Source organism: Lithobates pipiens, unplaced genomic scaffold (genome assembly GCF_037356315.1).
Source record: "Lithobates pipiens isolate NorthernLeopardFrog02 unplaced genomic scaffold, aLitPip1_a1.2 Scaffold_11, whole genome shotgun sequence".
Taxonomy (NCBI): Eukaryota; Metazoa; Chordata; class Amphibia; order Anura; family Ranidae; genus Lithobates; species Lithobates pipiens.
In genome coordinates, this window is record NW_027507696.1 from 1,352,477 (window position 1) to 1,474,514 (window position 122,038).

Genomic DNA, 122,038 nt, shown 5'->3' on the forward strand with positions numbered 1-122,038 from the left:
TTTACGCAGCAGCACCGCCCCTTTCCGGAATCTCCAGAGGCAGGAAATTTGAAAGATGAAGAAAACAGAAGAAGACATCAGAAAGGTAAGGGGAATATCTAGCGATTAGGGAAGGGGGGGGTCACATAGACGTAGGACTAGTAATTCGGGTGGAGCTCCGCTTTAATGAAGGCGAGAGATGGCTGAGCAATGGTAATCAGCCAAGGGTTTCTTACCTGGCTCTATGAATGCACAACAGACTTGAGATGGTAGCGCAATCAGGCAAAGAACAGCTGGAATAGGAGATAGTGATTTCTATCAGTACCCGAAAAAAAGCACCACTGGCAAAAATGTCTCCTTTTATTGTTAGGAGTTCATTTGAACACTTTATTTTTTGGGCAGTTGAAAAAACTGACTAGCATGCTGTCCTTTCCAAAACATTAACACCCATACTTGGACAATGTCGTTCTTTAGCATCTGCTGGTTCACAGTCTTCCCTAACCCAACAAAAATGGTCAAACATATGTAAGTTTTTATTTTAATACCCATTACCATTTGTCTGGAAACGATTGTCAACGAGATTTATTCATTTTGCAGTATATTTTACATAATCACATTTTTACCTTACCAGTACACCAGACAATGCAGCCAGCACCCTCGCTGAAGAACCTGTGAAAAAGTCAATTACTGGACCAATTGTCTGAAGAGAACATAGTAGTCCAAACTGTGTGCCCTTGTACACACGGTCGGATATTCCGATGGACAATGTCCAATAGGACCGTGTTGTCAGATAATCTGACAGTGTGTGGGCTCCATCGGACTGTTTCCATCGGAGTATCCGACGGACCAAGTTTTCCAACTTGTCTATAACATTTTCTGACAACATGCTCCGATCGGACTTTGTCCGATCATGTGTAGAGAATTCCGTTCGGACAAAGTGCCACGCATTGCTCAGATCAAATTCCTAGACCAGGGATATGCAATTAGCGGACCTCCAGCTGTTGCAGAACTACAAGTCCCATGAGGCATAGCAAGACTCAGACAGCCACAAGCATGACACCCAGAGGCAGAGGCATGATGGGACATGTAGTTTTGCAACAGCTGGAGGTCCGCTAATTGCATATCCCTGTCCTAGACCAAAGCTATTGGCTACTAGCCTGAACGTAGTCCCGTCGTAACGAAATAATGTCATCACCTCCTCCCATATCCGCCTACATGACTTCTCCCGAGCCTCACCCATCCTCTGGAACTCACTACCCCAATCTGTCAGACTGTCTCCAAATGTATCCACTTTTAGGCGATCCCTGAAAACTTTCCTCTTCAGAGAAGCCTATCCTGCCTCCATCTAACTGCACTATTGTCTCCATTAGCTCATCCCCCACAGCTATTACCCTTTTGTATAACTTGACCCTCCCTCCTAGATTGTAAGCTCTAACGAGCAGGGCCCTCTGATTCCCCTTGTCTTGAATTGTATTGTATTGTATTGTAATGTCTACCCCAATGTTGTAAAGCGCTGTGTAAACTGCCGGCGCTATATAAATCCTGTATAATAATAATAATAATAATCACGTTAAAGCGGTAGTAAACCTGCAATTTTTTTTTTTAAACCTGCAAAGCAAAAGGCATAATGAGCTAGTATGCACCGCATACTAGCTCATTATGAAATACTTACCTTAGAACGAGGCCCCGACATCTGGCCCGATCCACGCCGAGGGAGCTGACATGCTCCCTCGGCGTTTCTTCCGGGTATCGCGGCTCCGGCGCTGTGAGTGGCCGGAGCCGCGATATCGTCACTCCCGCGCATGCGCGCGGGAGATTTCATTCCGGCCTGCCGGCCACTGCCGGATTTTCAGACCGAGAATCCCCTTGTGCGCATGCGCCGCTGCAGTCAGCGGCGCATACCGAGGGGAATATCTCCTAAACCATACAGGTTTAGGAGATATTTTTTTTACCTACAGGTAAGCCTTATTATAGGCTTTCCTGTAGGTAAAAGTAAAAAATTTGAGTATACAACCACTTTAAGTGCTCATGCACACGGGCGTTTTAAAAAACTGGCTGCAAAGTTAGCTCCAACGCCTGGAAAAATCTGCATTAAAAAACACGTTGGATTGCATTGGCGTTTTTGCGCGTTTTTTAGCGTTAGCGTTAAGTAGCATTTTTAAAGAAACACATCTCTTGGCTATAGCACTCAGAAAACAAAGAAAATATGTTGCGCGTTTATGCGCGTTTTTGTGCGTTTGTGTGCGTTTTCCCGCGATTCGCGTTTTTACAGCTCTAGCTCCGCGCCACGGAACGCACTGGTCCTGGGTTTTTTTTTACAGCTTAAAAACGCCTATGCCATTTGCAGCTCAAAAACGCCTAGGTGGGCATGAAGCCATAGACTAACATGGACAGGCGTTTTTTAAGCTGCAAACAACGCTCAAAAAAGCGGCTGTAGAAACGTCCGTGTGCATGAGGCCTAAGTACGATGGGATTTTCTGACAACTTTGTCCGTGTGTATGCAACAGTTTCGGACAAAATCCGACGGATTTGGTTGTGGAAATGTCCGACCCGTGTGTACAAGGGCTTTGACAGAATTTGAAGAAATAAAGAAAAATTGGAATTGCTGCCACGTCAATTAATAAGATCCACATGTTTATGTTCTTGGTTCAGTATTAGGAAATAGAAGCGAAATTGCGTGCATTTTATGAACAATGTAAACAGGTCTCTCTTCACATCCATCAAAAGGCATGGCCAACGTGCACAATTTCACATAGATGTGTCAGTTACATTTTAACAGGGCTCTGTTAAAACCATTGCAGACCCCACAACATGACCAAAAAGCACATATCTTGTTATATATGGCACATGTACTACAAATGTCTTTCAAAAAAAGTTGTCTTATTAAAGCATAATTACTGAACATCACAATAAATAAAGAAGCCAAGAAATAAATCTTTAGCCAATAGGGCCCAGCAATGTCACTGAGACATTAACCTTGTCAATTCTTATTGAGTTGGTATTGTCGGCTCCGGAGGAATCACAAGTCTCGTTTTCATATATATTTTGTCTTGGCTCACAGTATAGCTGTCCCAATACTTCACAAAACCGGTCCACTTTCCGCACTGCCCCATACCAACGTCTCCACATCCATAATGGCTTCTGGGCACGGAACCCGGCTCTGGTGTCACATCTGCAGGCCAAACAGAAAATGGGGACAAGGCTCAACAAATCGATCAAATATTTGTATTGACGTGGTTTAGGCTTTCCTAAAAATTCTCCCTGGTTTTCGGTAATCTCTCGTGCGGTCTCTTCGTACTGTGTTCACATTAAGCGGGGAAAGAGTCATGCGTGAAGAGGACCTGGTGTAACTGCGGAAAAGGAGACAAAAGTCAAAATTGAATACATTACAAGTCTTTTTTTTTCAAGATTATTGCACATACTAAAATTTGTGGTTTCCAAAATCACTGAGGACTACACGAATACTACTTCATAAACTCATTATCACTTTAGAAAATCTACAAACTTTCTCTGGGGTAAAATAAGTTTTATGTGGGACATTTTATTAAAGCAGTTGTGCATCAATTAAAAGTTGTGTCAGTGCTATGGAAGTGCCCCAAATGTTTTTGATATTGGCAATCTATAGTAGATGTTATGCATAGCATTTATCAGACTTCATTTACCATGGACCCCGTTCAGTGTCTTTTGGGGGCGATAGATGATGAAGCCTACCAGCAAGAAGTTAGGCAGCCCATAGACGGTGCAAATTTCTTTCCCGCAACCACGGGTTGAAGGAAAGAAATTTGCACAATTCCCTCATCAACACAGACAGTGCTGACAGGGGAATCCCTCCTGCCCAGCAATTGTCTTCTCCTGGCAGCAGGTCAGGACTTACCATTGGGCTTGACTGGGCTCAAGCCCATGGGCCCCACCCAATAGGGGGCCCTGCCGAGATACATAGCCGAGTGTACTCCGCTCGGCTCCACTCACAGTCACGCCCAGTCCTGCCCTATGATGGACATAACACAGGGACTGGGTGTGACTGTGAGCCGAGCTGAGTACACTGGCTCCGCTTGGCACCGCTCGGGACTGCGAGAGGACCCGAGAGCTGCCAAGAGCCACCAAGAGGACCTGAGAGCCGCCGAGATACATAGGACTCTATCTCGGCTGCGTCATTTTTAAAATTCAAGACTGCAATGACAAGGCTGCAAATGACAATGGGGCAAGGCTGCAGATGGATGGGCAAGGCTGCAGATGGACACTGATAAGGCTGCATTGATGGGTGTCTAAATGTAAGTTTTTTTCCTTAAACTTCCTTCCTAAAAGTTTTTTTTCTTAATTCCCTCCTAAACTTGGGATGCATGTTATACGCCGGCGCGTGTTATATGCTGATAAATACAGTAGTGTATAGAAGGTAGGGTCTGAAAGTGACTCAAGCCCAGGGGCCCCCAGCACCCTAAGTCCTGCACTGCCTGGCAGGGTCAGGCGGAGGAAGCCATCCCTGCCGGTAGATGACATTGATTATCACTAGCGGCTATAGCAGCATCTTGCGATAATCAGAAGCTAATCCGGCAGGCTGGTTGTACCCAAGTAATGCGATCACCTTAGTACATTCAGCCTGCCCATTAATGGTTTGAACCTCGGCCAGTTCCTGCTCATTAAAATCGAATATGGTCTGCCTTATAGTCCCAGTAACGAGGTTGCTCTTTTTGGCTAGGAATCTGATTGTTCTAAAATGATTATCCCCATTAAGGGAGCAAAGGCGCCACCCCTCTCTCCAGCCACCCCCTATATAAATAATGGATAGATTCATGCATTGCCTCCATCGCCTCCACCCCCTATTCAGGCATCTGGCCCCTTTTCGAACGCCGGGCGCCTGAATTTCAGCGACGGGGGTGTCATTTTGAAGCACCTGATTAGGGTCGTAGGCTCCAATAGGCTTAAAAAAAGGTGAACTGCAAGTGCAGGGCATTAATATTCGCTGTTCTAAAATGAGAACCGCCTCTCTCCCAATCAGGAAGCGCGGGTGTGTTACCTGTCCCCTGATTGGTTGAAACGTGAGGCGCTGTGATTGGACGCCTATTAGGAGGACTGGAGGAGATGTTTGGAGGACACAGCTCGCCGCCATCACCCGCTGTCCCACCGAGATAGGGTAAGCGCCGGGCAAACGGCGAGCGGGGTCACAGTGTTAACTTTTGATGGGCACAGTGGCAGCATTTGATGGGCACAGTGATGGCTCCCCTCTGTTTTGCATTGGTGATCTGGCCAGTAACCCACCTCCTGTATTAAGGTGCCCCTACTCTGGACGAAGGAGCACAGGGAGCAGACTTCATTGGTCATTAGTGGCAGGGTCACTGGTTTCTAGAACACTTGTGGCCAGGCTGCACAGGGTCATTAGTTGTTATGGTTCTTATAGCCACCTACACCATACAAACCAAGTTATGGTCACCAGTCTAGTTGCCCTACCGTGGTGCCTGGAGATGAAGATAATTAACCACTTGCTTACTGGGCACTTAAACCCCCCTCCTGCCCAGACCAATTTTCAGCTTTCAGCGCTGATGCACTTTGAATGACAATTGCGCCGTCATACAACACTGTACCCAAATGAAATTTTTATCATTTTTTTCCAACAAATAGAGCTTTCTTTTGGTGGTATTTAATTACAGCTGGGAGTTTTATTTTTTGCTAAACAAACAAAAAAAGATGTAAAATAAAAAATAAAAAAAAATCATGTTTAATAGTTTGTTATAAAATTTTGCAAACAGGTCATTTTTCTCCTCCATTGAAATGCGCTGATGAGGCGGCGCTGGTGGGCACTGATAGGCTGCACTGTTGGGCACTGATAGGCACAGTTAAGTTGGCACTAATAGGCACAGATAAGGTGGCACCGATGGGCACAGATAAGGCAGTACTGATGGGCACAGATAAGGCGGCACTGATGGGCAAAGATGGGCACAGATAAGATGGCACGGATGGGCGGCACGGATGGGTGGCATGGATGGGCACTGATGGGTACCACTGATAGATGGGACTGATGGGCACTGATAGGTGGCACTGATGGGCGGCACTGCTGGGCAATGATGGGCGGCACTGCTGGGCACTGATGGGCACTGGTAGATGACACTGATGGGCACGGATATGTGGCACTGAGGTGCAGCACTGTTTTTGCGGCAGATTGTGGGCACTGATAGGTGGCACTGTGGGTACTGATGGGTGGCACTGTGGGTACTGATGGGTGGCACTGTGGGCACTAATGGGTGGCACTTTTTTATTCTATAAGTGGCACTGTCAGGGGGCAGGTGGGCACCGATACGCTGGCCGTGATCGGCTTTTCTTTTCGCTGACAGCGCGAGGAGGAAAAATAGCTGATTACAGGCTCTGTTTTGTCACATGATCAGCTGTCATTGGCTGACAGCTGATCACGTGGTAAGGGGTTGGAATCGACCCCCTTGCTCGGATCCGTGATCAGGCGAGTCTCAGGGGGCACGCAGGCCACTTGTGCACGGGACGACGTCAATAGACGTAGTCCCGGCAAAGGAGGTCCGCGTTGTAGCCGTCATTCGGCTATAGCGCGGATCTCTAGTGGTTAAACATTTTTGGATAGGCAAAATAGTTCACACATATGTATTTCAGCGGCGTATTTAGCCGTTTCCAAGAGTCGAGCTTTAATTAAATAGCAGACATAGAAAATGGCAAGATTTAATATTAAACCAGTTATCTCTAGATTACAAACAAATAAACTAGAAGACAATGACAGAAATAATCATCAAAGTAGCAGAACAGAAAAACAAGATGGGAGCCAGACAGCTGCCGCCCTCCTTGCCATCCGCTTGTGCTGAGAGATGACTCCAATATGGCAGCGTACACAAAAACAGCCTGCAAGACATGTGCACATGGCGGGTGCCACCTGGCTCCCAGCTACTCAGGAAAACGAATTAGGTCAAATATTTGAAACAATTGTGCCAAGCTGTTAACACGCCGTACAGGATCAGCCGTCAATTCACAAAACGCAATGCATTCCTTAGACACTAAATATTAGTTATGTAGCCGACTTATTCAAAACAGTTGTAATATAATGTGCAAAGCTTATCTCTGGCTGTTTGTTTTAGTTTGTGGTGGCGAAGAATTACAATTTCCCATTAAAGAGTTATTTCTTCAGTTTCTGTACTTGTGACACCCGTCAAGTATTAAGCATTTTGTCACCAGGACAGAAAAGCATACAGTGAGGGGAAAAAAAAGTATTTGAACCCCTGTTGATTTTGTACGTTTGCCCCGCTGACAAAGAAATGATCCGTCTATAATTTTAATGGTCGGTTTATTTTAACAGTGAGAGACATAATAACAACAAAAATATCCAGAAAAACGCATTTCAAAAGAAATTGATTTGCATTTTAATGAGTGAAAAATTTTTATTTGACCCCTTTGCTAAACATGACTCAGTACTTGGTGGCAAAACCCTTGTTGGCAATCGGAGGTCAGACGTTTCTTGTAGTTGGCCACCAGGTTCACACACATCTCAGGAGGGATTTTGTCCCACTTCTCTGCAGATCCTCTCCAAGTCATTAAGGTTTTGAGGTTGATGTTTGGTAAAGCGACCCTTCAGCTCCATCCACATATTTTCTATGGGATTAAGGTCTGGGAGTTGTAAAGGCAGAAGGTTTTCTATGTTAATGCATTCTATGCCACTAGGGGGCCCCATCAGGGTTGCCAGTCTCAGTAAAACCAGGGGCAGTATGTAAACATTTGTGTTTTTTTTTTTAAATGACATCTGTCTCTGAAATGTCCCTTAACGACATCCTTTTGGTCTAAAAATCCTGAGATTATAGCTGCCCCGCCTCTCCAGTACCTTCTCAGCCAATAGAAACATGTCTTTGTGTACTGTGTGATTGTATACTGTGTGTGTGTGTGTGTGTGTGTGTTTGTCTACTGTGTGGCCCCCATAATCTCTGATTGCCTGGGGGGGCCCCATAATCTCCTATTGCCCAGGGGCCCCATGAGTTGTCAGTCCACCCCTAATTCTATGCATTAAGATAAACACCCTTCTGTGTGTAGCAGCCTCCCTACCACCACCCCCCCGCCCCCCCCAATTACCTACCTGCGCTCCTTCTCTCTCCAGCGATGTCCACAATCCCCTCAGCCATCCAGTACACTGCTCCTGATTAGCTGAGACAGAGCAGCAGTGCCATTGGCTCCCCTGCTGTCAATCAAAGTCAGTCAGCCAATCAGGGGAGAGAGGGGACTGGGCCAGGTCGGGGCTCCATGTCTGAATGGATAAACGGAGCTCTGACTTGGCTTGGGTGCCTCCTGTAGCAAGCTGCTGCCTGAGGGGGCACTCAAAGGAGGAAGGGACTAGGAGCAGCAAAGGGGGACCCGAGAAGAGGAGGATCCCAGCTGCTCTGTGCAAAACCAACTGCACAGAGGTGGTAAGTATAACATGTTTGTTTTTTGATAAAAAAAAAAAAACAAGCCTTTACAATCATTTTAATGTGTTTCTTCTTGAGCAACTTCTTTGTTGCCTTGGCCGTGTGTTTTGGGTCATTGTCATGCTGGAATACCCATCCACTAACCATTTTCAATGCCCTGGCTGATGGAAGGAGGTTCTGACCAAAGATTTGATGGTACATGGCCCCGTCCATTGTCCCTTTGATGCAGTGAAGTTGTCCTGTCCCCTCAGCAGAAAAACACCCCCAAAGCATAACGTTTCCAACCTCCATGTTTGATGGTGGGGGATGGTGTTCTTGGGCTCATAGGCAGCATTTCTCCTCCAAACACAGCAAGTTGAGTTGATGTCTCATCTGACCACAACACTTTCACCCAGTTCTCCTCTGAATCATTCAGATGTTCATTAGCAAACTTTAGACGGGTCATTACATGTGCTTTCTCAAGCAGGGGGACCTTGCGGGTGCTGCGTGATTTCAGTCCTTTACGACATAGTGTGTTACCAATTATTTTCTCGGTGACTATGGTCCCAGCTGCCTTGAGATCATTGACAAGATTCTCCTGTGTAGTTCTGGGCCGATTTCTTACCGTTCTCATGATCATTGAAACGAATGCCCCATACACACGGTCACAGACATTCTGAACAAAAAATCCGTCAGATTTTTTCAGACGGATTTTGGCCACAACTTGTCTTGCATACACACGCTCGCACAAAGTTGTCGGAAAATCCGATCGTTCGGGAACGAGGTGGCGTACGACGGGACTACGTAGAGGCCAGTAGCCAATAGCTTTCGTCCCCAAATTTTTTCTGAGCATGCGTGCCACTCTGTGCGTCGGAATTCTCTACACACGATCGGAAAAAGTCCAATCGGATTTTGTTGTCGGAATATTTTAGATCCAGCTCTCAAACTTTTTCCGTTGGAAAGTCCGACAGAAAAAGTCAGATAGAGCCCACACACGATCGGATTTTCCGACAACATAATCTGATTAGTGTGAGGTCACCTTGAGGAGAGGTGACAGATGCACACCGTAGGGATCAGGAGTGCACCGCAAGGTTGTGGACCCTACGGCTGACTGCTGCAGACGGGGGACAGATCCCACTGGGGTTAGAGCGTAAGGTTCCCTGGGGCGCGGAGTCTAAGAGCCAGCAGGTGTTCACCAGCGCCTCTAGTGGTGAGGATGGACTTGGCTGCAACTGGCTCCAGGTCGCGACCCCCAGAGTCCCCCAGCTCTCACCCACAGTAGGCAACAGGAGGATAGGAAAAGTGAGGAACAAAGCCAAGGTCGGGGCCACAAGCAGACAGGAATAGTCAGGGACACGCCAAAAGGTCAGGATCACAGGCAAACAGGGATAGTCAAGGACACGCCAAAGTCGGTAACGGAACAACAGAAGAGCACACGGCAGGTAACAGGAAGCTAACACACAAAGGTTGATCAGCAGGGTTGGCCTGCAGTGCACAGGTTAATATAGAGCTCCCTGATAGGAGCTAGGGTGGAGCCATGCCAGAGGATGGATTACAAAAGTAGACAGGTGAGGGTCGGCTGGTCTCTAGATGAACACATGGAAACAGGTAAGCAGAACAACTATTGCATAACCATGACAATTAGACTTTTTCCGTCTGAATTTCCGACCGTGTGTATGGGGCATAAAAGAGGTGAGATCTTGCATGGGGCCCCAGACCGAGGGAGATTGAGAGTTATTTTGTGTTTCTTCCATTTGCGAATAATCGCACCAACTGTTCTAAGCCTCTCACCATGGTTTTTGATGATGGTCTTGTAGCCCATTCCAGCCTTTGTGGAGGTCTATAATCTTGTCTCTGACATCCTTGGACAGCTGTAATATGACGGAGAAGGGTTCTCACCGCTCCAGGAGCACACTTGCAGGCTGTAAACTGTCTCTTTGGATGGGAAGCCACAGGTGCTGGCTATTACCACTAGCAACAGGCGAAAAACAAGCTCTGGACCGCCGCACTCTTCAGAAGACTACTTTCTTTTATTGGAAAATCACATCACCGCTCAAAAAACACAGCGAACAAGGAAAAACTGCTGACGTTTTGCACTAGCTGGAATAAGCACTACAGCTAGTGCGAAACGTCAGCAATTTTACCTTGTTCGCTGTGTTTTTTGAGCGGTGATGTGATTTTCCAACAAAAGAAAGTGGTCTTCTGAAGAGTGCGGCGGTCCAGAGCTTGTTTTTCATCTGATCCTTGGACAGCTCTTTGGTTTTAGCCCTGGTGGAGAGATTGATTGCTTCTGTGGACAGGTGTTTTTTTATACAGGTAAGAAGCTGAGATTAGGAGCAATTCCTTTAAGAGAGTGCTTCTAATCTCAGCTCGTTACCTGTATAGAAGACACCTGGGAGCCAGAAATCTTCCCGATTGATAGGGAAATCAAATACTTATTTCACTCATTAAAATGCAAATCAATTTATAACTTTTTTTAAATGCATTTTTTAAGAAATATTTGTTGTTGCTCTGTCTCTCACTATTAAAATAAGCCTACTATTAAAATGATAGTGTGATAATTCCTTAGTCAGAGGCCAAACGTACAAAATCAGCAGGGGATCAAATACTTTTTTCCCTCACTGTATACAGCAAAAAAAATAAAAACATTGGTAGGTGTTGTAAACCATCCTTGCTCTACTAAATGTGTATTTCTGTCTGTGTGTCTACTTTGGAAGGTTTCCCATCACCATCTTTATTAAGGGCACATGGGCGCCGCCCCCACTATCTATGCCATCCCCCCTCATACATGCGTCCGGCCCCTTGCAGGACGCGGGGCGCATGTATTACAATGGCGGGGGTGTTTTATTGAAGCACTGATTACAGTTAAAGGCTCTAACAGACTTCAAAATAGGATGGGCTCGGGGAGCAGTCAATGCGCTCACAGCCCACCCAGGTGTGTTGGAATAGTGAATTAATATTTGCTATTCTAACACTGGTCCTCCTCCCGGGCCAATCAGGAAGCGGGTCTGAAACCCGTCACCCGAGTGGATGAAAGGATAGGCAGTCCTATTGAACACGAGGACATGCACAGCCACCGTGATGGAGGAAAGAGACACAGGAGCCACTGCCCGATGCCCATTCTTCCAATGCCCGATGCTTGCTGCCCGATGCCTGCTGCCCGCTGGGGTAAGTGCCGGACCGACCGGCAGACTGGGGGGTGATTGTTTGCCACCCCCACCAAAAAAAAAACACCAGCTGCCACTGGCCTCAACAGGAAGTGAGGGAAAATTTGCCTGCTAAGGGCACAATTGACAGCAATAATTGGCAAAGGCTCTAACCACTGATTGGTCCCGCCAAAACAAAAAAAAAGCATTTTGGTTGGAGTTTTGGTTTTAGGAATAAATAGGTATGTAAATGTTTCTAAAAAGTGATTTTAATGGAGTTTATTTATAAAATGAACTTATGGGGAGATTTTCCTGACTTCCTGTTATAGGAGACTACTGACAACGACTATATTATAAATCAGTATTAAACTCAAACCACAAATGTAATATACTGCAGCTTACCAATCATTAGATGTGGTGGCTGCATTCGTTTTCCTTCTCTTGGGCTTTTTTCCCCCTCTGTTTTTACCTGATGATCTGGCCAGTAACACACCTCCTGTATTAGCGTTCCCTCACTCTGGATGAAGGAGCACAAGGGGCACAGCAGACAGTAGTAATCCTAATTTTGGGGAAGGGGAGTGTTAGATGGACTTGCAGATTTAGATACACTAGCAAACTGAAGCCAAACTCCAGCTCACACATTTGTTACACAAGCAGTTACAGCAAACGTTTTATTTTATTTTGCAATAAAGGTTTTACATAAATAAAACACATTTGTAGTAGAAAATGAACAAAAACAAAGCTGCAGACAAGAAGCAGTTAGACACAACGTGCAACCAAATTCATAACAATAGTTTGCCGCGCTAAAAATAGAGATGCGCAAAACAAACCAATTTGGTGCAATAGTGAAATAAACGTGAAAGTTCACTTTGAGTGCAAATAATGAAAATGATAGAAGAAGGTGTCTGAGAAGAATTCCGTGATCACCACGTGGACCATCCCCACTAGAGGAAATGGACTCTTACCAGATTCAAACAGGCGTGGCGACACAGCGTGAGCGTGCTTAAATCTGGTAAGAGTCCATTCCAGGGCCGGCCCCACCATGGGACACAAAGGGACCATTGGTCCCGGGTGGCGGGTTCTGAGAGGCGGCAGGTTCTGAGAGGTGGTGGGTTCTGAGAGGTGGTGGGTTCTGAGAGGCGGCGGGTTCTGAGAGGTGGCGGGTTCTGAGAGGCGGCGGGTTCTGAGAGGCGGCGGGTTCTGAGAGGCGGCGGGTTCTGAGAGGTGGTGGGTTCTGAGAGGCGGCGGGTTCTGAGAGGCGGTGGGTTCTGAGAGGCGGCGGGTTCTGAGAGGTGGCGGGTTCTGAGAGGCGGCGGGTTCTGAGAGGCGGCGGGTTCTGAGAGGTGGTGGGTTCTGAGAGGTGGTGGGTTCTGAGAGGCGGTGGGTTCTGAGAGGCGGCGGGTTCTGAGAGGCGGCGGGTTCTGAGAGGTGGTGGGTTCTGAGAGGCGGCGGGTTCTGGGAGGTGGTGGGTTCTGAGAGGCGGCGGGTTCTGAGAGGCGGCGGGTTCTGAGAGGCGGCGGGTTCTGAGAGGCGGCGGGTTCTGAGAGGCGGTGGGTTCTGAGAGGCGGTGGGTTCTGAGAGGTGGCGGGTTCTGAGAGGCGGCGGGTTCTGAGAGGCGGCGGGTTCTGAGAGGGGGTGGGTTCTGAGAGGTGGTGGGTTCTGAGAGGCGGCGGGTTCTGAGAGGCGGCGGGTTCTGAGAGGCGGCGGGTTCTGAGAGGCGGCGGGTTCTGAGAGGCGGCGGGTTCTGAGAGGCGGCGGGTTCTGAGAGGCGGCGAGTTCTGAGAGGCGGTGGGTTCTGAGAGGCGGTGGGTTCTGAGAGGCGGTGGGTTCTGAGAGGCGGCGGGTTCTGGGAGGCGGCGGGTTCTGAGAGGTGGCGGGTTCTGAGAGGCGGCGGGTTCTGAGAGGCGGCGGGTTCTGAGAGGCGGCGGGTTCTGAGAGGTGGCGGGTTCTGAGAGGTGGCGGGTTCTGAGAGGCGGCGGGTTCTGAGAGGCGGCGGGTTCTGAGAGGCGGCGGGTTCTGAGAGGCGGCGAGTTCTGAGAGGCGGTGGGTTCTGAGAGGCGGTGGGTTCTGAGAGGCGGTGGGTTCTGAGAGGCGGCGGGTTCTGGGAGGCGGCGGGTTCTGAGAGGTGGCGGGTTCTGAGAGGCGGCGGGTTCTGAGAGGCGGCGGGTTCTGAGAGGCGGCGGGTTCTGAGAGGTGGCGGGTTCTGAGAGGTGGCGGGTTCTGAGAGGCGGTGGGTTCTGGGAGGCGGCGGGTTCTGGGAGGCGGCGGGTTCTGAGAGGTGGCGGGTTCTGAGAGGCGGCGGGTTCTGAGAGGCGGCGGGTTCTGAGAGGCGGCGGGTTCTGAGAGGCGGCGGGTTCTGAGAGGTGGCGGGTTCTGAGAGGCGGCGGGTTCTGAGAGGCGGCGGGTTCTGAGAGGTGGCGGGGGCGGCGGGTTCTGAGAGGCGGCGGGTTCTGAGAGGTGGCGGATTCTGAGAGGTGGCGGGTTCTGAGAGGTGGCGGGTTCTGAGAGGTGGCGAGTTCTGAGAGGTGGCGGGTTCTGAGAGGCGGCGGGTTCTGAGAGGTGGTACATTGACGCCCAAGAAGACACTGATTCCGCCCGATTGCTCCTCTCCTTATCCCACTGTGTGGATGGCCCGGCGCCACTGCAATTAGAGGTAATGGCAGAGCACTCGCTGCCATACTGGCACAGCTGGCCACCCCAAAACAAACAAAATGACCTTATTTTATATTCACTACCAAGATAATCTTTAGTGCGAATATAAAGATATTCCCTTTTTTTCTTTTCTCCAAAATAAACAACTTTATGCCTCTCCTCCTAATTTTGGGGGGTAGCACTATAGCCTATTCACAAGCATATAAAAAAAAGAGTTTTTTTTCCACCCGCACATCCTCTCCGCTGCTCCTCTCCATTGCTGCTGACAAGGGAAAGGCAGCTGACAGGCTGACGGACAACAGCGTGAAGGGGGAGGAGCTTTCTGCTGAGCAGAGAACCCATGATGACAGAGGGATTGCTATAGGCGTGGCTGACACTGAGAGAAAGTGTCAGTGCCACTAATCCAATCTCCACCACCCCTGTCTGTGTCTAACCCCCCTACCACCCCTGTCTATGTCTAACCCCCCTACCACCCCTGTCTGTGTCTAACCCCCCCGACCACCCCTGTCTGTGTCTACCCCCCCGACCACCCCCGTCTGTGTCTAACCCCCCGACCACCCCTGCCTGTGTCTAACTCCCCGACCACCCCTGTCTGTGTCTAACCCCCCGACCACCCCTGCCTGTGTCTAACCCCCCGACCACCCCTGCCTGTGTCTAACCCCCCGACCACCCCTGTCTGTGTCTAACCCCCCTACCTGTGTCTAACTTGCTTCCTACCACCCATGCCTGTGTTGAACCCCCTCCCTACCACCCCTTCCTGTGTCTAACGCCCTCCCTACTACCCCTGCCTGTGTCTAACCCCCCTACCACCCTTGCCTGTGTCTAACACCCTCCCTACCAATCCTGGCTGTGTCTAATCCCCCTACCACCCCTGCCTGTGTTGAACCCCCTCCATACCACCCCTGCCTGTGTCTAACCCCCTCCCTACCACCCCTTCCTGTGTCTAACCCCCTCCCTACCACACCTGCCTGTGTCTAACCCCCTCCCTACCACACCTGCCTGTGTCTAACCCCCCTACCACACCTGCCTTTGTCTAACCCCCTACCACCCCTGCCTGTGTCTAACCCCCCCACCACCCCTGCCGGTGTCTAACCCCCCCTTACCTGTGTCTAACCCCCTCCCTACCACCCCTGCCTGTGTCTAAACCTCCCTACCACCCCTGCCTGTGTCTAAACCCCCCTATCACCCCTGCCTGTGTCTAAACCCCCCTACCACCCTTGCCTGTGTCTAACCCCCTCCCTACCACCCCTGCCTGTGTCTAGCACCCTCCCTACCACCCCTGCCTGTGTCTAACCCCCCCTGTCTGTCTAAACCCCCCTACCACCCCTGCCTGTGTCTGACCTCCTCCCTACCACCCCTGCCTGTGTCTAACCCCCTCTCTATCACCCCTGCTTATGTCTAAACCCCCCTCCCCTCACCACCACCTCGGTCTGAACCCCACCACAACTGTTGCATGTAAATCTGACTTCCTGATAAATATAATTTTGGTTTTAATTGTCATGATATAAAATGATGAATGTGGGGGCCTTTTAGTGGGTGTGATTTTTATTTGGGGGGGGCAGCATTTTATTCCTGGGCCCAAGCAGCACAATGTCTTGGGCCGGCCCTGGTACATTCTCTATATTGGTGATCAAGGAATTCTTCTCAATTAGACACCTTCTGTCACATAGTGGTTTTCATTATTGTATTGGGACTGTCATTTTCATTATACGCACGCAATCTTTTTTTCTATATTTTCACGTTTTTTTTTTTTATATAGCACAAAATTGGTGTGTTTTTGCACAATATTATTCTTAGCGCCGCACAATATTTTTATGAATAAATAAAAGCTGAACATTTGTAAACACTCATTCAGTAGTAAATGGTTTGCCTCAACAGTGTTAACAGATACATTTGCAGGAGAGCTTGTTCTTTAAAAAACAGGACTTACTGGCTCACAGGATCACCAGATGGAAATAAAGGAAAAAAGCCTGAAAAAGAAGCCTAATGCAGACATCATATCTAAGAATTGCTGTTCTGCAATATAATAAATGTTTGCTTTGGGTTTAATACCACTTTAAGCGCCTTATTTTGAGGAGTGTGAAAGAGGCGTATCAATTAGAAGACTAAACAGAACTATAGTGGTAGCTTTGGGTGGGCTTGGGAAGAGTAAACCCTTTTTTGTCAATTTTGTATTGCTGGCCATGACCCGGTTTGGGAGATTTGAGAGTGGCCATCACTGGGCCAGGACGTCAGCTAGTAATCATAACCTACCAGAGGTTGTAATCCCCTGTTAGGTTATTGTTGCAGTCTCTGCAACTACTGGAAAGATTTCACACAATTTCCTCTCTCAACAAGAAGTGAGGTTAAATCTCCCCAGTGGGACAAATGTGCACAAATTAAAACCTAACAGGGTGCTAAATAGGGCCAAAACCAGTGGTGGCGCCCCCTCTCTCCTCGCCACCCCCCTATATGCAATGGATAGATTCATGAATAGCATGAATATATCCATGGCCACTACGGCCGCCACCTATTCATGCGTCCAGCCCCCTTTCAGGTCACCGGGTCATGAATTAAAAGCGGCCAGTTTTTTTTTTTTTGAAGCACCTATAAGCTCTAATAGGCCTCAAAATAGGGTGAACTCGGGATGCTGAGGATGCGTCCGGAGCCCACCCAGGTGTGTTCCAACAGCAAATTAATATTCGCTGTTGCAACACTGATCCTCCTCCCAGCCAATAGGGAAGCCGGACTGATACCCATCACCCGATTGGCTGAAAGGACAGGCGATTCTATTGGACATCTAGGAGGAGTGGAGGAGACGCACAGTGGAAACGAGGAGGAGAAGAGCAGCCCGGTCCCCGCCGCCGCAAAACCATTACACAGAGCAGGTAAGTATAACATGTTTGTTCTTTAAAGCTGAGATCCACCCTAAAGTGGACCTTCTGCTCATTGGAATCCTTCCCCCCTCCAGCGCCACAATTGGCACCTTTCAGGGGGGAGGGGGGTGCAGGTACCTGTACAGTACAGGTATCTGCACCCACTTCCTGGACAGCTCTCTGCGGAAAGGGGCGTAGATTACGCCCCTTTCCGAAAGTCCCCCGCTGCCTGCTGGGAAACACACAGATCCCAGAGGCAGCGGGGACCGTCCTTATTGCGCAGCGCGACTCGCGCATGCGCAGTAGGGAACCGGGAAATGAAGCCGAAAGGCTCCACTTCCTGATTCCCATACCCAAGATTGCGGCGGCAGCACCCGAGAGACGATTGAGAGATCGGCTTCGGGTGCCGACATCGCGGGCACGCTGGACAGGTAAGTGTCACTATTTTAAAAGTCAGCAGCTGCAGTATTTGTAGCTGCTGGCTTTTTAAAAAAAAAAGCGCACTCCCGGCGGACTCCCGCTTTAAAAGAATAAAAAATTGAACGAACGTTCTTAAAATTATTTTTTTTTTGAAGGAAGACATTTTTTTTTGTATGGCCAGCATAAGTGACAGCAGGCGGACGGAGCTTTTATCAAGCCACCTAACTATGACACGGGAGTCTGTCATACATAATATATTAGAGTTCTGTCTGAAAATCGGAAAACAATCTCTAATAGTATATACAGTATATCTCTTCTGTCTGTCTCAGAGTGAGTTAGAGATTTTGCTCCTTAACCATACAGTTGGTTATTTATTAGTTATCACTGCATATAGATATTTAAAGCGGAGTTCCATCCAAAAATGGAACTTCTGCTTTAAGCACTCCTCGCCCCCTTACATGCCACATTTGGCAAGTAATTTTTTTGGGAGGGGCTTCATTAGGAGGGGGACTTCCTGTCTCACTTCCTCCTTCCGCCCAGGGACCGCCAAGGCGACTCCTCCTTTTGCATTAGGAGGCCCCTCCCTCTAGGGGATCTCCTAGGACATGCGGCAGGTCCCAGGAAATCGCCTATCCAATCAGGGAGCGCAGCGCAACTCGCGCATGCCCGGCCGTGAAGCCAACAGCTGTCATGGCCGGGTGCCCAGAGTGGCAATGGAGGCGCTGGCGGAGAGGAGCGACACCCCGTTCGGTCGCATCGCTGGACCATGGAACAGGTACATTTCTGTTTATTAAAATTCATCGAAACAATAATAGCCCGACTAATCGATTAAGAAAGTAATCGTTAGTTGCAGCCCTAGTGCTAACTAGGGTTTCCATCTTTTCTTCAAGCCAAACCCGAACACTTTAGTGGTGCACGGCATTTATTATTTTTGGAGTTTTACACCATAACATTGTAAAGGACCTGGGACACTTTTGGGTGCCCCAAGGCGAGTAGTAATGTAGCTTAGTGCGCTACAGTGAGTGTGGCCAAATTGTGGCTTCATCCACAGCTAGGAGTTTCAGAATGTGGGCGGAATCGCTGCGATTCTGCCCACGATTCCCGAATTGCCGCAAATTGCGGGATGCTTCGCGATCCCATTACTTTCAAAGGCCCCCCCCCAATCGCGGCAGGATTTTGCCATGATTGTCGCCACACAAATCGCGGGAAAAATTGTGCAAAGAGAATTGGGGGACACACCTATTACCCAAAATAATTTTCTATTCCGCTCGTGATCCGGAACGCGTAGGTGTGAATGGAGCCTGTGAGTCTTATACACAGAATGCAGGGGACAGGAGTGTGTAATGCATATTAGGAGCCATGAGTACGAAACAAAAAGAGTGCAGGAGTCAGGAGTGTGTAATGCACGGTGTAGGGCTAAGAAGAGTGCAAAATTCCCTCCGCGAGCAATATTCTTCCCCACTTTACCTTTTCATCAAAAATCCTCACTTCCTCTACTGCAACAAAAAAAAAAATCCAGCATTCATCTTTGTGCTCACCCTCCAGCCCCCCAGCAAAAATCTATTCTCCCCCTCCCAGAACAACCCCCCTCCCCAAACAAATCTTCTTCCCCCCTTCCACAGCACAAGTCCCACTCCACTATCCCCTAAATCCCCAGTGCCAACACAATCCTCCCTTTTTGCTCATTCCAGCACTTATCCTAACCACCCCCCCCCCCCCCTAATACAAATCATCTTCTTCCCTACCAGCACAAATCCTCCCCCCACCAATACCCCCAAGGCCACCAACAGGGGGTACCGTACCATCAGGCCTCCTGTAGGGGTCCCCAGCACACAGTTGGACCCAGACAGCAGGGGTATAGGTGCAGCGGGCCAGAGAACAATTACAGAGGAGACAAACTGGAAGAGAGAGAGAGGTGCTGGAGTGCAGTCGTTTTTAATAAATTAAATGTTTAAAAACAATCTGTATTGCACTCACATATGTCAGAGTGGTAGGCATATCGCAGTCTGTGAAGTCCGCTGTCAGCATTCTCCTGATCCCCTACAGGAGGCCCGGTGGTACCCCCTGTCAGTGGCACTGGTGTCCGGATCTCAGGCAGAGGGAAACCCGGACACAGCATTCAAAACCCAAACTGTCCGGGTCAAAACTGGACAGGTGGCAATCCTAGTGCTAACCCTTCCTTGCTCTGTCCAACACCAGAATTTAATTTTTTGCTAGAGTTGTGCAATAAGGTTATGAAATGACAATGCCTCTCTTAAACCATCCGTATTTATTATAACTGCGCCCCCACAACAAAAGAAAATTTAATTTCCTTTACTTACGGATGCAGTTTGTAAACTTCTACAAATGTAGCTTTTGTTTATAATCACTTTAAGAAATGTCCAGAATTTTAAACAGCTTATTGAATTATCCTACTAGGAACAGTTCTGTTCCTGTGCTGAGAATAGTACAGATCCCCCTGTCTGACATGGTATTATCCAACACGGAAAGGAACATTTTCATACAGCCAAGTTGGCTCTAATTTTGGCCGTGTATACACAACTCTTTTTTTTTTTTATACCCTAAAATTGCACTCCAGATATGAAAGCAGCAGCCGACGCATGCAGTAAAGCTTGTGGGATAGGTAAAAAGAACTGACCTGGTGTAATATAAAAGGGAATTAATAAACAAAATGAATTGAAATGCACTCACAAGTATAGGCCCTTGTACACACGGTCGGACATTCTGCCAACCAAATCCGTTGGATTTTGTCCGACGGATTTTGTCCGACGGATTGTGTCCGAAACTGTTGCATACAGACGGTCGGACCAAGTTGTTGGAAAATCCAATCGTTCAGAACGTGATGACGTTATTTCGTTACGATGGGACTACGTTCAGGCTAGTAGCCAATGGCTTTGGTGTAGGAATTTGATCTGAGCATGCGTGGCACTTTGTCCGATCGGAATTCTCTACACATGATCTGAGTATGTCCGATCGGACCAGTTTGTCGGAAAATATTTCCAACAAGTTGGAAAGTTGGGTCCGACGCATATTCTGACTGAAACAGTCCGATGCATACCACACACAGTCGGATTATCCGACAAAACGGTCCGATAGGACACATTCCGTCGGAATCTCCGACCGTGTGTACAAGGGCTAGGAGAAGTGCAGTGCCCATCGGTTGTCCAGTAGACATCTTCTGAAAGTGGAAAACTCATAGGAGCTTTGGTGCCCTACAAAACCATCTGTAGCCATATCCTGAACTTGCAGTCTTTTTTTAGTCCCACCCCGCAGCTTAGGAAAACAAAGAGGTGAGCTGTGGGATGGGAATGACCCAGCCCAGAGTTCAGTCAAGTAATGAAAGAGCATGAATATTAAATTCAGCTAGTGAGGAGTTCAGCAGATGATGGAGATCATCTTTGCTGAACAGCAGATCACAGCTGGATCCACTGGGCAGGTGAATCAAAGACAAGCCATCGTAAGAAAACATGCAAGGGGAGCGAAGTTCTTCCTCAAAGTCCATTCCTATAGTGCAGTCAGCAGAACTTCCCTTAAAGTGCAAGCCCTTGTACACACGGTCGGAGATTCCGACGGAATGTTTCCTATCGGAGCGTTTTGTCGGATATTCCGACTGTGTGTGGTCTGCATCGGACTGTTTCCGTCTGAATATCCGTCGGACCAAATTTTCCAACTTGCCGGAAATATTTTCTGACAAAATGCTCCGATCGGACATACTCCGATCATGTGTAGAGAATTCCGATCGGACAAAGTGCCACGCATGCTCAGATCAAATTCCTACATCAAAGCTATTGGCTACTAGCCTGAACGTAGTCCCATCGTAACGGAATTACGTCATCACGTTCTGAAAGATCCGTTTTTTTTGTATATCAAAAGATAGAAAACCCAGTGGTGATTAAATACCACCAAAAGAAAGCCCAATTTATGTGAAAAAAAAATGATAAAAATTTCATTTGGATACAGTGTTGCACGACCGCACAATTGTCATTCAAAGTGCGACAGTGCAGAAAGTTGAAAATTTACCCTGGGCAGGAAGGGGGTGAAAGTGCCCAGTAGGCAAGTGGTTAAAGTATAAATATATGCAAAACGTTTGTTTCACTTTGGATAGAACAAGGGAGGGTTAGAAAACAATTAGTGTATAAAGTACCTCTGCGCCAACCACCTTGACAAGGGGAATAGAGGGATGCTGCAAACACTGAAGGGAGCTTCACCTACTCCCTGAGCAATATCGATTAAGTGGTTTTAGTGTTGCGCAAATGGGGAAATACAAGAAAGGAGGGGAGAGGGAGGGGGGGGGGGAAGGGGGGAGAAAGAGAGGGAAGGAGAAAAGAAAAAGGGGAAAGGAAAGAAAGGGCAGGGAGGGGGAAGGGGAACAGATGAGTATGCAGGTAAAGGATAAAAGGGTAAAGGTCAAAAAGTGCTAGTGTAAAATTATATGTGTCTGGGTGTGCACAAATCCTTGTTCGGTACGTGCTAAACTAAAATAAATGTTAGAGAGTGACAATCAAATATAGATTCTGATAGAGTGCCATACAAATAAAAACTCACAGTAATGGATGAATGCCTGAAACAATAGACATACAAATCGTGGGTGTTGTGCAAAACTGCAATAAAATATGCTGACAATAAATGAATATATAACTTAAGGTGATAGTCCAAAATATATGACTAAAAGTGTACAGTGAGAATAATCACATAAGCACAATCCCATGTGACATGCCAAGTGGAAAAAACACAGATATCAATCAATCCAATATAACAAAATGCATGTTCCATGCAGTGTTTATAAAGTGCCAAGTGAAAAAACACAGATAACAATCAATCCAATATAACAAAATGCATGTTCCATGCGGTGTTTATAAAGTGCAAATAGTGCTAGCAGCAAAAAAACGATACAACACAGGTGAAATGATAAACACATAAAAATAAGGTGCTGGTGATCAGTCTGGGATATTCAGTCCTGTGGACGTGCTGTGTTCTAAGGGGAAGCACTAGCTTTGAACTTCAGTGATCCATGCAGGCATACATGTGCAGTGACTTAATCCTCCTATTTATCCAATACGTGGATGGATGTGCCCTTACCTCACGGCTGAGAGGTTACAGCCTTAATAGTATAGGTGGGCAACTGGCTCCTGTTCCTGGGATAGGTATGCCTCACAAGATAAAGAGATAATGTCCCATAGTGTAGTAGTTTAAACCAATTGAATTTTATTTAAGTATAGTGACAGGGTACTCACATTCTGAGTGGATAAAAACTGCAGTAATAGAGCAACAAGCAGAGTAACGAACGGTGCGTTCCAATGTCCTTCCTAGTGTCTCTCTCACTTCCTTCCTTGCGCATTCGTCACCGTCACGTGACTTCTTCAGGGAAATGTTTTTCAGGGAAATAATTTTCAGATTTTTATTTTTTTTTACCATCTGTGTCCCATTTCTGAGTTTTTCCTTCACTTCCAAACAAGAATAAAAAAAAATCCCTGCAAATTAGAGGAATCTCTTGGGGGCCCCCAGATCACCGGAAATTAGTGTCCTCATTGGAAGATTTCTCCTCTATTGCTTTTCTGGGGATTTTCTTTTGCTTTCACTTTCAGTGATAATAGTAAAAAAGACAAATAGAGAGGGTGAATCTCCTTAACGGGAGCCACAGACAGCAATAAAAACTGAGAGGGGTTCTAATCTCTCTCGTACACTCGGGCCTAATCTTGGGAGACATTGGCTGGTTCAATAAAAAGCGCCTGACGTTCGGGCCGTCTGTATGTCGGTCTATCAGTTTGCCCGGCTTCTGTCGGACGAGCATGCTGGAAAATTAGCAGCCAACTGACTCCCGATTAGCACTCTCAGCTAATGGCGGAGAGCGCTGATCATAATGTTCTGGCGGCGGGGGGAGGGGGCGGGGAGTAGCTTCCAATGGGGGCACTAAAACCGAGTCACATCTCTGCGTTTTCATTCAGTCGCGGACCCCGCCCCCTCTCTCCGCTAATTGGCTGACTGACTTTGATTGACATCCGTGGGAGCCAATGGCGGTGCTGCTGCGCACAAAAGGTTTTTTTATCTTAATGCACAGAATGCATTAAGAGAAAAAAAAAAACTTCTGCCTTTACAACTCCTTTAAACCCTTGTACACACGGTCGGACATTCAGACGGAAAATGTCCGATCGGACCGTGTTGTCGGATAATCCGACCATGTGTGGGCTCCATCGGACTGTTTCCATCGGAATGTCCGACGGACAAAGTTTAAGAGCCGGGCTATAAAACTTTCCGACAACATGATCCGGTGGGACTTTGTCCTATCGTTTGTGGAGAATTCCGATCGGACAAAGTGCCACGCATGCTCAGATCAAATTACGAGACCAAAGCTATTGGCTACTAGCCTGAACGTAGTCCCGCCGTAACGAAATAACGTCATCACGTTCTGAACGATCGGATTGTCCAACAACTTTGTCCGACTGTGTGTATGCAATACCAGTTTCGGACAAAATCCGTCGGACAAAATCCGACGGATTTTGTTGTCGGAATGTCCGACCCGCGTGTACAAGGGCTAAGGGTAAATGCTGATTGGAATTAATTTATATCACGTCTGACGTCTCCGCGTTCTACGCCCAACCAGGAAGTGCGGGCGGCACACGAGTCCGGCCGGCTCGTTTTTATATGATCGTTTTTTCTTTACGCATGTGAGTGTAAATCTTTTAAACGTTACTTTATTAAACCAAGTGGTTTTACGCTATGCGAGTGTCTTTGATTTTTTATATGATCCACGATACCTTCGTTCCCGGACTGGAGGCTTCGTATTGGAGATAGAGACAGCGTGGTGTCAGCAATCTACGACACCTTCGTTTCTCGATTGGAGGCTTCATATTGGAGATGGAGATGGTGGGATGCCTGTGACGGTTCACCCAGAAACCTCTGTGCTGTTGCCTTACTGATCTCACTAACACTGGGATCTAAAGCTCTGGTAAGCGGCCCCTCTTCTCACTGGTGGAGGATTGTTTTGAAAAATTTTTTGTTTTTATATACACGCATTTGTGGATATTTTTGCACCTTAATGTCAAGTCTGAAGAACCAATATTAATCTTGGGACTATAAAAAAAATATTCTTTTTCATCACATATGAACTTTTTATGGTTTTTTGAATATTATTTTAGTTAATACTATTCGTTTAAATCTAGCACACATTATAACCCTTTTTTTGTGTCAATCTACATTAATTATTGTGGGGGTTTTCTTTGTAATATTCACATCAATGTCATTTTAGGTCTAGTATACACTTTATTCACTTTATGACGATACGTTAGTATTCATGTATACTATTCACTAATCACATTTTTCTGTCAATTTAATATTGTTTTTACGTCTATTGGCATAGGTTGATTAGGTTTTTTGGTGTTTGATTATTTTCTAGTTTCATTGTTTTTAGCGCAGCTCATTTTGTTCACCTATTTAGTTTGATATCGGAGTATTACGATTAGGGTTGCTGCTTATAGGTTGCTTTCTTTTGTTGTTTGAGTAGCGCGGTTTACCTTTTGTACCGAATTTATATCACACTTTGATTGTGTTTAGGTTTGGCTGTTGGGGTGATTTGAATTGTATGTTACCTTACATATATTTTTTCCTATGTGTGTTCACATACAGGTGCATCTCAAAAAATATGAATATCATCAAAAAGTTAATTTATTTAAGTAATTCAATTCAAAAAGTGAAACTCATATATAATATACATTCATTACACACAGAGGGATATATTGCAAGCATTTCTTTCTTTTAATTTTGATGATTATGGCTTACAGCTAGTAAAAACCCAAAATTCAGTATCTCCAAAAATTTGAATATTGTGAAAAAGTTCAATATTGTAGACTCATGATGTCACACTGTAATCGGTTAATTAACTCTAATTTCCTGATCTTTTAAATCAGGGGTCTCAAATTGGCGGGCCCCCAGCTGTTGCGAAAATACAAGTCACATGAGGCATTGCAAGGCTGACAGTTCCAAGCATGAATCCCACAGGCAGAGGCATGATGGGACTTTTTTTGCAACAGCTGGAGGGCCACCAGTTTGAGACCTCTACATTAAATGATCTCTCAGTCTGGTTCGGTAAGGTTACACAATCACAGAGAAGACTGCTGACTTGACAGTTTTCCAGAAGACAGTCATTGACACCCTCCACAAGGAGGGTGAGTCACAAAAGATCTTTGCTAAAGAAGCTGGCTGCTCACAGAGTGCTGTATCCAAGGAGTGGACTGCAGCTGGTGTCAGTGCTTCAAGAGCCACCACACACAGATGTATCGGAGGCATGGGTTACAACCAGAGCCGGGACAAGGGGTGGGCGAGAGGGGCAGCTGCCCTGGGCACTGTGGTATCATGTGAGGTAGGGGGGCAGGATTTGTGTTGAAAGGGTGAATTTGAGGGGTGGCAGTATTGTTCTAGGAGGGAAAATTTGGTGGGGAGTGCCAAGAGTGGTGATTTTTGGGATTTGTGTAGGGAGTGGAATGGCAAGAAGATTTGTGCTAGGAGGGGGTTAGAAGATGTGTACTAGGATGGGCAATTTTACGGGTAGGGGATTTGTGCTAGAAGGGCTGAACCTTTTTTGGTGGGGGAGGGGGCATTCGAGATGGGTGGATATGGGGAATGGGTAGGTGCAAAAAAATACCAATACTTGGTTTAATGATCATGGTATCACTGTGCTTGATTGGTCAGCAAAGTCACCTGACCTAAACCGCATAGAGAATCTGTGGGGTATTGTCAAGAGGAAGATGAGAGACACCAGACCCAACCATGCAGATGAGCTGAAGGCCGCTATCAAAACAACCTGGGCTTCCATTATACCTCAGCAGTGCCACAGGCTGATCGCCACAATGCCACCACCCATTGATAAAGTAATTAATACAAACGGAGCCCCATCAAGTATTGAGTGCATACTATACTCTACATGGCCAACATTTCTGTATAAAAATTCCTGTTTTTATTGGTCTTATGTAATATTCTAATTTTCTGAGATACTGAAGTTTAGGTTTTCACTAGCTGTAAGCCGTAATCATCAAAATGAAAAGAAAGACATGCTTGCAATATTTCACTGTGTGTAATATTAATATTATTATTATACAGGATTTATATAGCGCCAACAGTTTATGCAGCACAATATAAAAGGGAGACAATACAGTTATAATACAATAAAATACAAGAGGATTAAGAGGGCCCTGCTCAGAAGAGCTTACAATCTAATAGGGTGTTTTAAAAGGTTGTAACTGTGGGGAATGAGCTGATGGAAGTGGTAGGAGATTAGTCGGAGACGTGATCGGTTTTCCTGAAGAGATGAGTTTTCAGGGATCACCTGAAGGTAGCAAGGGTAGAGCATATCCGGACAGGTTGAGGTAGTGAGTTCCGGTAATAAATCTATATAATATTTGAGTTTTACTTTTTGAATTGAATTACTGAAATGAATTAACTTTTTTATGATATTCCAAAACATTTTGAGATGCACCTGTATGTGTATTGTATCAATTACAGTCTCTATCATTTTTATGTACTTTTTCCATTTGAAGCTCCTGGTTAATCCTTCCAGGCACCTTTCTTCCTTGTTCTAAACTGACCAAATAAAACAGAGAAGCTGACCTGTTCTTGCTGGTCAGTTTACATCATTATGCTGACCATTCAGAGGTACAGGACACTGTGCAGACACACAGCATGATTGTATTGTGTAGTTTGCTCAGTCACCAAACTCCCCAACCAATCACAGCCTGCCTGCTCAAACACAGCATGAATCTTGCCTAATGCTGAACAGACTATGAAATACTCTAAAATGAACACAGGTGCAGTATACACTACTGATCATAACCCCCCCAATTTACACCGGTGCAGTTTCTCATGCTTTTTGACAGTTTCAAATTGCATGACAAGTCGCAACCCATTGTCAGCAATAGAACCGTTCAACTTGCCATGACTAATGTCACAGCGACTTTGAAAAAAGGTTCCTGCACTACTATTTGCCGATTTCATTGTAACTTGCATAGCCTTCTGATAAACAAAACTTCTGTTAAATGACCACACTGTGGCCATTTGCACATTTGGCGTGTTTTCGATATGCCGCTCTTCTTGGTCTCTCACTACTTTTTTTTCACGCTTACCCTTCATCTTGTGGCTTTGTTAGTTTACTACTTAATCCGCTCACTATTATATAATAATTATCTATTACAGTTCTATCTAATATCATCTATTACAGTTCTATCTAATATTATCTACTACAGTTACCCTTTTGGGCAGTGGCGTAACTAGAACCTTCAGGGCCCCGATGCAAGAAACCATGAAGGGCCCCCCTGAACCCCAGCCAGGGCCCTTCCCTCCGAGTCCGGCGGTGGAACTCCAGGGCGTGGTCACAGGTATGACCTTTGTGGCCCTGTAGTTCCACCACTGGCATCAGTAGTTTTTTTTTATTATTTTTATTTTTAGGTGCCTCATTGGGGGACTGTCCCTAGGCAGGATGGGGTCCCCGTCCCCAGAAGAGATGAGGTACTTTTCTCCAGGGCAGATGAACTTACTGCCCCCAGGGGAGATGGGGGTCCCTGTCTCCACCTGAGAAGGGGCCCCTGTCCCCAGGGGGAGATGGAGGGGGTATGTAATGGTGTGTGGGGGATGGGGTCCTCTCACTCATCATGACAAAGCTGTACCCCCTATAGTTACGCCCCTGCTTTTGGGTTCATACGCTACACTACAATATTGGAAGGGGAACTTTTCTGCCGTTCACTTTCATACGTGTTTCCTGGCTTGCCGTGCCTTGCTGCCATTTGGCTACCTCCTCAGCTCCCGGGGGGGGGGTGCTTTACTCATCCCCTGATGCCCTACATCATCATGAATACTATCACATATGCTTTACTATTTTTATACAATATACCCATAGGTAAGAGTGTTAGGACCAGTTATGTTGCTCCCCTCTCTTCCTATTGTTGTTTGATATGACTAACAATCATCTATATTATAGGGATCCCCATTTAGCTGCTCCTGATGAGTGGATAAACTTCCACGAAACGCGTCGAGCATTCACAATTGATGTTATGTCACAGCAATCATGTATCTAGCAAGGGGTCTCAATGTCTAAGCCATCAATTTTATACCAATATAATTTTGTTTGTGTATATACATGTTGGGTGGAGTGCAGAATGTTACTATCATGTATCATGTGTTACAGTGTTTAACATATTATTATTTTACAATAATGTGACTAAATTATCATGTTTTATATACTCTGTACCATACTTATTGATTCTATGCCTGTATCATTTATTGCATTGTGCTCTCATGTGGTACCAGCAAATTAATAAATATACTACTTTAATTATATTTGATGACTTATTCTGCCCAGTGATGTGTTCCATATAAAGTCCCAATTGCCCCCAATTTTTCCCCTTTATTTTTCTGTTAAACAAAGTTGCAAGCTGCAATAAAAATAGAGGTGTAAATGGCACTGATCTGCGGCTAATTCAAAGCCGCACCAGTGTAAACCAGGGCTAATTTGAACTAATTGGAGATGAAAGTAGTGTGTCCAAACTGTGGTTTGTGCATATTAAACACAGTTTACCGCACTACCTTTTACATTTGCAATATAAACGATCTATAAAGTGACCCTTGGCAAGTGCACCCAAATGCAAACTCCATGCAAATGCAGCCTAGCTATCAATATACTACATCATATACACTCTCTCTGTGATATGTTTTTAAGGTAATAAGACAAAGATGTATAAATATATTCCATGTAGTACAGCCATAGGATGGATGTATAACCATTTTTTTTTTTCTTGCGGATTAGGCAGAATGTTATCCCATTACAACAGGGGGGGATTTAGTACATGTCATGCTGGGCCTTGTAATCCCCTGGCGTAGAGAGCCAGAGATTGCTCATAAACAGAGGAGGATCTGTAGGACTACAAGTAGGTGATGCTGAAGCTTGTAGTCCCCCAGCAGATAGAAAGTCATAGGTTACCCACAGACAAAGGAATGTCTGAAGCTTGGCATTGACTCACCTGGATGACCAGACTGGTCCAGCCTTCTTCTTGGGTTTACATGCTAGTTTCTTGTACTCCATCCAGCCACTGACCAGTTCCTGCAGGATGACCATATAGAGGAGGAAGATGAGGATACGGGGATCTATTTGGGGGTGCTCGGAGTCCATCTCCCCTGCCATGCCAGGCGACAGAGGTGGATGATGAGCTGTGTAGATGTGGTCGCTGCACAGGAGACGGGGGATGAGGAAGAATCATGAATGATGTAGAAGCCCCCCCCAGGGGGATGGGGGGGGGAGGAGGATGCTGCAAGAAGCAGACATGTATTTAACAGGCTGCATCTGTCCTGTGCGTTTCCAGAGCATTGTCTGCCTTATAATTAATCTGCTCTTTTCTCACATCCACCAATCATGTGGCTCTCTCATGCCCGCTGCAACGCTAATTCTCTGCATACCACCCCTGCTATAAGTGCCCACTGATATAGAGTCCTTGTATACTGTATGTCATTCATTTATATAGAGCCAGCATGTTTCACAGCTTTACATTTCTCCAGCTCTGATATATTCCGCAGTACTGTACAGAGAACACTGAACCATTTACATCCTCCAGAGACTAGAGGAGCTTACACTCTAATGTTCCACCACTGTTTTTTATTATACATTTATATAGCTCTGATATATTCTGCAATATTGTACAGAGAATACTGAGCCAGTTACATCAGTCTCTGCACCAGAGGAGCTTACGCTCTAATGTTCCATCGCAGTCACATGGCAATATTATTATACATTGGTATACAGTAGATCTGATATATTCCGCAATGCTGTACAAAGAGCAATGAGACAGTTACATCAACCTCTGCACCAGAGGAGCTTACGCTCTAATGTTCCATCGCAGTCACATGGCAATATTATTATACATTGGTATACAGTAGATCCGATATATTCCGCAATGCTGTACAAAGAGCACTGAGCAATTTACATCAATCTCTGCACCAGAGGAGCTTACGCTCTAATGTTCCATTGCAGTCACATGGCAATATTATTATACATTGGTATACAGTAGATCCGATATATTCCGCAATGCTGTACAAAGAGCACTGAGACAGTTACATCAACCTCTGCACCAGAGGAGCTTACGCTCTAATGTTCCATCGCAGTCACATGGCAATATTATTATACATTGGTATACAGTAGATCTGATATATTCCGCAATGCTGTACAAAGAGCACTGAGACAGTTACATCAATCTCTGCACCAGAGGAGCTTACGCTCTAATGTTCCATCGCAGTCACACACTGTTATTTATATAGCTCTCATCAATTCTGCAGCACTGAGCATTGAGCCAGTTACGTCAACCTCTGCACCAGAGCGGCCTACACTTTAATGCTCCACCACCGTCACATGGCAATATTATTACACCTTAAAGCAGAACTAAACCCTCCTCTCATTTCCAGCCAAGGAAGTTGCCATCTTTGTCTCTGTTTGATATTCAGCTGCCATGATGCTGCACAGGTAATCCGTTACGACATAAGCCATGTTTCGATCGTCGGGCACTTTCATTGGCTGGGCAGGGATGACATCCTTCCTGTACATGTATGGGAGTTCAGTCAACTTTTAGCATGGCTGAATTTGTACAGTGCGCGGCTCGCTGTATAGGGGCAGACAGGCAGGCAAGTAACTTTAATGCAGAAGAGACAAAGCATGTCTCTTCTGCATTAAAATTCCACTTTAAATCCATGGGTTTAGTTCTGTTTTAATATAGATCTATTACATTACACAATGCGGTACAGAGAGCACTGATCCAGTCAAGTAAATCTATTCACCAGAGGAGCTTACACTTCTGTGTTCCTCCAGTCACACTGTTGCAATACTATACATTTTTATAGCTCTAACATATTGCACAATGCTCTTGTGTCCAGTCTTCCAGGATCTACCCAGACTCAGCTAAAATGGCTGCCTTCTGCTGCATTAATGAATATTCAGTTCAACCCTGTCCACACTGCAGAAGGATAGTTCAGAAGCAACAAAGGAAGAAGTTTTACAGCATTTATCAGCTACAGTCCAGGTTACATACATTTACAGTATACAGCCCTGATATATTACATTGTGTTGTACTATCAGGATTGTACCAATCACTTTAGTCTCTGCATCAGAGGAGCTTACACTCTAATGCCCCATGACAGTCACACACAACTATTATACATTTACATAACTCTGATATATTCCACAGTGCTGTACTGAGAACATCAAAACGGCGCGGTGGTTAGCACTCTCACCTAGCAGTAAGAAGGGTTGCTAGTTCAAACCCCAACCACGACGCCACCTGCCTGGAGTTTGAATGTTCTCCCTGTGCCTGCGTGTGTTTCCTCCGGGTACTCCGGTTTCCTCCCACACTCCAAAGACATGCAGGTAGATTAATTGGCTTCTGTCCAAAAATGACCCTAGTATATGAATGGGGAAATTGGATTGTGGGCTCCTTGAGGGTAGGGACCGAAGTGAGTGTGAAATGTGCAGGGATAGGGACAATTGTAGACACTCACTCAGGTTGGACTGGTGTCTTTATTCAACCTTACTAACTATGTAACTATGTAAAACATTCACATCAGTCTCTGCACCAAAGGAGCTTACACTCCTCGCCACAGTTAAATACACTACTGTTATTTTTGTGTCTAGTTCAGACATATTTTATAGGGCTTCATAGTAAATTGAGGAGAGGAGTTTCCACTCTAATCTTCTTGTATCCCCTTCTCTCTCTTTCTCTAGGGTTAATGTATGAGAAAGCTAGATAACATACCAATATGATTTTGACTTAGGCCGCGTACACATGGGCGGATTGTCTGTCCAACTTAGTCCGCTGAACCGTGTTTCAGCGGACAGTCCGCTCGTGTGTGGGCTTCAGCGGACTTTTTCAGCGGACAATCTGACGAACAAAGTCTTACGGAATTTCCGTAAGACAGTCCGTTCAAACTTGGTTTTGTCCGTCCAAACTTGGTTTCAGCGGACAGTCCGCTCGTGTGTAGGCAAGTTGGATGGACTAAGTATGGCGCATGCTCAGAAAGGGTTTACACGGCCGAAGGTTGCATTGCAGTGTATAGGACGTCGTTTTTCTAGTCCCGTCGTACGTGCTGTACACGTCATCGCGCACGCTTTCAGCGGACTGTCTGCTCATCGTGTGTGGTCAAGTCCGTTCATTCAAATTTTGAACGGACTGTCTGTCGGATTGTCTGCCGAACTTAGTTGGGCAGACAGTCCGCCTGTGTGTACGCGGCCTAAGGGTGTAAAATGAAGACACTAGTAGACATAATAGGAGCAAACAAACCCCATGCAACTAGTATACCCAGTGTAATTCCAGCAACTGGGCCATCACACTGCTCCATGTTTACTGTACACAATTCTCACCTATGGACCTACGCTGCCAAAATTCTCCATGTGTTGCTTTGCAGAACTTGGGTCTTGAGCTCAGCTTCCATCGGGGCCATATCTGCTAGGAGTTGGTATATCCTCTATATCTTTGTATGGGTTGCCTGTATTTACTTACCAGAACTCGGGATCATGACTGAAGGTTCTTCAAATTGTCAGCTAATTGAGGAAATGGGAGTCACACTGTGCGTATTAACTCATTAGCTGAGAAGACAGAGGAGGATCTGGGGAATGTGAATGATGGAGGACAGCTTGTCTCACTGCTCATCTACTATCTATGGGTAAAGGATCCAAGGCTGCCTACAGTCACCTTCCTACCGGGCAGGAAGACAGTTGTGTGTAGAAATGTTTCCGTTTGGTCCAGAACTAGCAAACACAATTCTGCTCAGTCAGTCTTGTGATCCAGACAACCCTAACAGCAGGGCTGGAGTGGGACAAAAATTTGGCCCTGGACTTCATCCAGACCGGCCCACTTTAATTTTGCAAACAAGCACAAAAACAGTATATAAACTATCCGTAATTGTGCAAAAAAACATAAGTAGCATAACATAAGGAGTCCTCACTAACCTCTTTTATTATTTCACTTATTCTCTGCATTTTTCTCATCCTTCTCACATCACTGCATGAAGTTGAGGGTGAGCCGCGCAGCCATTACTTTGTCACTGAAACCGGCCCACTGAGCCATCGGCCCACCGGGAAACTCCCTGTAGTCCCGATGGCCAGTACATGCCTGCCTAGCAGACCGCAAAGCCTGGTACTGGATGTGACTGGTACTCGACTAGTGCATTAGAAGCACAGCTTGGTCAACAGCACACCACCAGCCTGCTGAGTGGACAATGAAAGAACAGCAGCGCACTACAGAGCTCAACATTTTGCACGCTCCCCTCCTTTTTTCTGTGAGCACATTGCATAAACTGGCTTCAACTGCTGCCCCTCCTCAGTCTGAATGCTGCTGTGCAGAGGAACACAGGTGGATGATATTGACATAGCATTAGGCGCTTACTTTCTACATTTAATATTATTGCATTAATAGCGTTGCCTGGACTTCGGATATAATTACTTTTTAAAGTGAAACTAAACTTACCTCTGTTCCCTATGCTGGTGTCAACGTCTCCTTCTGGGTTTGGCATATAGCCGTGCACATGGGGTGTGCCAGATGTGCCTGGGCACACCATAACCTCACCCCCCTGCTGTATCGGTGAAAATCACTCTCTGTGTTCATTCATAACTGAAGCATAATAAACTGTATTTAATATGCTTCTGTTTGCGAATGAACAGGATTCCCATCAGCACAGAACATTTCCCACTCAATCACTTTCCAGTGCAGCTGAGATTGCAGAGAAAAGGACTTGGGAATCTCTGTCTTCAGACTCTTTCGCTTCCTTAATCGTAAGACATCAGGGGTCTGATTAGACTCATGATATTTCAGCAAAGTCCACCAACTGGGCTCCTAAAAAAAATAAAAAAAATAAATAAACAATAATGTAAAAAGTACAAAATATATATATATTTAAAAAAAACAGCCTACCGCCACCATCCACAGCTGTACTGACACAGTCCACTGCTCTGCCAACACCATCCTCTGCCCTTATGACAAAGTCAGCTGTTGTACTGACTGACACCATCCAATGCCCCACTGACACCAACTTCTACAGTATATATAATATACACACACGCAAGCATGTGTATTTGAGCTCTGGGGTGCAATAGGCTGTGCACACCTATGGTTTGGCATCTACAGCCATCTTGATTGGCTAACTTTGGAAGAAGTCACTCCTGTGCATCCAATACTGGGATTGTACACTGGGCTGTGCATGCACACCTCCCGTGTACACACTAAAGAAAACGGAAAGGTATATATATATATTATCATATGTAATAAAAAAAAAACCTTCCCGATTGCAATTGTTTGTTTATTAGCTACATTTCTGCTTTAAAGTGGGGTGCCCCTAAAAAAATAAAAGCCAGCGGCTACCAATACTGCAGCTGCTGACTTTTAATAATCGGACACTTACCTGTCCCAGGGTCCAGCAATGCGGGGGAACGAAGCCCCCCCCCCCCTCGTTCCCCACTCCGCTCGCGGTGCCGTCATTCGTACTGTGGGCACCCGGCTGTGGCTTCACAGCAGGACACCCACTGCGCATGTGCGAGCGGCGCAGGGCGCCTTGATACGCCACGCAGTCACCTGGGACATGTGACAGGTCCCAGATGACTGTGCGGCGCGGGGGGAAGTGATGTCATCAGCCCGGGCAAGGAAGAAGGCAGACTACGAGGGACCCCCTAGCAACAGGTATTTAGAGCTGAGTAAAAAAAGAATTTTAAACAATTTTTTATTTTTTGGTGGCAACACCACTTTAAGTCCATTAAATTAGATGTAATGCTGCACTTGATTTTTCCTATTAGCAAAGTTGTGATTACGTGGCAGTCTTGACCCCCCCTGTAGCCATACGTTGCCAGGAGAGGCTGAGCGGGGTCAGTATAGAGGGGTGTACTGATTGAATGCTAGGAGATCCAGTTCCCATGGTAACAGCAGTTGCCAAGCATAGGCATGCCTCACCTTGGTTTGCTGCCACACAGCAGTTACAGTCACCCCCTCCCCCCCGGCATGTGCCCTAGATGTCTATGTGTCACAGTCACTACACAGCCGCCTCGTCTGATAACCTACAGCCAGATCGATATTCAGTATAACATACATTGTACTCCACGGTGCCTCCAGCTCTGAAGATCTACACAGCTCACCACCATAGGCAATGCACATCGCACAGCAAGGGTTATCAGGGTACTGTATGCAGAGAACCATGCCCAGGACTTCATGTCAGCTCATTTCTATATTGCACAGGGGCGGACTGACAACTCATGGGGCCCCCGGGCAATAGGAGATTATGGGGCCCCCAGGCAATCAGAGATTATGGGGCCACACAGTATACACAAACACACAGTATACAATCACACAGTATACACAGACATGTTTCTATTGGCTAAGAAGGTACTGGAGAGGTGGGGCAGCTATAATCTCTGGATTTTTAGACCAAAGGGATGTCGGTAAGGGACATTTCAGAGACAGATGTAAAAAAAAACACTTATGCCGCGTACACACGAGCGGACTTTTCAACGTCCAAAGTCCGACGGACTGAGTCCATCAGACTATTCGATCGTGTGTGTGGGCTGCAACGGACTTTTGACTCGCCAAAGTCCGAAGGACTTTAGAATATGGAACATGCTTCAAATTTTCCCGACGGAACTCCGCCGGACCCGGGTCCCTTCGAAAACTACGCTCGTGTGTGTGCTATTCCGACGGACTAAAACCAACGCTAGGGCAGCTATTGGCTACTGGCTATGAACTTCCGTATTCGAATCCAGTCGTACGTCATCACGTTCGAATCCGTCGGAGTTTAGTGTGATTGTGTGTGGCCAAGTCCGCTCCGCCGAAAAGTCCGTCAGAACTCCGTCGGAACTCCAGCAGAACTCCGACGGAACTCCTTCGGAAGTCTGTCAGACATAAGTCCTCTCATGTGTACGGGGCTTTACAGTGCCTTGAAAAAGTATTCATACCCCTTAAAATTTTCCACATGTTGTCATGTTACAACCAAAAAAGTTAATGTATTTTATTGGGATTTTAAGTGATAGATCAACACAATGTAGCACATAATTGGGAAGTGGAAGGAAAATGATTTTCAACATTTTTTACAAATAAATATCTGAAAAGTATGGCGTGCATTTGTATTCAGCCCCCCGGAGTCAATACTTTGTAGAAGCACCTTTCACTGCAATTACAGCTGCAAGTCTTTTTGGGGGTGTCTCTACCAGCTTTGCACAGCTAGAGAGTGACATTTCTGCCCATTCTTCTTTGCAAAATAGCTCAAGTTCTGTCAGACTGGATGGAGAGCATCTGAGAACAGCAATGTTCAAGTCTTGCTACAGATTTTCAATGGGATTTAGGTCTGGACTTTGACTGGGCCATTCTAACACATGAATATGCTTTGATCTAAACCATTCCATTGTAGCTCTGGCTTTATGTTTAAGGTGAACCTCCGCCCAGTCCCGAGTCATTTGCAGCCTCTAACAGGTTTTCTTCTAAGATTGTCCTGTATATGACTCCATCCATCTTCCCATCAACTCTGACCAGCTTCCCTGTCTCTGCTGAAAAAAAGCATCCCCACACCATGATGCTGCCACCACCATGTTTCACAGTGGGGATGGTGTGTTCAGGGGGATGGGCGGTGTTAGTTTTCTGCCACACGTTGCGTTTTGCTTTTCGGCCAAAAAGTAAAATTTTGGTCTCATCTGACCAGAGCACCTTCTTCCACATGTTTCCTGTGTCCCCCACATGGCTTCTCGCAAACTGCAAATGGGAATTCTTATGGCTTTCTTTCAACAATGGCTTTCTTCTTGAAATTCTTTCATAAAGGGCAGATTTGTGGAGAGACGACTAATAGTTATCCTGTGGACAGATTCTCTCACCTGAGATGTGGATCTCTGCAGCTCCTCCAGAGTTACCATATCTGCTTTGCTGATTAATGCTCTCCTTGCCCGGCTTGCACCAAAAGAACACCATGGTGGTGGCAGCATTGTGCTTTGCCTTGGGGCTGTTTTTCTTCAGCTGAAACAGGGGCCTTAGTCAAACTCCATCAGGTTGGATGGGGAGTGTCGGTGCAAAGCCATTTTCCAATCTCTCCAGAGATGTTTAATCGGGTTTAAGTCTGGGCTCTGGCAGGGCCACTCGAGGACATTAACTGAGTTGTCCCGTAGTCACTCCTTTTGTTATCTTGGCTGCAGTGGCGGCTGGTGACGTTTTTGGATGGGGGGGGCAGACTTCGCCCATCATTTTTGGCCCCTCCCGCTTCTCATAAACCACACCCCCTTATATAATCCACCCAATCCGTCCCCTGTATTCCACTTCCTTCCACCCATAGTGTCAGGAGACGGCACAGTATTCGCGTATGTGTTCGCTTCTGCACTCTAGCTCGTCAGGACTGGGCGCTTTAAAAAAAAAAAATCTTATTTATTTTTTCACCGTTTTTTTTTTTTAAATGGTGTCACTTTTATTCCTATTACAAGGAATGTAAACATCCCTTGTAATAGAAAAAAAGCATGACAGGGCCTCTTAAATATGAGATCTGGGGGGGGGTCAAAAAGTCTTCAGATCTCATATTTACACTAATGCCGCGTACACACGGGCGGACTCTATGGCGTACTTAGTCCGTCGAAACACATTTCAGCGGACAGTCCGCTCGTGTGTGGGCTTCAGCGGACTTTTTCAGCGTGCAGTCCGGAGTACTAAGTATTTCGGATTTTTCGAAATTCTGTCCGTCGTACTTTGGTTTCAGCGGACAATCCGCTCGTCAGTATGCTAGTTCGACGGACTAAGAATGGCGCATGCCCAGAAAGGATTTACACGGCGGAAGGGTGCTTTGCTGTGTATTGGACTTCCTATTTCTAGTCCCGTCGTACGTGCTGTACACGTCATCGCGCAAGCTTTCGACAGACTGTTTGTGCATCCGTGTGTGGTCAAGTCCGTTCAGTCGAAAGTATGACGGACTGTCCGTCGGATTGTATGACGGACTAAGTACGCCATACAGTCCGCTCGTGTGTACGCGGCATAAAATGCAAAAAAGGTTTGTAAAAATGTCTTTGCCAGCAGATTACTGTGAGTAACAACAACTACAGAGCAGACCATTTACTTTGTTTGCACTTTGCTGAATAAGAATAATACCGCATGGCATGTGCATTATCTCCTCCTGCAAGCATTACGTTATTTTTCTGCTCTGCTCAATTTTATATTATTTTAAAAATGGCTCTAATAATTCCTGCACAGTTGACTAGTATTACTACAGACAAGAATGTAAAGGCCGGGGGGTGCATTTAAATAGATTTGGCAATTGGCATAAAAATCTTTTTTTTTTCCTTAGAGAACATTGCACAGGACCACCTCACTTGCAGCTCCGCTTGGGCTGAGGAGCGGAGCCGCCGACGTCACTTCCGGGTTTCGTAAGAAGCAGCCGGAAGTGACCTGCCTGAGTTTGAACGACAATGCCCCCGCCCGTAGAATCACAGTGATTTTACGGGCGGAAGCTAGTCTGCGTTCTACATTGCACCGCAAGGTGGGTTATATACACGCAAATGAAGCGCCATAGATGCAATCTTGTGATTGCATCGACGTGGCGCTTCTCATAGTGCACTGCAACCGGCGCCACAGTACACTATGTTAAATGACTTTTTTTTTTTAAATGTCTTAAAGGACCCTTTTTTTTTTACTTTTTATTTATTTATTTTTTTCTCGAGACCACAGGAGGGGGGCGGCGCTCGGGCGCCCCCTATGGACGAGCCGCCACTATTTGGCTGTGTGCTTTGGGTCGTTGTCCCGACGGAAGATGAACCTTCTCCCCAGTCTGAGGTCCGGAACACTCTGGAGCAGATTTTCGTCAAGAATGTCTCTGTACATTGCTGTTCGATGCTTATATAGATCTAGATTGGAGTTCTTGGTTTTTAGGCTGACCATACACTGAGCAAATTTTGGACAGTTACTGAAGTGGCTGAAATTCGCTCAGTGTATGGACCTGCTGGCGGCCTCGACATCCCTTGATTGAAATTTCAAGGATCTGATGGAAAATGATTGGCTGAAAAGCACCTGGATCCATTCGGATGCAAGCGCTGTTCAGGGATTTTGACAGTTGTCACAGCCAGCGACCAAACCGCAACAGCTGGAGTGGGAGATTCATCCATACATGCTGTGTATGGTTGGCATACATAGGAATCGGCTACATTTTGTAATCTCTATATGACCAGCTTTAAAAATACATGAACTGTCCCAAACCCTCTGATAACCGCAGGCAGTGCTGGGACAAAATCATCTAGAGCCCAGGGCAAACATGCAAAATTGTACCCCCCCCCCCCCCCCCCCGATGTATGAACATTATGTGTCAGGAAAAATCCCCCCACTCCCAAAAAAGTGAGCACTAATCTTCATGCTTACCCCCTAAGCATACATTTCCCCTCCTCCCAGTACAAATCCACCCCTACTAAGATTCACCCCTTTCCAGCACAAATCTCACCCGCCCCCCATTCCCCCCAGCTAAAATCTTCTCCCCCTATATGCCCCCAGCACAAATACTCTACCCCTCAAATGTCCTCTTCAAACACAAATCATCTCCCCTCCCACTCCAAAACCCCCTTCCCAGCACCAAGTTCCCCAACCTCAATTCCTTATCCTAGCACAAATCCTCTCCCCCCCCAAAAAAAAAACATTTCTCCCTCCTAGCACACATCCTCTACCCCTCAAGTGTCCTCTCCAAGCACAACAAATCCCCCCCCCCTCAGGTTCCCCTCCTAATATACCCTCAATCGTTCCTAAAAGCACAACCCCCACCCTCCAAAAAAAATCCTTCCTAGCACAAATTCCTTCCTCCCTCTACCATATGACCTTTTCTAGCACAAATCCTGTTCCCCCCTCCCAACATAAATACCTCCAAATTACCACTCCTAGCACACCTCCCCAAATTTCCCCTCCTTGAACAGTTCTTAAATTCCTCCTCCTAACACAAATCATCACCCCCCAAATCTCTTTCTGGTGCCGCGCCCCCCCCCCCTTCACACCACAGTGCCACACCACAGTGCCAAGGGCAGCCGCCCCTCCTGCCATCGGATAGTGTCCGCTGTGTACCGCACATGCGCAGTACACACAGATTCCGAAAATAGCCGAAGATGAACGGCGCCTGCGCCGCGAGTCCAGGTTCTAGCCCCACCATCCAAGTGGACATGGAGTTACAACATAAAAGAGCCGAGCGCAGCGAGGCTGAGCCCGAAGCATAGCTCGCCCGCGAGGGGCCTTCTAATTTTGCCAGCCCTATGTCCGCTTGGATGGTGGGGCTACCACCTCCAGTCACGGTGCAGGCGCCGTTCATCATCAGAGATTTTCTGAAGCTTCTTCTGCTCCATACTGCGCAAGCGCTGCGCATGCACAGTACGGGGCGGACAGTATCCGATACCAGGACACTATATGCCAGAACACCGGCCCTGACCGCAGGGGTATGTTATATGAGGCTGTTATGCATACTAAGGAGCTGGAAGGGAACACTCAAAGATCTCTCTTTACCCTCCAGCTAAAGCGTCAGGGTGAAAGTACATGGAGCGGTATAAGAAGAAGAATGCGATCCTCCATACACCTCTTGTGCCTGTGTGGATGATCTGATTGGGCTCTGTCCGGTGTGATCTGCTCTGTAGATCTCTGCAGCCGACCTACAATCTTCTTCAATCTCAGCCACGTGCAGCTCTGATCGCTCAGCTGTGCGCGCAACAGCCCCGCCCTCTCGCACAGGACCAAACGCTCTGATTGGCTGCACGCTTCGCTCGGACCGCTGTCCAGGGTGCTGATCCCGGATCGATGCGCTCGGCGCTCTCTATCCTCCATGCAGCGATCCTCGCTGTGCCTGGTTGCCTAGGAGACGCAGGACGCTGAATGGCGGCCTGCGAGGAGAAGCGGGACAATATGGGGGTCCGGGGGGAACACGCGGAGCGGCCTGAGCAGGTAAGACATACGGGGGGGGGGGGAGGGGGCTGGGGTTCTTTATGCTGCCAGCTTGGGGGGCATAATACTCGTGGGGGGTCCGTACATGGGGCACATTTTCTAGCAAGTTTAACTGCATTCAGTGCAACCTGTAATCAGTGCTATAGAGTTCTAAGGCGGTGAGAGGGGCGATACACCCTTCCCCCATACAAAAATATAATCATTATCGTTCTATTACCTTTTTTATCACCACCCACTTCCCTTTAGAATGTAAGCTCTACGGGCCGGGCCCTCCTGTATTGAACTGTACTGTAATTGTGCTGTCCCCCCCTCTACATTGGAAAGCGCTGCGTAAACTGCGCTATATAAATCAATAATAATAATAATAATATTGAAATTTATTGTGGGAAGCAATATTTTTCCTGCAATCATCTGTAAAAGTGTTAGCCCTTGTACACACGGTCGGACATTCCGACCACAAAATCCGTCAGATTTTTTTTTTCTCCAACGGATCTTGTCCGAAACTAGTCGGACAAAGTTGTCGGAAAAATCCAATGGTTCGGAACGTGATGACTTTCCTTTGCTTTCAACGCTGACCACGTTCAGCCTAGTAGCCAATAGCTGTGCTCTCGTACTTTGATCTGAGCATGTGCGGCACTTTGTCCGATCGGAATTCTCTACAGACGATCGGACAAAGTCGGATGGTGTCGTGGGAAAATTTTATATCCAGCTCTCAAACTTTGTTGGTCGGACATTCCGGAAACGGAGTCCACACACGGTCGGATTATCCGACAACGCGGTCCGATCGGACATTTTCCGTCGGAATGTCCGACCGTGTGTACAAGGGCTTAGAGATGGTTTGTTGTATCATTTTAAAGGCCAAGTTCAGGAATGAGAAGACATCTACCCCCGTAGTGCCCCCCGCCACACTGCAAGGGTTAAATGCTGGGTATTTCTAGGGGGTCGAGAAACAGGTATTATTAACTACCCCATCCCCCACTCTGAGGGATCGGGGGAGGGACACTGCAAGGATATAGATATATATATATATATATATATATATATATATATATATATAATTTATTTATGTTTGTGGCCAGTTAGGCTAAAAAGGATATGTTCACTTTTTGTAAAAAATAATAATTGCACATATTTTTTGCAGGTAAAAAAAAAATGTGGATTTTTTATTTTTTTTTGGAGCCTGCAAAGCATTGCACCAGGGATCACCACACCGCTGATCTCATGCAGGTCTCCTTCAGATCTGTCAATATATCTGTGTGCCTGTACACCATTCCCTACTGTCTCCGGCACCCTCGTACCTCTGGCCACATGCGATACTGCATACACCGGCGCCCTGCCCCTCTGGCCACATACAGTTCTGTATAGACCAGCAGTGGCTGTGGAACGAATTATCTGAGTTTCCATTATTTCCTATGGCGAAACTCGCTTTGATATAGGAGTGCTTTGGATTACAAGCATGCTTCTGGAACGAATTATGATCGTATTTCAAGGTATTACTGTATCTCATATTTACTAGTTTTATTATTTATTTAATTATTTTCATGTTTCTTCAGTTACTTCCTGGTTTCTGGCTTAGGCCAAAATGATGTCATACATCCCAGGAGTCTTCGTCTGCATTTTTGTTTTCTTTTATCTGGAAGAGGGGAGAAGGGGTTCTCTCAGCACTCCCTTGTATCTGAATACCTGAGCTAAGAGCAGATTCTAGGAAGTAAATGCTACATGAATCATCTGCTCTTTCTCAAGATTGCTACAGCTAAAAATGCTAGGGGGATTAATTTCTTAAAAAAAAAAAAAATAGGGTTTTTAAAACAGTTTACCTGTAAAATCCCTTTCTTTGATGTACATCAAGGGACACAGAGCCATAGTAATTACTATGTGGGTTATTTTGGACCGACAGGTGCTGGACACTGGCACGCCCCTAAGGCGTGTACTCCTCTATATAACCCCTCCCATTACTGGGAGTCCTCAGTTTTGTAGCCAAGTAATACAAGTGTATACCAAGAAGGGGGGTAGCTCTGTGTCCCCTGAAGTACATCAAAGAAAAGGATTTTTACAGGTAAGCTGTTTTAAAAATCCTATTTTCTTTTCTTACATCAGGGGACACAGAGCCATAGTAATTACTATGTGGGATGTCCCATAGCAATGGCAACTGAAGGGGGGGGGGGGGACACAACAAAAAACAGGGGGCCAGAGGACTCATACTGCAGCTTGCAGTATACTGCGCCCAAAGGCAATATCCTCATGACCTTTAATATTGATTTGATAAAATCTGATAAACGTATGAACCGAAGAGCAAGTCGCAGCCTTACAGATCTGAGCCATAGAGGTCTGATGATGCACCACCCAATAGGCACTAATTGCCCTGGATGAGTGTGCTGTTAACATGAGAACAAAGAATTTTCTTCTTTAAGCTGAAGCTTGAACAATCACTTGACGAATCCCTTTGGAAAATGGTGGATCTTGACGCTGCCTGTCCACATCTTGGACCCTCACATGTGTTTTGCAAACCTGAGCAGTCACCTTTAAATAGACTCTGATCACTCTTACTACATCAAGAGAATGTAGTACCTTCTCTTCCCTAGATTAAGGCTCTGGGGAGAAAGAAGAAAGAATAATATCTTGGTTTAAATGAAAACCTGTTACCACTTTTGGTAGGAATTCAGGATGAGGACATAAATCCACCTCATCCTTATGCATGATCAAATATGGCTCTTTACAAGACAGAGCCGCTAGTTCCGATACTCTTCTAGCAGAAGAAATGGCATCCAGAAAGATTACATTTCTTGTCAAAAGAACCAAGGACATTTTTTGTAAAGGTTCAAGCGGCTGATTCAGCAAAGCCGATAAGGCCAAATTTAAATCCCAAGGAATTAGAGGTGCCTTGATAGGGAGAATAATCTGTGTTACCCCCTGAATAAGCTATGCCCTAAGATTGGGAAGCAAGAGGCCCTTGAAAAACACTACAAGGCCGGGATCTGGCTTTTGATAGAAGTCAAGGCCAGCTTCATTTCAGATCCCATATGCAGGAAATCAGGGATCCTGCCTATGACATACTTCCTGGGGTGCCAACCCCTGGATCTACACCAAGAAACATATGCCTTCCAGACTCTCTAGTAAGTGATTCTGGAAGCCGGATTCCTGGCATTAATCAGAGTAGACACTACCGATCACCCACAATCTTTTAAAGAGTAGGGTTCAAGGACTCCTACTGCTATCTTTATGATCTCAGTAAATCAAGATCTTCTAGGATCCACTGGGGCCACCAGAATCACCTCCTTTCGTTCCTGCTTAATCCTGCGGAGAAGGCGCGGAAGTAGCAGAACTGGAGGAAATGCATAGATCAATGAAAACTGATCCCATGGGAAGACTAATGTGTCTGTTTCGCCTGCTAGTGGACCCCTTGTTCTCGACACAATGTTGTTGACTTTGTTGATGAATCTGAATGCGAATAGGTCCATGTCCGGAATACCCCATCTCTGACATATCGCTAGGAAGATGGGGTGAAGAGATCATTCTCCTGGAAATAATTGTTGGCGACTCAAGTAGTGCGCCTGCCAACTCCCTATTCCAGAAAATGAAAATTGCCGATAGGCAAGGAATGTTGTGTTCTGCCCAAGCTAGAACATTATTCACCTCTTTTTGGGCTGCACAACCTCTTGTGCCCCCCTGGTGATTGATGTAAGCCACTGCGTAGCCTTGTCAGACTGAATCCTGACAGGACAGTCCCGTAGTCTGACCTTCCAAGATTCTAAGGCCAGAGGTACTGCCCAAAACTTCCAAAAATGTTGATAGGCAAGGTCCTCTAACCTGGACCATCTCCCCTGGACAGAATCTTCTTCCAGGGCTGCTCCCCAGCCTAGAAGGCTGGCATCTGTTGTTAACACCTTCCAGGATAAAGATTTTCCCTTTTTCTGGATAACAACCACTAATTTAGGCTCTGACTTATGTTGGGAGCCAAGCGTATTGGAAACAAACAAGGCCTGCATCTTTTTTATTCCAGACAGACAGGATGGTGTTTTGAAGCAGTTTTTGAGTAAAACTGTGCGTAAGGGACGGCCTTGAAAAAGGCCACCATTTCCTCTAAAAATCTCCTGCACAGCTGAAGGAAGGAATTTTCCTTTGTTTTAATAAGTTGAATTAAAACAAAACAATGGAACTGATTCTTGTCTGGGGTAAGAATACCCTCTTCTGTATGGTATCTATAACCCAAGTACTGTAATCTTCTTGATGGTTTTTAGGAGAATCTTCCTAGGCTGAGTATCCAACCCAGAGATTTCAGATAGTTAGGACTGAGATCAGACTCTGGTTTTGGACCTGAGACTGAATGATCTATTAAAAGTAGACTCTATTTTTGTGATTTAGAACAACCTCTATATTCTGTTTTATATAGTAATGTGGATAGTGGTTGTTTTAACTTGTATTTCAAACCTATACCGTATTTATCGGGGTATAACACGCACCAGCGTATAACACGCACCCCAAGTTTAGGAGGGCATTTTAAGGAAAAAAGTTTTAGGAGGGAAGTTTAAGGGAAAAAAAAAACTTACATTTAAATGGCCGTCAATGCAGCCTTATCAGTGTGCATCTGCAGCCTTGTCCATCATTGCAGAATGATCAGTGTCATTTGCAGCTTGCCCAGCGCTGTTTGCAGCTTTGCAGAGTGTCATTTGCAGCTTGCCAGTGTCATTTCCAGTTTGCTCAGTGCAGTTTGCAGCCTTGCCCATGACTACGAGCGGAGCCGAGCAGACGGCTCGGTCTTTTTCGGCGGCGATCGGTCTTTTTCGGCGGCGCTCTGTCTTTTTCGGCGGTGCTCGGTCTTTTAGACTCACAGACAGTGGGGATCGGCATATAACACGCACCCACGACTTTCCCCCCCATTTTAAGGGGGAAAAAGTGCGTGTTATACACCGATAAATACAGTAATTTATTTACCCTTTTTATTTATGCATATCTTTTCCATTCCAATAATATGCAATAACCAGACCTCCACAACCACCGGGCAAGGGTTGTGGGAACGAGGCCCTTGTCCCCATCAACACAAGGACAAGGTGTCTGGGAGGGACCCCATAGCACCCTCCCCATGTTGAGGGCAAGCGGCCTGGTATGGTTCGGGAGGGGGAGGGGGAGGATAAGGGCCTGGTATGGATTTAGGGTGGGGACTGAACGCCACTGGTGAGGAGGCTTTTCTGTCCAGACGTCAACTTTTCTTTGTATTTTACAGAGTGTAAATTGTGCAGCCAAAATGAAAAATTCTTCAGCAGCAAGAGTATTATCTCCATATGCAAAGAGAATCGCTACACAGAGGCAAGAGCGTAAAGTTTCATCTAACAAAAATCCGGGAGCCATATCCAGTGCAAGGTAAATTATTTGTAATTCCAGATATGGAGGGCTTAGTCTGTTTCCTTCTATATGACAGCGATGGTGTGTGTTTGGTCGCTCGTGCACTCATGCCATGACATGCAGATAGAGAGTTCTTAGTTGTCTGTAAGCTCCTACCAGAGCAACTTGGAGTTACCCAAGGCTTCTCACTCAGATGGAGTCAGAGGAGCAAAGAGAAGGTTAGAATGTGCAGCTTCAGGGGCCAGCTTTAAGGCTAGGTTCACACCATAGCGATGCGGGAACGCCGCGAATCCGCTGCGTTTTCCCGCATCCCATGCCTCCCGCCGGCAGTTCACACTGCCCTATGCGGACTGCTGGGAGTGTCAATGAAATGTTAATGACACCCCCAGATCCGTCCGCATATCGCAGTGCGATCTGCACACTCGCACAGGAATCGGATCGCATGGTGTGAACACCCATGCGATCCGATTCTGCTGCGGACCAAAAAAAGGGTCCCGTGCGAGTTTGCGGCGGGAGCGATGCGAATTCAGCCATACTATCTGTATACTATCTGTATGGCTGAACTCGCATCGCTACGGAGATCGGGTGTGATTTGCACTGCAGTGCGGTGCGAATCACATCCGGATCTCTCACCCGCAGCGGTGTGAACCGGACCTAAAGTGGTTCCAAACACCAAGGTTTTTTTTTTTTACCTTTTCTGTGCACTAAGGTAAATAACTTTTCAGCAACTGCCCCGCCTCCTCCAACCCCCCCAAACACATACCTGAGTCCACTCTGCCAATCCAGTGCTGTCCCTGGCTGAAACAGAGCACTCCATCTCTTCCCACAGGACACTCTGAGAGCTGCAGGAGCCATTGGTTCCTACTGCTATCAGTCAAATCCAGTGAGAAGGGAGCTTGGACTGTGGACACACATAGCCTGGCTCAGGAGCACACCCACATGGGTGCCCCCTCAGCCCATGGCTTGCTGAGGGGGCAGTCAGAGAAGAGGAGGTGTGAGAGCTTCAACAGAAAACTGAAAAAGAGGAGGTAAGGGTCTGCTCTGTGCAATATCGGTGCACAGAGCAGGTATGTGAGTATAACATCTTTTCTATTTTAATAATAAAAAAAAAAAGCCTTTAATATCACTTTAAAGTAGAGTTGCACCAAAAATCGTACAAATGTGCTGATACTGAAAGTGACACCTCTTTTGTGATTCCATTTGGACTTGCATTGACTGTTAATTAAAGTCGCAAGCCGCAATGAAATCTGAGGTCCAAATCGTATTGAACTGCGACTTTGAAATCGTGCCGAAGTAGCGTGATTTAAAAGCCACAGAGGAACTGTTCTTCATAATTATAAAGAAACGGTAATCATTTTTCATTAGTCTAAAAAAAAAAAAAGTGTCTCTAAAAAACTGGTATTGGTGCATCCCTAATATAAAGTAAATGTGTTGCTTTGGCATTGATGGGCAAACCCAAGTTTAATAATGTGAGATATAGATAATATCGATATATAATATCTATATTATAATCACATATAGCCAGAGTCAGAAGCTTTCTTACAGTGCTGCAGGGCATGACATTGGCTTTGTTGGCTCCCTTTCATGCCCCAGTACATAAGAAGACTTTATGCAGGTACAAAATCTGGGCATTTAAGAGGATAAAAATAATGGCAATTACAAATTTAGGTAGCAGGTTTTTTTTTTCTTTTTTTAAATCTTTTCTTTATATTTCAGAGGATAACAATCCATAAGATCACATTAGTCACAGAAAAATAATCACAAACCAATCATGTCCTAACCAGAGGGGTTATTATCAAACTCTCTCCTTAGTCATTCTAATGCCCCGTACACACGATTGGACTTTCCGACAACAAGACCTTTGATTTTTGTTCGAAGGATGTTGGGTACAACTTGTCTTGCATACACACTGTCACACAAATTTTGGCCAACAATTGCGAACGTAGTGATGTACCTGATATCTCCATTACAAACGCTAGTTATATCTCCAGCTCGTACTTGATTCCGAGCATGCGTGGACTTTTGTCCGACGGACTTGTGTACACACGTTCGTTAAGTCCGACAACAAACATTTGTTGGTGGAAAATTTGAGAACCTGCTAGCCAACATTTGTTGGTGGAAAGTCCGCCAACAAATGTTCGATGGAGCATACACACAGTCGGACTTTCCGCCAACAAGCTCACATCCAACATTTGTTGTCAGATCATCCGATCGTGTGTATGGGGCATAACTCTTCCCCTCTGATCTTCAATTCCCATGTTCTAATCCCATATTTGGCCTTGCTCGTGCAACTGCATTTGGAAGCTCCCCACATCCCCACACACGTTATTCACCAATCAACCTCCCCCCCCCCCCCCAAAAAGAAAAATATACGAAAAATACAGTATCTCTTCCACCAATAATATTACTAATATCTCTCTTCCCTCCACTCCCCGGGGTCCACCCACAGTTACATACATAATTTCCCATCTCGAGGTCTCGGCAACCTCACAGTGTATTTTCCTCAACCCTCTAGGTCAGTGATTCTCAACCAGGGTTCCTCCAGAGGTTGCTAGGGGTTCCTTCAGCATTGGAAATCTCTGCCATTGATCTTTTTAGCTATCTGTAAGGAGGTAATTCTTCCCAATGACCACAAGTGGAAGGACCATTCATTCCCACTGACCATCACACTAATGTATCATGAGTTGTAGATTTCTAATTTTTAGCAGGGGGTTCCCCAAGACCAGAGAACTATTTCAAGGGTCCCTCTTTGTTGAATAGGTTGGGAAAGGCTGCTCTAGGTCCTCAACAATGAGAGTCTCTCCCTCATCTGAGTTGATAAAAAGGTACCAGAGAGACCATATCTCCCTATAATTTTCTTGTTCCTGTCTTCCTGCCCACCCCATGTCCTCTTATCTGTTCAGCTCTTCCACCTTCCTAAGCCACATACCCACTGAAGGTGGTTATGTCTTTTTCCATCTAAGCGGGATACATGCTCTTGCTGCTTTCAAAAGATGACACAGAATAGAGTTCCTGTATGTCTTAGCTGATATTTTAAGGTCATATAACAGAAACATGTTTAAAGCGGGAGTCCGCCGGGAGTTCTGCCGTTTTTTTTTTTTTTAAAAGCCAGCAGCTACAAATACAGCAGCTGCTGACTTTTAAAATAAGGACACTTACCTGCCCAGCGCGCCCGCGATGTCGGCACCCGAAGCCAATATCTCGATCGTCTCTCGGGTGCTGCCGCCGCCATCTTGGGTATGGGAATCAGGAAGTGGAGCCTTTCGGCTTCATTTCCCGGTTCCCTACTGCGCATGCGCGAGTCGCTCTGCGCAATAAGGATGGACCCCGCTGCCTCTGGGATCTGTGTGTTTCCCAGCAGGCAGCGGGGGACTTTCGGAAAGGGGCGTAGATCTACGCCCCTTTCCGCAGAGAGCTATCCCGGCAGTGGGTGCAGATACCTGTACTGTACAGGTACCTGCACCCCCCTCCCCCCTGAAAGGTGCCAATTGTGGCGTCGGAGGGGGGGAGGGTTCCAATGAGCGGAAGGTCCACTTTAGGGTGGACCTCCGCTTTAATGCCAGGATAAAAACACCCTTGATTTGAATGGACAGTTGCTTTAAATTTTTTGTCACTTAGCAATTGCTGTGAACAGAGCAGCCAAATCCTATTGAAAGGCTTAGGCTGGATTCACACCTATGGCATTTTTAGTGTTTTTTGCAGATTTGCACTACAGTCCATTTAACATGGTTTCCTATGGAACACGTTCTGTAGTGCAAGTCTGCAAAAAGCACTAAAAATGCCATAGGAGTGAATCAAGCCTTAATGAAGGACTCAGTATAGCAGGTCCAGAACTCGTGTAACTACAGAATCTAGCACAACCGACCCAGCATACTTGAAGTTGTTGTTCCACGGCCACGGAAGATGTGGTTAAAAGACTGTTCTTAGGCAAGGTTTTTATATGAAAAAATAAATAAATAGCTGACAGTTTCCTATCTTACTGTGCTGTCACTGTTGTTTCATGAAAAAGTTTAACAAACATGATATTTGACATTTACAATTATTTTCCTAGCAAAGCAAAGGTGATTTCCAGATTGCCATCTCATAAACCCACATGTACCAGTGCACCAGCCACGGTAGTTCGACTGCCAGCAGGGAGAAAAACAGCTACAAATCCACCACTTACAGTTAAGGTTAGTATGCAAGCAAGACAATGATTAATATCTGTTTGGCTCTTCAGATAATACTTTCATAGCTATAGATAATCAAGTCTAATGACTTAACGAGGGCAAATAATACAAGATTACAGTCTTTTATTGTTGCCCACTGAGCGTTCTAGATTAGATGCCCTAGGTCAGAGGTCATTTTCAGTCAGAGGGTTTCAGGTCCAGCTTTGTGTTTATGAGCAGAGCTCCAATTTGACCCGGTGATGTCATTTCAGAGAATTTGTATTTCTGAATACAGCCAGATTCTGCAGCTACTTTTCTAATACAGGTAGAACTTTTTCCTTCAACGATCCCTTATGTTTTGCTGGTTTGTGAGTTAAAATTGCCTACATACTCTTTCTTATCCCTCTCTTTTTTTCCTCTCCACTTTTCCTTATCTACAATACTGGTATGTACAGACCTCAGGTCCTGGATCCCGATTTTCTTTTTTTTTGGCTTCCACGTGCCCATTTTCATATGACTCAAGTGCAGGGCAGTCTTTAAGGCAGGGCAAAAGGGGCAGCTGCCCTGGGCCCTGTCATTGTTGTGGGGCCCAAAGCAGCTGCCTCATACTTGCCAAATATCCTAGTTTAAATTCCCTTATCCCTTGGAGTTTTAGTCCTGTGTTGTGTCCTGATATCTCAGTGTGAAGTGCTGTTACTAATGCTGCCCAGCTCTGCCCTATTGTTGTGTACAGATGACTCACTTGCAGACCCTGTGTTTACATGAAAATAACCGGCATTCGTATGTAAATAACGGCGGCATTACTAGGTAAATAGTTGCGGCTGGCAGCATTGATATGTAAATAAAGGCAGCATTCATATGTATATCATGCTCCCCTGCAGTGAGGAGATGATGTGCTATAATCTCTAGCAACTAATCTGGTCTTTAACCTCTAGCAACCAGTCAGTAAGCAGTAATGATATGCTGTAATTTCTGGCAACCAATCATAATTGCTGCCTGATCTGATACAGTAAACTGGTTTTAAGTCTAGCTGCTATTTATTGTATGTCTCAGAGCAGGTGGAGAGTGAAATTGCATGGGGGGGGGGGCCCCAAGAAAATTTTTGCCCAGGGTCCAATCAATATTAAAGACGGCCCTGCTCAAGTGTACACCTTTATCATTACCTTATCCCAATATGTATTGTATTCTACTGACTTTTGACACGTTATATATTGTACAAATGTGACATTGGATGTTAGAATTGACCTCAAATGTTCTTTTATTTTTGTTATATACAATAAACATATATTTACCTCTAAAATTGTACCACAAACCCACAATGTTACTTTGTCGTTGAATAGATTTTCTGTGCTTTAAAAAGACTGAAATGAAAAAAACGAGAGAAAACTATCATACTGTAATTGAAAATGAATGGAAATGATCAAGCATGTCCATTCCCTTCCAGAACCTCTCTAAGGCTGGATTCACACCTATTGGCATTTTTAGTGCTTTTTGCATTTTGCAGATTTGCACTACAGAACGTGTTCCATAGGAAACCATGATAAATGGACTGTAGTGCAAATCTGCAAAATGCAAAAAGCACTAAAACTGCCCTAGGTGTGAATCCAGCCTAAGAAAAGATAAAAAAACTATAAAGAAAAACTACTACATACAAATTTTCTTCTTTATACCTTACCTGATGATAATTCTTTGTGTAGATTGACATGCCCAAGTCTCAAGGCTGGCAGATTTGCCCTATAGGGCAATTAGATCTGCCTAAAGCCTTGTACACACGGTCGGAGAATCCGTCGGAATGCGTCTTATCAGACCGTGTCCTCAGATAATCCGACTGTGTGTGGTATGCATCAGACTGATTCCGTCCGAATCTCCGTCGGACCCAATTTTCCAACATGTTGGAAATATTTCCCGAGCAACTGGGCCGATCGGACATACTCCGATCATGTGTAGAGAATTTTGATTGGACCAAGTGCCACGCATGCTCAGATCAAATTCCTACATCAAAGCTATTGGCTACTAGCCTGAACGTAGTCCCATCGTAACGAAATTACGTCATCACATTCTGAAAGATCGGATTTTTCGCCAACTTTGTCCGACCGTGTGTATGCAACAGTTTCGGACAAGATCCGACGGACAAAATCCAACGGGCAAAATCCGACGGATTTTGGTTGTGGAAATCTCCGACCGTGTGTACAGGGGCTAAGAGGACAGGTTTCAGTCCTGAAAAGAAAAGTGTTTTCAGTTTGAGAAATCACTTGTATCGCTACTCAACGTTGTTTCCTGGGCTAGACCAACAAGGCCCAGGACTAGGGCAGAACTTTGCAGGGGGCAGCATGGAAAGAGTCCACGCCAGCTTGCACTACACTGTTATGGAGTGCACTGGGCTGAGAGGCAAATTAGTCTAGCACCCCTATAAAGTGGCCACACTGCTTCCAGTATGCAGGCAGCCGGCATTCTGCAACTGTGGGGAGACCGCTTCTAATTTTGACTGTCCTATCATCCTGGACCACAAATCCTCCTCCCTGTGTTATGTTTTCTGCTGCACCATTGGCATGGTTATATCTTCATAGTCCTCTCCATAAAATTATCAGAAATTTGTGCTTAAAGTAGAACAATAGGCAACACTTTTTTTTTTTTTTCATTTTGGATACAGTAAGGGAGGGTTATAGCCCCTGTCCCAGGCCCTTAGAACTAGTGTCCCCACTTGAAAATTTCAGTGAGTGTCTTTTTTTGACAAATATTCAGGCTTGAATCGTCCCTAAAATGGAGAACAGGGACGCCCCCGACTCCTGCTGCGAGCCGCATGCAAATTCAGTGTGAACCCAGCCTTAGCCTCTCCCCGCAGCCTCCAGTGAGGAGAGGTGATTGCAGGTAGTGGATGGATGCTTCAGCCTCTTTTTTGCAGTGGCACGGGTGTTGCTGTTGCAGCCGATGTGGTGCTGCCTCCAGCATTCTCAACCCCCAGTCACAGGATCCAGTTCCCTCCAGCTGGGCTCCCCAGGGTCCAGGACCTGACATACTGAGGTCCTCTGTCATCCTTGTCCAGGCAGTAAAAGCCCTGTCCAGGTAATGTACTGTAAATCCTCCTTCAGCTCCTCTTGAGTCTAAAAATCTATATGGATTTGTAGTTATGAAAGTCAATTCCTGCATTATTGAGATATTTTCTTGACCTTTATCTCCCATGATCCCAAGCGCTGTGCATTACAGTCTGTGAGATGGCTTGGCTAGCTTGCCCGCTCCCTGACTGGTCCTTTGCTCTGCTGCCAGGAAGGGAGAGGTGAGTGGGGGAGAGTCTCACACAGAGCTGCAGCACAGCCAGCATGAGAAGAGGATTTTACACAGGCTGCTCTGGCTTCCAGCATGACAGTGTAGATGGGGAAGAGGGAGGCAGAAGAATCTGGAGCTGAATGAAACACCTGGCAGCTGGCTACACGCCTTAAAGTGTCACTAAAGCCAGTAATATGAAAATAGTTCATCCGCCCCCCCCCCCCCCCAGCTTATAAATCTTATTTTTACATTAAAATATTGCCACTATATACCTTTTTGGATGATCTGTATACCACGGTCAGTGATAAACTGCACAGTTTCTCCAGTGCTGAGAGTTAAGGTAGGAGGAGGTTTTCACTACAGCCTGTATACACGCCCACATGTGTGATGCCAATATCATGTGACCTGGCTATCTCTGAGAACAAGTAACTGTGCCAGCATAAAAGACACAACTGAGCATGTGCAGGTCGGCCTGTGTTAGCTGGCCTTCCCCAGGTAGACAGTGCAGGGAGGGGAGGATCTGCGAATACAAGATCAAGCAGCCTTTTTACACAATGCGGAGGATTAACCCCTTAAGTTCCACAGTGAGTACAACAAGCATGCTTTGCTGCATATATAGACTGGTTTTACTGTTGTGGGTTTAGTAACACTTTAACATACCACTGCATATCACCGGATTGAAATGTATCCCTGTTACATTTCTTTTATTGAATTTTATGTTGAATTGTATCTGTTTTCCATAGCAAGGTGCATGCAGTATGAGTCTTGGGGTGCCTAGAGAGAGGCAGAGTGCTCCTTTAACACAGCCTCGCACTCAGAGGCAGGCCACCTACATGATGGTGCCAGTCAGGATGAAGAAGGCTGGGTAAGTGAGTGCAAGGTATCTTTGAATCAGGGATTTCAATGGCAAGATATGAGTGCAACGCAGGGAGATTTCAGGGCTCATCCCAGTGTAAGACAGCAACAGCATGGACATGCAGGGGTTTGGTTAAGGTCCAGTTAAGGTCTCACACCATTGTTTATCTCTTTCCCCTTTTTTTTTAAGTACGATTTTATGATTGTGTGTACAGGGCTTAAGGGAGGGTTATAACCACCATCAGGTTTTTTTTTTCCCCCATCCATGTCCCATTGCAGAGATTTCCCTTAATTTCCTGTCACATAGCCAAACAGGAAGTTAGATGAAATCCCTGCAAATTAAGGGAATCCCTGGGGACCCTTTGGAAGATTTCCGCTCAATTACTATTATCACTGAAAGTAAAAGAAAATCCCAAATTTTTGTCCCCAGAAAAGTAAACAGGACAATTATAGAGGGTGAATCTCCCTAACGAAGGCACAGATAGCAATAAAAACTGACAGCTGTTCTAATCCATATCCATTCTGTCCAAAACGAAAAAAAAAAGTTTGGACTTTAGTTGTACTTTAAGGGCCCTTTCCCACATTCTGTCCCATCAGGTCCACCTGTCCGTTTTTCAGGTTGACTTAATTGGATGCTTCATGCACTTCTATGGAGCTATTGATGTCAGCTGTGACATGTCTGCTGATATCCAGCGATATCCGATCCGCCAAATACAGATGGATGGAAAACCTATTTTCAATCCGCCTGGCGGATCGGATGAAAATGTACACGCAGATCCATTTTCACCCGATCTCTATAGAGGACAGCGGGGCTCTGACGGGTCCATCTCCGAACAGTGAGTGGGGACAGACCTGTCTTCCGACTGCTTAGCGGAGATCAATGGATCGATTCCCCCGCTGAACAAGTCCATCAAAATAGACAGTTCCGTGTGAAAGGGGCCAAAGGATAGGCTTCACCAAATACCATCCCCTTTCCAATCAGTTGCCAGTTAGGACAGTCTCATTGAACAAGGTAATCATAGGTGATGTGTCTCAGCCTTGAAGTCAGGTTTAAACCAACAACCTGAAATTAGTTACAGAGAAACGGAGAGGAAAGTTTCTAACAAAGTTAATGGCAGGTATCTTGTGAGATTGATTCTTAGGCCTGATTCACACCTAGGGCATTTTTAGTGCTTTTTGCATTTTGCAGATTTGCACTGCAGTCCATTCAACATGGGTTCCTATTGAACATGTTCTGTAGAGCAAATCTGCAAAATGCAAAAAACACTAAAAATGCCATAGATGTGAATCAAGCCTTAGGGAGGACATTCACTTTCTTAAAGTGGTTGTAAACCCTTACAAACCACTTTGACCCACAGGTAAGCCTAGATTAAGGTTTACCTGTAGGTCCAAGAAATATCTCCTAAACCTACACGGTTTAGGAGATATTTACCAAAAGACAGTCACAGCTGTCTACGGCGCATGCGCCGTAGACAGCGGCACGCAGCGGCACGCAGGCGCACTATTGCCGTTAGCAGCATGCCGCGGGAGTGATGTCATCACTGCTCCGGCACTGTGAGTGCAGTGGAGTTTATGGGCTTTTTTCTGAACGCCAGAAATTCGTGCTCAAAGTGCCATTTTTCACATCCAAAAAATGACAAACGCCGATAAATGCTCATAAACGCGCGTTAATTAGTGTTCGCCATTCTATTTTTTCAATGCATTGTGGGAGTTTGGAATGCACTGTGGGATTTTTGGAGTGTCCTCTGTGTATTTTTATTGAAAACGCTCATAAACGCTAGTATAAAACGCTGTTAAAAGGACGTTTTTCAACCAGCCTTTTCTGCCAGCAATCTGGCGTCCAGAAAAAGCTTTTTTGAGCTTCAGTGTGCATGGAGCCTTAACGTGCAGAAAACTGCATACACGTTTCAGATTCCTGCGCAGAAAAAAATCAGTAGGTTGTGGTATGAGAGAACAATTGTGGGGTTTTTTGTGCCCTTGCAGAACATGTGCAGAAAAACTGCCGTCTACACCACGGTGTGAATGAGGCCTTAATGTCACACTTTCAAAGCACTTTTTATAATTCATTAATTGGGGAGGGGGAGAGGGCAGTGCCTATTTGCAGCTCGTTGTTTGCACTTTAATCTGTTGCTGCTGGATAGACAAAATCCTGCATTATACATAGCCCACTGTTAGCTTGCCTCTTGCTGTGTAATGTTTTCTCTGATTGTTTACCAGGTTGAAACTTTTGGACCCTGAGAAAGTGAAGAATTTGACCGCCCTAGCAGCAGCTATGCCTATTGAGTCAGGTACTGCAATGGGGGGAGTTCAAGAAAAAAAAATTTTTTTTTCTTCTATATCCAATAATGACTTTGGTGTGAGACTTAGGTCATTTGTAAAGATCTGTGAAGAAAACATGCTGTTTCAGCTTTGTAATAAAGCATTATGATAATTTCCATAGCTCACGGTTATCTGGCATAGCTTAATCACTTACAGACAATTTCCCCCCTGATTGACCAGGCCATTTTTTGCGATATGGCACTGCTTTGCTTTAACGGACCATTGCGCTGTTGTGCGATGCTGTACCCAAACATATTTGACGTGCTTTTTTTCCCCCCACAAATAGAGATTTCTTTTGGTGGTATTTGATCACCTTTGCGGTTTTTATTTTTTGTGCTATAAACCAAAAAAAACTGAAAATTTAGAAAAAAACAAAAAACAACAATAATTTTAACTTTTTGCTAAAATAAATATTATTAAAAAACCCAACAAATGTCATCAGTTTCGGTCAATATGTATTCTTCTACATATTTTTGGTTAAAAAAAAAAATTGATTAGTTTGCGCAAAAGTTACAAAATCGGGAATATATTTCTGCCATTTTTATTTACTTTTTTTTTTTTTTTTACTAGTAATGGTGGTGATCAGTGATTTTTAGACCCCTTTCACGCTGCCGTGCCCATAGTGTCGGCGGTAAAATGCCGCTACTTTTAGCAGCGTTTTACCGTCGGATTTGCAGTGCATTTTGGCCGCTAGCGGGGCACTTTTACCTCCGCTAGCAGCTGAGAAAGGGTTAAAACCGCCCGCAATACGCTGCAATAGTGGCGTTTTGCCAGCGGTATTGCATCGCTGCCCCATTGATTTCAATGGGGAGCAGCGGTGGAAGAGCGGTAAACACACCGCACCTTCACCGCTCCAAAGAAGCTGCTGGCAGGACTTTTCCTGACGTCCTGTCAGCGCATCGCTCCGGTGTGAAAGCCATCGGGCTTTTACACTGGAGACAACGGTGCAGCAGTTCGAGGGCGGATTGCAGGCGCTATTTCTAACGCTATAGCACCTGCAAAACGCCCTTGGTGTGAAAGGGGTCTTAGTGGAACTGCGACATTTTAGCACTTTTTTGGGATTAGTGCTATAAAAATGCACGGTTTACTGTATAAATGACACTGGCAGGGGAGGGGTTAACACTGTGGAGCGGTCAAGGGGTTAAACGTGTTCCCTTGGAGGTGTTTTTAACTGTGGGGGGAATGGACTGACTCATTAGGAACAGACGATCATTCGTACTCCCCTGACAGAACAGGATCTGTTTGTTTACATTGACAAATCCCGTTCTGCCTCTCTGTGGAGCGATCGCGGGTTGCAAGCGGACATCGGCGGCTACATGCATCAGCTCCCCCGCCGTGCAGCAGGCACATACGCCCACTATAGCTGTTAAAGGGACCGATGCATAGCTGCGGCGGTTTGCGGGAACGAGCCGACCTGCCGTAGTGTAATGAAGGCGGCTGGTCGGCAAGTGGTTGTAAAGGCAGAAGGTTTTTTATCTTAATACATTCTATGCATTAAGATAAAAAAAAAACCTGTGTGCAGCAGCCCCCTAACACTTACCTGAGGTCCCTTTCTGTCCACGAGTGTCTCAGCTGTCCAGATTCTCTCTCCCGATTGGCGGAAACACAACAGCGGCACCATTGGCTCCCACTGCTGTCAAACTCAGCTAGCCAATCAGGCAGTGGCGGCTGGTGAAGTTTTAGGATGGGGGGGGTGCCAGACCCCGCCCTTCCTTTTTGACCCCTCCCACTTGGTGACAACAGGCGTGGTTTCAGCTAAATAGTGGACGTGGCTCTAAGGTGGTGTGGTTAGTGTCTGAGATGAACGAGGGACAGAGGGAGAGGGAGAGAGGAATGGAGGGACAGCAGGCCCAGATCCTACACAACAATAGAAATATGTGTATTCTAGAAAGTTTAACAATCAGCTGATAAAGATATTCCAAACCCCTGGTGTTAGCACTTCAATCATACCAGGACCATGGTTGTTATGCTGTCAAGATGATTGAAGCGCATTATTTCTATTATAACATTGTAATATAAAATGAAATAATTCAACTCACCATAATGCAGAATCAGTGGGAGCCCTGAGCCTGTCACTAGCCACGTCGCCTGCCACCAGGTGTCCCCAGCGGAGTCCCTCCTTGCATGCAGCCTGTGTTCCACCAAATGCAGCCTGTGTCACCACCAAATTGCAGCAGCCTGTGTCACCACCAAATTGCAGCAGCCTGTGTCACCACCAAATTGCAGCAGCATGTGTCCCACCAAGTTGCAGCATTATGTGTCACCAAGTTGCAGCGGCCTCACATCAAACCCCCCCTTACTTACCTTGCAGTGTGTTGTCCTCTCCAGCGATGTCTCCTCATACTTCCTGGTTCCTCTCTCCTGGGCGCAATTGGAGAGAGAAAACAGGAAGTGACATCATCTCAGATGTCAATCAAACCACCCAGCCATAGTAATATATACTACGAACGGGCGGAAGCTACTCGACGCTTCACAAAGCGCCGCAAGGCGGGCTAAACGTCCACAAACTAAGCGCCATGTCTGCAATCTCATGATTACATAGACGTGGCGCTTCCCATAGGTGCAATGTGTCCGGCGTCGGACTGTGTCCAGCGTCCGAACACAGTGCACTTAAGGACTTTTTTTTTTTTATAAAGGGCCAGTTTAAAAAAAAAAAAAAAAATTATATATATATATATAAATAAATTATTTTTTGACTGCCTGGAGGGGGGGCCGCCCCAGCAATCAGGGGAGAGAGGGGTTGGGACTCCATGTCTGAATGGACACATGGAGCTGTGACTCGGCTTGGATGCCCCCATAGCAAGCTGCTTCCTGCAGGAGGGAGGGGCCAGGAGCACAGAAGGGGGCCAAGAAGAGGAGGATCTGGGCTGCTCTGTGCAAATCCACTGCAACAGGGCAGGTAAGTATAACATGTTTGTTATTTTCATAGGAATAAAAGCAAGCCCTTACAATCACTTTAAAGTTTGATTCTGAGCTGGGGCTGTTGCTACCCAAATCCCAGAAGCGCTGCTAGGTAGTAATAATAGTGTGTGAATGTAGTGGGACATTAGAGGGCAAGGTGCAGAGATTGTCACGAATAGGACAGCACTGTGGAACATCAATAGCTTTACAAATTTATAATAATAGTGTGTGTGCTTGTGGTGGGAAATTCGAGCGTAAGCTCCGGTGTTTTGTATAAATGGCTCAGTATTCCCTGTACAACACTGTGGAATATGTCAGAGCTTTATTAATGTAAAATAATAGTGTGAGACATTTAGAGTGTAAAATACTTCAAAGCAGATACCAATGTAAATGGAACAGTGTGCTTTGTACAGCACTGTGTATTAGATCAGAGCTAAAAAAAAACATACATGACTGTTGTGGAAACAGAGTGTAAGCTCCTCTGGTGCATGGGGTATATATACACAGCACTACAGAATGTGCTAGAGCTGTATAAATATATACTAGCATATGACAGTGGTGAGACTTAAAGCGGTTGTATACCCGCTAATGTTTGTTTTGTTTTTTTGCCACCTGCAAAGGAAAAGGCATAATGAGCTAGTATGCACCGCATACTAGCTCATTATGAAATGCTTACCTTAGAACGAGGCCCCGACATCTGGCCCGATCCACGCCGAGGGAGCTAACATGTTCCCTCTGTGTTTCTTCCGGGTATCGCGGCTCCGGCGCTGTGAGTGGCCGGAGCTGCGATATTGTCACTCCCGCGCACGCGCGCGGGAGATTTCATCCCGGCAGGGTCCGGCGCCTGCCGGGCTTTCAGCTGAGAATCCCCTTGTGCGCATGCGCCGCTGCAGTCAGCGGTGCATACCGAGGGGAATATCTCCTAAACCGTACAGGTTTAGGAGATTTTTTTTTTTACCTACAGGTAAGCCTTATTATAGGCCAGTGATGCTTGGCACCCCAGATGTTTTGGAACTACATTTCCCATGATGCTCTGGCACTCTGCAGTGTACTGGAGCATCATGGGAAATGTAGTTCCAAAACATCTGGGGTGCCAAGGTTCGCCATCACTGTTATAGGCTTTCCTGTAGGTAAAAGTAAAAAAAATGACTATACAACCACTTTAAGAGTGTAAGCTCTCTGATGCAGAAAGTCATGTGAATGGTTCAGTGTTCTCTGGAATATGTGGGCAATTATTATGGTGGGGACATTAGAGTGTAAGACCCTCTGGAGTAGGAGTAATTGTTGGTGCTACACAAACAGCTGATTGCTACTGTGAAATAAAGTTATAAGTTAAATGTAGGAATTTTTTAATATTACTTTGGAATTATAATATCAATGAGAAGGAAGAATTTACAGCCCATATATTTTCTCCCTTTGACTCTTCTGCATGTTTGAGCAGGCGAGGCGAGGCTGCACTCCTATCTTCACCAGGAACATGCCAGCAAGCAGCGTTCTTTGAACTCCAGGTACGTAACACTTCTCAGATTTCCAGTGAAACAAGTGTCCCCTTCAAGGAAGAGCGCTGGAATTCCTAGAAGACGGTGAGAGAGTTTACTTATTATATAACAAAAGATAATGTTCAGCTTGTGCCTATTTTGTACGAAGCATAGGTTCAGTCTATTTAATGGCTTTGATATCTCTTGTGGATGGCTGTGATGTTTCTACCGCATTCCTTGGAGCTGCGCCAACAAAGTGTCTCTCTTTTGAGTTCATTTTGTGTGGCATAAATAAAAAATCAGGCGAGTGGCACTTGCAGCTTAAATGTACAGTTTGAGTTATTACTTTTAAAAAATAGTTCCATGTATCTTTACATAGGATAGAAGGAAGTACCGCCTGTAAGCTTCTCATGACAGCATCACTATGAGCCAATAGGCCCTTGTTTATTGTAAAGAAAGCGTACAGAAAAGAAGAGATCTGTATTCCTTCATTGTCCAATCAGAGGGGAGATGATCCAACCTATTTATTGGGACAGGAAGTAGAATGAAACTGAACTTGCCCAGATAGTTCTATGTAGGGCTGCAACTAACGATTATTTTCATAATCAATTAGTTGGCCGATTATTGTTTCGATTAATAACCTTAAAAAAAAAGTGTGGTGTATAATTTAGTTAATATGTAAAGTTAAAAAAAAGGCAATTTTATTCTTAAATATCTCTATGCAGTGGTAAATATAAACAACCAATTATATGGTTAGGAAGCAAAATATCAAATCCACTCTGAGAATGACAGACAGAAGATATATACTGTATATACGCTATTAGAAGAGACATACTGTTTGTTTGTTTTTTACCAATTTGTTGTTGGGCAGATTAAAAAAAAAAAAAAAAATTGCTGCAAAAACGCATTACATGGTTTTCTGCAGCTTCTCCATTGAAGTATATTGAACCAAAAAAGCACCATTTTGGGTTAAAAAAAAAGTCCCTAACCCTTTTCAAATATGCAGCGGCTGAAAAAAGTGTAGATGTGAATGTGTCCCATAGGAAACCATGTTAAATGAACTGTAGTGTGTTTCTGCAAAAAAGCACCAAAAAACGCATAGATGTGAACCAGGTCTAAGACGTTTAGTAACATAATGGGGTTAAAAAAAACTAAAATGAGCCCTTTATAGTACAAAAAAACGCAGATAATCACTACTGTAAGGGGTTCATTTTTTTTTACTGTAGCACTGTGAAAGTATAATTTACAGTAGCGATTATTTGCTCTTTTTGTACTGTAAAGGGCTAATTTTTAGTTTTTTTTAACCCCATTATGTTACTGGCTGATCGATTATGAAATGAATCGATTACTATTTTCATAATCGATCAGTTGTCGATTAATCGATTAGTTGTTTCAGCCCTAGTTCTATGGCCAACCTGTTTTTGCAACTGCGTGCTATGGGACCATCAATCTGATCTTTGTTCTGCTACTTACTGTATGACACGTAACAATTAGTGATGCATAAAATTATTTTACTTCTCTCCAGGCCGGACACTAACCTATCTACAAAACAGAACAAAACCTCAGAAGATCATGAAAGCCACCTGTTGCTGACCCACCAAATAGATGGTCTGGTCCTTAGTGAGAAAGATGGTTCAGAATCCAGCTCATCCAACATCGGTCAAGAGACCTATGACCCTCAAACTTCACCCCAGCTTATTACCAACCAGAAATTGAAAAGCAAACATGATGAGACAGCTTGGATTGATGGTAGTTCCATAGAAGAAACCAAAAATAGAGACCAACTGGAAATGCCGACCTTTCAAGAAAGAATTTTGGATATTAATAAAGATGTCAAAGAAGAAGATTTTGAAACAAAGAAAAAAGTAGAAATCCAAGGACAACTTTTAGAAGGCGAAACCGAGTCAGATTATGAACTACACTTCAGTAGTAAGGAGAACCTTGAAACGGAAGGACTTAATCCTGAGGTTGTATCTGCTGACCTTACCCAGTCTCAAGCAAATGCTTTACACAACACACAAGGAGAAGTGAGCACCAAATCACAGAGTCAAGAAGATGCCATATCAAGTCATGAACACTTGAAGAAAAGTCCTAGAGTCAAAACAAGCAGTCAGAATATTACATCAAAAAGTCCTAGTGCCAATGATGCAGAGGGTAGAGATGAACGGTGTGTGCCATTACCAGTACAAGAGAACCTATTAGCACAGAAAATCAGTGTGGACTTTGGCCAAGCCTCAAATATAGCAGACATAGGAGCATCTAGTAGCCAAGAGGACACCAAGTCACACATTTCTTCAAGGAGAAATGATGTCATCAGGAGGAGTCAGGGAGTACTGGTACTAACAAGAAGTACAGAAGAAAATGCGATCTTTATCCCTAAACTTAAATTTGAGTTCACCCCTGATAACAGTATAGATTGGACCGCATTATCTCAGTCAACACCAGACAATCAAGTCAAAGAGAAAAACCCCAGGATTACAAAGCCATGCACCCCTAGAGGGCCGTCATTTAGCAAAAGTGTCCTGAAGAAGTCCTCTGCTTTTCAAGGGTATATTCCAGCTGCAAAGGGCAACTCTGAATCTACTCCAGGATCATTTGGAGCAGAAAGTTCTGCAAAAGGCAATTGCCCTCCACTCTATGGGATTGTGGATCTCTCCATTTCATTTCAAGGTAAATACCAGGGAGATGAAATACCAAAAGACATTCCAAAAATATTACTGATGAAGGAAGATAGTGATGAGGATTAGAAGACACGGCTTCATATAACCTGTTTAGACAAAATACCTCTTGTGCAATTTGTGGGAAAGGTCAACTCACAACTTGCTGTCTGTGTAAGGAAGTAGACTGAAGCTTGGAAAAGAGGATGTCCATAGCAACCAGAATCTACCTATTTCCCCCGTGTAGGAAAAGAGGATGTCCATAGCAACTAGAATCTACCCATTTCCCCCCTGTAGGAAAAGAGAATGTCCATAGCAACCAGAATCTACCTATTTCCCCCGTGTAGGAAAAGAGAATGTCCATAGCAACCAGAATCTACCTATTTCCCCCGTGTAGGAAAAGAGGATGTCCATAGCAACTAGAATCTACCCATTTCCCCCCTGTAGGAAAAGAGAATGTCCATAGCAACCAGAATCTACCTATTTCCCCCGTGTAGGAAAAGAGGATGTCCATAGCAACCAGAATCTATTTCCCCCCCTGTAGGAAAAGAGGATGTCCATAGCAACCAGAATCTACCTATTTCCCCCCTGTAGGAAAAGAGGATGTCCATAGCAACCAGAATCTACCTATTTCCCCCTGTAGGAAAAGAGCCGATTAGTTGGTGTAGACAACAGCATTTTCTATCAATTTCATTGGTGAGCGATGGAATACTCTACAAGAACTGTGAATTCATCATTGTGAACAGACCAGTCCAGTGTTAAAAGACATAAAAATGAACATTTCTTTTCTCTTATAAGCCTGAACACATCTCTAGAACTAAAATTTCCAAAATATCTATACTAACCTGCTGCAGCTCAACATGAGAAAAGAATGGCAGAAGTGATAGTGATAGTGACGTCTGCCATTCTTTTCTCATGTTGAGCTACAGCAGGTTAGTATAGATATAAATGACAATCGCTCTTCCCTGGTGACATGGAGATGTTGTCTGCCATTCCCCGATTCAGGACTGTAAACTAATTCTAGGGCAGGGAAGGAGGGCCATTGGTATTACAACATACAGTATTTCACTGCTCTGAAATTAGTTTACACCGGGGTTGGGGATTTGGGGGGGGGGGGGTTGGTGTTACAAGATGCCAGCCTACATCAGAGGCTTTTCACTTAGGTATTTTGTTTCACGACCAGTGCCCTTTAACTCAGCATGGGAAAGCGTTGTTGCAATTTCCAGCCATGACATTGGGACTGCCAAACAAATATCACGTCAGCTGGTTCCACAGGGACAGGATCATATCTTTACTGATAAGGAAACAAACACAATTTATAGTTAGGATATATACATTGCCTTGAAAAAGTATTCACACCCCTTGAAATTTTCCATATTTTGTTACAACCAAAACGTAAATGTATTTTATTTGGATTTTATGTGATAGACCAACACAAAGTGGCTCATAATTGTGAAGTGGAAGGAAAATGATAAATGTTTTTCAACCTTTTGTTTACAAATAAATATATGAAAAGTGTGGGGGAGGGTTATTTGTATTCAGCCCCCCCAAGTCAATACTTTGTAGAACCACCTTTGGCTGCAAGTCTTTTTGGGGATGTCTCTACCAGCTTTGCACATCTAGAGTGAGAATTTTTTTTCCGCCCATTCTTCTCTGCAAAATATCTCAAGCTCTGTCAGATTGGATAGAGAGCGTCTGTGAACAGCAATTTTCTAGTCTTGTCACAGATTCTCATTTGGATTTAGGTCTGGACTTTGACTGGGCCATTCTAACACATGAATATGCTTTGATCTAAACCATTCCATTGTAGCTCTGGCTGGATGTTTCGGGTCGTTGTCCTGCTGGAAGGTGAACCTCCGCCCCGGTCTTAAGCCTTGTACACACGGTTGGAGATTCCGACGGAATGTGTCCTATCGGACCATTTTGTCGGATATTCCGACTGTGTGTGTGGTCTGCATCGGACTGTTTCCATCGGAATATCCGACGGACCAAGTTTTCCAAATTGCCGGTAAAATTTTCCGACAAAATGCTCCGATCGGACATACTCCGATCATGTGTAGCCTACTCCGACGGACAAAGTGCCACGCATGCTCAGATCAAATTCCTAGACCAAAGCTATTGGCTACTAGCCTGAACGTAGTCCCGTCGTAACGAAATAACGTCATCACGTTATGTACAATCGGATTTTCCGACAACTTACTCCGACCGTGTGTATGCAACATCTCTTCCGGAATTAATCCGTCGGAATTTCTTCCGACGGATTTGGTTGTCGGAATCTCCGACCGTGTGTACAAGGGCTTACAGATTTTCTTCTGCGATCGCCCTGTATTTGGCTTCATCCATCTTCCCATCACCTCTGACCAGCTTCCTTGTCCCTGCTGAAGAAAAGCATCCCCACAACCTGATGCTGCCACCACCATGTTTCACAGTAGGGATGGGTTCAGGGTGATGTGCAGTGTTAGTTTTCCGCCACACTAAAGCCCCATACACACTATCAGATTTTCTGCTAATTTTTTTTCCTTCAGATTTACCAAAACCATATAATATGAGGACAAACCTTAGGAGTTTCAATTTGTATGCAATCAGGCCGGCCCTTCTACTACATGGTTTTGGTAAATCTGAAGACAAAAATCAGCAGAAAATCTGATAGTGTGTATGGGACTATAGAGTTTTACTTTTAGGCCAAAAAAATAAAATTTTGGTCTCATCTGACCAGAGTATCTTCTTCCACGTTTGCTGCGTCCCCCACATGGCTTCTCGCAAACTTCAAATGGGACTTCTTATGGCTTTCTTCTTGTCACTCTTCCATACAGGCCAGATTTGTGGAGAGACGACTAATCGTTGTCCTGTGGACAGATTCTCCCACCTGAGCTTTGGATCTCTGCAGCTCCTCCAGACTTACCATGAGCCTCTTTGGCTGCTTCTCTGATTATTGCTCTCCTTTCCCAGCCTGTCAGTTTATATGGACGTCCATGTCTTGGTAGGTTTGCAGCTGTGCCATACTCTTTCATTTTTGGATGATGGATTGAAAAGTGCTCTCCGAGATGTTCAAAGCTTGGTATATTGCATATGAGCAGCTCTTCTTTCACTGAACACACCACATGCTTGTGGGTGCCTCTTGCGATTATACACTTATCTCACTCAGTCAATACTTACCATTGACACAATGAGACCAATAGGGACACAGATTTTCCATGCATGCAATGCTTTCCCTCCAATCTGCCCTGTGTGGGGTTTCTTCTGGCTCCGCCTCCTCAGCTCCCTGGCGAGACACCTGCTGCCGCTGTCTGGAGGCTTCACACCCATTGGCATATCTCTATCTATATCTCTATCTCTCTATGGTGTCCTTTTATGAAGCAGTGAAATCTATTCACTGCTTCATTCTCCGGCATTCACATAGGAGATCTTTCTCCTCTGTGTGCCACTTTATGAAGCGGAGTAGATCGCTTCACCCTTGAAGGTGTGAAGCGATCTACAAACGCTTCTAACACTGGAGAACGGCCCCTAATACTGTAATCTCGTGAGACTTTACGAGATTACAGTACTAGAAATTCACAGATACACACAGATGTCAATTTATTAAGCAGTGATAAATTATCACAGCTCAATACACTGACACGCGGTGTGATTAATGTTAGTGAAATAAAGCGCCCCCCTACATAATATATACACACAGACATTATATATACATGTATATACACACACATTATATATATATATACATACATATACACATTATATGTATATATATATGTATACACATACATATGACAGTGGGACATGGTTACAGTGTTGGGGGGTCTGAACGAGGCATAAGGAAGTTAATTATCTTCCTCTTTCCTCCTCAGATCCCCCCACATTCCCTCTTCACTCCCCGGTTCTCCACCTCTGAGTTGGTGAATCGGGGAGTGTGAATTCTGACACAGATCACCAGTGAAGCGCTGAGATCGCAGCTTCATAAAGTGATCGTTACTGTGTCAGTCTATGAGGATTCTCAGTGTGTGGAGATAATTGGCGGGAGAACAAGTTCAAACACTTCTCCCCCGATTATCTCTGGTTTATATACTGTTTATGGGCTGTGATCAGCGGCGATCCTCTGGATCTCCACTGATCACTCCTTCATAAACGGACACCTATATGTCTATCTCCATCTATCCATGTCTCTATGTCTCCATCTATCCATGTCTCTATGTCTCCATCTATCCATGTCTCTATGTCTCCATCTATCCATGTCTCTATGTCTCCATCTATCCATGTCTCTATGTCTCCATCTATCCATGTCTCCATCTATCCATGTCTCCATCTATCCATGTCTCCATGTCTCCATGTCTCCATCTATCCATGTCTCCATCTATCCATGTCTCCATGTCTCCATGTCTCCATGTCTCCATGTCTCCATGTCTCCATCTATCCATGTCTCCATCTATCCATGTCTCCATCTATCCATGTCTCCATCTATCCATGTCTCCATCTATCCATGTCTCCATCTATCCATGTCTCCATCTATCCATGTCTCCATCTATCCATGTCTCCATCTATCTCTCCATCTATATACACACAGCTACAATTTTTTCATAAAGATTTAGCCCATTGCTGACAGTCACTTTATAATGCATTGGTGTAGTGCAATGTTACAAAAGGAAAATGTCTGCGATAAATACCATTTCTTGACTATGGGGCAGCATGCTATTGGCAGAGCTATTCAGCTTTACTACAAGTGCTATCAATGCCTCAATTTGCAGTCCAAGAGTTATGATGGCAGATTCCATCTGAGGCTTTCCAAATGCGCTCTTTTTAAAGCATAAATGTGCCCACGTACACTCAGATTGCAAAATATCTTCGATAGGATAGCAGTGTCAAATGATTGGATGAATTTAGCAAATAGAATGTACTGTGGGCAGACTGTAGTGTGAGATATAAGGCACTGCTGACTCTTACAGCGAGTTTCAAGCTCTATGAGGTTCGGTGATGTCTCTACCGTGCTGCTCATTGTTGTTCTTCCTGGAGCCTCTGACATGAAAAAGGAAAGCCCTGCCTCTACCAAGATGGCCTCCACACAGAAGGAAAAAAAAAAGAAAAGAAAAAGTCTTAAGTCTGTAAATGGGTCAAAATCAGCTGCAGGGAGACCACAGGCAATACTGGTGACTAGGAATGGGCTCGGGCGTGTTCGGGGTCCCACCTACCTGATCCCACCTACCTGATCCCACCAGGAAGCCGACACTGCACATTGCTAATTACTGGCAGTGAGACATTTCCCGATCGAGAAATGTCTCACTGCCTGTGATTAGCCATGTGCAGTATTGGCTTCCTGGTGGGATCACGAACACGCCTGAGCCCATCTCCACTGGCGATTACTCCTTTGCCTCCCGCCTGCCTTTTTCACAGAGCTTCCAGAGATCAGTTTCCCTTTGAATTGGTTGCAATAAAGCCACACAAAAATCTCTTATGTGATGCATTTTGATATAGAAAGAAAGGAAAATATAAAGGAAGATACTAAAATTAACAAGCAGCTGTACAAATGTATTATCAAAACAAAATTTTATTTCAGTTTTGTAAAAAATAAACACATTTCTACAAAAAGCAAAAATCTGATCCAGAGTGAATGTGTGCGCAAATGAGAAGGATATAGTCCACTGACAATGCATATATTTAACACAACCTAATGAATAGAAAGACTGCAAACAATTCTTTGCCATTGTAAAACATATATACACCAAAATAAAACCATTTATTTGGGACTACGCTGTACCCCACAGGGCTGCAAGTTGTATATACATTTACCACTGTACTAAACAGATAACTTACGAGTCTATAGAAGACAATATGGAACTATTGACTTGTTCTGATACACGTGCCAATTTAAATTATGATGCATATTGACATTCAACACAAAGTGCATTGCACCGCACATTAACACGGAACAATGCATGTTAAAGAATGTTGACCTGTTTCCATTGATTTAAATGGAAATTACATGGGTGTGCATAGGCCCTTAAAACAAAAAAAACAAAAAAACAAAAAATCAACCAGCCTGTAGCACAGGGATCTGCAATTAGCGGACCTCCAGCTGTTGCAAAACTACAAGTCCCATCATGCCTCTGCCTCTGGGTGTCATGCTTGTGGCTGTCAGTCTCGCTGTGCCTCATGGGAATTGCAGTTCTGCAACAGCTGGAGGTCCGCTAATTGCATATCCCTGCTGGAGCAGAAGCTCTCCAGACCATGCAGTAGCTAACTATTTAAAGTAACATATTACCAATGAGTCCGCCGCTGTCCAGTGGAAATGACCAGAATGGCAATCCACCAATAGCCTTGCAAATATAACCTCGTCATTTGATCGGCAGAGTGCAGAAAAAACACCTAATAGCTATGAGGATCCAGTAAAATAAAAAGTTACAGGGCTCAGAGAGCCTTCTGTGCTCTGTACAAACCAAACTGGATGAACATTGCAGCCCCAGAAATCAATCAATTTATAACCTGTTCAGCCCCTTTCACACGGGCCATCTGATCAGGTCTGTCTGTCAGTTTTTTCAGGCGGACCTGATCAGACCCTCCATTCAGCCCTATAGAGCGGCAAAAGTCAGCGGTGACATGTCCACTGACACCGATCTTGTCCATGAACTCCAGACAGATGGTGAACCTATTTTCTATCCGCCTGGCGGATCGGATGAAAATGGACAAGCGGTCAGTTTTCATGCGATCTGCCCATAGAGGAAAGCGAGACTCTGACAGCTCGGCCTCAGCACAGCGAGTGGAGACGGACTTGTCATCAGCCTGCTGAGCTGGGATCAGCGGATCAAGCCCCTGCTAAGCAAAGCAGGGTCTGCCGGGCAGATCGCCCGTGTGAAAGAACCCTCAGTCAGAAAAATGCAAGCTTCCACCTGAGGCTTGTTACACAGGTACACCACACACTCCCTTTAAGCAGTGGAAGACATTCTAAGCATCTACTACAAGACACAGTAGAGCCAGGGTTACCAGCAGTGTGGAAATGGCAGTTGTGCTGTTTTGGACTAAAGGCTGACATTGTAGATGGTCTCAAACGATGGGAGGAGTGGAGACATTGTGCAGGGGTAAGTCCATGGTTGGCGTCTCTGGTTCAGGGGGTTGTGGGCTGGCTTTCCTCTGCTGTAGCTTTTCACACAGCTGGTTATAAAGATCCTTAACAGCTTCACCACCCTGTTTAGTGAAAGAGAAAATGATCAGTTCATTGATTTCAGTACCACACTGGAAAATAAAAAAAGATATGACAAAAGCACAGGAGCCCACAGAAAACTGACTTTACATTACACTTGTCCCATGGCTGATATGGAAAAAAAGCACAATTTGGAATTAAATCATCCTATTTACAAAGTACATAATCGTAAAACTTTGCAACATGTCTTTCTTAGGACCCTTTCACACGGGGTGGACTCCACTAGCTATTACTCTGTTAATCCCAACTGAGCAGGTGGATTACAGGCCTGTCTCTGCTCACTGTGGAGGGACGCACCTGTCAGGGCCCTGCTGTTCTCTATGGGAAGATCGGATGAAAATGGACCGCTTGTCCATTTTCATCCGATCCCATCTAAAACACTGGACATTTCGCCGTCTGTTTTCAGCAGATCTTATTGGATCGGATGGCAGGAGTCCTGCAGTACTGAATATTTTTCACCTTAAAGAGGAAGTAAACCCTGATGAGTTTACTTCCTCTTTCATTCCCTGCAAAGGCAAAGCATAATGGACTACTATGCATCGCATTGCATCGCATATTAGCCCATTATGTGTCACTTACCTGACACAGGAGCCAGCGAAGTCGCCGCTGTCCCCTGTAGTCCGCCGCATCCATCTTGCTGGTGGCGTCTCGCAGCTCCGCCGCTGTCATTCGGCGAAGCCGCAATGACGTCACTCCCGCGCATGGGAGTCAACACGCGCGGCAGCTCCATTCTTGGAAATGCTGCGCTCAGTGCGCATGCGCCGTAGACAGCGGTGCCCGTTTATAGGTTTAGGAGATATTGCTTGGACCTACAGGTAAGCCTTAATCTAGGCTTACCTGTAGGTCAAAGTGGTTTGTAAGGGTTTACAACCACTTTAATACATAGAAAGCATTAAGGTAAAAAACAAAAAACTTTAGGCTTTAGACCAGGGGTCTCAAACTGGCGGCCCTCCAGCTGTTGCAAAACTACAAGTCCCATCATGCCTCTGCCTGTGGGAGTCATGCTTGTAACTGTCAGCCTTGCAATGCATCATGGGACTTGTAGTTTAACCCTTTCATGACTAAGCCTATTTTTGGCATTTGGTGTTTACAAGTTAAAATCCATATTTTCTACTAGAAAATTACTTGGAACCCCCAAACATTATATATATTTTTTTAACAGAGACTCTACAGAATAAAACGGCGATTGTTGCAATATTTTATGTCACACGGTATTTGCGCAGCAGTGTTTTAAATGCAACTTTTTGGGAAAAGGGACACTTTCATGAATTAAAAAAAAAACAAAACAGTAAAATTATCCCATTTTTTTTGCATAATGTGAAAGATAATGTTACGCCGAGTAAATAGATACCAAACATGTCACACTTTATAATTGCACGCACTTGTGGATTGACGACAAAGTACGGTACCTAAAAATCTCAATAGGCGACACTTTAAACATTTTTTACGGTTACCAGGTTAGCGTTACAGAGGAGGTCTAGTGCTAGAATTATTGCTCTCGCTCTGACGATCGCGGCGATACCTCACATGTGTGATTTGAACACCGTTTACATACGCGGGCGCGACTTCCGTATGCGTTTTCTTTGCTTTGCGAGCTCGCGGGGACGGCGGGCGCTTTAAAAAAAAATGTTTTATTTTTTATTTTATTTTAAAATGACTAAATTGTTTAAAATAAAAAAAAATTTGATCACTTTTATTGCTGTCACAAGGAATGTAAACATCCCTTGTGACAGTAATAGGCGGTGACAGGTACTCTTTATGGAGGGATCGGGGGTCTAAAAGACCCCCCACCCCTCCTTTACACTTCAGTGTATTCAGATCGCCGAAAACGGCGATTCTGAATACCGGATATTTTTTAAAAACCGGCGCCATTGGCAGCCGAGTAAACGGGAAGTGACGTCATGACGTCGCTTCCGTGTTTACTATGAGGAGACTGGAACGAAGCCGATTACGGCTTCGTTCCAGTTCCTCCCCAGCGGCCGGAGGCAGCGCAGAAGGAATCGGCTGATCGAGCGGGAGCACCGGTAACAGCGGCGGGAGGGGGGACGTCCCCTCCCGCTCCTCCGGCATAACACCCGAGCGGCTTTTAGCCGCATCGGTTGTTATGGCTGGATAGCCAATCGCCCGCTGATCAAAACGGTACCGGGATGATGCCTGCAGGTGCGGGCATCATCCCGGTATACCCCCCGGAAGCCGAGTACGCAGATGTGCGTACGCTCGGCGGGAAGGGGTTAACAACAGCTGGAGGGCCGCCAGTTTGAGACCCCTGGTTTAGACCCACTTCAGGTTTGTACTATCCAGGACAGCTCCTCCCCTCCTCACAAACATTCAAAAAAGGTATTTAGAGATTTTTATCTGGACCTATCTGTGCCATTGGACTGCTTTTTGTGATGAGCTGTTCCAACTACTTTAACCACTTAAGGACCGCCTCACGCCGATATACGTTGGCAGAATGGCACGGCTGGGCACGATCACGTACCGGTACGCGATTCTTTAAGTGCCCAGCCGTGGCTCGGGAGTGCGCCGCCGTGGGACCAGCGGACCCGATCGCCGCTGGTGTCCCCTGATCGGGTCCCAGAGCTGAAGAACGAGGAGAGGTCTGTGTAAAAAACCTCTCCCCATGCTTCCTTCTATGACTGTCACTGATCGTCTCTTCCCTTTTATAAGGAAGGACGATCAGTGAGGTCACATGCCAGGCCACGCCCCCCCCCTACAATAAAAAAAAAAAACATCACGTCATACATAACACCTAAACTGCCCCCTAGTGGTTAACTCCTTCACTGCCAGTGTCATTTACACAGGAATCAGTGCATTTAAATAGCACCGATTGCTGTATAAATGACAATGGTTCCAAAAATATCCGATGTGTCCGCCACAATGTCGCAGTCACAATAAAAATCGCTGATCGCCGCCATTACTAGTAAAAAAAATAATAATAAAAATGGCATAGAACTATCCCCTATTTTGTAGGCGCTATAACTTTTGCACAAACCAATCAATAATCGCTAACTGCAATTTTTTTTTTACCAAAAATATGTAGAAGAATACGTATCAGCCTGAGGAAAAAAGTTTTTTTTAATATATTTTTTGGGGATATTTATTATAGCAAAAAGTAAAAAATATATTTTTGTTTATAGCGCAAAAAAAAAAAAAAAAAGGTGATCAAATACCACCAAAAGAAAGCTTTATTTGTGGGGAAAAAAGGACGTCAATTTTGTTTGGGAGCCACGTCGCACGACCGCGCAATTGTCAGTTAAAGCGACGCAGTGCCGAATCGCAAAAAGGGTCCTGGTCCTTTGGCTGCAAATTGGTCCGGGTCATAAGTGGTTAAATACATTTTTTAAATGCAGCTAATATAATGCTTACTGGACCTGCTCAGATTTTATGAGTTCAATGCAGTCTAAGGCCCCTTTCACACGGCAGCTCAGTTTGCTGGACTCCGCGCCGCTGGTCGCCGCTCAGCAGGTGGATGAAGGTCTGTCTCCACTCACTGTGCGAAGTGGAGACGGACCCAGTACCCCTCTCCTCCAAGGCGGAAAATGGACTGCCTTTCTGTTTTCATCTGATCAACGGATGGAAAATAGAACCACCATCGGTCTTGGCTTTCATTGGCAGGATCGGATCGCATTGCAGTGGATGACAGCAGACATGTCAAAAGCCACTCCATAGGGGAGAGTGTAACGTCTGATCAGGTGTACCTGAAAAACTGACAGGCGGATCTGATCGGACAGCCCGTGTGAAAAGGGGCCTAACTGTGGAAACCAATCCACCTTAAAGAGGAAGTAAACCCTGATGGGTTTACTTCCTCTTTAATTTCCTGCAAAGGTAAAGCAGAATGGACTACTATGCATCGCATCACATCGCATAGCAGTCCATTATGTGTCACTTACCTGACACAGGAGCCAGCCAAGTCACCGCTGTCCCCTTGTGTACCGAGCCTCCATCTTCTCGGTGGGTCTCGCTGCTCTGGCGCTGTTATTCGACGAAGCCGCGATGACGTCACTCCCACGCATGGGAGCCGCCACTCGCGGCATATCGCCGTTGACAGCGGCGTGCTCAGTGTTTTGGCAAATATCTCCTAAGCCGTATAGGTTTAGGAGATATTTCTTGGACCTACAGGTAAGCCTTAATTCTAGGCTTACCTGTAGGTCAAAGTGGTTTGTAAGGGTTTACAATCACTTTAACCACTTCCCGACCAGCGCACGACGATGTACGTCAACAGAATGGCACGGGCAGGCATATTGGCGTACATGTACGTCCAATATTCGTTGCCGCCGTGCCATCGGGAGCGCGCCGGCGGCGGCGCGCTCCCGCGCTGGTCGGGACCCCCGTGAGTCCGGTCGCGGGACCCGCGGACTCGATCGCCGCGGGCATCCCCGCGATCGTCTCACGGAGCGGCCGAATGGAGAAGTGCCGTTGTAAACAACATTTTTCCATTCTGCCTAGCAACTAGTGACGCTGATCTCTGCTCCATGTGATTGGAGCAGAGATCAGTGTTCACTAAATGAAAGCCCAACCCCCCCACAGTTAGTAACACACCCCTAGGAACACTTAACCCCTACACTGCCACCCACAGGTTAACCCTTTCACTGCCAGTGTCATTTACACAGGAATCACTGCATTTATATAGCGGGGATTACTGTATAAATGACAATGGTCCCAAAAATGTGTCAAAAATGTCCGATGGGTCCCCCACAATGTCGCAGTCACAATAAAAATCGCAGATCGCCGCCATTACTAGTAAAAAAAAAAAATAATAAAAAATTATTAATAAAAATGCTATAAAACTATCCCTATTTTGTAAACGCTATAACTTTTGCGCAAACCAATCAATAATCGCTTATTGCGATTTTTTTTACCAAAATATGTAGAAGAATACGTATCGGCCTAAACTGAGGGAAAAAAATGTTTTTTTATATATTTTTGGGGGATATTTATTATAACAAAAAGTAAAAAATAATGCGTTTTTTTCAAAATTGTCGCTCTATTTTTGTTTATAGCGCAAAAAATAAAAACCGCAGAGGTGATCAAATACCACCAAAAGAAAGCTCTATTTGTGGGAAAAAAAGGACGTCAATTTTGTTTGGGAGCCACGTCGCACGACCGCGCAATTGTCAGTTAAATCGACGCAGTGCCGAATCGCAAAAAGTGGTCTGGTCTTTGACCAGCAAATTGGTCCGCGGCTGAAAGTGGTTAAATAGGTTCTCAAGGTCAGGCTATGTTGTGTCAAAGGAGGATGGACAGCTTCAAGAACTAGCAACATCCAGGCTTTGTAATAGAATGATTCAAAAAGCTGCAAGAAAAAATGTGTGCCAAACAGGAAGACTCAGACATTCAGAAACTAAGGATCATTCCCCATTTCAAGGTAAAAAAATGGCAAAAGCTTTTCACTGCACACAACGAAGGAAAAAAAAAAAAAAAACCCCATCATCTCTATCCCCCAGTAAGCTTTACATTCCATCATGTCTTCTCCACCTGTAGCTAATCAGGTTCTTTTAGCTCCTTGCCTTTTGTAATAACATGTCACCTGTCCACAAAACACCTAATTGTAAGAGGTTACACCTTCCCCTCCCCATACTCACAGTCTTGGCTGGCTCCAGGGCTTTCTGTAAAGACTCCACTTTGGATGGTGCCACCTTGTGGTGAAGGTGTAGTACTAAGCGGAGTACATGTCGGTGAATGTTTTCCTTCCTGCAAAAGAATCAAATAGAGAGTATGCTAAGAATCCCCATAAGATGACTGCCAAGATTAAAGTCAATTAGCTAAATAGAAAGCTATTCCCCCCCCCCCCCCCCATCTTCAGCATACAACAAGACCAACATTGACAAAAACCACCAATATAAACACAGTCACAATCAGGGAGCATTTCCGTGTGTATCCAGTGGCAAGAACCACATTGGAATTAACTGTTTTTCTGCAGTAATTTGCCATAAAAGGTAATCTAATCCTCATCTAAATTACAACTATAGACAAGTGCAATGTGCTTAAACTGATAACACATAACCAATTCTAATTCCCTGTGTCTTTATTGAACACACCCATCATTAAACAGTCACAGAGCGGTGGAAAAGTGAGCCCATAGTCTAATTACTGCAACAAAAGCTAATTGCAGTCCAATTAAGGAAATACGTTTTGAGGTGTGGTAAGATTGCTGCTCACAAGAAGAAGCATCAACTGACGTTTCATAGTTAGTAAGGTTGAATAAAGACACCAGTCCATCCAGTTCAACCTGAGTGAATGTCTACAATTGTCCCTATCCCTGTACATTGCACACTCACATCGCTCCCTACCCTCAAGGATCCAACAATCCAAGGTCCCCATTCATATATTAGGGGCCAATTTTGGACAGAAGCCAATTAACCTAGCTGCATGTCTTTGGATTGTGGGAGGAAACCGGAGTGCCCGGAGGAAACTCAAGCAGGCACAGGGAGAACATGCAAACTCCAGCCAGGTGGTGTCGTGGTTTGGATTTGAACCAGCGACCCTTTTTACTGCTCGGTGAGAGTGCTAACCACTACACCACTGTGCCGCCCCAATGTGAACCGTGCCTTGCAAAGAGGAGCTCTCCGTGGACATACGTTCAATAGTATTTCATCTGCATAAGGCTGGAAAGGGATACAAAGCAATCTCAAAGTATTTAAGCATCCATCAGTTGATAGTTTTGCCTATAAATAGAGACAATTCAGACATTGTTACTACTCTTCCCTGAAGTGGGCTCTCAACCAAGAGGACTACAACGGCACAACGCGAAATCCCAAATGAGGTAAAGAAGAACAGCCAATGGCTTGAAAACATCCCTGTTCATAACGATCACAGTGATGGCGAACCTCGGCACCCCAGATGTTTTGGAACTACATTTCCCATGATACTCAACTACACTGCAGAGCGCATGAGCATCATGGGAAATGTAGTTCCAAAACATCTGGGGTGCCAAGGTTCACCATCACTGCTCTATCATATTACATATGCCTTTGAACAGGCAGGGTGTCCATGGCAGAACATACCCTATGGAGGAAGCCACTGCTCTCCAAAAAAACAAACACATTGGCAGACTGCAGGCACACAGCAAAGAGCGCCTTGGCAAATGGCAGAGCTATAGGAAAATATTTTGTGGACCAATGAAACAAAAGTTTAATTGTTTGGAAAGAAAACTCAGTACTATGTATGGAGCAGACAGGGCTCAGCTTACCAACATCAAACCATCATCCCAATGGTGGAGGGCACATCATGATTTGGGCTTGCTTTGCGGTCTTTGGGCCTGGACCACTTGCCATCATTGAGGGGAAATTGAATTCCCAAGTTTAGTAAATATTCTACAGGATAAGGTCGGGAAGACTGTTCACCAGCTGAAGCTTAGGATGGGTGATGCAGCAGGACAATGACCCCAAGCATTGAAAACAGATACCCAAGAGGTCAAGCTTTAAAAATTGGGCGAAAAGTGGAATTGTGCCAAACTGTAGTTTCCCTAAAAATCTCCATAGGCGACGCTAAAGTAATTGCTCTCGCTATAACATTTACGGCCTTACCTCACATGTTTGGTGTGAACACTGTTTAGATATGCGGGCGCAACTAACGTATGCATTCGCTTGTGTGTGTGAAAAATATTTTTTATTAATTTCTTTTTATACTGTCCATTTCATTATTTTTTTTTGTATTACTTTCAATCTTCCCCTGTGCTAGAAATAAGGCATGGCAGGTCCTTTTTAGTAACCTCCCTAACGGTATTCCCGAGTCTGGCTCGGGGTGAGATTTCATTACCATAAGCGGTATTCCCGAGCCAGACTCGGGATCCCATCGCAGGATCCATGTAGAGGTTACTTACCTTGTCCCCTGGATCCAGCGATGTTCTCCCCGCTGTGATCAGCGAGCCACTGTGTCCCGCTCGTTCTGTCACAGCGCCGAGCTCCGTTCCCTGCGAGCATTGCGACGCACGGGGACGGAGTTCGGCGCCAAATTCAAAAAGTAAAAAAACAAAAAAAAACAAACAAACACAGTATACTAGTATATTGTAATCTTACAGATTACAGTACTGTATCAAATTATTACACACCCCCTTTGTTCCTAGTGGTCTGTGCAGTGCCCTGCATGCAGTTTTATATTATAAATAATGTTCTTTATGCCTGGAAACTGGAGATTGTCCATAGCAACCAAAAAAATTTCAGTTTACATCAAAAGTGGTTTATAGACCAGCTAGAAAATAGCGATAATAAATTAGAATCACTTGCAGAATTTAGCGATAGTAATTAGTGGGGGAAATTTGTCATCAAACACTAAAGGTAATGACAGCGACAATTCTGCAACTTGGCATATATTTCAGTGTTCTTGATTTGATTACATTATTGAATAATTATATATATATATATATATATATATATATATATATATATATATATATATATATATATATTTTTTTTTTTTTTTTAATTATAATTTAGGATTTCATATTTCAAATTTTATCATACCCGGGATGTCTATTAGACTCTGGTTTGGATGGATTTAAGCAAATTAATTCTAAGAATTACAGGCCTACAATATAAAAACGCCAAATTTCCATGCAAAATAATGGTACCGCTTTCAGCACCTAAAATCTGAAATAATCATCCCGCCAGGGAGGTTAAGACATCTGTGGACTCCAGATCTCTCCTCTACCCTAGAAAGTATGAGATTTAAAAAACAAAAAAAAAAAAAAAACAAAAAAAAAAAAAAACACACAGCAACACCCCACACACCTTGATCTCCGATTACCAGCAAAAAAAGAAAAAAATATGGCAATGTTTACATCTGCCAGAGCTGGAAGTGATGTTGGAATCACTAGCCAAAAAGAAAAATAATATCTGCATGATAACTATAGCTGCAGGCATCATCCAAATATCTCCACTTCAAGTCCAGGACTTCATATGATGTCCTACGGGCGGGAAGTGGTTAATGGGTGTGTTCAATAAACACAAAAGGGAAATTAGAATGGTTTGTGTGTAATCAGTTTGGCAGACAGTGTTTATCTTTGACTTAGATGAGGATCAGATTCGTTTTTATGGTGAATTACTGCAGAAAAACAGGTAATTCCAGGGATTCCCATACATACATAAAATATAATACAATATAAAATATAATAATATATATATATATATATATATATATATATATATATATATATATATATATATATACACATATACATATACACACACATACATATATATATATATATATATATATATATATACACATACATACATACATACATACATACATACACACACACACACACACACGGGTATTGACACCCCTTGAAATTCTCCACATTTTGCCATGGTGCAACCAAAAATGTAAATGTATTTTCGGTGACAGACCAACACAAAGTGGCAGGAAAACGATGAATGGTTGTCAAAATTTTTTACAAATAAATATCTGAAAAGTGTGGTGTGCATTTGTATTCAGCCCCTTTTACTCTGATACGCATGCGCCGTAGACAGCGGTGCCTGTCTTTCGGCAAATATCTCCTAAACCGTGCAGGTTTAGGAGATATTTCTTGGACCTACAGGTAAGCCTTAATCTAGATTTACCTGTAGGTCAAAGTGTGTTGTAAGGGTTTACAGCCACTTTAAGGTCCTTTGGCTTATTTGGATCGACTACTCGACCTCTGACTCTCTGAAAGCGAGGTTGGCACCTTACAGCCGACCCGGACTTATCACCTGAATCCCGCTAAGCGGGTTTGTTGTACCAAGGTCTGCCCTGCACCCCCCCCCCTTCCCCTCTTCTGCGGCTAGTCTGCACGCCCTCTCTTGTTTTCCCCCCCTCTCTCCTTCTTATCTCCTACCCTCTTCCTCTCCCCTTTTCTACCCCACTCTACGTCTATCTCTCTCTCTCTATACTATTCCTGGATATATTTTCACAGGGTTCTAATGCTTAGTCTGTTGATACATTTTGATTTCAAGGTCTGACTTGAATGTTGGCCGTTTCTTCATTGGAAGAGACTACTGACACATATTTACTATATGATCAACATTATGTTTGTTCTGTACCGTTTCCCTGGTTCTCACTCAGGTTATGTTATTTTACTTTATCAAAATATTAATAAAAATATATTCAACCCTAAAATGGGACTAAAACTAAAAAAAAACGCCATTTTAGTCCTAAGACTAAAATTAACACTGGTATGAAGCTCCCATCCCAACGTTTAAAAGGGGTTGTAAAGGTTCATTTTTTATTTTCTAAATAGGTTCCTTTAAGCTAGTGCATTGTTGGCTCACTTACCTTTTCCTTCGATTTCCCTTCTAAATGTTTTTTTTCTTTGTCTGAATTTCTCACTTCCTGTTTCTCCTCAGTAAACTTCACACCATCATCTGAGCGGTGTTTAGTCAGCCAGAACAGCTTACTGAGGAGGAACAGGAAGTGAGAAATTCAGACAAAGAAATAAAAACATTTAGAAGGGAAATCGAATGGAAAAGATAAGTGAACCAACAATGCACTAGCTTAAAGGAACCTATTTAGAAAATAAAAACGCAAACCTTTAGAACCTCTTTAAAGCGGTTCTTCACCCTAAAGGGGAAGTTCCGCTAATCTGATCCCTCCCCCCCCCTCCGGTGCCACAATCGGCAGCTTTTAGGGGGGAGGGGGGTGCAGTTACCTGGATAATCCAGGTATCTGCACCCACTTCCGGGCAGACCGCCGCAGATGCCCCCCCCCTTATTGTGTTCCGGGAAACACACAGTTCCCAGGACACAGCGGGGGGATCTGAAGAGACACGCAGCACGACTCGCGCATGCGCAGTAGGGAACCGGGCAGTGAAGCCGCCATGCTTCACTTCCCGATTCCCTGACAGAGGATGGCGGTGGGGGCAGCAGCGAGACGAGCGATCGCTCGTCATCTGCCGCCGACATCGCTGGACCCTGGGACAGGTAAGTGTGATTTAATTAAAAGTCAGCAGCTGCAATATTAGTAGCTTCTGGCTTTTAATATTTTTTTTTTAGGTGCAGAACCACTTTAAAGCTGGAGTCCACCGGGACTCTGCGTTTTTTTTTTTTTTTTTTTAAAAGCCAGCAGCTACAAATACTGCAGCTGCTGACTTTTAAAATAGTGACACTTACCTGTCCAGCGTGCCCGCGATGTCGGCACCCGAAGCCGATCTCTCGATCGTCTTGAGTGCTGCCGCCGCCATCTTGGGTATGGGAATCAGGAAATGGAGCCTTTCGGCTTCATTTCCCGGTTCCCTACTGCGCATGCGCGAGTCGCGCTGTGCAATAAGGACGGTCCCCGCTGCCTCTGGGATCTGTGTGTTTCCCAGCAGGCAGCGGGGCACTTGCGGAAAGGGGCGGGCACTTGCGGAAAGGGGCGTAATCTACGCCCCTTTCCACAGAGAGCTATCCCGGAAGTGGGTGCAGAATACCTGTACTGTACAGGTACCTGCACCCCCTCCCCCCTGAAAGGTGCCAATTGTGGCGCCGGAGGGGGGGAGGGTTCCGATGAGCAGAAGGTCCACTTTAGGGTGGACCTCCGCTTTAAGTACAGCGGGCGGGTGGGAAGCAGTTAAATAGGATTTAACCAATTTCTAAACAGTAGCTCTGGGTTCTATCACTTTGTTCATCATTACTGTGCACCTGGATGCAAAAAAATCTGTCACAGTATGGAAACTTTTAAAAATACAGCTTTAAAAACTCTGTATTTGCACCTTAATATTAGCATCCTTAAAAAAAAAAAAAAAAAAAAAAAAAAACCTGCCAGTCCGACTAGGGAAACGAATAGGGAATCATGATTAGACCGCACTACAAAGACATTGTCCAGCTGACCTTCTCTGGAGACACAGCATGCAGGGAGCGTAACGTGACGCAACTAGAAAACTATTAGACAACTTGACAAATAAAAAGGTAAAAGTCACATTGAGTCTTGGACCACAAGCATGGAGAGTCCGGTCAGCTATTACGTCACTTGCTTACAGGTAAACACGTTCTCTCCTGAGTCAGGTTAATGACTTACTACATATTAAATTTGGAGTAACAGCGACTTCAGATATTATGAAGACTTTACCACTGCAAGGGCAGCTCAGGGTTATACCACATTAGCAATCCTGACAAGCGGTTAGACTGTCCAATTTATTATAGTCATGAGAAAAAAAAAAAGGCACACACAATTCAAATACAACAGGTGGTAAAATTTGTAACGTCATATTAAAGAGGAACTGCAGTCTGCTCACATAATTTGTCATTCTGAAGCTTCCCTCCAACCACTTTGCATAGTATTTTATATATACTGTGATTCTGTATTTGCAAGATATGCTGCAGAAATCTCCCTCCACTGAGTCTGGCTGAATCCATAAATGTGGGCAGCTAAAGCTTCTGCCTGTTCACTTCCTGGAATTAAACACAGAGGCACACCTCCAGCTCTGCAGCCCTCATTGGCCCTCTTATGACTCATCCCCTCTCCCTTCCTGACAAACTCACCAGAGTGAGAGAGAGAGCTGTGCATGATGTCATAAGCCTAGGCTTTTTACCAGACAAGAAATGTGAAGTGGGCTGTATAAGGTATTTACTGGCAGAAAAAAAAGGTTTTACCATCCAAAATGTAAAACATCAAGGGGAGAATATTTAATAGATGGAAAGTTGAAATAAAATGGACTGAAGGTTTACTTTAACATCTCCTTGTACCTCCAACAGCTCTCAGAAGGTCATATGCAGCCCACCGACCAGTGTATGTGTGTATATGTGTATATATATATATGTGTGTGTGTATATGTGTATATATATATGTGTGTGTATATATGTATATATATATGTATATATATATATATATATATATATATATATATATATATATATATATATATATATATATATATATATATATATATATATATATATAGTGGCCTTTGCTACACACAATGAAGAGCAGCAACCCAGGGTCCCAGAAAGCACAAGCGTGACGGCCCCAAAAAGCTGTGCAGGCACCCGACCTGCCCTTAGCAATAAATGACGTCATCAGTTGGCAGGATGCAGATTGTCAGCTCGCACAGCACAGTCACAGTGGGGGATACAAAAAACAGTCACTTCCAGCGCTAATAGGTCTTCCAAGGTGAGGAGTAACAGATTGCAGAAAAAAATGGTGGTGTGAAAGGTATATATGGTGTCCCAAACTGGGTGGATGCCGCCTTCCTCAGATGGGGAAATACGAAAGGAACTACAAGACAGACAGAAATGGAAGGTGCGCACACCTAGTGCATTACCTAAGATAATTTAATAAAAAAAATGTTTTATATAAAATTGGGTACTCACAAAAGGTCATAAAAACAATGCATGGACATGCACAGAACACGTGGGTACAGCTAATGCTTTTTCGGGGCGCACCCCCCCTTCCTCAGAGCTAGGCCTGGGCCCCCTTAAACGCATTAGCTGTAACCACGTGTTCTGTGCATGTCCATGCATTGTTTTTATGGCCTTTTGTCAGTTGCATTTTGTGAGTACCCAATTTTATATAAAACATTTTTTTTATTAAATTATCTTAGGTAATGCACTAGGTGTGCGAGCCTTCCATTTTGGTTTTCAGTCACAATGGGGGTTACATGCGAGTAGCAGACCGGCACTGCAGTTAAAAAATAAAAATAAATAATCAAGCAATAAAAAGTGAAGAATGTTTCCTTTAACCGCTTGCCACAGTTGGGGCATTTTTTTTTTTTATCCTTTTGCCACATCCCTGAGGACTCTTCGTGGAACCTCGGCTGAGAAAAGCTGACGGAGACATTACATTACATTTACAGTGAATGCCAACGCTTATTGAAGGTTAAGGTGAAGTCATTATAAAGTAATGACCTCAAAACATATTTAACATTACTCACATAGCAGGTCCCTGTGTTATGTAAGCCTCAAATTACCCCAGAAGCATTCAATAATTTTTGGCTCCTCCGGTAACGCATGCTTACATCAGTTAATATGTGTTTTATATATATATATATATATATATATATATATATATATATATATATATATATATATATATATATATATATATATATATATATATATATATATATATATATATATATATACACACACACACACACACACACACACACACACACACACACACATACATATATACACACACACACACACACACACACACACGGATTTACCAGTATCTATAAAAGATTCTTACTTTGTGCAGGCTATGAGAAAAAATCCATCGAAAATCTGGTTGCAAAATTCTTCTGAACCGAATTCCTCAGCAAGAAGCGTCAGGTTGGAGGTGTATAGATGCAGGAAGATGTCTGTGAAAGCCGAATCATTAAACGTTTCCTCTGCAATTAAAAAACAAAAAAAGTCTATTCCATCAGCGAACAATGGCTAAAGCAGGAAATTCTAAAGGTGACTTGATATACTTTAAATGTCACTAAAACATGGAGATCAGCTTTAAAGGGTTGGCTCTTGTGTGACTATACGGACCTTTAAATAGCTTGGACCAAGCTTGTCCAAAGGAACTACTGAATTCACAAAATCACGCAGCAGCTGTCAGCGCTGTATGTAACCTCAGTGACATACACTATATACAGTGCTGTGGCATCAAGACAGGAACATCCTCATCAGCTTCTGAAACTAAATCAAGTTGGGCTAAGCACTGCTCATCTACTCACAGCAAGCTTTGCATTTCTAGCCTGATCACTATGAATGAATACAAAGCTCCCTCTGATCGGCTGAGACGGAGAGGAGGACGGCGGATAATGTCACGATTTCTGACTCGTAAATAATTTGTTTTGAGCACCTTTGTTCAAAACAAACTGTTTAAATTCCACATGGAGATCAGCATTAGGGGGTCTATTTATAAAATATTATTTGGCCGAATGTCAAAAGCATTTCTGCAAGCTGGCTAAAATGGCCCCATATTTTTTCTAATAAATGAATTCCTACATCAACAGTACCATCTAGTGGCCAAAATGTGGTAGAGCTTTCCAAAAATCTTCAATGAGAAAACATATACTGCATTTTGGCCATGTGAGGGTGCGGACGATAAAGGAATTCATTTGTTAGAAAAAAAAAAAATAGGGGGAAACAAACGCTTCCAACATTCAGCCAATAAATAGTTTTATAATGTAGACACCTTATTTTTGGATAAAATGGGGCATGGTTAAAACCTTTGGCTTCTTAGTCCCAATGGGGAGATTTTCCTTAACTTCCATTCCTGAAGACTCAGCACAATAAGTGAAAGGTGCCCCGCTCTCAGGTTGTTGTCCTCAAAATAAGATTTTATAACAGTTTACCTGTAAATTCCTTTTCTTGGAGTACATCATGGGACACAGAGCCTTAGTAATAACTTAATGGGTTATAGGCCACCTTCAGGTGATGGACACTGGTATATCCAATCCAGGAAGTTCACTCCCCTATATAACCCCTCCTCCTTCCAGGAGCACATCAGTTTTTGTAGTAAAGCAACATACTTAAATCCCAAAAGAGGGGAGGGACCTCTGTGTCCCATGATGTACTCCAAGAAAGGAATTTTAGAGGCAAGTTGTTATAAAAATTCTATGTTCTTTATCGTACATCACGGGACACAGAGCCTTAAATAATTACTTAATGGGATGTCCCACAGCAATGCTACTTGAGGGGAGGGAGACACAACCCGTAGGGTACCCCCAGACTTGAGGACCTATACTTCTGCCTGCAGCACACTGCGCCCACAGGCAATATCCTCATACCTCCTTACATCCACTTGATAAAATTTGGTGAATGTATGTACTGAAGACCAAGTTGAGGCCGTGCAGATCTGAGCCATGGAGGCCTGATGACGCACTGCCCAAGAAGCACTAACCGCCCTGGTAGAGTGCGCCTTAACTTGAAAAAGGGGCATTTTACCCCTTAAATCATAAGTTTGAATTATAACCTGCTGAATCCACTTAGTGACAGTGGATTTCGACGCTGCCTATCCTTTCTTAGGACCCTCTGGCAGAATAAATAAGACATTAGTCTTATGAATCTGAGCAGTTGTCTTTACATTGTCTTGATGTGCTGAGAGCAGTGAAAGTCTAGTTAGTGACTTTTCTTCCCTGGAACATGGTTTTGGAAAAAACAATGGCAGGACAGGGTCTTAGTTCAGATGAAAACCTGGACGAGGGCGCAACACTACTCTGTCCTCATAAATAATTAAATATGGCTCTTTACAAGAAAGAGCAGCCAATTCCGAAACCCTCCTTGCTGAGGATATAGCAACCAAAAATACCAACTTCTTTGGCAGAAGGACTAAGGGAATATGTTGTATCGGTTCAAACGGCTGTTTTGTAACAAAGAAAAAACTAAGTTTAAGGACACTTACCCGCCCAGCGCGCCCGCGATGTCAGCACCCGAAGCCGATCTCTCGATCGTCACTCGGGTGCTGCCGCCGCCATATTGGGTACGGGAATCAGGAAGTGGAGCCTTTCGGCTTCATTTCCCGGTTCTACTGCGCATGCGCGAATCGCGCTGCGCAATAAGGATGGACCCGATGCCTCTGGGATCTGTGCGTTTCCCAGAAGGCAGCGGGGGACTTTTGAAAAGGGGAGTAGATCTACGCCCCTTTCCGCAGAGAGCTATCCCGGAAGTGGGTGCAGTTACCTGGATTATCCAGGTAACTGCACCCCCCTCCCCCCTGAAAGGTGCCGATCGTGGCGCCGGAGGGGGGGGAGGATTCCAATGAGCGGAAGGTGCACTTTAGGGTGGACCTCCGCTTTAAGTCCCAAGGCTTCAAAGGAGGTTTGACTGGCGGATAAAGCCGCATCACCCCTTACTAAAGAATGTGTAGCAAGTGGTCTCTGAAATAAGGTCGATAAGGCTAAGACTTGGCCTTTAATAGTACTCAAGGCCAATTTAATCTCTAGCCCTATTTGTAGAAAGGCAAGAATTCTGCCTAAATCTCCGAGGGTGCCAACCCTTGGATTTCCACCAGGAAACATAAGCCCTCCAGAACCTATAATATATAGTTCTGGAAGCTGGCTTCCTTGCATTAATCAAAGTAGAGATAACTGACCCAAAAATCCCACGTTTCTTCAGAATTTGGGTTTCAATAGCCAAGCCGTTAAATTTAGAGTCCGTAAGGTAGGAGGAAATATCAGCCCCTGTGAGAGTAGGTCTTGCCGTAGTGGGAGGGACCATGGATCCTCCACTGCCATCTTTACTCTTGACCAACACCTTAGACACTGGCGAAAAAACTGAGGTACTCCTGATAGGAGGAGGAGGGGTTATATAGGCAGTGAACTTCCTGGACTGGGTATACCAGTGTCCATCACCTGAAGGTGCCTATATACCCCATTAAGTTATTACTTAGGCTCTGTATCCCATGATGTATGAGAAAGAAAAAAAAGATTTCCTTTGTATTACTTGTTCTTGATTTTCCCCATTATTTTCATTCCCAGTGACAATGGTCATTAGGACAAACAGAGAGTGCTTCTCCCCAACAGGAAAATAGTGCTTATGACCTGACAGGGGTTCTAACCCTTATACAATCTGTTAAACAAAAATGGACTGCAGGTAATCTTTAAATTATTGTATTTGTGTTTTTCTGCAGAATATAAAAGCTGCACTTACTAAGAGCAGGAAGTAGACGAAGCAGCGAGTTCTTATTCCTCTGTTTTGTGATGTGCAGCATATAATATAGTCCTACCTCACAGGCTATTCTGTTCTCATGCAAAAATCTGAAATGAAACATAAAAAAATTAGGTTTATAAAATAAAAATTAAAGCATACCCATCACCTGAAAAATAAATCCCCTAACCAATTCCCGACAGAATCTGTGCAGAATCACGTATATATTCACGCAGTGGCGGCTGGTGAAGTTTTAGGATGCATGGCACCAGACCCCACCCTTCCTTTTTTGACCCCTCCCACTTGGTGAAAATGGGCGTGGTGTTAGCTAAAAATAGTGGGCGTGGCTCTAAGGTGGTGTTTTTTGCATCTGAGATGAACGAGGGATGGAGGGCGAGGGAGAGAGGGAGGGACAGCAGGCCCAGATCCTACACAAAAATAGAAATGTGTATTCACCTGGTGTTAGCACTTCAATCATCCCGGCACCATGGTTGTTATGAAGTGCATTATTTCTATTATTACATTGTAATCTAAAATAAAAACATTCAACGCGCCATAATGCAGAATCAGCGGGAGCCTTGAGCGCGTCAACTGCCATATTGCCTGTCAGCAGATGCCATCAAGTGCCCCCAGCAGAGCCCCTCCTTACATCCGGTGTCCACGGCGGAGCCCCTCCTTAAATCCGGTGTCCCCGGCGGAGCAGCAGGCTCCTCCTCACATCTCTCCCAGGACTGTCGGGACTTGTAGTTTATAAAATCACAGAGGAGGAATCAGAAATGAGTGGATATGGCTGGGCGGAACCCCGCGCGGCCACGGTTTAAAAAAATAAATAAAAATTTGGCCAGCTAGCAGGGGGGGGGTTGGGTCGGGGGGGGGGGGGGTTGAGTTCCCCAGCTAGCTGTCACAGTGGGAGAGCGGGGGCCGGTCCTTTCATAACATGTTACACCCACATTCTATGCATTAAGGTAAAAAGCCTTCTGGGTGCAGTTCCCCTCCAAGTCCCCCTTATACTTACCCGAGCCCCATCATGATCCAGTGATGTGCATGGGAGGAACGGCTCCCTTGGATCGTTCTCTCCTCAGACATTGGCTCCTGCTTCTGTCAAATCACAGCCACAGAGGCAATGAGGAGAGAGCAGGGGCAGGGTGGAGCCGTGGTCTGCGTGTGAATAGACACACAGAGCACATAGCAAGAGGCATGGGAGAAGAGTCAGTACATGTCTGTCATTTATTGTTTTTAAATTCTTTCCTTTAGAATCACTTAATTACATTTTGAAATATTAGTAATAAAACCATGTATGCATCCGGTGGTTTTGTTGTGAGCCCTAACCATAATTCTAGGTCCAATAAAATACATAGTTGTTTGCAAATAAATTCATATTTAGGATGTCACGGGATTAAAGAATTCCCCAATAAAGTGCATTTGAAGGAAATATTGTATTTTTGCATAGAGGGAAAGGTAAGACCCCCTGTTAAGTTTTTATTGCCATTTGTGTCCTTCCTACCCTATTAGTCATGGCGCCAGTCACTGAAAAAAAGAGTGTTACCCTACACCGCAGACTTGTCATGAGAGCAAGAAGTGGAAAATAAAAAGAAGATCTACACTGCAAGACATGGACAGTAAAAAGTAACTGGACAGGTTTGGAATCAGAACTGTCCATATTTAGTCCAAAACTAAAAAACACACCTGGTAAAGACGTCCGGTAGAGTATTGGGATATGTAATTGGCACTTTCTCCTCTGACGGTAACTTGTTTTCCACATTGAAAGTGTAGTCATCAACCACCAAGGACATCAACAGAGGAAGAAATTTAGTAATCACCTCTGGCTCCTATAGAAAAAAAAAAAAAAAAAAATGGATGCATTTATTTACACTGTAAAATCATATTATTGTTACATTCATTGGAGGTTACAGATGACTTTGGGGGTATACATTCCACCTATAGAAAAAAAGGGGACACCATGTTGCTCTCCCATTATAAGTTATAGCTTTTTCCTCTACACACAGTCTATGGGTAGGTGATTACTACTGACTTCTATTAAGGAATCGCCTTTTAAGACTTAGAATGAAAAACAAGGTCTTAATCTTATAAGCTGTGCCTTTTTTCTCATGTGAAAATTTATTGCACATCATTTAATTATGAACAAATATGCCAAGTCTATATTGGTTTATAATTTATGAAAGGAAGTGGGGGGAGCCTAAAGGTTTGATGTTGGTCTTTAGAGTGCTATGTAACACCTGGACACTACAAATGACAGCAATCAGTGAGCTAATAATGCTCTGGAAAAGCTGCAAGTGATAAAATCTGCATGGTCATTCAAAAGGAAATCTTCAATCTGTGAAGGTTCTTTAAAGACAAGCACTCTCACCCCACCCACTGATATGTCCTATGCTCCCTTAATATATCAGAAATGTGGGTCCAAATGTTCTGTAAGCTTTTAATGACCTGTTTCCTCTCTCTATGCGACAGGTCAATTAACCACTCGAGCACAAGCACTGCATCCTGGGAGGAAGAGGACAGGGTCACAAGATGGGGGCCATTTTTAAAGGCGCTACTACTATATGCATCTCTCTTAAAGAATAACTCCACTTTTGTGAGAACAAAACAAACAAAAAAAATAAAATAAAATAATTCATACCATACAAATCTATGTACCTTGCAAGGATTTTAACAATCTTTGTGACAGATTCTGACCTGTTTTTACTCTGAAGAAATTGTTCTTTGTTAGACCATGTCTTCCCATTTTTGAAGAGGAGCAACTAAACCATTTTAAATAACTGATGTACTTTGAGTGTCTTCATAAGAATTGCTGCGTCTGCATTCCTCTAGAGGTGATTAAAGTTTAAAAGGAGACATATAGCCAAAACTATTTTGGCCCTGTGTCTCCTATGGATCACAGGAGTGCAGTTCGTTCTGCACTCCTGTGACCCGTTTTCAGCCGACAGGGGGCTAAAGCCAGTTGTCGGCTGACGTCTCTCAGCTGGTCCAGTTATCTGGTCGCTGGATGGAGTTATCCTGTAAATCTCCCAAAACGGGATGCATCTAAAATGAATAAAAAAAGGTTTTGCCTAGTTCTCCTTTAAAGTGGTTGTAAACCCTTACAACACACTTTGACCTACAGGTAAGATTAGATTAAGGCTTACCTGTAGGTCCAAGAAATATCTCCTAAACCTACACAGTTTAGGAGATATTTGCCGAAAGACAGGCACCGCTGTCTACGGCGCATGCGCCGTAGACAGCGGCGCGCAGGCGCACTGAGCGTGCCGCCATTAGCGGTGATATGCCGCGAGTGGCGGCTCCCGTGCGCATGCGTGGGAGTGACGTCATCCAGGCTTCGCCGAATGACAGCGGCAAAGCAGCGAGACCCACCGAGAAGATGGATGCGGCGGACTACAGGGGACAGCGGTGACTTCGCTGGCTCCTGTGTCAGGTAAGTGACACATAATGGGCTACTATGCGATGCGATGCGATGCATAGTAGTCCATTATGCTTTACCTTTGCAGGGAATGAAAGAGGAAGTAAACTCATCAGGGTTTACTTCCTCTTTAACCCTAATGGCCTGTACACACGATCCGAAAATCGGACGACAGATCGTCTGTTTTTTTTTTTTTTTTGCATGCTAGTCCATATGATGTGGGTAAAAGTAGTTGAAACCTACCAGTCTGGGCTCTTTAAACACTTGACTATCTATCATATCCCAAGCACCGTGTCCCAGAGACAACATCCTCAGAAGAAGCAGCAGCTCAGGGCTATCCTAATGAAGAGAAAAAAAACAAAAAACAAACAAACAAAAAAAGGTCCATGTTATGTCCATAAAGGTTTAATTTTTCAAAACAGAAAAAAAGTTTTTTTTTGTACAGTACATATTTCTGTGAGATTTAGAACCTGCATGTATGTATGTATATATTAAGTTTAGGTTATTTTAGGACCTCTAAAAATAAATATTTAATAAACACATTTTAAAGAAATACATCTTTACAAGCAGTAATAAAGTCCATATGCCAAAATCTATATTTGATCCTTGCAGTCAGTCCTTAGGGGGAAATTTACTAAAACTGGAGCACTCAGAATCTGGTGTAGCTTTGCACGATAGCCAATCAGCTTGTTCAATTAAGCTTTGACAATAAAACCCAGAAGCCGTTTGGTTTCTATGCAGAGCTGCACCAAGTTTTTGCACGCAGCAATTTTAGTAACTGTCCATCTTAGTGTCTCTCTTGTAGCCATTCAAAACTGACAATATTTGCAGAGACTGAACGTCTTTCTACATGGAGCCTCAACCCTGTTACAATTCTGCTCCCTTTACTCTTCTTTTCACCCTCAAGAAGCTCATTCCAGATCTGTGTTTTGTCTGAAGTCAACTAGACTATTTTCAGCCTAATCTGAAATTTTAGTTGGCGTGTAGAAAGCAAATGGGAGGAAAAAAACCCGAGGGCTACCCCAGAAGTGCCCCCGGCGAAAGTCCAACTTTTTTTCTTTCGTCAGGGGCACTACTGGGGTAGCCCTAGGTTTTTCCTTCTATACAATATAGATGATGGTACCCACCTCTATTTAAGAATACCCTAATTGAGGTATGATCTTCAAAAAATTAGAAATCAATGGGAGATAAAGTGTGAAAAAGAAATGGTGAATAGCTGTACAGATATTACAAATTTTGGGTTTATTTACTAAAACTGGAGAGTGCAAAATCTGGTGCAGGTCTGCACAGAAACCAATCAGCTTCCAGTTTTTTTTTTTTGTTTTTTTTTGGTAAATTGAACAAGCTGAAGTTAGAAGCCGATTGGCTATCATGCACAGCTGCACCAGATTTTGCACTCTCCAGTTTAAGTAAATAAACCCCCATTGTTTAGTACTGTTGTTTTGTGGGGTTCTCTGGTACTCACCCTTGGGAGGGACTCCTGGCTAATTAGTTCCTGAAGGTTTCGAATGGTGCTAAGAGCTAAAGTGTTGATTGCAAAAGGGTCACAAAGGATCATGGAAAGGTCCCTGTAATGCACAGAGCAGAGTTAGTTTCCCTGACAGACTCCCATAGAAGACTATAGGGAATATTTCACTGGAATCCTGTGTGTAGTGTGGTGGGACAGCGTAGAAAGTTGAGAAACAAACATGATGTAACCGCATACTTTTGTTCCAATCGGTTTCGTCTAAAGGCCCGATGCAAATTATTCCTCTGGATCCTACCGCAGCATATCCTGGACTGTTTGGCAGGAGATTCTACAGAGGATTTTATGGCGCACACACAGAGGTCACAAGCTACTACAGGGTCTGAGGTCGATGAAATCGAGTAGGATTTTTTATAATGAACATGATAAAGTTGTTGGCTCCGTTTGTCTGCAACTCATCTTGGGACAAAAGCATTTGGGGTCAATTCACTAACGTTTACAGCATGCAATAACACGGTCACGTTACTCTTTTGCATACAGACCCATAAAACAAAAAAAAAAAAAAAAAGCTCTGCTCCCAATGAAAGTGCCTGTGGTCTGCCTGCTTTGGCATTTGACAGTTCTTAAATACGTAAGGTGCAGAGCCACCTGTTGATGTCACCTGGTGGCAGCCCCGACCCTTACCTATTTAGGAACTTTTAAAACGGCAGAGCAGGCAGCCTGCAGGAACGTTCATCGGGAAAAGAGCTATTTTTTTCAGTTCCGGCAGTGGCGGTCCAGGGTTATGTGGGCAGAGGCCCTTGTCCCCATCAACAAGGTTCTTTGTGGTGGGAAGCAGAGCCCCCCCCCATGTTGAGGGCATGTGGTCTGGTATGGTTCAGGAGGGGAGGGAGCCGCTCGGCTAAGGGTCTAATATGGATTTTGGGCCGTTTTTTTCACCATAATTTTTAATTGCTGCCAGGTTTTTTTTACATTCAGCTGTCAGTGGGACTCAAACAAACACTGCATTCGTTATTTAACGCAACATTTTTAGTGAATTGCACTTTCAAAACCAATTTCCCCAAGTGCTATTTTACCGCATTTTATTGGCCATTATTTGAAGGGGAGTTTCACCCAAAAGTGGAAGTTCCGCTTTAAGTACTCTTTACCCCCTGACATGCTACATTTAGCATTTTTGTTGGGGGGGGGGGGGGAGCAGGTACCTAGTTTTGACAGGTACCTGATCCCACTAGGCGGCTTGAGCGGAAGTTCTCCTCTCCCCCTTCCTCTCTGCAATCTTCTGGGACATGTCACAGGTCCCAGAAGATTGCCCAGCCATTAAGGAGGTGCAGCACGACACACGCATGATAGGGAGAGACGAGAGAGAGAGAGAGCTGGGGCTTGGGTGGCTGCATCACTGGACCGTGGGACAGGCCAGTGTGTTTATTAAAAGTCAGTAGATACATTTTTTGTAGCTGCTGACTTTTAATAAAACACAAAAACGTCTGGAATTCCGCTTTAACTCTTACCGAATTGACCCCTTTGCCCAAAGCATGACATGACACCACCTGCTGGTCAAAATAGGGAATGTGTGTACTATTAGGCTCCATGTACATGGGACGTTGAGGGAAAGTCCTCTGGACGTTTGTTTTTGAAAGCTTGAAACCGACGTTTAGAAATGCCCGTTTAGCCGCATTTTCATGCAACGTTAACCCCGTTTGCCTCTAGAAGCGTTTAGCAAGGATAATATCAGAAGACCCTCCCCAGGCTCAAAAAAAGGTTTTAACGATTTTAGCCATTTTGTGAGACCAGAGCGAGAGTAGTAGCAGAGAGAGCAGCAGTGTCCTTGTATTTATCCCAATTTCTCTGCTTTCTTTTTTTTTCTTTTTTTTTTACAATGGATTCCATAATGAGCATATGTGAGGAAATGCTCCCGACGTTACTCTTGATGGGGCTAGAACGACGCCGAAAATTGCGTGCGAGGACCAGAGTTTGTGGCTACGGGATCCATCCATTGATCACGCAAATTTCATGAAACTATGTTTGATCACGTCAGTGGTCAGGCTCAATGGTGGGGTCATCTTTTTCATATCTAACAACATATGGGTCAAATTACAATTATACTTCGTAAAACAACATTGCTAATGGTGTATTGGATCAAGGGCTATACATGGTCTATGAATCATTGCAAGTAATTACCAGGTTTTTAAACTTTTTTAAAACATCAGGTTGGTATTCTCTCAATGTTAGAGGTTCATGAGAATTCTCATTTAAACACCATAACTCTCTTACCCCAGCACCTGTTCTTGTCCTTTCTTCACTCCATCCAAGAATCCCTGCAGTTCCCGCGCTCTCTTTGCATCCACAAACTTCTCTCGGATACAGGCGTCCAAGCACCAAGTAAACTAGAAACAAATTAGATGACTTAGAACAAATTTCACTGGCCTCTAATCATTTGCTTTTAAAGCAGAGTTCCAACAACAATGAATATTTTTTTTTTTTTAAACAATTTATTAGTTTATATATAAGTTTGTAACACTCACTTCTTTTGTTAAAATCATCCGCCGATGTCCGGTTTCATATAAATAATGAAGTTATAAAATTCATTCCTGACTGTTTTCATCTTGCTTGTGAGCATGTGAAGCCCACAAGCATACAGTTCTGGGACACGTTGCTCCTGAGCTACCAGCATGCACCGCCCTGTTCTTGCGCTTGCACAGTAACGCATCATAGTGGCGCTGTAAAAGTATACAGGTTGCCATAACAACGGGCGGCGGAAGTGCCCGCCCCATTGTTATGGCAACCTAGCCCTCGGCGCAGCCCACTGACTCCTGGGAAATTACACACATGTCCCAGGAGCAGTAGCGAGCAGAGGCGCCAGGGGAAGCGACGTCAGGAGCGCAGGCTTTGAAGGAGGCAAATTTCGAGGGACCACATAGCAACAGGCATAAAAAGGTAAGTGTAAGAAAAAAAAAAAAAAAAAAAATTATATATTATAAATCATCTTTTTCAGACTGCTATTTTTCAGTGACAGAGTCACATAAAGGTAGAACAATACCATGATTTGCCTAGTACTTATTGGGGTTGACTCACTAAAGGCAAGTAGACTGCAGTTTCTCCAGATCTTAGTAAATTAGGTAAAGCTTCCCTTTGCAAAGATTAGCCCATCACATGCAACAAAAAAAGAAATAAAAGAAAACAGCATTTTTGCTTGCACATGATTGAATGATGGAAGTCAGCGGAGCTTCTGTGCTCATTTAATAAGCTCTCGAGCAATTGCACTTACAAACTGCACAGTCTATAGTTAATTGACCGTATAACGTTATCAATGTGTGTTAAGCTGGCCATGCACTGATTGAAATCTTTCATTCAGCCCACTGTGTATAGTTAGGAATTACATACAATAAGTCCATAAAAGGTAGCCATACTCATTGAATATGTAGGCTCCACATTGCATATGCAGGCCCTGCTTCCCGTTTAGCAGTGCTGCAAGATACTTGTACTGTACTGTTTACATTAGTCAAGTCTTACACAGCAGTCCTTAAATGAGGCTGCTATTAATTCTTATATGAGACTATCTAGGCTCTGTGTATGACAATACTGAAAAGTAGAGCTGCACGATTCTGGACAAAATGAGAATCACAATTTTTTGGCTTAGAATAAAAAGATCACGATTCTCGCAATGTAAAATCTTTCACAGTGTACAAAAACAATTGGGCTAACTTTAGTTTAGTCTTCTTTTTTTACTCCGCACATTCATATGACGATCAAATTACTACCTGAGCCCTGGAGTACACTTGGCTGTGAGGAAGGGTTTCTTCAGTCTGGTACTATGTCTATTGAGAGAAGGATCTCTTTGGAATACATGTGCAGTGGATAATTGGATCACTTTTGTCATCATTTGAGTGCATTTAATGTGTATAGCCCATATACTGATGGTAAGAGTCAGTTATATTGGGTGAAGGTGACGGGCTCTATATTATCATCTTTCTCTTTCTCCCACGTTGGATCTTGATCATTAGATATTTTCTGCACTGTGGACATTGCTCTGATTGGTTTTAGTCCTTCTGTTCATACAGATGAACTACTTATCATGAACTTTATGTCTTTTTATTATTTTGTGTTTTGAGTGCTACACCGTTTACCCATATTACTCATTGTGTCCAGCAATCTAGTGTTAGCAGCTATCTGTACAGTTTATCATTATTTAAGCGCAACAAATTTTTGTTTTGATTCTTGACGATTAATTGTGCAGCTCTACTGAAAGACATACACACACACACACACACTACCTGGATAACTTTTCAGCTTGCCTACTAGTTTCTATTGCTCTTTAAATCAGAAGTAGCATGGAGCAGGTACAGACTGTACAAGTTTTACATGTTTCTAGTATGCAGTTGCAAATAGAGGAAATGGAGGACCGCAGTCGCCGTCAGAATCTTAGATTCAGGGGGATCCCTGAGACAGTGGGACGGGACGCACTGCAGTCTATGGTACAAGCTATTTGCCAACAACTGGTAACTCCTGCTCCCCCCCCCAGGACTGGGAGCTTGAGAGAATCCATAGAGCCCTAGGGCCCCCGTCAGTGAATGTAAACAGACCAAGAGATGTTATATGCCGATTCTATCGTTTTGCCCAGAAAGAGTTAATAAGCCGTAAAGCGTGGGAAGCAGGAGATATAGAGTATGACGGAGTAAGGGTGAAAGTACTGCCAGACTTATCCTGTGCTACTCTGCAGCGAAGGGCAATGATGCGCCCACTCTTGGACAGAATTGAAGTATCAGGGGGGTCCTATAAATGGGGGTACCCAATAGCGCTGATTGTAAAAAAAAAAAAAATTCAATGACTTTCACTTTGCGACACCCGGCAGAGCTCCCAGAACTGTTTTCCTTTCTAGGAATAAATCAGAAGTAGCACAGAACGTGCCCACCCATCATCCCTGAAAGATCTTACCTTGTGACAAGGATCCACAGAACAGATCTCACTGACGTCTAGGTCATGTAAGGACATGAGAAGTTCTGCCCGCAGTGTACAATAATGCACATTTCGTGTCCTCAAGAAGAGAGTGCGTAGGAACTGCAGGACCATATCATACAGCTTCACATTCTTCCCAATCATCTGGGTCAGTTTATTCACCACCTAGAGCATTAAAAAACAGACAAACAATTGTAGTTGTCTAATCCGTCAGATTCTGAAAAGATATGAAGTTCAGGGTTCCCATCACACGTTGCACCAGCCTACCTCTCCCTGCCTCCTTGTTTTTGGAGACAGACTGAAGAAGTTGTGCAGGACAGAGAGCTCACTGCTGAGCAGGATATTCTCCTTCTCCAAGATGTACTGCTTGAGCAAAGGCGAGACCTCATCTCCAAACAGAGCTTGGTTGTCCTGCCAGATCTGGCGCTTCACCTCCACTGCGCATGCTTTGTATAGCTCTTTATCTGCCATCACTAGCTTCAGTTTCTTTTCTGGGACCTTTTGGATGTAAAACAGCAACCGACAATATCAGGAAAATGCCACTGGAAAAACTCACTATATTTGTTAAAGTGGTTGTAAACTTCAGACATGAAATATAAACAAAGCATATCCCTCTATAGCAGGGATATGCAATTAGCGGACCTCCAGCTGTTGCAAAACTACAAGTCCCATCATGCCTCTGCCACTGGGTGTCATGCTTGTGGCTGTCAGAGTCTTGCTGTGCCTCATGGGACTTGTATTTCTGCAACAGCTGGAGGTCCGCTAATTGCATATCCCTGTTCTATAGCGTGTACTTGTCTCAATTAAGAGCACTAAGTGTCATTTCTATCTGATGCTTTATTCCTCTGCTTTCAGCATGTGTCACGTCCTGACACCAAGAGAAAAATTGTGAGGGAGGGAGGGGGGGGGTCTCTTCCCTCCAATCAGCTTTTAGAGCTCTACTCTCTGAGCTCTGCATAGTGCAATTTCAACTCTCTGCTCCTTTTTTTGTGAGCTCTCAGACAAGCTTCATGAATTCAGAACTTTGAACAGATGAAGGGAAGACGTCAGACAGACATATACAACGCATGCAGGAGGATTTCTTGTGTATCACCTGAAGCCAGTCACTTCACTGGTTATATGTAAGGGATTCAAAACCCCACTTTAAGATGGATTTACTAAAAGGCAAATATACTGTGCTCTCTGCAAGTGCAGTTGCTCCAGAGCTTAGTAAATAGGGGAAAGGTGCTCTTTGCAAAGAGCACCCAATCACATGCAAGGAAAAAAAAAAAAAAAAAAACAGGATTTTTGCTTGCACATGATTGGATGATGGAAGTCAGCAGAGCTTTTGCTCATTTACTGAGCTCTGGAGGAACTGCACTTGCAGAGGGCAACTGCTTTTTGCTTTTAGTAAATCAACCCCACTGCCCTCTTGTCACCTTTCTGCTATCCAGTGTCACATATGCCCTTCCTTGCTATCCACTGTCACCTGACTGCCCTCCTTTGTTACCTGCTGTCAGCAGGCTACAGTATAAAAAAAAAAAAAAAAAAACAGATCTCCGAAGGTGGAAAAATGCCTAGCATTTTATCTGCGTAACAATCCTCACTAGATTTGTTTGTATTGGGTTGTACCAAGTAAACTCACCTTGGGTAGGTGTTTCATTACACACATCACAACAGGCTGGATTGATGGCATCTTAACCAAAGCAAAACATTTTTCCAACAACTCTTCCAATTTACTGTACCTAAAATACAAAAGCATAAGCATGATAAAGGCGATCACCAGTTTAACTGCACATATAGACAACCCCCCACTGATAATCAGAAGATCATGGTGTCACATGATACAGGACAGAAGGTTTTGTGTTGTACTTCACTGTAACCAAAGCTTATGCCTTTGCTGCATGTTGGTGGCAGGAAGCTTAAAGTGTAGAGAAATAAAATGTAAAGGTGAACTAACAGCGTACACCTTCCCACCCCGATCCCCGCTAGATTTACCTCCGAGGATGCTGACCTGTCAGCACCTCAGCTGCCGGTCCAAGGATATGAAATCTCCCTCTTCTTCGTGCAACACTTCCGGGAGGGACCAGATCCATTCTGATTGGTCAGCGCCATTGCAGTGCATTGCTCTGGTCCATCCTGGAAACGCTGCACGGAGAAGAGGAAGAAGAGCGGGGATTTAAAGAGGAAGTAAACCCTGATGGTTTACTTCCTCTTTGATTCCCTGCAAAGGTAAAGCATAATGGACTACTATGCATCGCATCGCATCGCATAGTAGTCCATTATGTGTCACTTACCTGACACAGGAGCCAGCGAAGTCACCGCTGTCCCCTGTAGTTCCGAGCGTCCATCTTCTTGGTGGGTCTCGCTGCTCCTGCTCTGTGATTCGCTGGAGCAGCGATGACGTCACTCCCGCGCACGGGAGCCGACACTCGCGGCATATCGCTACGATCTACGGCTTGCCCAGTGCGCATGCGCGGTAGACAGCGATGGCTTCGGGTAAATATTTCCTAAACCGTGTAGATTTAGGAGATATTTCTTGGACCTACAGGTAAGCCTTAATCTAGGCTTACCTGTAGGTCAAAGTGGTTTGTAAGGGTTTACAACCACTTTAAAATCTCCAGACTGCTGGAATGGCTATGGGGGCACTAAACGCTCAGGTGGAGGCAAGTACAGGGGGGACGGGGGACGGGGGGGTGAACTAACCCTTTAAGTACATCAGCATCTATTCACACTTTATTCCTTAAATATTCAGGAACAGAAACAAACTTACAAATCACAACACTTTAACTTACATTTCAACAATACATCAGTACTGCTAGTGATGGAGAGATTAAAATATTTGAAACACCACCTCTGGGTGGCGATAGATGACATCAACGAAAGGTTTGTAATGTGTAGTTCCTGTAACTGCTCTCAGCTTTACCTAGCATCACAAATATACTGTGCTTCACATTCAAATGTATTCTAAGTAATGTGAAAGCCTGAGACCTGCACATTTTTAGGATTTCTTAGATCACTTTACTCCCCCCTAACAATTCTTTAATAATTGTTTCTCTCTGGAAAAAGACAGCATCATGTACATTTTAGGCATTATCCAGGGTAGGCATCTACTTTCTGGACAGAGATGCCGGGTAAGACATGCAGCCTCATCTTGTGACTTGCTACTAAGCTACAGTGTACAGCCTGGGTGATCACTGGTGGATAGGAGACAATATGCTTTCTCTTGCCTACAGCAAACTGATGGGGTAATGTCGCTCACTAGAGCTCAAGGACCATTTTTGAATAATGAATAAAAGGAGAAGGTTGGGACTTTGAGTGAGGTAGGCTAATGAGACCAGAGGATCCAACACCATTATATCAAACCATTTATTGATGATAAATCAATAATATCAAACCATTTATTGATGATCCGTGCGTCGACGTCACCCCTCCACGCTGTGCATGTGGCGTCCGATCGGCCGCCACGATGTTCAGTGTTGTGTATTTCCTCCCCGTGCAGACACGTGGACTGTAGCGTCCATCAGCTATGAGCGGCGGCAGCCGCCACGCTGGTGTAGTCCTCCGTTCGCACTAGTGTCTGCACCGGGTGACGTTGGGTGGAGTCTTCTTTGGCATTGGGGGGGGGGGGGGGGGGGGGGTGGCCAGCTACATAAGGAGTCCTCATTTCCTGCTAGCCTGTTCTCGGGCAGCACTGTCCATCACTGGGTTAGACATTGCCGGTCACTCATAGGTAAAGGAATCGCTATAAGGTTTTTTCTTTTATATATTTATTAAATGTGGGGCTGTATCAAGCCTGGAGTTGTATTCTACTTATACTACTCTTATTACTACAGAACCTTTACCCTCATCCTGTACCAGTATGGATATACCTATAAAATGGGGACCTCTGTGTGTGCTTGGCCCCCTCCTCACTCTTTTGAGCTCCCCCTCAGCTCCCGGACCAGACTTATTTGGTGGCTTGACTGCGGACAACATAGAGTTCATTTTTCCCCTGGCATGTGAGTACTCATTTGGGGTCAGTGGTTCTTCACTTCCCCTATATGCATACTCTTTTGTCCACAATGCACTTTCAATTATCATTGTCCTTACCTCTCCTACTGTTTTTTTTTTTTCTCTTTTTTTAGATGTGTGTGCTATTTGCCCCTGAAGAGCGTTTTGATACACGAAACGCGTCGGGCTTACGACATGCACCTTATCTATATTTATTTTATCAGGGATACATACCAACACAGACTGTTATTTGGATATTGTGTGATTGTGCATTCCATATGGGTGTATCATCTTTTACAGATTTGTTGCCCTGTACCATCTGGGGGTTGGCTATGTATATATATATATATTTATAATACCTTATAATTAACTCTACTTGGATCATGACTGTATCATTATGCCACTGTTCATCAATAAATGGTTTGATATAATGGTGTTGGATCCTCTGGTCTCATTAGCCTACCTCACTCAAAGTCCCAACCTTCTCCTTTTATGTATGCACAGGGATGGAGACTTCGGTCTCATTTAAAGTCCCAAACTCTCGCTTTTTGATTTTTGAATAATGGGTAGAATGTACTCATGCGTACTTGTAAAGTTACTGAGTGGTTGACTATACTAGAGGTCGACCGATATATCGGCCGATATTTGCCGTTTTTTAATTAATCGGCATTGGCCGATTGAGCTGATAAAAAGGCCGATTTAGAACAGCGGGACTTGGAAAGACTTCTGTAATAGAAGTCAGTGTAAGTTGCCTGAGTCATCATAGAAATGTCTTTCCTCCTCTCTGGGCAGCCTGCCAAGAAAAGAACAGAAAGATACAATGTTTACACTTCTGAATGAATGAAGTCATCTCAGTGTGTAAAGTTCTCAGTTTAACCATTTAAAGACAAAGGCCTCTTTCACACTGACGTCCCGTTCAGGCCCGACTGTCAGTTTTTCAGGCGGACCTGAACGGGTGCTCCATAGAGGTCTATGGAGCGTCGGATGTCAGCGGTGACATGTCCGCTGACATCCGAAAAAGTGTAACAGAGGAAAAAGCTATTTTTCCATCCGTCTGCGGATCGGATCGGGTGACGACGGGCACTGCGGTCCGTCGTCATCCGATCTCCCATAGGGGAGAGCGGCGCTGTGACAGATCCGTCCCTACACAGTGTGCAGAGACAGACCTGTCATCTCCCTGCTCAGCGGGGATCAACGGTGTGATCCCCGCTGAGCAAACGGATATCCACGGGGCGGATCAGAACTGATCCGCCCCGTGTGAAAGGACCCTAAATCTTTTCTGACACTTGTTGCTTACAAGTAAAATTCCTGTATTTTCTGCCAGAAAAATCACTTAGACCCCCCAAAAAGTATATATATTTTTTTAGCAGAGATCCTAGGGAATAAAATAGCGGTTGTTGCAACATTTTATGTCACACGGCATTTGCGCAGAGGTCTTTCAAATGCATTTTTTTTGGGGGGGGGGAAATACACTAAATGATTTTAAAAAAAAAACTAAAACAGTAAAGTTAATCCATTTTTATTTATTTTTTTTCGTCCAAAAGTTTTGAGTACTTGTTTTTATTTTATAGGCTGCTTGCACACTGGAGCGGTCAGACGTTGATGGTAAAATGTTGCTAGTTTTAGCAGCGCTTTACCATCATTTTAGCGGTGCTATTTGGCTGCTAGTGGGGCGCATATAATCCTAGCTAGCGGCCGAAGAAGAGGTTAAATGCGCCCGTGAAGCACCGCTGCCAAATCGCATTGCATGCGCTTGGGCAGTGGTGTCCATTAATATCAATGGGCAGGAGTGGTGGAGAAGCGGTATACACCACTCCAAACGTGCTGCTTGCATCGCCTCAGTGTGAAAGCACTCGGTCTTTCACACAGACTGCAGGGGAGCTGTTTTGCAGGCACTTTACAGGCGCTATTTTTAGCACAAAAGCGCCTAAAAAAAACATCCCAGTGGGAAAGGTGTCTGTTTTATGAGATGAAGGGGGATAAAAAAAAAAAAAAAAAAAAAAAAAAAAAAAAAAAAAAAAAAATCGGCCTAACATATCGGCCCAAAAAAAAAAAAAAAAAAAAAAAAAAAAAAAAAAAAAAAAAAATCGGCATCATATATCAGCCATCGGCCGCCATGATTTCTAAATATCGGCATCGGCCAGAGAAAAACCCATATCGGTCGACCTCTAGACTATACTACTAAAACTCAGTTGCCTGTGTGTGCTAGAAAACATTAGTGCAGATTGTTATTAGCCATCTATCACCTGTCCAGCCAAGATGCCAATTGTTGGAATATATTTAAAAAAAAAAAAAAAAAATTTATTATATATATTTTAACCACTTGGGATCCGCGCTATTGCAAAATGACGGCAATAGCGCGGACCCACATTTCCGGGACTACGTCTATTGACGTAGTCCTGGTTACGAGCGGCCTGCGCGCCCCCTGAGGGGCGCGCGCGGCGCGCTCTGTGATCGGCGAGTCCGTGAGACTCGCCTGATCACCGATCCGTGTAAGGGGTCGATCCCGACCCCTTATCACGTGATCAGCTGTCAGCCAATGACAGCTGATCATGTGATAAAACGGAGCCGGTAATCGGCTAGTATTCCTCCTCGCGCTGACAGCGCGAGGAGAAAAAAAAAAAGCCGATCGCCGGCGGCCGTGTTCGGGACATCAGTCCCGATCACGGCCAGCAATATAAAAGGACACCTGCCCCCTGCCAGTGCCCACCTGCCACCCGCAGTGCCATCCTGAATAAAGTAAGTGCCCCCCTGTCAGTGCCACCCAGCAGTGCCCATAGTGCCCACAGTGCCACCCAGCAGTGCCCACAGTGCCACCCAGCAGTGCCCACAGTGCCACCCACAGTGCCACCCAGCAGTGCCACCCACAGTGCCACCCAGCAGTGCCACCCACAGTGCCACCCAAAATCTGCCTCAGGTGCTGCACCCCAGTGCCGCCCATCAGTGCCCAGCAGTGCCGCCCATCAGTGCCCAGCAGTGCCGCCCATCAGTGCCCAGCAGTGCCACCTATCAGAGCCACCTATCAGTGCCACCTATCAGTGCCCATCAGTCCCATCTATCTGTGGTACCTATCAGTGCCCATCCGTGCCACCCATCCGTGCCACTTATCCGTGCCACCCATCCGTGCCATCTTATCTGTGCCCATCTTTGCCCATCAGTGCCGCCTTATCTGTGCCCATCGGTGCCGCCTTATCTGTGCCTATTAGTGCCGCCTTAACTATGCCTATCAGTGCCCACCAGTGCAGCCTATCAGTGCCCACCAATGCAGCCCATCAGTGCCCACCAATGCAGCCCATCAGTGCCCACCAATGCAGCCCATCAGTGCCCACCAATGCAGCCCATCAGTGCCCACCAATGCAGCCTATCAGTGCCCACCAATGCAGCCCATCAGTGCCCACCAATGCAGCCTATCAGTGCCCACCAATGCAGCCTATCAGTGCCGCCTAATCAGCGCACTTCAATGAAGGAGAAAAATGACCCGTTTGCAAAATTTTATAACAAACTATTAAAACATGATTTTTTTTTTTTTTTTTTGCATCTTTTTTTGTTTGTTTAGCAAAAAATAAAACTCCGAGCTGTAACTAAATACCACCAAAAGAAAGCTCTATTTGTGGGAAAAAAATGATAAAAATTTCATTTGGGTACAGTGTTGTATGACCGCGTAATTGTCACTCAAAGTGCATCAGCGCTGAAAGCTGAAAATTGGTCTGGGACTGAGGGGGGTTTAAGTGCCCAGTAAGCAAGTGGTTAATAATAATTGAAGAACTCAGGTGATTTTTAATCCCACCGATTCTCATCTTTTCCTTCAGACGCAATGAATGACACCCTCTCCAGTAACTTCTCTCTCAGTTCATCAAAGACCGTCTGGTGAAACTCTTGCCGGGGGATGCCATGGAGATCCAAGAACGGCAGTGCTGACTGCAGTGATGGAAGGAGGACCCCGTTTTCAGTCTGAAATTAAAACACATATCAGTATATTCTTGCAGTGTTTTATACATGGAAAGGTCCGCCCTGACATGACTAAGCATACATCGAGCACAACCATAAAACGAAGATTCACAAATGCATGGGACATCTAGGAAATCAGCTAGCGGATGAGGTGATTCTATCAAGTGCTCACAGCAGCAGTGGAGGGATACAGTCAGGTTGCAGTGAGATGTAGAGGGCCACACACTGGTGACTGGCAGAAAGGGGCAAACAGGGAAAAGTGATATGAGACTGTAGAGGGGTGCAGTCAGGTGATGGGGGGGGGGGGGGAGTAGAGGTGCAGTCGGAAGGGACAGTCAAATGACAGTAGGAGAGGTATATCAGTTGGCAGAAAGAAGGGTCAATCCGGTGACAGGAGGCATCAGTCACGTGACTGGGGGCATCTGGAGTGATCAGCCATGTGACTTGGGGGGGGGGGGGGGGGGGGATCAGTCTTCTGACAGGGGGCGATTAGGAGGGATCAGTGAGGTGGCAGAGAGAGAATGGTAAGCCAGGTGACAAGGAGTACTGGGAATGGGGATGTCAGGTATCAGTAGTGATGACAGGCAGGGAGGATGGGGATGGGGATGTCAGGTATCAGTAGTGATGACAGGCAGGGAGGATGGGGATGGGGATGTCAGGTATCAGTAGTGATGACAGGCAGGGAGGATGGGGATGTCAGGTATCAGTAGTGATGACAGGCAGGGAGGATGGGGATGGGGATGTCAGGTATCAGTAGTGATGACAGGCAGGGAGGATGGGGATGTCGGGTATCAGTAGTGATGACAGGCAGGGAGGATGGGGATGGGGATGTCAGGTATCAGTAGTGATGACAGGCAGGGAGGATGGGGATGTCAGGTATCAGTAGTGCTGACAAGGAGCAGAGGACATTAGTCAGATATCTATGAGGGGGGCTTGGTCAGGTAACGGAGGGGTATTGGGGATGTCAGGTGACGGAGGGGTATCGGGGATGTCAGGGGGTATCGGGGATGTCAGGTGACGGGGGGGGTATCGGGGGTGACAGGTGACGGGGGGGTATCGGGGGTGACAGGTGACGGGGGGGGTATCGGGGGTGACGGGGGGGGGGTATCGGGGGTGACGGGGGGGGGGGGGGGGTATCGGGGGTGACGGGGGGGGGGGGTATCGGGGGTGACAGGTGACGGGGGGGGGGGTATCGGGGGTGACAGGTGACGGGGGGGGGGGTATCGGGGGTGACAGGTGACCGGGGGGGGGGGGGTATCGGGGGTGACAGGTGACGGGGGGGGGGGGTATTGGGGATGTCAGGTGATGGTGGGGGGGGGGTATTGGGGATGTCAGGTGATGGTGGGGGGGGTATTGGGGATGTCAGGTGATGGTGGGGGGGGTATTGGGGATTGTCAGGTGATGGTGGGGGGGTATTGGGGATTGTCAGGTGATGGTGGGGGGGGTATTGGGGATTGTCAGGTGATGGTGGGGGGGGTATTGGGGATTGTCAGGTGATGGTGGGGGGGGTATTGGGGATTGTCAGGTGATGGTGGGGGGGGGTATTGGGGATTGTCAGGTGATGGTGGGGGGGGGTATTGGGGATTGTCAGGTGATGGTGGGGGGGTATTGGGGATTGTCAGGTGATGGTGGGGGGGGGTATTGGGGATTGTCAGGTGATGGTGGGGGGGGGGTATTGGGGATTGTCAGGTGATGGTGGGGGGGGGGGTATTGGGGATTGTCAGGTGATGGTGGGGGGGGGGGTATTGGGGATTGTCAGGTGATGGTGGGGGGGGTATTGGGGATTGTCAGGTGATGGTGGGGGGGGGTATTGGGGATTGTCAGGTGATGGTGGGGGGGGGGGGTATTGGGGATTGTCAGGTGATGGTGGGGGGGGGGGTATTGGGGATTGTCAGGTGATGGTGGGGGGGGAGGGGTATTGGGGATTGTCAGGTGATGGTGGGGGGGGAGGGGTATTGGGGATTGTCAGGTGATGGTGGGGGGGGGTATTGGGGATTGTCAGGTGATGGTGGGGGGGGTATTGGGGATTGTCAGGTGATGGTGGGGGGGGGGGGGGTATTGGGGATTGTCAGGTGACGGGGGGTATTGGGGATTGTCAGGTGACGGGGGGTATTGGGGATTGTCAGGTGACGGGGGGTATTGGGGATTGTCAGGTGACGGGGGGTATTGGGGATTGTCAGGTGACGGGGGGTATTGGGGATTGTCAGGTGACGGGGGGTATTGGGGATTGTCAGGTGACGGGGGGTATTGGGGATTGTCAGGTGACGGGGGGTATTGGGGATGTCAGGTGACGGGGGGTATTGGGGATGTCAGGTGACGGGGGGTATTGGGGATGTCAGGTGACGGGGGGTATTGGGGATGTCAGGTGACGGGGGGTATTGGGGATGTCAGGTGACAAGGGGGTATTGGGGATGTCAGGTGACAAGGGGGTATTGGGGATGTCAGGTGACAAGGGGGTATTGGGGATGTCAGGTGACAAGGGGGTATTGGGGATGTCAGGTGACGGGGGGTATTGGGGATGTCAGGTGACGGGGGGTATTGGGGATGTCAGGTGACGGGGGGTATTGGGGATGTCAGGTGACGGGGGGTATTGGGGATGTCAGGTGACAAGGGGGTATTGGGGATGTCAGGTGACAAGGGGGTATTGGGGATGTCAGGTGACAAGGGGGTATTGGGGATGTCAGGTGACAAGGGGGTATTGGGGATGTCAGGTGACGGGGGGTTATTGGGGATGTCAGGTGACGGGGGGGGTATTGGGGATGTCAGGTGACGGGGGGTATTGGGGGTACCTGGAACTGCTCTATGGCTTTCAGTGGCTCTGTACAGTTGGTCAGGGTCTCCTTCAGATCCTCTCCGTTTGCGATGCCGATCTCCTGCAGACCGGAGAACATCCCCCCTGCATTCGGTCTCTTTCTCCCTCGGATCGCGGTGGAAGCCCCCGCCCCGGCCCCGGCCCCGGCCCCGGCCCCGGCCGCTGGTCCGCTCTGCTCCGGCATTTTCCCACTTCCAGCTCGGCTCATCTGTAACCCGTCACTTCCGCCCTCAGAGCTGCTCGCTACTTCCCTTTCCTGGGCGGGGTTTGTCGGAGGTTATCCTGATGTAAAGGGACACTCTGATGGTGACACCTGATATATGAATGCCTATCCGATTCCATTCATTACGGAATTATTTGACCACCTCAAGGGGGTTCCAAAAGCTGGCATCTTTAATAATTTAAAGTGAACCAATGAAAGGATACCACTTAAACTTTAGCGCTGATCGATGGCTAATGTAGCACAAGACTTTGTTTTTAAAAAAAGTAAACATTTCCAGAAATAGAAAAAAAATTCTATCAAAAAAAACATTCAAAATGCGGAATTGTCCCTTAAAGCGGGAGTCCACCAGGACTCCGTGTTTTTTTTTTTTTAAAGCCAGCAGCTACAAATACTGCAGCTGCTGACTTTTAAAATAGTGACACTTACCTGTCCAGCACGCCCGCGATGTCGGCACCCGAAGCCCATCTCTAGATCGTCTGTCGGGTGCTGCCGCCGCCATCTTGGGTATGGGAATCAGAAAGTGGAGCCTTTCGGCTTCATTTCCTGGTTCCCTACTGCGCATGCGCGAGTCGCGCTGCGCAATAAGGATGGTCCCCGCTGCCTCTGGGATCTGTGTGTTTCCCAGCAGGCAGCGAGGGACTTTCGGAAAGGGGCGTAATCTACGCCCCTTTCCGCAGAGAGCTATCCCGGAAGTGGGTGCAGATACCTGTACTGTACAGGTACCTGCACCCCCCTCCCCCCTGAAAGGTGCCAATTGTGGCGCCGGAGGGGGGGAGGGTTCTGATGAGCGGAAGGTCCACTTTAGGGTGGATCTCCGCTTTAAAGTGGTTGTAAATCCTTACAACTCACTTTGACCTACAGGTAAACCTAGATTAAAGAGCAAGTAAACCCTGATGAGTTTACTTCCTTTTTCATTCCCTGCAAAGGTAAAGCATAATGGACTACTATGCATCACATCGCATCGCATAGTAGTCCATTATGTGTCACTTACCTGACACAGCAGCCAGCGAAGTCACCGCTGTCCCCTGTAGTCCGGCGCATCCATCTTCTCGGTGGGGTCTCGCAGCTCCGCCGCTGTCATTCGGTGAAGCCGTGATGACGTCACTCCCGCGCATGCGCACGGGAGCCGACACGTGCGGCATCTCCATCGTTGACGGTGCCGCGCTTAGTGCGTCGGCGCGCCGCTGACGGCGGTGCCTGTCTTTGGGCAAATATCTCCTAAACCGTATAGGTTTAGGAGATATTTCTTGGACCTACAGGTAAGCCTTAAAGTGGTTGTAAACCCTTACAACACACTTTGACCTACAGGTGAGCCTAGATTAAGGCTTACCTGTAGGTTCAAGAAATATCTCCTAAACCTATACGGTTTAGGAGATATTTGCCCAAAGACAGGCACCACTGTCTACGGCACATGCACCTTAGACAGCGGCGCGCAGGCGCACTGAGCATGGCATCATCGATGAGGAAGATGCCTTGTGTGTCGGCTCCCGTACGCATGCGCGGGAGTGATGTCATCAGGGCTTCGCCGAATGACGGCGGCGGAGCTGCGAGACCCACCGAGAAGATGGATGCGCCGGACTACAAGGGGACAGCTGTGACTTCGCTGGCTCCTGTGTCAGGTAAGTGACACATAATTGACTACTATGTGATGCGATGCGATGCGATGTGATGCATAGTAGTCCATTATGCTTTGCTTTTGCAGGGAATGAAAGAGGAAGTAACACCCATCAGGGTTTACTTCCTCTTTAAAGCCACATTTTTCCACAATTAATCCCCTTTAAATAGCAGTGAAATGCATTTTCCATAGCTGTGCACACCAGGGATTTAATCAGCAGTTAAATACAGCAATTTCCTAGTACAAGACAAAGGAAAGGTAACACTTAGTGAGCAACCACTAAGCCCCCGTACACACGGTCGGAGAATCCGTCGGAATGTGTCCTATCGGACCGTGTTGTCAGATAATCCGACTGTGTGTGGTATGCATTGGACTGATTCCGTCAGAATATCCGTCAGACCCAATTTTCCAACATGTTGGAAATATTTCCCAAACCAACTGGGCCGGTCGGACATACTCCGATCATGTGTAGCCTACTCCGACGGATAAGGTGCCACACATGCTCACATTCAAATTCCGACACGGAAGCACTCGTTCAGGTAAAACTACGGCTCGTAAGCGATATAGCACATTCGTCACGCTGCAATGTTAAAAATTCATTCATCAAGCACATTCTCTTGTTCTTTACAATGCTGCAAGAACCAACTTCTTTTGATGCTCATAGTCACACACACTTCTCCCGAACGGATTTCATTACTCTTTTTTTAACCATTTTAGCAATACAATTTTAGTTTGCGTCACATCTACACAATTTTTGATTTCTTTTTTGGATGTTTTTTTGGGGGGATTCCCTAAAAATCTCCTTTAAAGACAGTTTGCTCATTTCTCCTTTTTTTGTGTTTTTTTTTTTTGTGTGTAAACTTACAACAACAACATTATTCTATTTTTGATATTTTGTTTTTCTTTTTTAATCTACAGGAGGTTGTAGTGTTGGTACCCCTTGGTATTTAGTTCACTTTGTATTTTGGAAATGTACCTGCCTGCTCACAAATAAACTGGCCTTTTGGAAGGAAAACACATTACACAAGTATTTCATCAAACAAAAAAAACATTTATTTTGGTCGCTAGAAACTAAAAATAGGAACGCAGCACTGGAGAAACTTCTTAACTTTGGCGCAGCCTTTGGCCCCCAGGGCATACATGAATAAATTCTAATTGAAAAAATTGGTGGCCTGAGGAGTACATATCTCAGGGAGAGAAGTCTGGTCCCGAAGTCCTAGAGAACAGGAAATTCAGATGCCATTTCTGTCCCCAGGATGTGGATCTTCAAGAGGCTGCATCTTCTGGCAGACCAGACTCAACCCAGGCCATCACTCTCTCGTCTTCCTTCGGCACTTCCCACCAGGCATCCTTCCAGGCTGTGGCTGGGCTCCTGTAGTTGGGGCAGGAGGAGGACGGAGTTGGTCAACCTCCTGGCTGCCACTTGCCACAGCCTCCCCCCCCGACTGAGGTCATCCTGTGTATGAAAAGGGGACATAGTTTTAGTTTTTTGATCATCAATCACACCATTTTGTGCTCCACGCTTTTGCAAATTGAATGTTACCAAATAGAACAGACTATCATTCTGAGCCCAGCATTTTTCTTTCCCGTCCCAATCATTTTTGGTCACTACTGTCTATTGAGATGTAAACCACTTTGAGAAATCACAACTTACTGATCAATAAGAACATCGATTTAACATCATTAAATGTACCACAAGAAATATGTTCAACAATGCAATACCTGTCTCAAGCTGGGCCCCACCACATGTTGCTGCCTGGAAGGCCCAGGTTGGACATCAGAAGCCTCAGCTGGGAGTGAAGGATGCCTTGAAGGAAGCCTGGAAAGTGGTGGCCTGGGTACCCCCTGGTCTACCAGAAAATGCAGCCTGTCAAAGTGAACCATCCTGGGGTAATAAACAGCATCTGGATCTCCTGCTCTCAAGGACTCCAGGTGCTTCTTTCTCTCCCTGAAATATGTAAGCTTCATGGCCACAATTTTCCCATTCAGATAGGCCATGTCTGCCGTGGGGACCATGATCCGCAACAAAGCAAGCAGTTTCTCCAGTGCTGCGTTCCCCTTTGTTCTGTCAGTATAAAACTTGTTGTGGAACTGCCACAGGCAGGGCATCTCCATTTACAGTTCTATGAATAGCCCCATAAAGTTTGCATTTGTGAAAGGATCCATATTGTCTGCAAGACACAACACAAGACAAACCCTCAAATACTAATAATGCAATTAAAAACCCTCCTAATCTTGTCCCAACATCAGCCTAGATAGAAGCAGTCTAGTCTAGTGAAGCACCTTGAAGTTAAAAATGTTACCTTTGTTTCCACATTCATCGCATCCGCGCCTCACTCTCCTACCAGATCGTACGGACGATACACGCGTGTTGCGTTTTCTATACAGTGCGCACGCGTGAAACTCCGCCCGCCCCTGACGTTCTTTCCAGACTATTCCCCGCCCCTTCGCTTCCCGCGCAGTGGGGAGAGTACATGGCGGAGAGAACGCAGGTGCGCACTAATAATAGTTCCACTAACGAGGAGGAGGGTGAGGAAAGCCCGGAGCCTGAAACGTCCCGATCCAGGAAGACAAGATTTAAGGCCTCAAATATGTCTTTTGGAGAGATGTTGGACAGACCTGAAACTGAGGGAGCACGAGCAGTACCTAAGGATCAAGCGTGTTCTTAAAAAAAGTAAGTAGTTGTCGTGTGTTCATATGATTATTCTTGCTTGCATACATGCTCCATGTGCTTTGATTTCATGTTGTGCATTTTAAAATGGCCACTTTCAAGGTCATGGTTTCGTTCGTTCGTATGAAACATCGTTCTGCAGGGAAGTATTCCAGCTTAACAAAGTGTCCCCAATACTGTTCTCACCTTGTAACTCGGCCCAAAAACACAATTGTACAACACTTCCAAGCAATGTTTCCGATTCCTATTTCGGCCCTCTGTGTGCTAATTAATCTTTGTTTACATTCTCATAGGGGAGAGAAGACTCGGCAAGTATGAGGACACCAGGGACCACACCCCTCCCAAAGAAGGGCAACTTCCAAAAGCAGAAACAGAGGAGCATTAGCAGGAGGAGGAGGAGGAAGGAGAGATCGTGGAGGTTGGCCAAATTTTCACCACAACAGGTGAGTGTCGGAGAGCACAGCTTCCGGTAAGCTCATCAATGTATATCACCATATTTGGATTACATGGTATGTTTGTTTGCTTTGTTTTGTAGGTGATGTGGAGGAAGATTCCCGTTTTACCAGTGAAAGTGCCCAGATCTTGATCGGGGAGATAATGGGGTGCAATAGGGATTTGGAAATTGTACAACAAAACATCAATGATGTTAAAAATAAAATGAAGAACATCATTGATGTTTTGGGGAGAGTGTGAAACAAAAAAAAAAACTAGATAGGGTTTTATTTTTGCTATTTTAAATAAAAAATGTATTTTGCGAAATAAAAAATTTGGAAGATGCACAGAGTGTGTAAACATGCGCTATCTCCCATCATGGGGGATCAATGTACATGTTTTGTGGAAAGTGTCTGAGATGAAGGGGTTGCAGCCCCAAAGCATGTACATTGATCCCCCATGATGGGAGATAGCACATGTTGACACACTGTGTGCATCTTCCAAATTTGTATTTTTCAGGGGTGACACCCCATGTGATGAAGGCAATATCAGCCCAGTTTGTACATACTCATGTCTGATATTGTCTTCACTTTTCCAAGTTGAACTTTGTAAGTTTCAGTGTTCTGTATTTTACGGTTTGATACAGGCCTGTTTACACAAAAACAACAAGGAAAAAAAATCTGATTAAACTCTTGTTTTGGATACACAAAATCTCTTGGTTTGTTGTAAAAAAAACCTTTTCTAAACGCACATGTGAATGTGCTTGTATTAAAAAGATGAATTCTCAACAATGTGTGGCTTCCTTTTTCATTTCGCATAAAATGTATTTGTAGTCAAATTTGAGTTTGTGCTGAGAAGGAGTGCGATTTAATAAAGGCAACTCCACTTTGCACTCCAAGTGCAGTTTCAGGTGTACTTTTGCAGTGCACTTGTAGTGCATAGTGGATGTGCCTTTAGTAAAAAACACCCAGAGTGAGGTGTAAATTTGGACAACCATGCCATTTTCCTGCCATGGTGCTGAAAATGAGCACGATTTTGGTCAGTAATGCACTACATACATTAGTTACAAAAACAAGGTGTGTGTGTGTGTGTGTGTAGCAGACCCACAACATTATTATATTATCTGAAGAAGAGACTGTCCCCTCATCTCGCTCTGAACTTGGGTTTGCACTGTTGGTGAAAAAGGCACAACTTGAAAAAAAAACTGGCAAAGTGGGAGGCCACAGTCTGCCATTCCTGTGGCGTTGAAGGACACTGTGTAGTGAAACAAGAACAAAAATTAGTAATTTGACAAATCGAAATTGCAAGCAGATTAGACACCCACATTATTGGTCAAAATTCTTATAACATTTTGTGAACTGAGTATTTAAAGCCTAAAGTATAAGGTCCCCTTATGAGAGTCATATCCCCCCCCCCCCATCTGATGGGCCCTTGCTAAAAAATCAGGTGGGATGTTTAGGACAGGTAACCCTCTCCACTTGAGAGCTGAATGCCTAAATAATGTGTGATACTTTGGGAAGCCCCTCCTTACTTACACTATTGGCAGCCCACCGGACAGGTAAGAAGTGTCATAATAACTAAATGGAAGCACATTTTGACATTATGCTAGTACATAGCAAGAAAATTAATGTGTTAAAAAAATAAAAATAGCATTTGAAAGTATTGCGGCAGGCCCTTACCCACTTTGGTGAATTCGTCCATAAATGTGAGCATGAAAAAGGTAGGTATAGTATGTATTGGGTTGGGTCAAGTCATCAGATAGAAGATTGCTATCAGCTGAGCTAGCAGTTGGGGAGAGGGGGGTTACTAATGAGTTTGGCACAACTCCGGTCACTTTGCATGAATTGAAGCACACACATCACATTCGTAGAGATTTTAGGGGGTGTTTAGGGGAAAGCAATACTATGGAGCTGCCAAAAGACATTGGTAAGTGACTAGACTATAGTTTTATGGGCCAAGAAGAGCATGGTGGGGAAGTTAGTGAGGCAAATCTGCATGAGGACAAAGGGGCAGAGTATATGAATTGGAGCATATTGCAATGATGGTAATTAGGGAATAAGGAAAGAAATGCAAGACATTAGCAATCATGAAATACATAGAATGTGATGTTTAAGGAGAAAACTTAGCATAATATAGTCCTTCTGCAGGAGCCGAATGATGGCAGAACAGGTCTCTGGAATAATGATCCCCAGAGCCTGGGGGGAGATGCCTGTAGAGAACTTGAGGTCCTGAAGACTTCTCCCTGTCGCCAAGTAGCGCAACGTGGCGATGAGCCTCTGCTCCGGAGTGATGGCTTGCTGCATGCAGGTATCCTGCTTGCTGATATAAGGGGTCAGCAAAGCCAGCAGACGGTGAAAAACGGGGACCGTCATCCTGAGAAAAATCCAGAAATGATCAGGATTATTCTCGCGGATCTCACGGAGCAAAAGGCATGTGCGAGAACTGGTGACGCTGGCGCAACCAATTCTTGGTCCACAAACGCCTCCCCTCCCTGTTCATGGACCGGGCTTGTGTCAAAGTAAGAACCCCAACAAGAAGCCCCTGCACAGCATAAACTCTACGACGAGTACGTAGACGAAACATGGTTTGAAAACGGTCGGCTGGTCAGAACGAACACCAGAAAGCACCGATAAACAGCAAGGCCTGAAAGAACGACCTGAATAGCAGAAGCAAGCAGACAATAAAAAAATGCCTTTCAAAGCGTACTATACCAAGATATAGTCCACAATGAGAAACAAATACTTAATGACTGTACGCGCTGATTATCAGATACGCAAAGACAAGCACAAACTGAAGAGCGGTGGCGATCTGAATCACTAATCTGAAAAGCGCGAATCGTCTCTCACCAAACTTCTACTAACACGCGATACACACGAGATCAACAGAAGGAGCCCAAAAGGTGCCGGACGTGGAGCTGAACTTCCCTTTTCTAGTCCCGCCGTACATGGCTTACGTCACCGCGTTCTTGGCAACCGCAAAATCAGACAACTTGGTCCGACCGTGTGTATGCAACAGTTTCGGACACAATCCGTCGGACAAAATCCAACGGATTTTGTTGGCAGAATGTCCGACCGTGTGTACAGGGGCTAACACAATAAGCAAGGTTATAAAAAACACTTAGAGTTAAACCCTCTAACAGTGTTATTGCTACCCATGCTTTACTGTTTCGCTTTCACATCTTTCTTTATTCTGTTTCCACAGGACACAAAAATTATTGGTGTGCGGACCATACCTTTACACAGAATTGGGTACTGCAAAGGGATTATGATGTTTCCCACTCAAAAAAAAAAATGAAAAATGTTAAGTTTGGAGAACCTCCAATGTACAATATAAATAAAATATTTTCTGAATGTATGTGCAGGGTCACAAAAGATCAAAAGATCTGCCACCTAGATAAAGGGGGTCCCGCTTGGTCCTAAAATTAGAAATGTTGGTTTACCTGTAAACTCCATTTCTTTGAGTACAGTAGAGAACACAAACTGGATATTCATAGACCCGAGCTTTTAGGCTGGCCCCTTCAGATTGGGCACTGTCAAAGCTTTGCTGAACATAACCCCTTTGCATACTACTGTAACCCTACCTTACTCTCTGAGACCTCCATATTTTTTTTTTAGGAAGCAATGAAGAGTACCCGGACCAGAGGGGTGGGTAGCTAATGTCCTGTACTACATTCACTAACACTGGTGTTACATGCCCTCCTGCACTTTCCAAGCAGCAAATCACAGCCCAGATGAAGGGGGTAGGGCCCAAAACACATGAATTTATTCTGCTCTGAAACAATTTCATCATTAAAATGACCTTGGACATTTGCTTGGTGCTTTCATTGGACTGTATGCGTGTTAAAGAAAGGAAGGGGGCTAGTGATTCAGAGCTAGTTTGATCACTTTGAGCTCCAGCATGTTGACTGGGAGCTTGGTTTCCTTGGGTGACCATGTTCCCTGAATTGTGTTGGATTGGAACTATCTGCCCACGGGCCTGTGAGGCTAGCATCCATTACTAGTCTCCATGGGTAGGGTAGAAACAACTTTCCCATTGTTAAAAGAGAGGTGAGGCCAAACCTAGTTGGGCCATACTTCTGTAGGTAACAGGAGTGCAGTTTGTTCTGCACACCTATGACCCATTTTCAGCTGACAGCAGGCTAAAGTACACGGTCAGCTGATGTCACTCAGCCAGTCCAGGCTTGGGAAAGATTCCAACCATATGGTCAGGATCCATGCAGATGCCTGAACCGACACCTGGCTCAGCCTCTCAGTGAGCCACTGGGAGACTGAGCCAACTCACTCCACACACAGCTCAGCACTCCAGTGAGCACTGGAGGGGCAGAGCCACTGACACCAGCCATCTCTTCTCCCCCTTCACTATGAGCAGAGAGCAACCAGCTGGGTTTGCTCAGTTCTCACTGCAGAGCCTATGGGGAACAGATACAGTATCAGATTATACTCGCCTAGGTTGATCAATGTTTTTTTTTCCCATACTTTAAAGACTGGATTGGACACCCACCAAGTTAGGGAATTCTTGTATTTGCCATAGAGGTACATAGGAAAGACTAGAGAAGGGCTGTGCTTGTTCCAGGCCAACAAGATGTTATGTTGAAGAGGCCTTGAATAGAAGTGAGTAAGTGGGGCAGCCTCAAATGAGAGAGTCCGTCACGAGGCTCAGTACTCTCTCATAGAGAACCTCACTGAGGGATGTTCCTTTGATCTTAAAGTGGCTCGCACCTTTGATGCATGAGGGTAAAAAAGGAAGTTCTGAGTTTTGGTTTTGAAGATGAAGCGTAAAAGGAAGCGATGGGACACTTTTCAAGAAAGTAGAAACCCCTGACAGGAGTTAGATGTGTGTGTGTGTGTATATATTATATATAGCGAAATTTGCAAGCAGTTTCACTTGACCAGGCTTTTAGCCATAAGATTCTATGCATATGGATAGAAACGAGAGCCATTCTGGAGATGTAAAGCAGCCCATAGATCAGCCTTTCTCAACCTTTTAAACACAGAGGAACCCTTGAAAAAGTTCTCCAGTCTTGAGGAACCCCCTGCTAAAAATTAGAAAACTACAACTCATGATACATTAGTGTGATGGTCGGTGGGAAGAATGGTCCTTACACTTGTGGTCATTGGGAAGAATTACCCCCTTACAGATAGCTAAAAATATCAATGTGTCAGTGGGAACTTATACGAGAGGCAGAAATGGCATAATCCTGGAGGAACCCTGGTTGAGAATCACTGCCATAGATGATACTTGAACAAAGACTAACAGGTTGAATGGAAAAACAGACTCAATGCCCTCATCCACACCTTCAACGTGGTTGTGGTTCAAGTGTTTTGTGGGCTTGCAGTAGGAGTGTTTACCTGAATGTTTGCTGTGGTTCTCTTATGCCTGGTTTTCACCATGGCTATCAGGAAGGGCATTCCCCTGTAGGGTACTCAGAGTAGCATGCAAAATGTTGGTGAAGGAGAACGCAGCAACTCAACTGTTGACCATCTTGTAAGAAGTTGGGGCAAAAGGGCAGTAGTATGGAGCGGAGTACCTTATAAAAAGGACCTGGTGGTAAAAATGCAACCTGTAGTGTGATGCAACACTTAGTCATGCAGCAAACATTAAATTCTGAATGTTGGCATTTTTTACCACCACATTTGAAAAGTTTAAAACTCCAATGGTTTCCTGATCGTTTATACATCAAAACAAATAATATTCAGGAAACTTGTCTTACATGAGGCTACAGTAAAATTCTAGTACCGAGTAAACCCATCTCCATCTTACCGGATCCAGCAGCTAACTACACGTGTTGCAAAAGCATGCGCTCAAACATTAGGCCGTCCCCACAGCGTGGGGTTTGGGTAGCTCCCGAAGTTTTACAGAGGTTTGACCAAGCCAGACGCATTGCGTCTGTTGTTGTTAGACGACAACAAGGAACCGATTGAAGAATCCGAAGCTAAATAATAAACTACTTACACATAAATGATTTTGAGATGAAGAATGTGGATTTCACAAAAGAACACCAGCAGAAAAAAAACAAACCAACTGAGGTCTGATAGAAGGGGATGGCGTTTATACGGGTACATAGCCAGCAACATTGTGCCAGTGTCCAATTATCTGAATGTACAAGCCTATACCCCAGAGTCTATGGCTACCAAGGCAGTGTTTTGTGCAATTAAAGAGGAACTGCAGTCTGCTCACATAATTTGTAATAAAAACATCTTTGCCATTCTAAAGCTTCTCTCCAACCACTTTGCATAATATATATATACACATACACATACATACATATATATATATATATACATACACACACACACACACACACACACACACACATACATACATACATACATATACACACACACATACTGTGATTCTGTACTTGCCAAATATGCTACATAAATCTCTCTCCATTAAGTCCGGTTGCAGCCATTTTAACTGTGTGCATCTGAAGCTGCTGTCTGTTCACTTCCTGGATTTACACAGACACACACACACCTCCAGCTATGCAGCTTTCATTTTCCCTTTTATTACTCTTCACTTCTCCCCTCCTCGCAAACTCACAAGAGTGGGAGAGAGTAGTGCATGATTTCAAAAGACTAGGCCAACGCCCAGAAAAGAAACAGGAAGTGGGCTGTAGAAGGTATTTACTGCCAGAAAAAAAAAAGGTTTTACTATCCAAAATGGTAAAACCAGGGCAGACGATTTAATAGATGGAAAAAGTAGAAAGAAAGAAAAGGAAAAAAAAAAAAAAAGACTGACGGTCTGCTTTAAGGCCGGGTTCACACCGCTGCGATGCGGGAACGCCGCGAATCCGCTGCGTTTTCCCGCATCGCATTACTCCCGCCGGCAGTTCACACTGCCCTATGCGGACGGCTGGGAGTGTCAATGATATGTTAATGACACCCCCAGATCCGTCCGCATATCGCAGTGCGATCTGCCGACTCGCACAGGAATCGGATCGCATGGTGTGAACCCCCATGCGATCCGATTCTGTTGCGGACCAAAAAAAGGGTCCCGTGCGAGTTTGCTGCGGGAGCGATGCGAATTCAGCCATACTATCTGTATGGCTGAACTCGCATCGCTACGGAGATCGGATGTGATTTGCGGTGCGAATCACATCCGGATCTCCCCCCGCAGCAGTGTGAACCCAGCCTAAGACACATTGTTGGAATCATGTTATGCATGTAAATTTTACTCTAACCCTTTGCCAATTCATAGAGAAAATTGAGTACTGTCTGCGATTACAATATTACACATACAAACAAATTGTCCTCCAAAGCTGTAAGAGTGATTGTATATAGCATGTACAGTGGAACACAAACCCCATTGTTTTGCTGTTGACGTCCAAGCTTTTCTTCAGGTATACCATACAATTTTCTCCAACTGAAGTGCTTATATCCATTTTCTTGGGATAGAACAGAACACAAATACTCTACCATTGTTCTGAACACGCAAGACGATCTGAACACAACCAAAGTGCACGTGTTGTATGAACAATCCCTTCC

General features: G+C 45.1%; 2 protein-coding genes and 1 long non-coding RNA gene across 4 annotated transcripts; 1 reads left to right on the plus strand and 2 right to left on the minus strand.

Annotated features, from left to right (window-relative positions):
* Positions 1-321: 321 nt before the first annotated feature.
* On the minus strand, positions 322-29,795 carry LOC143959346 (uncharacterized). The gene is made up of 2 exons (XR_013270209.1): positions 29,436-29,795; positions 322-3,329 (listed from the first exon to the last, which is right to left on the minus strand). It is a non-coding gene; the product is annotated as an uncharacterized LOC143959346 (long non-coding RNA).
* An 11,434-nt stretch (positions 29,796-41,229) lies between these two features.
* LOC143959358 (uncharacterized) lies at positions 41,230-67,972 on the plus strand. Of its 2 annotated transcripts, none has more exons than XM_077468019.1 (7): positions 41,230-41,357; positions 46,579-46,715; positions 50,749-50,869; positions 54,853-54,974; positions 57,182-57,252; positions 61,626-61,767; positions 63,188-67,972. In XM_077468019.1, exons 1-7 carry the CDS (start codon positions 41,289-41,291, stop codon positions 64,407-64,409), a joined length of 1,884 nt encoding a protein of 627 aa, XP_077324145.1. In that variant the 5' UTR covers positions 41,230-41,288; the 3' UTR covers positions 64,410-67,972. The 2 variants fall into 2 exon arrangements, with proteins under 2 accessions (XP_077324145.1, XP_077324146.1); XM_077468020.1 differs by having other exon boundaries at positions 61,626-61,692.
* A 1,868-nt stretch (positions 67,973-69,840) lies between these two features.
* Positions 69,841-109,848, minus strand: NELFB (negative elongation factor complex member B). The gene is made up of 13 exons (XM_077468026.1): positions 109,588-109,848; positions 106,638-106,801; positions 100,503-100,602; positions 99,146-99,376; positions 98,858-99,043; positions 96,197-96,309; positions 93,926-94,028; positions 92,704-92,799; positions 90,732-90,874; positions 89,049-89,155; positions 85,654-85,795; positions 77,091-77,199; positions 69,841-71,492 (listed from the first exon to the last, which is right to left on the minus strand). Exons 1-13 carry the CDS (start codon positions 109,816-109,818, stop codon positions 71,352-71,354), a joined length of 1,866 nt encoding a protein of 621 aa, XP_077324152.1. The 5' UTR covers positions 109,819-109,848; the 3' UTR covers positions 69,841-71,351.
* Between the last annotated feature and the right edge of the window lie 12,190 nt (positions 109,849-122,038).

What these genes read in the sequence shown, in the direction of transcription:
- LOC143959358 (XM_077468019.1), top strand. Translation starts at nt 41,289, where the DNA reads ATGGCGGCCTGCGAGGAGAAGCGGGACAATATGGGGGTCCGGGGGGAA. An exon ending in GTCAGGATGAAGAAGGCTGG is followed by an intron (nt 54,975 to 57,181) that starts GTAAGTGAGTGC and finishes ATTGTTTACCAG; the next exon opens with GTTGAAACTTTTGGACCCTG. An exon ending in AGCTATGCCTATTGAGTCAG is followed by an intron (nt 57,253 to 61,625) that starts GTACTGCAATGG and finishes ATGTTTGAGCAG; the next exon opens with GCGAGGCGAGGCTGCACTCC.
- NELFB (XM_077468026.1), bottom strand. Translation starts at nt 109,818, where the DNA reads ATGAGCCGAGCTGGAAGTGGGAAAATGCCGGAGCAGAGCGGACCAGCG. An exon ending in TTTCTCATAGCCTGCACAAA is followed by an intron (nt 77,200 to 85,653) that starts GTAAGAATCTTT and finishes ATTCTTTTGCAG; the next exon opens with GAAGGAAAACATTCACCGAC. An exon ending in CCCTGGAGCCAGCCAAGACT is followed by an intron (nt 71,493 to 77,090) that starts GTGAGTATGGGG and finishes TTCACTAAACAG; the next exon opens with GGTGGTGAAGCTGTTAAGGA.